Genomic DNA, 124,467 nt, shown 5'->3' with positions numbered 1-124,467 from the left:
CAGCAGGTGCGACAATTTGCCTTAACCCAAAACTTCTAGGATAGCAGAACTTAAGGTTGAGGGAATAGGAAGAAAAATTTTTCCTAGTAGGTCACTAGGGGTGGACCTGTGGATCCTGCAATGGGAAAAACTGTACCATATATTGGATGCTGATTCAGAGCATATAATGCCTTCTGGAGAACCCAGCCCCAGCCCTCCAGGTTGCTGCCACCTAACTGGCATTGTAACTATGTCTTTCAATGGCTATTCCATCTTTTTATCATGTTGGGGAACATGGTAAGACCAGTAGGTTGCTTGATCATAGGCCCACTGTCGTACTTCTGCAGGTGTAAAGTGAATTTCTTTATCAGAAGCAATATTGTGCAGAATACTGACTGTGGATAGGTATTCTATAAGACCATGAATGGTCATTTTGGCAGATGTATTATGCACAGGAAACATATCCAGAATAAGTATCTACTCCAGTAAAGACAAAGCATTGTCCTTTCCAAAGAAGGGGTCCAATGTAACCCACCTGCCACCAGGTTTCTGGCTGATCATGGAAAATGGGGTCTTATCTGCTGTTGGCAGATCTGTCACTTAGCAGCAAATGCAGTCAGGTGAAACTTGGTGAGTGGCAATACATGTTGCAGAGCCCTGAAATAACATCAATAACGTCATGGGCTCATTGACAATGAATAGATGACTGGGAAAGAGGGGGAAGTACGAGGTCAGGGAGGGAATACAGGAAGGGATTACTAACAGTAAGGGCCATTGAACTGAAGGGTTTATAAGGAAACCTACTGTAGTAGAAGCTTCTTAGAATACATAAATATATGAAAGAATTCTAAGTGGATTCATAAAACAATGGGAGAAATAATACACTAAGTGGTAATTTCTCACCATCAAATGAAACCTACAGTGCCTGAAATGGGTTACAAATTACAACACACATACATCTAATTGAACATAGGAAAGTTGAGCTGGTGTGAAATAGAGCCTTTATCTTTACTGAGTAGTACTCATTGTTGTACTGGGAAGAACTCTGCATGCTACTACTAGATGAGGAAGGTAAACACCAACCCAGCTCCAACCCTGGTAATCTACACCATGACCTGCTTTATGATACCCTGGTGTAATGTGGAAAAAACAATGTGGGAAAACCAAAAAATCGGATTCGATGTAAGGCCCACTCTGGGAGATGGAACTCCGGGAGATGTCTGGAACTGCCCAGTTAGTTGAGAACCAGACAGTATAGATCACAGGCTAAGGGGAAAACCAAATGCTATTGTTCTGCTGAAGGGACTTAGCAATAAATGACTTCTAACAACATTCTGCTATACCTGTATGCATTATTAGTCATGGTTCTCTGAATTATTATTATTATTTTTTTTTGATTTTTTAAGACATGGTGTTTCTGTATCGTTTTGGAGGCTGTCCTGGAACTTGCTCTGTAGACCAGGCTGGCCTTAAACTCACAGAGATCCACCTGCCTCTGCTTCCTGAGTGCTGTGATTAAAGGCATGAGCCACTAACACCCTGCTGTTCTCTGGACTGAAGGCATGTATTTTTCCCAGATCAAACGATATGGGTTAAAGGCCTGTCTTCCTACTCAAAGATCCAAATTAGAAGTAGACCTTCCTACTTCATAAATTAAGCAAATCCCTCCCTAAGTGTACCCTCCACTTTGAGGTTTTTGTTCCAGATGTAGTCAGGTTGAAAATCTAGAGTAGCCATCACACCATACAGATCAGTGCCTCCCTCAGTCATCATCAGGGAAGCTTCATCTTAGAGGACATGAGAACCAACACAGAGACACACAATGGCACAGTATGCAAAGCGAGAGATATTTTGGAACACTCACCTAAACAGGACTTTTTTCTTGAAAATAGAATATTCTCTCATACAATACATCCTGACCAGTTTTTGCCTCCCTCCAGTCCTCCCAGCTTCCCCATTCCTGTATTTCTTCTCTCCCCCAGATCCATTCTCCTTCCGTTTCCCTTCAGAAAAGAGCAGGCCTGAGAGAGACAACAACCATAAGATAAGGCAAAAGCTCTCATATCAAGGCGGGACAAGGCAATCCAATATTGGGAAGAGTCCCAAGAGTATGGAAGAGTGAGAAGTACACTACGAGGAGTCCCACAAAACCACCAAGCTAACAGCCGTAACATATACAAGATAGGTACGGTGCAGACCATTGCAGGCCCCATGCTTGCTATGTCTGTCTCTGTGAGCTCATACTAGCCTTGCTTAGTTGATCCACTGGCCCATGTTGTGCTGCATCCTCCTGCCCAACTCCTATCATCTTTCCACCCCAATGTACAGGATTCCTGGAGTGCTGAGGGAGAGGGATCTGATGGAGACTCTAATTTAGACTCTCTGTGCATATTGTCTGGCTGTGGGTCTCTGCACTGCTTTCCATTGGAAGCCTCTCGAAGATGACAGGATAAGGCACTGATCAATGAGTACAGAAGACTATTGTTAGGAATCATTTCCCCCCTTTTTTTTTCCTTTTTGCCAGTCATATGGTTCTACCCTAGGTCTCTGGGCTATCCAATCTATGGTTCCTAGCCTCCAGGCAATGTTAGGCATGGGCTCCCTAAATAGGATTTCTTTCATCAAACCTCTGCTCTCAAGGTTCAGGGAACTATGCTGAAGAGGAGTCAGAAAAACTGTTAAGATTCGGGGGGGATGGAAGACCTAAGCGTGATACTAGTTAGTCTTATCAATAAAAACCTGGAGTCAACAATTGAGGTAAATGCTGGAAGATCAGAAAGCAAAGGAGCAGCCACAGTCACTACTTACCTCTCCGAATCCTCAGACTGAAAGGGCCAAGATCCTGTCTCTGCCCCTTGTTGTCATTTCCTGTCTCCTCTCTGTCCAGACCTCCAGACCTTTATGGTTAACTTGTGGCTAGCTCTGCCCTCTGATCTCCAGGCAGGCTTTGTCTGTCAGAAAACAAACAAAGTATCACAACAGAAGATACCAAGGAAACAAGACCCCGTATTCACTCAGGACTGACATACACATAAACTCAAGAGAGACTCTGACAGCACATATAAGGCCTATATAGGTTCAAGCCACACAGAGGCCACCCTATAAATTGATAAAGTCTGTTGAATAAAAAGAAGACCATTTAATAAGCTAACAACTCAACATTTGTAGTATAGGAATATTTTATATAAGATTATTGAAAAAATAAAATACATATGACCCACAAAACCTATAAATTTTATTAGTTTATTATCTGGTAAGAAATGGAATAACTTTAGTATTACAGAGAGAAGCAGGAAGTCAAATATACTATTGGTTTTAAAGAGATAACATTTATTCTAAAATGAGCAACATCATGACCTAAACAAAACAATTCTTCCATGTCTACTTAAAGCAATCACTGCTTTTAGCATACGGAGACTCACTCAGATATAACATTTGTTCAAGTGAAATTCAGCTAACCATATACTTGTATGTGGAAGCACAAGACTTCTTTCAGCAGGGTGGTTAGGCAGATTCTTCCATAGACAAATGAAACAGCACAGGATGAAAAGTAGCCACCAGTGTTTTATAAATGGGAGTCAAGAAAGCCTGGTCCTCAAGTGCTATAGCTTCATATTGTACCTCCCTGGATATGTTGAGCATCAATGCATTTTTAACATGTTCACAAGAAGGCATAAATAACAATAACATGACTTTCTGTACAAAAATCAACTATAGAGAACATGGGTCCAATACTTTGACAATAGTGAAGTGTCTTCTGAGAATCTCACAGAGAGTTGTAACCCCACTGTACTGAGTGGCATCACTAGATGGTGTCTTCTGCAACTGTGGTGTCAAAAATCTGGTAACAAATTCTCTGCTCTGTTCCAATGGTGACAGTGTAGGACTTGATGAGGCACTCCAGCCATGGGTATGCATCTACAGACCAAAGGAAAGATCATTTAACCATTAACGTAAACACATAACTGGTAATGCTGATCTATTTGAATTTTATCCGATATAGCCCTCAAGTCCAACTAGCAAAAAGCAAGGCATTTCTGTGCATTACTAGTGGAACTGTACATTCTAAAATATTTTTTAAAAATAGCTTGGCTGTCTGTATATTTCAAAAGTTACCAGGCCCAAAGACTTCATATTGGAGATCTACCCATGGTCATTCCAACAGCCAACACAAATTAAAACAAAGCAAATGTATCCAAATTAAACTTTTCTCCAGATGAGCAAACATTCCCATCTCTTGGGAAGCAATGCTACAACACAGATTGACTGGCAGACCATAGCCTCACCAGGAGACCTCTAATAGTCACATCAGCAACAGATAAGCAGGCTGAGGGAAGGCGTGTTATTGAGAACAATTACTGGAAGAATCAAGCTTCTTAATTTGCAGGGTCCAAGAGAAAAGGAATCATTGACCACAGAAGAACATGTTGCCAGCTATAACTGGTATAACTTCATCTGTGCAGGAGCATGTTGACAAGCCAGTGTTGTTGCAGAAACAACTGAAGTTCATAAACTTTGAAAAGTAAAAGCTGAAAATTTGGAAGTCACTAACGGCGAAAAGAAAACCCAACAATGAGTCCAATAAAATAAATGCAGTTTATTTGTAAGACATATTTCTTGTGGAAATTGTATCCTTTTGGTATAGCTGCAGTCTCAATGTCTGCATGCTGTGTATGTAAATTCAGAGTCAACTGTACTGGGGCCAAAAGTGTTATGCTTTAAAAGTGACTCCCATCCAACAATGTGAGATGCACTCTCACCCTGAACTCTTGGGGGAGGGTCTAGACCCTGCCCTGTATGAAATGACAGACTAGGGACACCCCCATGGAAGGCCTCACCCTCCCTGGGGAAATGAGGGGATAATGGGAGGGTTGGGGGGAGGGCACAGGAGGAGGGGAAGGAAAGGGAGAGGGACCTGGAACTGACTTGTGAAGCAACCTTGTTTCTAATCTAAATTTAAACTGAAAAATAAATTTAAAAAAAAGTTGGATAAAAAAAAAGTGTATTTCAAAATACTTTAAAATTCCTTTACGTATATTTGTCTTAGTCATTATCTCATCAAAAGATGGGAACAGTTACCAGAATCTAGTAATTCATGTGGACTCATGGTTTGCTCACTTTCACAGTCTACTTATTAGAAACACATGAGGTGTTTTTCTCAGAAGAAACAGGAAGTATCATTTGAATATTGCCTACCAATTTTTATTTCTGGAGGGCACATCATATCCATGATTGTTTCTAGACTTTTTTGAAGATCATCATCATTGAGGACTTCTGATGCTGGGATCTTGAAAAAGTTCTCCTAAAAGTGATGATAAAAAAGGAAATGCTCATCCTTTGAAAAAGCTTCAATATGGAGGTGGAGACATGGCTCAGGGATTAAAGGCACTGGCTGCTTTTGCAGATGACCAGGGTTAGAGTCACAGCACCCACACAGTTATCACAGCAGACTCCTATTCCAGGGAATTTGACGTCCTCTTCTGATCTCCATAGGGACAAGGTACATACATGGTAAACAGACATACATACAGGCAAAACATTTATATAATAAAATTGAAGATAAAAAAATAAAAAAAGACAAAGCTTTAACGCACAGACTTTTACTATCTCTTTTGCGAACATAACATACTATATCATATATGCCAGTCTATTAAGGCTATGGAATTCATCAACTGTAATACGGGTCTAAGCTAAAACCTGATTCACTGCTGTAATTCTTTTTTTAAATATTTATTTATTTATTACATATACACCAGATTGAATTGCAGATGGTTGTGAGCCACCATGTGGTTGCTGGGAATTGAACTCAGGACCTCTGGAAGAGCAGTCAGTGCTCTTAACCTCTGAGCCATCTCTCCAGCCCCCTCACTGCTGTAATTCTTAAGCTGCTTTGAGATATATACACACATAGACAGTAAGATCATGCAGCAAGGCTGATGATGCTTTTGTACCCTAGCAAGTAAATCTATTAAGTATGAAAAGATATAACATTAAATAACATTTATTTAATGTCTTTCCATTCAACCTGCAGAAAACATTTGTCTTGTGTTGTTAACTATTCTATCTTAAACATACAAGGCACACAGCGGCTTCCCAATAAATACTCACTTAGTAATAAGTACCTGGGTGAACTGTGAAAACCAGAAGAAAAAAAAATCTCTGAACATCAACTTGGATTGTTTCCCATCTTATGTTGGTTAAAACAAAACCACCACTCCCCACCAAAAAAAAATCTCTTACCCAGACAAATGGCTGGCTGGATTTCCTCTTAGCTTTTAGTATTTCATGCCTATGGGAACCAGTGACTTGACTGTGTCTACTGGAACTATCAGTTATTCTGGAACATTTAACAATGTCATCTGAGTTTGGGACATGCAACATTAGCTTGACCTCAGCAAGAGAACCATAAGCCATATGGGCAGTCAATTATGAAAGACAACATATGTGAAGAAATCACATTATGGTCTAGGTTAAGCTTCAGGACTCCACATACACTGTTGTACACAGTGCAGGGAAAGTAACAGTCTCTGCCAGTAGGGAGAGGAAGACCTTGTATATGATCAAAGGGAGGGGTGGCCACAAAGACTAGTCAGTGAACAGATACGAGTGTCAGACATGGCAGTAGTCTTCTGGGCATCTCTACAGCTTACACAACAATATTATTTGTTTATCAAGTAACTTCATTTCCTTTATGATGAAACCACACAGCTTCCAAAGTACAGTGAGATGACAATAGTGTAGCTAGATATCTGCTTTTTCATCTACTATGAAATTTATGGATGGCAAGGACAGTGACTCTTCTGATTTTGATTCTTCAACTTTATATTTCTTAACAGTAAATAAAAAGTAAAACATATGTAACATTAGATTTATGTGGCTATATTCTATTTATATAAGTTATTTTAAATCCCTTAAAGAACAAAATACAGAGAAACTGAGTTTTGGATCTAAAAGTTCTCAATAAATTACAATGAAGTAAACCTAAGAAGTATGAATATATTCAAATTTTAAATTAAATATCTTTACCAGTTCTGTTACTTACAGAATCCTTGAGGTACACATCTAGTACTCCTGTTCCATCATCCAGAGTAAAAGTCATAACAAACACATACTGTAGAGGCACAATGCCCAGAACTAGTGAGGCAAAAGAGCATATTATACAAGGCAGTTAGATACTTTGAAAAGGTAAAGTTGAAAGTGTTTTAATATAGTAGCAAATGACATTTACTAAGACTATTTACAACAGAAAGAAAATGTGTACATCAGAAGGATTTCTCCAGTATCAACTTTTTGAAGTCATGCAGCAGACCACTGTATTCATACAGGGTTAAACTCATGATGTAAGAAACTTATTCCTAATACTTGATAGAAAGCACAAGAAGTGATTAATAAAATATAGCACATTGCATGCTAATCCTATGAAAAGTAAAAATAAAATTACAGAATGCTCTAAAAAGTAACATGTAGTTCAGTATTTTTAAAAGTATGTTCCTCTTTGTATTATGGATGTGGAATACCCTTTTAAACAGATGTCATTTGGTTGAAAGAACAAAACTCAGAATTTGGGATTCCATAATTGGCCAAGGTAAAGAATGAATAAATTAGATATACCAAATCACATGAGGATTCACTAGCAAGGTGAACATCTTTTTTTTTTCAGAAGTTGAAGACACTGCATCAAAGCAGCCATATTCAGTGGGAGAATTAATTAATTAATTAATTAGTTAATCAGAAGAATAAATTAGGCACAGACAAAATTTTAGTATTCAAGAACAGTAAGACAGGAATAGAAGCTGGGCAGTGGTGGCACACACCGTTAATCCCAGCACTCGGGAGGGAGGCAGAGACAGGCAAATCTCTGAGTCTGAGGCCAGCCTGGTTTACAGAGTTCCAGGACAGCTAGTGCTACTGCACAGAGAAACCCTGCCTTGAAAAACAAACACACAAAGAAACAAACAAAAAACCAACCAACCAAACAACAACAAGAAAAACAAACTACAAGTTAATGGAACAGTTTTAGGTGCATGCTTTACAGTGCAAGGTGTGTCCTGCTTTAGGAAGCTATAAACAAAGGCTAGGTGACAGACATGCGTGCAAGAGACTGTCCTGGCTCAAGACTTGGGAGGAAAGTAACAGCAATCTCAACACCTTCTACAATGCTAAGATAAGAATTAGAAAGATTTCTTCAGGATCTGTATTTGGGATCAATGATTAAACAGGAAACAAATGATCAAGTATTGAAACATGATTGTAATCACAATGCTTAGAAATAATCTCAAGCATTTTGTGGTGATTTGAAAGAAAATGGCCCCCAAAAAGAATGACACTATGGGAAGATGTGACTTTGTTGGAGGAAATGTGTCACTATGGGGGTAGGCTTTGAGGTCTCCTATGCTCAAGCTACTCCCAGTAAGACAGGACACCTCCTGCTGCCTTCTGACCAATATGTAGCCAGCACCCTGTCTGCACACTCCCATGTTCACCACCATGATGACAATGGACTGAACCTCTGAACTGTAATCTGCCACCTCAATTAAATGTTTTCCTTTATAAGGGTTGCCACTGCAATGGTCATAGTGTCCTTGCACAGCAATAGAAACTCCAACTAAAACGGACTTAAATATTTAGTCCTCGTTTTTTCAACACAATTATTGTAAACACATTTCAATTTAGAAAAGTTAGGTTAGTTCTACCAAAAATATCCATAAATGTTAAAGAACAAATTGGTGAAATGACAGAAGAACTTAAACTACAGAACACAGAAGTTGAGCTAACCTTTTGCCACAGTGGAAGGAATCCATTGTCCCTTATTACGAAGGGAACTTAGGTTTTGTATAGTTTTCAAACTTGAACACTGTTTACATCTGAAATAAAATAAGTAAAAAAATGACTAAATACTTAAATATAATCAAATTCATTTAATTATTACATCCTGTTCAAGTAGGGACAGTTTTTGAAAGTCAGTTACTAAACAGAAGGGCATAACATTGCCTATATTGTAAAGTGCTTCTTTCAAAAGAGAACTATGATTAACTTTCTACACAAAATCAATAAAAGATACAGTGAGTGCAGTGGCTTGAATGACAAAAGTCCCAGATGCTCATAGGTTTGAATGTTTGGATCCCAGCTGGTGGACAGTTTAGGAAGGATTAGGAGGTGTGGCCTCTTTGGAAGAGGTACGTCACTAGAGTGAGCTTTGTGGTCTCAAAAGTCCACACCAGGTCCATTTTGCTCTAACACCAACTTGCAGGTGAGATGTCAGCAAGCCTTCAGCTACTGCTTCCGTCCTGCCATGCTCCCACTGTGATGTCAAGGCTTTGCCTTCTAAACTGTAAGCAAGCCTCAAATTCAATGCTCTCTTTTAGAGTTGCTTGGTCATAGTGTCTCTTTAAAGTAACAAAACAATAAGATAATGGGCTTCAGAATAAGTTGGGAATCAGGACTTGGACTCTAGGTAAAATTAATGTGGTTGTGAATTTTCTTGTTAAAACAAAAAGACAAAGGAGAGAAGTTGCAGGAACTCTTGAATTTATGGCTATATTAGCTATATCTGATAGCCACAGCCTTACAAAAACAATAAAAGATTATTCTGAACGAACAGTGAGAAAACAAAAAAAATTTCAGGTATATACCCACTGTGCATTACAATACACACACATTCATATAGATGCCCTTGAACTAACAATGGGGTTGCCTCGATATATCTAACCTACTGAATACAGTGCTCAGCACACAGTTGCTAATCTTTGCACACTGAAAACTAGACTTTGCTCTCTCTCCCTAGCATATGAATACTGTACCACAGGCCACTCTATTGGAAAAATCAAAATTTAAAATTCAAAGAACAGTCCACCTAACCTGTACTTCATTTGTACAACTCCAACACAATCGAAGCTCAGGAATAATTTGTAACGACACTAAGCACCTTATGAATATACAGTAGGCCATAGGATAAACATTAAAGACACAATTGTAATTTGCAGATCTTGAGCTGGCCACATACCCATAGTGATACACTTTTCCTTGTATGAGGAATGGTGCTGAAAGGTCTAACAGCTCCAGGTCCTCAGCGCCGGATCTCACAGGAATCACACTGTGAAACTTGCTTGATAGTTTAGAGATTTCACATAGCCTTCCTCCTTCAAAAAAAGAAAATGAAACAAAAATAAACTTCATTAACACAAATATAATCAAAGCACGACATGGGATATCCCTAACACATGAGACAGTGCAAGTTCTACAAAGAAAAGGGAGTTATAAACTTGAAAACTTAAACTTGGCAGGATAATAAGACAATCAACTATTATATAAAATTAGATTCTAAAAAGAGGAAATAAAAACAGTACAATCCCAGTCCTTTTACAGTTGTCATTATCAAGGCTTTTCAAGGCTCTTTTCCCTGATTGAGGTATCAGTTGAGGACTTCCATCCCATTTGTATGAAACAACAGTGACATCCAGAGGCCAGGACTACACCACTGCACATGAACAATCAGCCTTCTACTACATGATAATCCAACCAGATCTGCTCAGAACCAACAAGATTAGAGACAGGAGTTCAACAAGGCAGACAAATGCAAATATTATTCATAATTTGAAAATACAATTCAGGGGAATGTATTTGCCCAAACACATTTGAATCTAGCTGATGTACTGTTTTGGGAAATGTAAAGTAACAGTATTTTACTAGGTGCCCGTAAAATAGAGTTAGCAGTGATTAATGTATAAAACAACATTCCAAAAGCCTAATAACAAGTCTCTTACCTTCTATCAAAATTAGACATTCACTTGAAAGAGGGAGAATGTTATCATTTTTCACAAAATGAACAGCGACCTGCCGTCCTCCTTGGCCTTCAGTGGACCAGACTTTTGAGTCATACAGTGATGTATCTTGCAGATTGCTGTTTGGAGCTTTAGTTGCAGCATCTTGCAAAATTTTATCCAAACTGTCCTCGTATGGAACTTCTTGCCTAAATTTTGAAAATGCAGTATCAGAATATCAGAAAATAATATATGGGTATTTCCTAAAATTCCAATTTAATAAACTATTCAAGGAAAAAAACCACCTTAGGGGCTTCTAAGTGGTTAAAAGCATTGCTATTCTTGTATGTACCCAGGTTTATTTCCCAGCAACCAAATGGAGTCGCACAACTTTTCCAGTCCTAAACTCTGTGGGCACCAGGCATATACGTGATGCACATACACACATGCAGGTACAATTCTCATACACATATAATCGGTGAACACAGAACAGATTTTAAAAAACTTACTTTATATGAAGATTAAATCAACTAAGCTTTCTCAAATGCAGAAGACAATTCACTTTACAGATTCAATGGATTTTATTCAATAGGTATTTATCATTGTATGGTTAGTGTACCTGTGTTGGTAAACACATGCCATAGTGCATGTGTAGAAGTCAGGGACATTTTCCTACCACGTGGGTATTAGGTCATCAGGCTTGGTAGCAAGCATCTTTACCTCTTGACCTATCTCTGCTTGGCTCAGAGTTCAAGGTTATAATCATTCCCAGTACTAATCTATTGTCCTATATTAGTAGTTCTGTTTTCATCCCAGTTAACCCCACTGTCACAGGATACCTACTTTAAAACAGTATTAACTTATTATCTTTAATAGTAATTCATGCAGTGACATAAATTCTCATGGGGTAGAAATGGCATGACTTGGAATCAAAAGGTCTAAGAACTTGTTCTGACTGTCACCAGCTGTGCACAACATCAGGCAATCTTACATTCTCTAAGATACTTTAGTTCAAGATCATATGGGTAGAAAGCAGACTCCCTGAGTTTTATGAAATGGGATTTAAGGATCAAATATCTCCAAAAAGACTATAATAATCTCAGACTTTGTAAGTAAAAACATACATACACAAACACAAATTATGTGAAAAGGTGTGCTTTGTACATGACAGTGAACTAGACTTTCAGCTTGATGAACGCTATCCCAATGTTCATGCACTACCGTATTTTCCAAAATACCGTTTTCTTTATCTTGAGGTAATATGACACATTATATTAAAAAGACCAACTGGAGATAAAATTCATTATCTAAATATATTTTGAGATAAATACTGTTAAGTTTCGAACCTGGGACAAATGGCTGAGGTGTCCATTTCACATTAAAACTAGACCTGGCATCCAAGTTCTCCCAGCATCCCTCAGGTCTACCTATTACAGGGTATGACTCACATACCCCGCCCTCTAGCCCTCTACCCTGAACTCTCGAGCCCAGGAATGCCCTTTCCCCAGAGGCTCTTCCCTATATAACCTGGACATTTTCGTTACCTGCCCCTTTTGGACCTTAGGCCTGACTGCTGCTGCTGGTCCCCTCTCCACTTTTCCCTCCCTGCTCCCACATGGCCCAGCTCAGTCTGGCCATGTCCACTCTGGACTCTCCCAGATGTCCCAACCCCTGACTATATTCTGCAACATTTCTATAATAAACTTTCTCCTCCACCATACTCAGGAGTAGTCATGTCCTTTCCTTTCCTGTCCTTTTCTTTTTTCATTCAAATACATATTAATTAAGACTACAAAAAGTTCTATATAATTAAACAGTCACCTAATAATTAGTGTTTGGAATAAAGACACTGCATTTACTATATTACCATTATGAAGTATGACTGAAAATTTTTAGTTGTGTGTTTCAAATTTACTAAAAGTTGAGTTTCAAGCCTGAAAATAGTATCTATTTTTAGTTATTATTACTAAGAATGACTCAAAAGGATTTTCTTTGTTGGAATTTAATACTCTCCCTTTAAGTCGTCAGCATTCTTTTAAAACACTACAAATTTAATCATAATTTGCTTATTTTAGCACTTAAAACTTTACACACACACACACAGGCATGCATATATACAAACAACCAATAATATGACGTAAAATCCTGTTTATTAAATTTTAGATAATACTTACAACGAATGACATTTAGGACAAAGAAGCTTAACTGACTGAAAAAGTCTTCTGGGCATATATGATCTCAGTTTTGCACGGATTCGATATTGCTGAGGAGCTTTTTGCTTCAAAATGGCACACAATGGTGTTTTCTCTAAATACTGGTGATCTGTGAGTACTGTAAAGATTTTTTTACATTAAATCAGAGTAAATAATGTATGTGAGTCTTAGCTGTGTTTGGCATGAATCCCCCTAAAGCTAAGATACTCTATAAAATCAATCTCAGCTACAGTTACTATTTCTAGATATGTGTCTAAGGCCCGTGGACATTGTGCCAGGCACAGAGCAGGGACCCACCAAACTTACTAAACAGATGCTGACTACCTGAGACAAGATGTAATTTAATTATATACCATGTGCTTATATATCGTTATACCACTAAATACTATGTGGTATGTGTTTTTATATGGGACTAATAGAAATTTCCAAGAAACTTCTAATTTATGGAAAACAGGAAGGTATATTTCAATAAGAAAATAAATGTTAACCTGTGTAAAATGTGAAACAGTTCACTTCAAACCTCTGAGACACCTCATTAGGTAACAGCTTACATTTTAACTGGATATTATCAAACGGATATTAACAAAACATATTCAATAAAAATTATCTACCACACAGGCTCTTGTCATGGATAACTCAAATTCAAGACTGTATTGAACTCTCCTTCAGTTAAAAGCCAGAATGTGAGAACGGAAACGCTTGTTAGGGAACCCAATTATCAGCCATGCAGTGTGTGAAATAAAAGAAATTCATTTTCTAAGTGGAAAGGGGAAATGGGAGAGGAGGAAAAGGAAGGTGTGGAGGAAAGGAAGCGATTAGGGTTACAGTAGCAGAAGAGAACATTCAACTTCCTCAGCTCCTTAGATATTCTAGGATAATACTTCCCTACTTAGAAAACAGAGCTGGTGCAGAAGCCCTACAAAGCCCCAAGTCAGGGTTATACATAGATTTAATTCAACAAAACCTTCAAGGAAAAACATTTTCCTTCTTGTAGTAAGTGGCTAAGCTTTGTTGTGAAACACTAGTGCTTTGTAGATCTGATCAATTTAAAATAAAATGTAATACTCGCCTCACTTCACATTTTGAGGTAATGTCTTAAAATACTTAAAGTCTGTATTACTTTCAAACTTAAAGACCAACTGTGAGAACAACATAGACATTCTCAATACGCTGTAATACACCATCTCTGGATCTACCTTTATTTCTGTCTCTCTCCTTAAAATAGTGTAACTGAATTACTAGCAACAGCTTCTAGACATTATGTCCCGTTTTCTCCTAACAATTATTTTATGAGAACAATCTGTTTCATTGACATACCTACAGTCTGTTTCAAAGACAATTAGCAAGGTTTTCACACTATTATGGGATTATCAGATACTTAAATCACTTCAATTGTCTTTACCTTTCTGTTCTAGTAATAACAATGCAGAATGTTTGTCTTTCATGCATTCACATTCTGACTTCAAATGATTCCCAATCTATTTGGGTTACTTCACAGCATTGACTTGACAAGGAAATACTTTGCTGAGTAAGCATTATTTTAGGTATAGGAGGTATTTCCTCACACTCAGATTCAGATCAAGCATTTTTGGCACAGAGACTACATATGTGACACTGGTTCTAAATGTATCCTATGGAGCTGACTGATAGAGGACCTTGCCCTCCAGGAAAGGAAACTGTGGTTGAGTAAAGAACGTTCAGCATCTCTCTACTCTGAATGAATTTCCCACTCTTGTAATTAGTAAGGGAGCAACGTAGAGTCCAATAGTTTAAAACAGACTGATTCATAATTAAGCCAATAATTATCACGATGTTTGCAAAATGATTTTTAAACATTTTTTTCAATTATTAGATGTCATTCTACCTTTTAACAGCTTTCTATTCAATCACATTTTATTAACTTTTATTAGCAACCAAATTCATACATCCCAGTTTTACTTAATGAATTCTAAACCACCATTAACCTTTATTTTGATGGTCACATTGTCCTGGATTTGGTATTTTCTACTAACTGAGAATTTCTTTATTTTCTGGCAATTCAGGATGTTCTTGGTTTATCTCTAATTTGTGGAATCTGCCTTTTCTTCAAAGACACCAGGAGTATTTTTATAGGTCAAGATTTGTCTGTGCATTACATACGCTTATTGCTTCTGGAGGTCATTGCCTCTGCATGACAACACATCAATGGTATTCATATGGGCATCCTAAGCCTGAGAACAGGCATCTTCAGTTCCAGCAAAACATAAATCTCTAGTCTCCCATCCCATACTTACACTCCTTTCTTCAAGAGGAGAAACTCATTTTTATAACATCATACATTTGATGAACTACTTACTGTACTATTTAATATTCTTTTGTTCACAGACATTTTCATTTTTCTGAATTAAAGTTTTTTTTCAGGTTAGTTAAAATAACAGAAATGAATGTGGTAAATGTGTACTATTACTGTTGTCAGTAAAATTGGGGCATAGTGTAAAGAGTGTCTTAAGTTTGCAGACTTAAATATATGATAGAATTTTATTGAATTAATGTCAAGAGTATAATTTTATATCAATAAGCTAATAACATACCCAATACAATAAATTCTATAAATCATATTGATCTATAACTTTCAATACAGAGATATGCACGTGCATGGGCTCTCTCTTATAGAACTACAGGATGAAGCAGAGGAATCAAAGTTAAACACAAACACTGACTGCCCCCTGAAGATCTATTGTCATTGACGGTGAGAAGGAATTGGTTAGAGCTTGTAACCACAGGCATCTGCATGCTGATTACTATACTATGAGTGGCCTTACTTGTAGCAGAGACTTGCTGACATCGCTCTACCTCATACAGTGATACTGAGCCTGATCCGGAGTCTACAGGAAGAGAAAAAGAATCACAATATTACATAGTGCTTTAGAAACTTAATGTAAAACTGAAAATGCACAACAGTGTCAGAGAAACTGAGCAAAATCTATGTAAACATTGAAATGTCTCTTTTCCTCAAATTTATTTGCAGATTCAGGTATTCCTAACAAAAATAACAGGCTTAGGGGCTAGAGACATGGCTCAGAGGTAAAAAGCACTGGCTGCTCTTCCAGAGGTCCTGAGTTCAATTCCCATCAACCACATTCTGGCTCACAATCATTTATAATGAGAGTTGGTGCCCTCTTCTGATGTGCAGGCAAAACATACAGGCAGAACACTGTATACACAATAAACAAATAAATCTTAAAAAAAAACCACCACCAACAAAAAAAAAACAGGCTTAGTTACAAAAATCAACAGGCAAGTTTGCTCCTTTCTTTGAGGAGAAACATAAAGAATTTAGGATATTAAGTAAGGTCTTGAAAAGGAAGAACATTAGTGGATTTAAACTATTTGACTACAAGACACAGTAATCAAGAATCTCTGGTATTAAGACTAACAAACCAAGAAAGCAAGGAAAACTTGGAAATCAATCCACATTTTGATTGCTGACAAAAAAAGAAGGTCATTCACAGAGAACACAGTAGTTTTTTCAAGAAATGACTTTGCAACCACTAGAAATTATTAGTAAGAGAGGCTGCATAATTCAAAATGCACAGAAAGCCTCCAATAAAACCATATTTAGAGTTACTTGATGTTTTGGTAGATACTGAAGCCATCTATATGAAAAGGAAACAAACAATATTTCTATTGCAAGTCTTCTCCTCACCCCCACTTTCTGATTATTGAGAAATGAGCTACTGACATCTGTTTCAGCACAGATGAATATCAGAACATAGCATATAGAAAAGCAATTCCATTCAGTTCAACAATAAGAATATTTTTGAGAGGTTTGGATGACTCATGTTTATGCATTAGACGCCCAATACACATATAAACAAAACAACTTGGGCTGCGTAAGATAAAGGAGCATCAATACCTTTTGCTTCTTTTAGAAGAGAACAAGCAAAACAGTTGCTTAGGAAATTCATATAGATTTTTTAATGAATATAAAACACTATACATACATCATGAATCAAATAAACACTATCACTCAAATTTGAAAATGTGAGTATATATTTAAGCTTAATTGTGCATAAGATGTTACTTTAATATACATACACATCGTATAGACATATGAATTGAAAAAAAGAGATACTAGGAAGAAAACACTGGAAAAGATAACTGTGATTCTAAAATTATGAGGAAGAAAAATGCCAATGTTATAAATTATCCTTACTTGAAAGTTCAAAGTTGTCCTCATTTGCTGACTCACAGGTACTATTTGAGGGCTGATTGACTGCCGTATCTGCACCTTCTAAATCTCTAAAATTAAAGAATAGTAAACCAAATGGTGTAACAAAGTCAACAGAGTTAAGTTTCAGCTTTACCCACAATATGCAGGAGTTCATTAAATTATAAAATTTGGTATGATTCCAATCAATGGTCTGTAGCTTTTATCAGATTATTTGAGAGCTCCAAACCCTCAAAATATACAGAAGAGGTCAGAAAGATGAATAGAGCAGCCAGTCAATGAAATACTATTAAAAAAAAAAACCTGGGGATGCAATTGTTAACATTATCAGTTACAACGACATCACTCAAGATTGGGACAGCATGCTCAATCACCAGAGACTCAGACCCTGGAACTCCCTAGATCTACCTGACAGCGCCTGTTAGTCTTCCCTTGCACCCAGCCATGTTTACTGCTTTGTGACTCCACTGACCTGCAGAGCCTCTTTCTTACAGGAACCTACTGCTGCCACTCTAGCTTGGGACTCAGGTAGGGGGACACCATTCTTCTTCCTGCATGTCACTCTGGTCTCCCCACACTTAGTCCTCCTGCAGCCTACCTATCTGATTTCCTCCTCCCAGTTCATGGTTACCCCCTTGGGACTCAACAGCTTGGTGCAGATCTAGGGTATCTAATTCTTCTCAGTCACTTCTCTTAGCCTTTCCTTCCAGGCCATCTCGATTCTTTTGTGACCAACCAGCAGAACAGCTCTTTACTAGCAACCCCACAGCCGCCATGCTTGCATAGGGCCAAGATTGAGCAAAAGCAACCAAAGAACAGAAACTCCCCCAACAAATACAAGAACAGGTACCTATACCAAGAAACACTTCAAATACCATAACTACAGATGCCTAAATCACAGAGGAAAAATATAAGAACAAAGAACAAGATAATATACCTGTTACAGAAGTCAGAGAGCATATAACAATAGGTCCCAGGAACAACAATTATGCAAAGCACAAAATAAGGACTTAAAAAATAGCAATTATGAATATGCTCAATAACCTTAAAGAGATTATGAATAAATCCCTTCATGAAGATCATGAATATATAAATAGCCGAATGAAAGAATGAAAAGAATTCAAGACATGCAAGTAGAGTTTAACAAAGAAAAAGAATCACTAAGGAAAACCCAAGCTGAAATAAAATTAGAAATGTAAAGCTAAAGAAGCTGAACAAAATTTCATGATAAGCCCAGTAACAGATTAAAAAAAAAATCAAACAGAGAATTTCAGGTCTGAAGACAATGTAGAAAAAATGGATAGCTTGTCAAAGAAAATTTTACTTGTTTCTAATTTAAATATATAATAAAAAACTAAAAAAACAAAATCTATGAATAATAAGGTGAAGAAGACAACCAAGTTAGAGACACAAAAATATTTTTAAAAAATTCTTAGAAAAAGTTTTCTCAAATCTAGATGCTTATGAAGATACCAGAAGCACATAGTACACCAAACAGGCTCGACCAGGAAAGAAACTACCCATGACGCAATAATAAAACACTAAATATACAAAACAAAGAAAAGATATTAAAGGATACAAGAGAAAAAAAAAACCAAGTTACATATAAAGCAGTTCTTCTTGAACATCCAAGTTCTCAATGGAGACTCTAAAAGTCTAAAGGGCTGGACAGCTGTTCTACAAGCTATGAGAGACCAGAGATGCTAGTCCAGACTACTATGCCCAGAAAAATTATTACTCATAACTTATGAGGACAGGAAAAAACATTTCACCTTAAAAAACAAGTTTAAGCAATTTATATGCACCGATACAAATCAACAGAAGGCAGCAGAAGGAAAACTTCAGTCTGAAAAGAAGGGTAACTGCACCCAAGAGGTCACAAGAAATAATCACAGAATAGTTAGTCTAAAGAAGGGTGTGTGTGTGTGTGTGTGTGTGTGTGTGTGAGTGAGAGAGAGAGAGAGAGAGAGAGCGAGAGAGAGAGAGAGAGAGAGAGAGAGAGAGAGAGAGAGAGAGAGAGAGAGAGAGAGAGAGGGAGGGAGGGAGGGAGAAACACATCATACTATGGCAGCAAAATAGCAGAAATTAATAAATACTGCTCTTAAAAGCTCTCAAAAACCTAATTTAAAATTTAAAAAAACCAAACATAGACTAACAGACTGGATTAAAAAACAGGACCCATCTTTCTGCTGTATTCAAGAAACAACACTGACAACCAAGGATAGACATCATCTCTGGGTAAAGCGGGAAAAAAGTATTCCAAGCTAATGGACCTAAAAAGCAAACAGACCGACAGCTGGGAGGCCAACATGGGACTGATCCAGACCCCCTGAGTGTGAGAGTCAGTGAGGAGGCCTGGGCAACCTATGGAGCCCTGAGCAGTGGATCAGTGTTTATCCCTGGCATACAAACAGACTTCGTGTGTCTATAACACAAAGAGGGATGCTCTCTTAGCCTGGACTCTTAGGGGAGTGCCTGGACCCTGCCCTGAGTGAAATGACAGACTCTGGATATCCCCTATGTGGAAGGAAGTAGGGATAGGGTGGGAGGCTGGGGGGGATGGTGGGGGTGCGGGAGGAGGGGAGGGAGAGGGAACTGGGATTGACATGTGAAACAAGCTATTTAAAATTACAGTAATAAAAAAATGAAAAGAAAATAAAAAGCAAACAGGTGCAGTTATCTTAACACTTGAAAAAAAAGACTTCAAGCTCACACCAATAAAGAGATAGGGAAGTACACTACATACCTGGTAAAAAAAAATCAACCAAGTCTATATTATAATATTAAATGTATGTAGCAAACACAAAGGCATAGTTCATAAAAGAAATTCTACCACAGTTATAAATCACATATTGACTCTCACATAGTGATAGTGGATGATTTCAACACTAAGTTCTTGCCAATAGACATGCCATTTAAACAAAACTAAACAGAGATATGTTAAATAACATTATAAATCAAATGGATCAAACAGATATTTAAGAATTTCCCATCTAAATACTAAAGAATATACTGTCTTGTCAGTAGTCCATAAAACTTCCTGTAAAATTGATGAGGCAGACCTCAACATATATTTTAAAAAAATTGAAATTACTCCCTGAATTCTATATGACCACTATGAAAGATGCATATCAACACAATAGAAACGGGAAATCATACAAAAACTCACAAAAACTGAACAATGTATTACTGAATGAAAATTACATCAAGCTAGAATAAGGAAATTAAAAATTCTTTATGATTAATGAAAAGACCGCATATTTTAAGCACCTACATCAAAAAACTAGAGAAATCTCTTAAAATAGGGTCTGGACACATTTGAAAGCTCTAGAACAAAAAGAAGAAGTAAGACTCAAAAAGAAGAGATGGGAAAAATAATTAAGCTCAGAATTAAAATCCATTTCACCCAGCTATAAACCATGCAACCTACATCAGAAATCCTCCAACAATACATACACTGGTTCAATAGTGGTACATATGTTAAAGGAGTAACCAATCATTTTTAAAATTGGATTTAAGGCTGAGCATCACTCAGCATCATCATGGAAGCTTCCTCTTATAGTAGATGATAGTTAACAAAATGATCCACAACTAGAAAATGAGTCTTTGGAACACTCATCCCTAAACAGGATTTCTTCATCAAATTGTTCCTCTCAAAGCTCAGGGATCAATGCAGGAGAAAAGGCATAAAGACTGCAAAAGCCAGTGGTGGTGATTTTTCTTCAGAAATATCATCTTCCAGACGCAAAAGGACTGATGCACACATGGGCTCAGACACTGCCAGAACACGGAAATACATACACAGACAAACCAGACAAAATCCCAGCACTGAGAAGAGGAAGTGGACACAAAGTGCCACCCTTAATCAGGAATCATTTGCAACTAATACCTACTGGGAAAGGGAAAATCAGTTTTCACCAACGGAGGATCATTGAGTATGTCATCCCCTCCTGGACAGACCCCATGCTCCTAAGTACATGGCCAGCACAAAATGGACTCCACGTTTTGTTTTCTTGCTCTTTTTTGTCTTACTGATTTTCTGTTTTTAGTTTATCTATTTTGATTTGTTTTCCTTTTTTCTAGAGAGAGTATGAAGTCAGATGGGTAGGGATGTTAGAGGGTGTGAAGTAGATGGGTAGGGATGTTAGAGGGTGTGAAGTCAGATGGGTAGGGATGTTGGAGGGTGTAAAGTCAGATGGGTAAGGATGTTAGAGGGTGTAAAGTAGATGGGTAGGGATGTTAAGAGGGTGTGAAGTCAGATGGTAGGGATGTTGGAGGGTGTGAAGTCACATGGGTAGGGATGTTAGAGGGTGTGAAGTCAGATGGGTAGGGATGTTAGAGGGTGTGAAGTCAGATGGTAGGGATGTTAGAGGGTGTGAAGTCACATGGGTAGGGATGTTGGAGGGTGTGAAGTCAGATGGTAGGGATGTTGGAGGGTGTGAAGTTAGATGGTAGGGATGTTGGAGGGTGTGAAGTCAGATGGCAGGGATGTTGGAGGGTGTGAAGTCAGATGGTAGGGATGTTAGAGGGTGTGAAGTCAGATGGGTAGGGATGTTAGAGGGTGTGAAGTCAGATGGTAGGGATGTTAGAGGGTGTGAAGTCACATGGGTAGGGATGTTAGAGGGTGTGAAGTCAGATGGGTAGGGATGTTGGAGGGTGTGAAGTCAGATGGTAGGGATGTTGGAGGGTGTGAAGTTAGATGGTAGGGATGTTGGAGGGTGTGAAGTCACATGGGTAGGGATGTGGGAAAGGATGGAGTAGGTGGGAAAGGGAAAAGATATGCTCAAAATGCATGTATGAAAAAGTAAAAACATGAAACATGAAATAGTGTTCTGACATACTGTGTATTAAAATCATATGGAACTGTAAAATAGAAACTTAATGTCAAAGGTAACTGAAGCAAATTAAACCTTGGATGACAATAATTTTATTTTGTTTTATAAATAACAGTGTACTTTCTCTTTGAAGATATATGGATTTCCTCCTAAAGAATATGGTGAAAAAGTTTCTCTTTATAGTGCCCACTAAAAACACCAAAGAAAGAAGGAAACTGATTTAAGAACATACTATTTTCTAAAAACTTTAAAATATCCCTTAAAATGTTTTATAACTGTGACATACTGCCACATTCGTGATGTATTTATTGAGAAGTACTTTAGAATGATCTTTTTTTTTGGAAGTTTGACTAAATAAGTTCTTGAATTCTCAAAATATAATCATATAATAGTTTGTAACTGGATGAAACCTGCTTACCATTGTTTGTTACTAGTGTAGGAAATGGAAAAGACCACAACAAAAGAAAAAATGAAAATCAGATTTTTTAACTGTTAGAACAACATAAGTTATAATGTTGGTGACTAACTTACTACTTGCATGTAAAATCACTTGTTTCATTTGGTTTATGTAGTCTAAAAAACAAAACACAGAGATAGTGATAGGAATATAATCCAGTGATACAGTCTGCCTAGTAGTTTCAAGAGTCTGGGGTTGATTTTCAGCAAAGCAAAGAAGAGAAACAGGAAAAAGACTAACTCCTCACACAGCCCCAGGAACAAGGCTACCTTACAAAATAATCTAATGAATATTTCATTTATGTTTTCTAAGCAGGGGTATAAAATACTCACTTTTTCAGCTGATCCACGCAAGAGCTAGTTTCTGGCAAAACCCTGATCCCCCGACCATAACTGGTCCCTCCATGGAGATGAAACTCCAGCCTTAACAATGAACTGTTGGTGTCTGTATTAACAGAATGAAGTTTGGTATGGAGGCTATAGATTCTAAGAAAGCTTCCGATCTAAAAGAAGATTAAGAATAATATTTCAGAAAAAAGGGATTATTAAAACAATTTCTGATAGTTGAAATTTTCATAAGCAGTAAGAGGTTGTAGCCAAAGACACAACGACTAAAGGCACTGTCCATCCAAAGAAGATAATGGAAGCACTGGGCCTAATATCAGTGGCATGGACTGCATATGAGATCTAAAACCTATCTACAGGACCATGCTTAGGTACATATCCAAGTGGACACTACATTACAGACTAAGGCCCATTTCATAGGTCCATTAATACAATACAGTGAAGGAGTCCAAGACCTAAATGAAATTCTATTTAATAATGTTTTGAAAAGAACTTCTTTGAACTAGCCTAAAATAATATTTAAAATGAGGCATAAAATGTCCTCACTCTGAGACATTAGAAAAAAAATTAATCACGTAGTATAATCAAAATAGCAGCATAATAGTAGTATTGATTTCATAGGCTAAGGTACTTGTCAGCCACAGGAATGCACCTGCTTTAGTCCTCTGATTACTTGTGTCACCCATATGTGCCACCACCTGTTTTCCCTTCGCCTACAAATTCCATGAAAAGCAAAGTTCTAATGTAGTATTTTTTGTACTTTTATCATAATTTTGTGAACTATGGTCAATCTCAGCTATTGTTCTAAATTTAGCCTAAAACTTCTTTAACTAGAGAAGATTTTCTTTAATGGAGATTACAAATGAGCAAACCTAGTAGGGTATTAGAGATACACTGACATTTAGAGACAAGTGCTGTTGTATGAGCCTCTATGGGGGAAGACAGTTTGTCCCCACACATTCAAATCCCGCCCAGGCAACTGCATTATAATATAATATAATAAATATAAACATTGACATCTACCCAAAGGAACATGCTACACAATATAAGCATGCATATATATATATATATACATATACATATGTATATATACTCCATGTGTTTTATGTAGACTTATAAGCAAAAGGGGAGGAAACCAAAGGAGTTTAATTCACTTACATATAAGCAGCATTCCTGAGTGTTGGATGGGAATCTACTGTTCTACTTTTTTTTTTTTTTTTTTTTTTTTGGTTTTTCGAGACAGGGTTTCTCTGTGGCATTGGAGGCTGTCCTGGAACTCGCTCTGTAGACCAGGCTGGCCTCGAACTCACAGAGATCCGCCTGCCTCTGCCTCCCGAGTGCTGGGATTAAAGGCCACCAACGCCCAGCCTGTTCTACTTTTCCCTACAAATTCAGTGTAATTGTGGTAACAATATATTAGAAAATCATCAAAGGGAGGGAGGGCCAGAGAGGTTTAGAGGTGGGAGGCAGGAAGGGGGGCGGGGAAGGAGAGGGGCAGGAATGGTGTAGAGAAGAGGGTAGGGAAGGACTGCCATTACCTGCTTTTACATCAGAGGTGGAGAGAGAATATAGAGGTTCAGGAAAAAAAACATAAAAACACAAGGGAAATATATACTTCAAATGAGGACTCCAAAGTAAAATACTAGAATAATAAATAGGAAAATATCTATTTTTGTATGCTTTTTGTAATACTTATTACTTTCACTATACATTAGTATAGCAGATGTCTATAACTGTCAAAGGACTAGGAAAAAGCTCAAACACAGGAAAGAGACCTCCATTAGTAGACACAATTTAGCTATCTGAAGCTTAATTTCTTTAAGTTTTAAACTTAAGGCAATTTTAACCAGAAACTTCAGTGTCTTTCATGACATCTGAAAACTTTTTCCGAAACGTGTATGGAAGAAAAAGGTCAAAACTGTTCTGAAGAGTAGGATGCGGGCAAGACAAAGTATAATTAACACACACCCTAAGCTAAGTATAGCTACGTGCTGGAGTAAGAAGAGCCTGAGGTGCAAGAGACTGAGATCAGCAGACACTTAAGAAGGCCCCATGCACAGCTTTGCTGCAGAGGAATCTGAAATAAATGTGGTAAAACATTAAGGATAAGGTATAAATGGTAAATGCATAGTATATACTATGTGTTTCCTTCACTACACTGCAATAGTATATAAAATGCATAGGTGAGCATAGAACTTATTTCTCTGAGCAGATCACGGAGTACAGATGACAAATTGTTATTATCAAAAATGCCTTCTGGAGGCAGCATTGTAAAGATTGAGTAAATATTATGAAATGTGCCTGATTGTACTGCTTAGTCTTATTAGTAATGCAGTAAGATTCCAAAGCTACAAGTTAAGGACTTGCAATAAAAATGGGTGCAATTTAATCCATTGTGAGGATCTGATCAACAGATAACCATTAAAAGTATATGGTGAGAAAGAAGTCACTAATGCCTCTAGAAAAGGGTATTCTCCAATTAACAAGGAAAAAAAAAAGGTGCAGTGTTTTTATTTTCTCCTATAGCTAACTACAGTTACTGGGCCAGTAGATGCCAAAATGTGATTATGACTATGTATGTTTTATGCTATTTTAAGAATTGCAGCAGGATAAGAGTGTATTATTTCTGGAAGTTGATAATATTATGCTTCTTACTTTCATTAACTATTGTCATTTAAAAAAACATTTCCTACACCTATACAACCCACTATAAAATTATCCCATGTATGCTATGAAAATGCAAATCTGAACATCTGCCTTGAAGTCCTGAGAAGATATTTGCATCAGTGACATATGATTGCAGGTTTCCTGTTTTGATGTTTCAAAGGTTGTCAGAAAATAAATACAAGTGGTACCAAGGAATAGTAAGTAAGTAATGTAAAGTTTGTATCACACACAGAGTGAATTCTTTGCATTCTGATACTACTCTTCTCATATCAGAGAAATGGTGTGCTATCTATTTTCTTAATTATGTGTGCTCATGTCACCCTCTAGTGGACAATATAGAGGACACAGTAAAATTAAAACTGCTGAATACCCATTCCCAGCATTCTTGTTCTCTCTAACCTAGAAAGTACGTTTTAATTCTCATTGCGCTGAGCTCCTTTGCATTGTGATATTTCGGATTTAGGGAAGAGAAGAAGGACAGGTGGAGAGAGCATGCCTAGGGGAATGGAAGAGAATCCAAATAATCAAATGGTCAAAGTAGATTATGGAGCTGAGTAAAAGTGTACATCCTTTCTACTTACTAAAGAGTCCTCCTTCCTGTGTATTACAAAAGCAACTTCAATGATTCAATGGCAAATCAATCACTGTAGACAGCATCTTTAGAGAAATCTCCTGAAAGCCTATCTTTAAAAGTGTTTTTCATCAACTACTGGTGCCGACATACACACACACATTTATCAAGGATAAGAAAGTGTTGTCACTACCTCTGGCCCTGCCCATCACATAGTTTATTGATCTAGGTCAGCTAAGATAATTGTAGCACAATATCTGAGTAGAAGAGTTTTCTTCTCAAGGATATTTGTTTAAATAAAGGGAACTTCACTAAATTACAGATTAATTTCTGTGTTTTCTCTACTTATAAATAGGCTGAAATGATCTACCACAAAGAACATTTCCTTTCATCTTTTATTAGACCTGAAAACAGACATTGGGGATTTAACTTCTGAATGTCTCACTTTCTCATATAAAATGGAATGAAGCCAGCATTTCCCTCCTGGGGTAATATCCAAATCAGCATGAGTACCTTGCAAATGCTACTCTGGGTATTGCTATTCATGCTAATGTTATCTGCTATAGGAGACTTCCAAAAACTACGGATAAAAATGAAGGAAAACTGTCCTTTACCATTTGTGAGTCTAAATTCAGTAAGAACCACCAAGTTTCCCTAGACAGTAAATAAGGACCGACAATACACAAGAACCCATCCAAATTACTATGCACACTAGAGGTGGTATAATACTTTCTCAAAGCAATATGCACAAAGTTAAGTCTACACTGTATCAAAACAATTCAGAAAGTTTCACGAGAATCAGTTAGAGAGCTGGAACCAGGGCTCGATCCTTAGTCATGTGTCCACTCCAGAGAACTACTGTGACTTCACCTGGAACAGACCTTGAGGTCAGTGCCTAATGCGCCCTGGGCAAACAGTGACGTGAGATGAGTCTGAACCTCATCCTGTACTTTCGCACAAGGAACAGAGACTTCTTGCTGGCTGTCTTGAACCTGGCCTGGTGGCGCATGGAACAGGAGCTGCAGAATAGCAGGAGCGGGAGCTAGAGCAGCTGCTGCAGGATCTGCTCCCAGATTCTCAGATTCTGCTCCAGCAGACACTAATAACTAAACCTCTTATTTTTGGAAAAATAAAAAGAAAACATGGAGATTCTAAAGAAAATATACTACATAAAGATTTTTATTTACTGAATGTAAAATTTTTGTTTGTATAATGCCTTGAAAACTTTATTAAAAGAAAATATTTTGCATCATATATGTTGTGTATGAAGAAAAGTCACATATTTCCACTCTTTCTAGCCAAGTTACATCTAAGTGGACTTTGCAAGTGAAAACCAGTATTAGTAGCATATACATGTTGACAATGCTACCCATTTAAATAAAATAATTTGTCATTATTATTTTGGTAAAGATAAATATTGCTTTAGTGATGGCTTTCTGATGATTAAAACTATATTATTCTTATTCCTCATTAAAGTTGAAATTTCTTTTAAAAAGTTTCTGAAAATTTTATGCATTTCTGTTTGTTTAAAAGTAACATTCTGCACATCATAAATCTTTACTATTTCTAGCTGTAGAAAAAAACAAAACAACCTCCAAATACATGAGAATTCCTCTTTGGAGTTGTTGATCAGGGTTCTCTGAGAGACTTCTAAAACACTGGCTATTGCTATTGTCCCCCAGAGGCTAAGGGCACCATGCTGAAGACTCCATTACTTTGGACACAGGACCCAGGAAACCTGAGGTGGATCTGATCTGAAAGCCCCCTCCATGAGGCATCACGAAAGTTTCCAAAGGAAGAAGCAGCCAACAGACCTATCCAGCTGTGATGCCCATGAACAACAACAATGACCAACATGGCATGATAACAGTATGGTTACAATCGTGGAAAGTATACCTTGGTGGTACCCAACAACTCTCTAAACAAAAGGGAAATTATGTCTGGTACTGTGAACCTAGTCAATTACCTGGGATTAGTGAAGTCATGGATCTTGGAGGAGAACCTACAACTGACACTTTACTAAACCAACATATGCTCTAACTACTTTCTAAAAATTTATTCTTAGACACATGCACATAGAAAACTGTAGTTCTCAACCTTCACCGAAGAAAATTTCTCTTTAAAACAAGGACCATCACAGAAGACCACAACCAATCAAGATGCAGAAATGTAGGGCTTAGACCAGTGTATCTACTTACAACATAACTGCATCTAAAACTCAGGGAATATTTCAGAACAGAGGGAAAGAAGATTGTCTAAGAGCCACAAATACAGGAAGTTTGTTATGAGATTGTACCTGCTAGAAATAGCAGAGAAGCTAAACCTATTAAGTCCTACCAACAGGGCTTGCTAAACATGATATGAACAAGGATGACACCAATAGACATGTTAATGAAAGAGGGGAGAGCTCACAAGGCCCGAACCCCAAACACCCCAGACAAAGAACTACAGACAACTGAAGAGTGTCTTCCTAGGGAAGAGCACACCAATTGGTTGTCTAATACCAAATGGCCAGGCCTGAAAACACATATACAAGTAATATTTATAAGGACTAAACAGATACTGTTTACTTTTTTAGGAAACACAAACACATAGATAATCAAGGGATGGGAAGTACATGGTAGGGAGGAAGGAGAGGGGAATAAAAGAGGGATAGTAATGTAATTGTATTCTCAAAAGTAATTTAAAATGTATGTATATATAAAACATATTCAGAGGTTTAAAATTAATTTGGACACATGTTTTATAACTTAAAACTTGAAGACAAATCTGGTTAATTTCAGACACCAAATATCACCAACAAACAATATATGTACAAAAATTACAAAACCAGAAAGAAAAACAAAAATAGCATCTTTCTACTCAACATCACCTTCAGGGATTTTGCCACTTGAACATGGTTATCATAGACTAGAATGTCTATCACCAGACTCTGGAGCCGTAGAATGTGACTTAAATCACCTTCAAAACTAAGATCTTGTATGGATACTCTCCAAGAGGGAAACACCGTCCTTGTCCCGTCCCATACCTGTCGTGGGACAATAAAGAAAAGCTTAATGATCTTTATACAAAAACACTAAGGCAAACCTAAAAATGAATTGATGCATGCTGCTCAGTATCTTTCATACTTTTAAATGTGCTATGTATCCTTCTGGGACTGAGAAAAGGCTAAATATGAACTATATGCAGAAAAATGTAAAAAGATTTAAAAATGAAAAGTTGCTGTATGATACGAAACCAAATATTAACTAGCTGTAGCCTTTGCCTTTTTTTCCAATTGTGTGCTCAAACACCTCCCCTTCTTCACCCACCCACCTCTCCTTCTCTTTATCTCCCCACTACAGTCCTCAGTTCTGGGTATATGTAACTTCTGGTTACTACAGAAAACAAAGATATGAGACAAAATCAAAACATTAATTCAACAAGATTATGCCTGTTTCAAACTGAGTATCAAGATACTAGCATAAGCTTAAGGAAATCTATACTTACAAGAATTTCTCGGCATCTACATCAGATGAACAGAATAATAGGGAAAAGTGAAAGAATGGTTTGTTTAAAGATTGCTGAGGGCTAGAGATACGCTCAACGATACCATTCCATCCTTGAAGAAGCCATTAGTTTGGTTTTCAGCACCCATGTCAATTATCTTTCAATTTCCTGTAACTCCATCTTTAGGGGATCTAAGACACATTTCTGGACTTTCTAGGCACCTGCATAGCTGTGTATACACTACATAGACACATGTATTAAAAAGTAAAATGCATTCCTAAAAATGATTTATTTAATTACGGCTTAAATGCAAACCACAGTTAAATGGTGCTGCCACAGCCGAGACTCATCTGGGAGGAAGGTGTCCATTGAAGACCTGTCTGATTCAGTGTGTGCACGTCTGCAAGGGACTTGTTGTTAACTGTTCATTGATGCAGGAAGGCCCAGTTTACTGTGAGCAGCATCATTCTCAGGCAGGTGGTCCTGAACCACATAAGAACACTAACTGTGCATAAGCTGGTCTACAAGCGAGCAAACGAAGTGTCCTTTGTGACTTCTGCCACACTTCCTCAACTGCGCATGAGTTCCACATCTAGAAATAATGTGGGTGGAACGGGACACTTTCAAGTTCTTGCTTGAATACCTATCCTGACTTCCATCTGGACTGTAATCTGGAGGTATAAGCCAAATAACTCTTCCCTTCCCTAAGTTGATTTTGGTCAAAGTGTCTTATCAAAGCAACAGAAATGATACTAGAACACATGGCTATTGAGAAAATCTGAAATGGGTATATCATGATTATTAAAAAGGAACCAAGATTACATTGTGCTCAGGTTGAAAAAGAAAGTATTATGTTGCATACTAATAAGCATAATTTAAAAAGAATGACTATTTTACTGCTTTTAATATTTAATTAAAAGTTATTTCTGATACATGAGAAAATCAACATCAGAAAAAAATGAATTATAATTCTATTCCTTCAAAGTTGCTAACAGTAAAACATTGCTCTATATACTTCTCAGAATATTTTTGCTAATACAGGAACATCTTTAATATATGTTAGGATCTAGTACTAGCAGACTATTATTAAAGTTTATTTCAACAGGTTTATGTCTACAATTTCGCTAAACAGTCATAAAGCATTCTACCACAAAGAGTTCAAACAATCAATTACTATATTTTTTTCCTTCCAGGTTTTGATTGTGTATAAGGTAAACTATTATTTCAAGTATACTTTTTCATGCATTTAAAATTATTTCAATAAAGGAAATTCATAAAAATAAATGGATAAATGATTTGCAAAGGCTTTTGGGACATATATCAAGCTATCCTCAAAAAAAGCCTCATTAATTTTCTTACATTTATTTCTCAGTGTTGAACATTAAAATAAGTTTCTTGACCTTATTCAGCCCTGCTAACATTCAAGCCTAGAATGGGAGGAGCTGACTAGGTTTCATACCTGAGACGCTACTGGCCATTAATAGCTTCTGGCGTCAGAAGAATCATGTTTCTTGGGGAGTGTGCAACTGGTAGAGTGGCCATGCTCTGGGTAATGGACATATGGGCAGCACTAAGTGGAGTTAGTGAGGAAGGAAAGAATATGAAGGCAGGAGTGGGATGCTTTGTGGGAATAACTGAGGGGAAGATAAAGGAGGAAATAGGCATTGGACAGGATCACATTTCACAGTATACATTTATGAAACTCTCAAAAGAATAAATTTTAACAGACAACAAAGTAAGCCCTTTCTCCAAGGCCGACTTTTCTGAAATCAGATTATCTAATAAAAAAGGCAATAGGCAAACATGTGTTCTTTAGATAGAAAACCACAGTTTTGACTCTATCTGCTACACAGTGGGCAGGCTTTATCTCAGAACTGTAGTTTTGTTTCTATCATCTTAACAGTCAATAAATGCTATCTGCAAAGAGCCAGCTTCTCTTTGTTCCTGGTAATATTCAACAGTTATGTGTTAAGGGTGTCACATTGGCCAGGGAACATAAATTACTCATCTAGGATTCTTTCTAACCCTAGATGATATTACATTTCTTTGGTTTAGTTAGGCTTTACTTGACTTAACTTTCCTTAAAATAAAAATTTACTTTCTAAGCTCTATGTTTACATAAAGCTACTACTTTCAACCCCAACAACTTGGTATTTTACCCAGTGATTTCTATTTCCAGTGTTCTTTAAGCTGTGCCAGCAATAACAGTAATGTTAAGCCCTGTCTTAGCTAAGTACTAAGGCATTCCATTTCTTGTCTGATTATTCCAAATAGACAAGCACAGGATCTTGGCCGAAACAGTGCTGCTAAGAAAACCTTCTATATTGGTCAAGCAAGGAAAATAATTAAGTAACTACCATCCCCAGGTTATTCATGGCATAGGAATAAATGAAGATTGTATAGCATTTATGTGACTATTTTTTTCTATGTGACTTAAAAACAAAACAAACATAATAACAAACATTTCAAAGTTACTTATGCCTATTTTCATGAACCAGGCAGTGAAAGACATGGGAACATAACTTAAGAGCAATATACCCAGAAAGTAAAAGGGTGACAATATAATTGACTTTCACAAAGCAACAGAAATATCCACACAGAAGTGTCACTAAAGACAACAGAATTCATTTATTATTAAAATAAATGAATGTCATATTGTTTCTAGAATTCTTATTGATAAATGCTATTTTTTCTCTGGAGGGAAAGCACAGAAAAATGCAGGAACAGAATTAAGTAAAGTGTGTGTGGGTGTGCTTCAATAACAATACATTAAATTTAACAGTATAAAATGGAGTCTACACACAGTTTCAGAATGCTGCAGACTCCCTCTTGACAGTTATATGGCACTAAAGCATGATGTCAAATATTTAAATTATACCTTTAGAAGAAATGCTGTTCCATCCACTTCTGCTTTTCCCAGGAGCTGACAAGTGAGGTCATAGTACTGCATGGGTTGAACATCACACAGCTGCACTAGAGTTGAAGAGGCTGAAATGTGTGTGGATGCCCAAACCCGCAAGGCTTCTACCATTTTTTCATCTTGAGCAGTGAAGCTAAACAGTTTGCTTGAAGTACGCGCTGTGACAGGAGTCCCTAAAGTTCCTTCAAAGGTCAGAGATGCAAACCCAGAGCTGTTGATTCCCTGAAGCTCATTTTTATAGACTTGGATCTAAGAAAGTGAGACAAGGTGGGAAACAAAACAGCTTACTGTGGTGCTTTGAGTAAGAATGGCTCCATAGGTTCAGATGTTTGAATGCTGAGTCACCAGGGAGGAGAACTCTGATAGGATTAGAAGGATTAGGAGGTGTGGCCTATTGGAGGAAGTGTGTCACTGGAGGTGGGCTTTGAAGTTTCAAAAGCCCATGCCAGACCCAGGGTCTCCTCCCTCCCTCCCTCCCTCCCTCCCTCCCTCCCTCCCTCCCTCCCTCCCTCCCTCCCTCCCTCCCTCTCTCTCTCTCTCCCCCTCCCTTCCCCACCCCCTCTCTCTTCAGGATATGGAGCTCTAAGCTACTTCTCCAGTACCATGCCTGCTGTGTCTGAGGTCAAGACCCCCCCACAATCATGAAAATGGACTAAACCTCTGAAACTATAAGCAAGCCACAAATGCTTTTTTAAAAATAACAGTTGCCATGGTCATTGTGTCTCTTCACAAATAAAGAACTGTGACTAAGACACTTAAGGATAAAAAACTCAGGAACCAAGGAATTGGAAATGACAAATTTTTCTGGTATACATAAAAGTAATTCTTATTTATCATTGAAGTAGTTCACAAACAATACAATCAACTCAACTATGCTATGTCAAGACACATAACTATGCAAACTTTAAAACACTAAAATTTTTGGGGTTTTTTGACAGGGTTTATCTGTGTAGCTTTGTAGACCAGGCTGGCCCCAAATTCAGAAATCTGCTTGCCTCTGCTTCCCAAGAGCTGGAATTAAAGGCATGTGCCACTACCACCTGGCTGAAATTTGTAATTTTTAAAAAGCAGTATTATCCAAATTCTAAGTTTTTATTATGCACAGTTTTCACAAGGGTAAAGTATTATGGACAGTCATCTATGTGATTTAGTCAAATGCTGAACGCATGAATATGTAAAGTAATGAATACACTGGATGATAAGGCATCTTTATGACTGAGCATCTGAACCATGCTGTGAGGCCTTTTACTGTGTAAGCCTGTGGACTTTTATAAATATACAAATACCAAATATGTAGTCTTAATATTTTCTTCAAGAACTGATTTGTCCCCCCTTGAAATCTCTAGAAATACCTTATGTCTGACAATAAAATAATTATTTCATATTCTGATTGCCTTATAAGATTTTTTCTTATACTTTTCCAATTTGCTTTTGTAATCATATTCAAAGTACATTTTTTGTAGGTAGCACATATTTGATTCTTGATATTATTTGAGATTATAGTTTTCTGGTAGTAAGAGTACAGATTCATTCTCTATATAAACATTATGGCTATGGTTCTATGTTCTCCTACTCTTCCAGAGGGATTTGATGGAGACATCCCATTTAGGACTGAGTGTTCCGAGGTCTCTCACTCTTTGCACATTGTCCAGCTGTGGGTCTCTGCTACTGCAGGAGAAAGCTTCTCTGAAGATGGCTGAGGAGGAAACTCTCATGATGACTGAGGAAAATCTATGAGTATAGCAGAACACTAGTATTTGGCTTTCTTTTAGGTACCAGGGATGGAATCTATCTCATGGAATGGCCTTAAATTATCAGGCATCAGTTAAGTTCATTTAGCTGAGTTGAGTTTCAGTATTCCCTTCCTCAGCTTACCAGGACTACATAACTCAGCACTTTAGGAGTTTGAAGCCAGTCAGAGTACCATAGGTAGGTACCCAGTCTTAAATAAAATTAAATTAATTAAAAAGAAATTAGAAGGATGTATCCTATCCCTTCCACAGGCTACATGGAAACTTGACAATATCAACCATATTCAGAAAAGACAGGACGAACTGGAACCAGTTAAAATCACGGATTTCAGTGTACATCTAGGGAAACAGGATGGAACTTTTATTTAAATGAGGAGGTGTACAGCTACTAATTGAAGCCAGATACTATTTACATTTCTTAGCTCTTGAAATGCTTAATGTCACTTTTAAACAAGCCAGTCATATTAATTAGTACTAACTATGATTAATGAACAATACAGACTTCTTGTCTAATAAATGCAGGTTGTAGAAAGTATGAATTATACCTTCAGCCTGTGAAAGCGAACAATGTCTCCAACTTTATAAATGATTGGAAGGGCTTCGTAGTTTCCACTAAAGAGCATGCATGTTAACTTCACATTTGTCTGGTCCACAATTGTTACTACTGAGCAATAATCTAGGAAACAAAAAAGTATTTAACAAAAAGTTAAATTATTCTAAATTAAAGTATTTTAAAGCAGTTGATAAAATAAGAATATGCTTCTTTAAAAATACCAAACAAAATTTACCATTCTCTATTATTAAAAATTGAATTATCTTATTTTGTAATTAATTAATTATTATTTTTTTGTTAGTTTCTTCAAGACAGGGTTTCTCTGTATTGCTTTGGAGGTTATCCTGGACTCGCTCTGTAGACCAGGCTGGCCTCAAACTCACAGAGATTCACCTGCCTCTGCCTCCATCAATGCCCGACTAAAAATTATATTATTTTAAATTAAAGTATCTAAAGCATTTGATAAAATAACAATATGCTTATTTAAAAATACAAAACAAATTTTATGATTCTCTATTATTTTCTACAAAAAAAAAACCCAATACCACTGCCAAATTAATTTAAGGAAGTGTTCCATGAAAACCTGAAGACATACAGGGAACAAAATAAAACATTCTACATTATTTTTCTGGGGCTGTGGAAATTAACAACTTTCACCTAATACGAGAAAGGCTCTGGGAGAGAGGGAGAAAGGGAGAGAGAGAGAGAGAGAGAGAGAGAGAGAGAGAGAGAGAGAGAGAGAGAGAGAGAGAGACCAAGAATATGGATGCAGAAAATATAAAGTCAGATCTGTATTGTACAGTCACATGATCTGACAGTTTACAAACCCAGCCTGTCCAGTTTCTCAGGAAAATGGGAATCAATCTACCTCAAGACCCAGCAATTCCACTCTTAGGCATATACCCAAAGGATGCACATTCATACAACAAGGACATCTCTTCAGCTATGTTCATAGCAGCATTATTTGTAACAGCCAGAACCTGGAAGCAATCTAGATGCTTTCGAAGAATGGATAAGTAAAATGTGATACATTTACCACATTACTCAGTGGTAAAAAAACAATAACATCCTGAAATTCACAGGCAAATGGATGGAATTACAAGAAACGATCTTGAGTGAGGTAACCCAGACATGGAGAGACAAACATGCTGTGTACTCCCTTATAAGTGAATATCAGACATAGAGCAAAGGATTATCAACCTACAATCCACAACCCCAGAGAAGCAAGGGAACCAGGAGAACCAGAAGAGAGACATACATGGTCCTCTGAGAAGGGGAAAGGGACAAGATCTCCTGAGTAAATTGGGAGGGGGGGAGAGAGAAGAAGGGGGGAGAAAGACATAAGGGATCAGGAAGGTCAAGTTGGGGGGAGAACAGAGAAGGAGAGCAAGGAAAGAGATACTTTGATAGAAGGAGCCATTATGGGGGTTACAAGAAATCTGGCACTAGGGAAATGTCCAGGAATCCACAAGGATGACCCCAACTAAGAATCTAAGCAACAGCAGAGAGGCTACCTTAATGCCCTTCACCTAAAATGAGATTGATGACTACCTTAAATGCTATCATAGAGCCTTCATCCAGAGGCTGATGGAAGCAGAAGCAGACACCCACAGCTAAGCACTGACTCGAACTCCTGGAATCCAGATGTAGAGAGGGAGGAGTGATGAGCAAAGGGTGTGGATCACGCTGGGGAAACTGAGCAAGTGGGAGTTCACAGACTACAGACAGCTAGGGAACCTGCATAAGACCTAAGTAGGCCCCCTGAATGTGGGTATCAGTTGGGGGGCTTGGGCAGTCTATGGTGCTGCTTGAAATGGAACCAGCATTTGTCCCTAGTGCATTTTGTAGCCCATTCCCTATGGAGGGATACTCTTTCAGACTAGATAAAATCATACCAAGATAATCATACCATGTACAAATAAAGACAATGACTATATATATTGTTTGATTATGAATGCTCTCCATATGCTCAGATATTTGAATGCTTCGTCATTTGGGAGTGGTGGTACTTAAAAGATTAGGAGGTGTGGGTTTGATGAGGGAAGTATGTCAGAGCTGGGCTTTGTCAAATAGTTCTCCCTTCCTGCTTCCTACTGATCTAGATGTACAACACTCATTTACCTCTCTAGCACCATGCCTGTCTGGATACAATCATGCTTCCTGTCATGGCTATAATGGACTAAAACTCTAAAACTGCAAGTGAGAACTAATTAAATGTTTCCTTTATAGAGTTCTTGTGGTCATGGTATCTCTACACAGCAAAAGAATATTGACTAAGACATATATATTCTTGGTCCCCTTCAGTTTTGTAATTGACCTACCTAGGTAGCAAGTATAATATTGAACAGATATGAACAGAGCAAACAGTCTTTTTCTTGGTTTTAGTCGAAGTATTTGGAATTTCTTCCCATTTAACTTAATGCTGTATGTGGGCTTTCGGTAAACTGCCTTTCTTATGTTTAGGTTAGGTCCCTTATATCACTAATCTCTCCAAAATTTTTATCAGGAAGGGATGTTGGGTTTTGTCAAAGGATTTTTCTGCATATAATGAGACAATCATAGAGTTTTTGTCTATCAGTTTATAAGGTGGATTACATTTATTGATTTATATATGTTGAACTATCCCTACTTGATCATATCCAATTTTTTTTGATGTTTCTTGGACACGGGCTTTTAAGTATTTTACTGAGTTTCTTACAATTATGTTCATGAGGGAATTTGATCTGTAATTCTTTGTTGGGACTTGCTGTGGCCTTGTGTCTATTTTGTAGAATAATCTGAGGAGCATCAGCATTAATTCTTCTTTGAAAGTCTGGTAGAAGTGGGCCCTAAAACCATCTGGCCCTGGAATGTTTTTGGGTATAGGAGATTTTAATGATTGCTTCTATTTCATTAGGGGTTATGGGTCCATTGAAATGATTTTTAACTTTAGTACATGGTATATATCACAAAAATTATAAATTTCTGTTACATTTTTCCATTTGGCAGAGTACAGGTTTTTAAAATATATGTCTCAATTTCTTTAGTGTCTGTTGTTAATACCACCCCTGTCATCTTCAGTCTTTTGTATTTGTATGCTCTCTTTGTTCAGTTAATTTGACTAAAGGTTTCTATTGGTTTTTCTAAAAGAACCAACTTTCTGCTTCCTTGATTCTCTGTGGTGGTTTTTATTACCTGGTTTATATTCTGTTGGTTTTGGACCCAAGTTTAATTATTTCTTGCTGTCTACTGCTTTTGGGTGTTCTTCCTTTTCCATGTTTTGTATTTTGCTTCTGTTCTACAGCTTCACAGTGTGTAGTTCACTAACATAAGATTTCTCCAACATTTTTATGTAAGCACTTAACCCAGTGGTTCTCAACCTGTGGGTTGTGACCCCTTGGAAGTCAAATGATCCTTTTCCTGGGGTAACATCCAATATCCTGCATATCTGGTACTTAGAATTCATAACTGCAGAAAATTACATTTATGAACTAGTAAGGAAATAATTTTATGGATGGGGGTAACCAACATACAAGAAATTGTATTAAAGTGTTACAGTATAAGGAAGGTTGTCAACCACTGTCTATGTGCTTGCCTACATTGTGTCCCCTAAGTTTGGAGATGTTTTCTTTTCATTTTCAATCAATTTTAAAATGTTTTACATTTCTTTTTGTATCTTTACATATTTTTCATTTAGTAGTGTCTTGTTCAGCTTCCCTGTGTTTGTAAGTTTTCTGTTATTGATATACAGCTTTTATTTGTACTGGTCTCATAGGAATGCAAAATGTTATTTCAATTTTCTTCTATCTATACATACTTGCTTTGCATTCAAATATCAGGTTAGTTTTGGAGAGAGTTTCATGAGCTGATGGAAATGGTTATTCTTTTGTGTCTAAGATAAAAGTTCTATAAATATCTGTCAGGTCCATTTGGTTTGTGATACGATTTAGCTCCAACATTTTTCTGTTTGGTTTTTGGCTGGATGATCTGTGTATTAGCAAGAGTGAGTTACTGAAGTCACTCACTACCACTGTGTGAGGGTTAGTATGTGATTTCAGTTGTAGTAGTGTTTTTTTTTTTTATGAACTTGGGTGCTTTTGTGTTTGGTCCATATTACAACTGCAATATCCTCTTGGTGGATTTTTCCCTTTGATGAATATATATTGTGTTTTCCTCTTTCTTCTGATTAATTTTGCTCTGTAGACTATTTTGCCAGATATTAAAGCGGCTACACTGGTTTGCTTCTTGGGTTCTTTAGCTAGAAACATCTTTTGGCATCCACTGACTCTAGGATGATATGTATCCTTGATGTTAAGGTGTTTCTTGCATTCAGCAGAAAGGTGGATCCTGTTTTCTAACCTAATCTGCTATTATCTGTCTTTTTATTGTGGAAGTGAGACCACTGATGTTGAGTTATCAATGAGCAGTATATGTTGATTTCTGTTATTTTGCTGTTGTGCTGTGAGTCAAACTCTCCCACACCTACTCACTGGTCTGAGATTGTTCATTTCTTGTTTTCAAGTTGAAATTTTCCTTCTAGTGTCTTCTGTATAGCTGGATGCTTAATTTTTGTGTTAATAGTATAGTGTCTTTCTCAATTAGTGTTTGAAAGTTTTGCTGGATATAGAAGTCTGGGCTGGCATCTATAGTGTCTTAGTTTGTGAAACATTCATCCAGGCCCTTCTGGCTTTTATAGACACCACTGAAAAGCTAAGAGTTAATCTAATAGGTCTGTCTTTAAATGTTACTTAGTCCTTTTCCCTTACAAATATATATATACATATACATACATACATACATACATACATACGTATTAGATTTAACATTGTCTTTGACCAAGGATTCCATTTCTTCTAACTGCAATGCCAGAGATTCTCTATTTCATCTTTTGTATTCTGTTGGTGAAACTTGCCTCTGAGGTTTAATTTGGCACACTAATTTTTCATTTTCAATTTTACCTCAGTTTGGATTTTTGTTAATGATTCAATTTCCATTTTCTCATCTTGAACTGTTTTCTTCATTTCATTCCAATGTTTGTGTTTTCAAAGATTTCATTAATGGATTTATTCACATTCTCTTTAAGGTTCTTGAACAATACATAAAGGCTAATTTTTTTTTTTTGTCTTTTGCTTCAGCTATTATGCAATACTTAGGGTATAGTGCAGTAGGGCTGCTGAACTGTCCCGTGCTTTATGCTTCTAACTATCTGGTATGATTAGTATCATCTGAGATAATTATAATTCTAGGTACTGATTATCTGGTCTTGCCTTTGTTGAGTGGTTTTTCCATTCCTTGGTTTTTGTTGTCCTCTCTGGATCTTAGAAGAATACAGTGGCAGTGGGTTGCATGGTATGGAGTGCTGAGTCTCTGAAAGCTGCTGCTACTGGGGGTCCCAGCCAGAACTTCCCCCTAGGTGCTGGGAGCTGACACCTAAGAGTAGAGATGGGATAGAAGAGGGGTCCAGAGAGGTCCACAGGAGGGAGGATATCTGGGTCAGTGTAGAGAATCTGTGAAGTCCACAGGGAATGGAGGAAGAGAGGGAAGACAGGCTAATACAGGTCCGGTAGAGGCCTGGGATTGAGTTGAGGGATATCTAAGTGTCAGGGAGACTATCTGTTTGCTACAAGTCCTATAAACAGATGGCTACACAAGTTGAAACAGGTTGAATCTAGCAGTCCCACATTTGGCAAAGAGACCTGAAACCGCTACATGTGTGTGCCTCATCTAAATGAGTATCTTCACAGAGCACAGCATGTACTGTGTAGCTTCTCCACCAGCATGCTAATTTCTTGTTCCCACCTGTCACATGGTGTGCAGTGTGTCTTCTATAACCACAACTACCTGTGACTTTTAGTCAGTGTGAAGATAAAAGGATCCATGTGCTTAAACACTCTACAGACATGATTTTGTAATTATACATAGGAAGGCCAGAAAGAGGAAGGAAAAATTCTTTGCATAAAGCAAGAGATCTCTTGAAAGCAAAACATCTTTATACATACATATTGATAAGTAATAACTCACAGGCATATAAAATGGTCTTAATTCTGAAATCGTGATAGGAGTATGATTCGATGCACTCCATACAGCCTTACATAAAACATCTTTCCTTCAATAGTTTATGTAAGTCTGTCTGAAATTTAAATTTCTTTAAGAATGTACTCTACCATCCTTCAATGTCTAAAATTCCATTATGGTGGTCAGTATTTAATATTTTAGCAGTGATAATAGCATAGTTTTGTTTAACAGTATTCCAGTGAACTTTCAAAAAGTAGTATTTAAGTTCACCTAATACTTTCTCTCCTCATTTAATGAGAACACTAAATAAGGACCGAATGGCACCTCATCCCCAATGTTTAAATTTTCCTTATGCTAGATTATATCCTGGAAATCAAGGTCCCAGTGCTCACGGAAGGGCTACTTTATGTCAGTACTTGCTACCATGCTACATTTATATCTCTGCACAGGCAACTACTCATCACGACAAAAGACAAAACTAATGATGTGTCTGACATTTACCTAAATAAATGGGAGCTGACATTTCAGTTTGGCACACAGAAACAGAAACCTGAAAAGGGAATTAAATTAAGCACTCACAGTTTTAGAGAAGTGACAAAAACAAGATTGCTTGTTTACAAACTTGAGACCAGTTAAACTCTGAAAAATCAGACAGCAGAAAAGGCACTGTTACTGCTTTTAGTTTGTACAGAGTCACACTAATTATCAGGGTAAACTAGATGCTGGTAAACAGATTTAGAGAATTAAATAAAAACTAGTAAAATATAAAATACACAACTGACAATATTCCAAAATATAGAAGTTGAGCATTTGCTACTTCTCAGATCTGAAAACAAATTATTCATGTTAAGCAATGGATCTTATAACCAGGGCTCCACCTGAACAAAAGCCTGTATTACTTAATGATTAACATCATTAAGGGTTCATTATATACAAGGAAGCAGACTAAGCAATATATAGATACATATAAAATCACAGAGAGTATTGCTTCTAACTTTGAAACAAAGCAATCCAAATTCCTAAGCAGGCTAGGTAAGGTGTCTAAGCCATAGCACCATGTAGGTAGGTAGGTGATGAAGCTGAGAGGCACACTTAGCCTCTCTATCTCATATCTCTATGGAGCATGCTTTTAGAAACATAATAACCCTAAGGAGAGAAAAGATTAAAACAGAGAGGGAGGCTTCAAAGCTTTTTTAGCTAGATACATTATGCTGCATGTCAATGGTGATGTAGTATTACAGAAATAGGAAATACAGTAAACTCACTGGAGAAGAATATGAAGTTTTACCTATAAATTTAGAATCAAGAATATCATTATAACTCTATTTACTCATTCTTATGAAACTAAACACTGTAATAGTTATGATTCATAAGCTAATATATCAAAAAAGAGAATCAGCAAAGGGGTGTGTCTCATGAGGCATCTGAAAAACGTGAAATTCTACAGGAAATAAAAAGAAGATGTAGTTTATTAAGTACAAGGTTACTTATCCAGGACTTGATAGATGTGATGAGTGGTAAGAGGAAGAAAGTGTTGGCTTCATGGTCCACAGGAAAGACGTGGCCTATTGCTTGCTTATTACCTTTCCATAGCATTCAACTTAGTTGTCCCACATACTGCTTTCATAGTCAGCAGCTTACACAATGTTAATTAAACTATATGTCTTATGAAAAGATGAACAGGTACAAATCTAATTCTTCTACACAGAAGAACAGGAACACCAATCAATTCCTAGATGTGAGAGTTAAGGATGACAAAGCATTCATTACAAGGTTTTATAGATAAGAGGATGGTAGATGAGTTTCTAATTTGACTACCGCAGTTGTGTGAAGATGCCTGATGTGTTACTAAAATAAGCTACACACACATACATGGCATATTATGGTCTAAGAGAATGCAGTGAATATTTTTCTGGGTGGTGACTGCATGCAGAAGACCCCTGAGGAACACCAGAGTTCAAGAAACAGATACTTTTTGGGGAGAAAACAGAGACTGGATATTAGATTGAACATTGTCTTCTCAGGTCATAGAATTTATAAAACTAAAGTTCTTACCTACAACAAGCACATGGCAATTCTAAAATTTCTTCCTTTCTGAAACCTGGGAAAGACACTGAAAATCACTGTTGTTACACTCAATTTTCTTATATGACAAATAGGTTAATAAAGGTATACAAAGAGGAGGGCTTGTCACATGGTAGTGATGCACACCTCTAATCCCAGCACCTGGGGTGGGGAGGAGGCAGAGGCAGGTGGATCTCTGTGAGTGCAAGGCCAGCATGGTCTACAGAGTGAGTTCCAGCACAGGCTCCAAAGCTATACATAGAAACACTGTCTTGACAAACAATAAACAAACAAAAAAAAACCAAATATCAACATTCCATGGGCAGTGCATAATGGTGCATGGTGCACACCTTTAATCTTAGCATTGGGGAGGCAAGAGAAGGAAGATCTCTGTGATTTCAAACCCAGTCTGATCTACATACTGATTTCTAGGACAGCTAGAGCTGCATAGTCAGACTCTGTATTGAAGAATAACAAACAGAAAAAAAGGTATTCAAAGGATTGCTGTGACAAGCAGAATAGACTACATGAACGAGACATGCTTAAGTGCTACATGAGTAATGACAGAGAGACAGCTCAGTGGAAAGAGAGCATACTGTTCTTCCAGAGTACCACAGTTCAATGCCTGGCACCCAAGTCACACGGTTCATAGTGGCCTATAACTACAGATCTGACACCCACGCCAGTGTGTGGCCTTTGGGGACAAAGGCACTTACATGGACATATCAACACATATACACGTGATTAAAAAGAAATAATAAGATATTTAAAAGGGCGCTGAAGAGATGGCTCGCTGCTTTGGGTTTGGTTCCTAGCACCCACAAATACCCATTTATCGTTCCAACTCCATGGGATCTGACACCTTTTCCTGACTTCAGAGACCACCAGGCAGACAACTGTTGCACAGATATATATGCAGACAAAACACTTGTTGATGGGAGATGCCATTCTGTAAATCTGTCTTTTATTGGTTGTTAAATAAAGCACTGATGGCCAATAGGGAAGATAGGTGGGACTAGAGTCGAGAAGGATTCTGGGAAAGAGAAACACAGGGAGCCACGATGTAGCTGCCATAGGGGTAAGAAGTCCAGACCCTTTCTCTGGTAAGAGAAATACTTAGATTAACAATTATGGAGTAAATATTTAAGTCAGAGATACCCAGTAAGAAACCAAGCAAACTGCCAACAACTTCATAATTAATATAGTGTCCTGTATGTTCATTTGGGACTGATGTGGCTCTGGAACCAGGCTGGAGGGAAGGCTTCACTCTACAACTTGTACATATAAAAGAAAAAATAATAATTAAAAAAGTGTTAACTATGTGCTAGCAAGGGGCAACCAAAACAGCAATAGGATTTATACTACTGTTCTTCATGACACACTTTTCTTGAAAACCTACATAAGATCTTACAATCTGCCTGTGCTAGTTGTATGTCAAATTGACAAAAGCTTAAGTCATATGAGAGGGGGGAACCTCAATAAAGAAAATGCCTCAACCACAACTGGCTCTGAGGACCTGACCGCAGAACTGGCCCTGCTCCTTCCTGCAGGGTGGATTGGGTGAGCTAGGCAAAATAGTGCTAGAGAGTTCGACCAGTGATGATGAGGGAAAGCTGGTGGGCTGATCAACCCAGCTACCACCCATGTGTTATGGAATAATCTTTTGTACACTGTGAAGATGTGTCTTTGCCAAGGTATCTTCTCACTGGTTTAATAAGAACTGATTGGACAATAGCTTGGCAGGCAGAGGTTCGGGGGGAGAACCAAACTGAGAGGAGGCTGGGAAGAAGAAGGGTGAATACAGAGTTGCCAATCAGACACAGAGGACGCAGAAGATGAATATGCATTACCTAAGAGGTATGAGCTAGGTAGTAACAAGCTTAAGCTATCTGCGGAGCATTTATAATTGATAATAAGTTTCTGTGTGGTTATGTGGGAGCCTACTGGAAGAACAGTGCTGACTAGCAGGACAGAGAAACCCACCTACACCCAGGCTTAGAATCAGGGCTATGAGTTAGCCCACTCCAACATCTATGAAGGAAACAAACTTGATGCAATGGCAGGATCTAAACGACACAGGACAACAGGACATCCAAGAGGAGGAGGCCCAGGGAGAACCCACTATTGATAGCTTGGCAGCAGCCAGAGACCTTGAACCGGATCAATGATTCATGGCAATGAATGCTTGCAAGTAAAATATGAATGGACTAAAAGAGTAAACTGTGTGGCTCAAGGGGCCACACTACAGCCTGTAGGGCGTGATTCCTTTCCTTTTTGGTTTTTGTTTTGTTTTGTGGTTTTTGCTTTTTTGGGTGAGATTGCAAGGACACAGGGCAGCGGATGGATGTGAGCAGGTAGGAGATGAGTGGGTAAGTGGGATGGGAATGCGTAACGTGAAACCCACAAAGAATCAAAAACAGTTAAAAGAAAAAAAAATAGGTGACAAAAGAGAAAAAAAAAAGGAAAATACTTCCAGAAGATCAGGCTGTACACAAGTCTACAGTGCATTTCTTAATTAGTGATGCATGGGGTAGGGACCAGCCCATTGTGGTGGTTCTATCCCTGGGCTTGAAGTTCTGGATTCTATAAAAAAGGAGGCAGAGCAAGCCATTAAGCAGCACTCCTCCAAGGCCTCTACATCACCTACTGTCTCGTGTCCTACCCTGTTTGAGTTCCTGTCCTGACTGCCTTTGATTATGAACAGTGCTGTGGAACTGTAAAATTTAATAAACCCTTTCCTTCCCAGGTTACTTGGTCATGGTGCTTTGTCCTAACAATGCAAACCCAAACTAAGTCACTATCTTAGGAAGATAAATATACTATCAAAAATATTTGCCAAGACACAGTGCCAGTTTTATCAGAATTGTCTTACAACTCTGAAAGCACAGACTCAAAGACGACAAAGGAATGTCATTCCGTTTTCACTGGTATCTCACTTAGCTGCTTTTAGTTAGCTGCTTACCTCACCAAAAAAGAAATTCACTATGAATTTGAAGGAAGTTTCTAGAAGAATTGAGGATAGAAAATAACCATGTAACCTTACTCAAAAAGTAAATTAAAATGTCAACGACCCAAAATAAGGCAATCCTGGGGAGGCAGTAAGTTAATCAAGAGCCAGAAAGATCTAAAATCTCACTTTGAACTCAAGAGTAAGTGTTCCAGATAACACCAACAAGGAGCCTGCCTTCACAGGCTTTGATAATTGCTCCAAGGAAGTTACTCACCAATCAAAACAACAGAAAATAAAACAGAAGAAACATATTTCTTGGCCCTATTGTAGTTTTTTAAACTTTCCCAAATGAAAACACAAAATTAAAGGTAATTTATTAGTCTGCTGCCTTGATACCTGGCATTAGAAGGAAAGATAAAGAAAGCAGAAAGAATATCACATTAGTATCTTTTAACTAACAAATACACAGTATAAGCATGCATGGATATACACACACATGTATATGCTTAAATACTTCAGGAATACTTCAGATTCAAACTGATGAGGAGGTATTTAAGTGATTTTACACTGTGGAAATACTTTGCATAACTTGACAGAAATCTGAAAAGATAACAAGTGATGAATTAAGCTCTTTATTCTGCAATCTTGAGCAATTCACCAAATTTCCTCAGCATGACTAAGTGTAAATTGCCTTAGTGTTTTATTGTAAGGGAAAGATGGCACCTTACCTAAGAATGTCTTTAATCAAAGAAACATGCAAGCATACATTACATAATCCATGAGAGATTCTTCAGCAAATGTATGTTCATTTCATCTATAATGTTTAATTTATACTGTATTTCAATAACATTCATCCATCAACATTCAAGGTTATTATGAAAAAATTCAAGTAAAAGTTTTGAAGGAAAATTATTGGTGAGAGAACCCATTATATGTGTCAATCTTCCTTCTTTACCAGGAAATCTACTATAAAAAGAGCATTGTTTTTAATTATTCTGGTAGATAGTCATATAATCTCCCTTCATACTTTAAATATACCACAAGAGGGCATGGAAGGTAGACTAGGTGCATATATACTTCACTATCCTAAGCATTCTGACATAGGAACAAACGTCTCACAAAAGACACTATGAGTTGAGTAGTCATACTCATTGTTCATAGATGACATACCTATCAAACCTGTAGACAGCTACACTAAGACCAGTATAAAATCTTTGAACATAGAAAACAATAACAGTTTTTAAATTAATCTGGCAGTGGATATTCAGGGAAAAAAAAAGAGAGCAGGCAGAGAGATGGTTCAGCACCTAAAGCTGTTTGCTGTCAAGCCTGATGATCGAAGTTTGCTTCACAGAACCCACAAAGTAGAGGGAAACCAGCTCCAGTACGCTGTCCTTTGTGTCCTCTGTCTTCCACACATGTGCTGTGGTATATGCACCCTGCTATTCACGCACGCACGCACGCACGCACGCACACACACACACCACTGATACATTCTATAATACAGATTGACCTCAGAATCATTATTCTCCTAAGTAAAGTCAGGTGCTGAAGATCACAGAGATTATCACCGACTGTATATGTAGAGTCCAGAAGGGCAAAGGGCAATGCGTACTGCTGGAAAACTAGGGCCAGGCAAAGGAATGAAACTTTGAATGAAAAGAATGGTTTGATATGACTTGGTACTGTATTCCTTCACCTATTAAAAATAATCAATCTTCTTGATAAAATCACCATACATAAATCTTCTAAACACTGCATTTATTTAAGTGATTTTGAAACAAGTCAGTTATCAACAAAACGTTAGTTCACCATCACACTGTTCACTGCAACAAAAGTTACACACACACAGACACACACCCCACACCTTTCCTTGATGTAGTATAGGATGTAGTATAGGTTTCTAGAAAGCATTTTAAGGGTGGGTTTGATGCCACACACCTTTAGCTCCAGTATTCCTGAGGCAGATGTGGTGGTGGAGATGAGGGCCTAAGGAGGCAGAAGCAGGCGATTTTTGTGATTCTGAAGGCAGCCTGGTCTATGTAGGTATTTCCAGGCCGGTCAAGGATACACAGAAAGACCGACAAAAACAAACAAAATCCCAAGAAAACAAAACCTAAACAGTGTAAAAATTACTTTTTATATACAACTATTCTAACTATAAAATAAAGCATGTTTATTTTCAAAATAAGCTAATAATTAGCTAAAGGAAACTATAAAATGCAGAGTATCGTATTATGCACCAAAATCCAGATGAAAACCTCAAGCTACAATCAAGAATTCTTCATGTATCTGACAATAAGCAATACAAGGGCCAACATTTTCCTACCCCACCTCCATTCTCCTGGTAGAAATGGGTGAAATAGTTATAAGCGATGTGAGTCAGCTGAAGTAGACAATGGTAGATCAACGATCCACACCCTTAACCAGGGAAGTGATGAGCACCTATAGCTTTGATGGCTTCCCTTACTGGAAGTTAGACAGTCAAGTTCTAAAAGAAGTGCCATTAACTAGAATCATCATAGTTATTCATTCTAGTCACCGAGGAAAGGAAAGCTCAGTGCCTGTCTCACATAGGAACTCGACCATTACAAGGATACAAAACCTTTCAATTTAAATATCTATATTAAAAAGCAGAACCATAAAGCTATTGAGGAAATCACTGCAGGTCATATGGCATACTCATGAGTCATGTTAAAGATAGAATGACATCTTAAAGAATCCAAATAGAGGGCTAGGGAGATAGCTCACACAGTAAAGTGATTGGTAAGAAAGCATAAAGACTCAAGTTTTATTAGAGAACCCATGTTTAAAAAACAAGCAAACAACAAAACAAACACAAACAAACACAAATCAGGTATGGTGGCTTTTATAATGTCTGTGCTAAGGAGAGTGAAACACAAAGATCCCTGGGGCTCAGTTGTCAGGCACCCTCATTTGTAAATCCCAGGCCAGCGAGAGACACAGTCTCAGATTAAATCAAAACAGATTGGGTAGACAATTCCTGAAGAACACCACCAGAAGTCGTCCACTGGTCTCTATACATATGCACTGGCACACAGATGATAGGGAGTACACTTGAACAACACACATATACATACACAAGGATCCTAAGGGTATTATATTACAATTATGAAGTTAGTATTTTTAATAATGTGTGTCCTTTTACTACCAGGACTGTTCAACCTCTGAAGGAATAAAAACCATACTTCTTCCATAACTTAATATAAAGCTTGAGATACAATACATTTGCTAACAGTTTTTATTTCTTCAGAGGTTCATCAGTTCTGTGATCAGAAATGATAGTACATTATAGGTCATATATAATCTTCAATATTCAGGATGCAAGGAAAAGTATTATTTTTTAGTCAAGTAGTAAGGAAGCCAAATAACACCTACCACCTCTATAACAAATTTAACACTTTAAAAATAAATTTAACACAAAGTTTTAGTTATATACAACACTATATAATTCCAAAATCTGAGCTACATAAAGACAATTCCCCTACCTATCTAGTTATATATACATCTAGATCAGAGGTTCTCAACCCATGGGTCATCACCCCTTAGGAGTCAGAGAACCCTTTTACGGGGGCTAAATAGCAGATATCCTGAATATCAGATATTTAAATGATGATTCATAACAGTACCCAAATGAGTCATGAAGTAGCAAGCCAATAATTTTATGACTGAGGTTCCACATATGAGGATCTATATTAAAGGGTTGTAGCACTGCTGTTACTGACATTATGGGTCTGTACTGTACCATCACACTTACGTAAAACAAAGAGCCATGGACTGTACATACATACTTACTCTAGTACTTTTCTGGGGTAACGGTCACTAAGCTGACCCTTTGTTGGACGTAAATATCAGTATGATTTGCCTGATTTTCATTGTTGCATTTAATTCTGTTGAAGGATAAGTTCTGTCAACTGCAACTAAAACTACAGGATGCACAGTTTTAAAACTTCACTGCCTGTCTTGAGGAAGACATCATGCTGTCTGAAAGATGGATTTTATAGTTTCAATGACTGCAGATAAAATTGATGACATTCATTTTGATTTGTTATCTCAGAAGAAACACAGAAACATATTATCCCCATAATAACAGATGGTTCATTACAAGCCATGAATTTTTTACTAAGGTTCAACTACACAATTCTGATAGAAATATGAGGCACAAGCACACATACTAAATAATTACATTTCCCCTTGGCATTCCTTTTCATTCATGATCTAATAATATGATCAGAAGAAAGCATGATTATACTATCTATATATACAGTCATCAGTGTTTTAAAATAACATTTTAATTTTGCATTGCCATTTTTAATTGCTTCTGATGATGTATTTTCTGTTCACTTTATTTTAAATGTCCTATGATAAAAATTAACATGTCAAATATAAGCTTTTAAAATTTTATCTTCTACCAAGTAGGATGGCTAAGCTCGGCAGGTCAGTGTCAGGCACAAAGATCTGATCATGAGCGAGAGGGTCGTAGTCTCATTAGGACACGATACTCAGGCAGGGACGGAGAGAGGCCATAACCACCAATGCGAAGGGACTAGGAAATTCACATTGAAATCAAACTCTATCTGTTTCAACTTAATGTTTCATTGGGGTTTAAAACAATAAATGCTATAAGAACTTTTCATAAATCAGTCCTTTAAGTTACACTTTTGGTCTGGTCAAGTTCATAATTATCTCCAGATTCAACAGTCTTCATTGTGGTTTAGAGTAAGCTATCGTACTGTACATTAGTAAAATATGAAAATGAAATTTTCACGCATTCAGCCCACTCAAGAGCTAACGCTCAGTTAATTGCTCTATATTACAGTTTTTGTAATTGCAAAAAATGTAAAACTTGTAAAAACGCAAGTTTTGAATATATTTTGCATCATCAAGTCAATGAGGATATCTCTGTATTTCTAACATGAGCACATTTTCTAGGATGCGGTATGTAAACAATATTTTCTATTTTATCAATAATATACATTGCTTCATGTTTGTAACATGTCTGAAGTATGGGTTCCCATTTAAAACAAAAAAGATATTTTTGTACTATTCTTTGAACTTAACAATACTTAATATAGTGACCTTAATAAATCAGTGCTTTTGAATAGGTGAAATAAAAAAGTGTTCAATTTACTTGAAGTGCATTACACTAGAGCTAAAGTGTGCTCTCAGTTTTATATTGTAGTGTGAAAAAAACTAATGGTTTCTGATATATGTTCTTACAATTTGTTTAGAGTTGCATTATCATACAATTTATGGATCATACTTTACTAATTTTCTTTGAAGACTACAAAAATGGAACGATAAAAACTGATAGTTTTTAATTTCATCAAATATTCTTTTTTGGATGATGGGGATAAAAGGATATAACATAAGGTCTACCAATTAGAATTTTAGTGTACTGTCAAATGTAATATACAAGCCCAATACAGCACACTATGTCCCCACAACCTTTTTTTACCTTCCATGATTGAAAATTTACAGTCAGTGAACAGCAAATGCCCATTTCCTGCTTACTTTACCCCCGGCCAGCAACAGCCCCTTTCCTTCCCACTCCTATGCATGACTATTTATGTCTAGCTACAGGAAGTGGTACACAGCATCGGTCTCTTTCTGACATACTTCAGTTAATATACATACTGGGCTTAAGGTTTTGTTCACATTGCTGGGAAAAAGGGGATTTCCTTCTTCATAAACTCTAAAATACTCTACTGCAAGGACATGTGGATTTCTTCATCTACTCATCGCTTACTGGGTATTTTGGCTGATTCTATAACCTTTCTATTGTGAGTAACACTGCAGCAAACAGGGAACATACAAGTATTTCTTTGTGATACTGATTTCCATTTATCTAGATAAAAATCTACAAGTGATTTTTGGATCACCATGCAATTTCACTTTTGAGAAAATTTATTCTCAGGAGAACTGCACAATAGGACAACAGAGTCCACTTTCTTCATAGCCACATCGGCATTTGTTTTGGCATTTTGGTAATAATGGTGTCCTTAAGAGGTGGAAGGTGGCAGCTGTGGATGGTTGCTTACGCCTATCACCACATGTTCTCATGTTCTCACTCTTTGAAGAACTGTCTATCCAAGTCCTTGACATACATTTTAAGTGTCTTTTTATTTTATTTCTTCTTGTTGAGATATAAAAGTTCCCTAAATATCTGAGATAAACAACTTGAGATAAATAAAGAGTCTCTCCCATTCTATAGATTGTCTTTCGTTGTACTGAGAAGCTTCTGTAAGGCAACGGACACAACACAGTCAAAGTCAACAAGACAAAAAAGGCATCCACAGAATGGGAAAAGACATTCACCAACCCCACATCTGACAGAGGGCTGACTTCCAAACTTTACAAAGAACTCTAGAAGCTAGTATCCAAAACACCAAATGATGCAATTAAAATGGGGGCTACAGAACTAAATAAAGAATTCTTAACAGAGGAGTCTAAAATGGCTGAGAGACACTTAAGAAAGTGTTCAACATCCTTAGCCATCAGGGAAATGCAAATCAAAACAACTCTGAGATACCACCTTACTCCTGTTTGAATGGAGAAAATCAAAAACACCAATGGCAGCTTATGCTGGAGAGGATGTGGAGAAAGGGAAACACTCCTCCAATGCTGGTGGAGTGGCCGACTAGTACAGCCACTATGGAAATCAGTATGGAGATTCCTCAGGAAAATGGGAATCAGTCTACCACAAGACCCAGCAACTCCACTCTTAGGCATATATCCAAAAGATGCCCATTCATACAAGGATGTCTGTTCCACTATGTTCACAGCAGCATTATTTGTAATAGCCAGAACCTGGAAGCAACCTAGATGCTCCTTAACTGAAGAGTAGATACAAAAAATGTCGTACATTTATACTATGGACTACTACTCAGCGGAAAGAAACAATGGAATCTTGAAATTTGTAGGCAAATGGACAGCACTAGAAGAAACCATCCTGGGTGAGGTAACTGAGTCACAAGAAGACAAACATGGTAAGTACTCACTCATATATGGATTTTAGACATGGATCAGGGGACTGTCAGCCTACAATCCCACTGCCAGAGAGTCTGGGAAACAGGGAGGACCCTAAGAGAGATATGTATGGTACCCAAGAGAAGGGGAATGGGGCAAGATCTCCTGAGTGGATTGGGAGCCTGGGGGGAAGGGAGAGGGATCTGGGAAAAAGAGAGGGGGAGAAGAGGGAGGGGAGAGGAGGACAGAGGAGGATATTGGGCAGCAGGAATGTTGAGTCAGGGGAAGAACAGAAGAGACCAGGATGAGAGATACCTTAATAGAGGGAGTCATTAAGGTTTGAGGAGAGATCTGGCACTAGTGAGATTTCTAGAGATCTACAAGGATGGCACCACCTGGCAAACTAAGCAATAGTGCTGCGTTAAATGTCCATCCCTGAAAATGAGATTGATGACTACCTTATATGACATCCTAGAGCCTTCATCCACTGGCTGATGGAAGCAGAGGCAGACACGACACCCACATCCAAACACTGAACTAATCTCCTGGAACCCAGTGGCAGAGAGGGAGAAGTGATGAGCAAAGGGGTCAAGACTAAGCTTACAAGTATTTAACTTCACTTATTTAAAAATTCTCTACTTTCCTTCTCCTCCCCGAACACTTTTATCAGATCATACTTGGCACATTCTATACTATGTATCCATCAACATGCTATGGCTAGCTTCTCTCTTTTGTTTGTCTTACTTGAGGGTGACTGATGGGCTGTTATGTAGTGTGATGTTCAGTATCTGCTAACATGTTCATCTTCATCAACAAATTCTATATTTTCATATCATTTAGTACCCTTTAAAACTGTATTTATGTTGTAAATAAGACCCTGGAATCTAAAGACCACATTCACTTCACAAATTAAATAGCCAAATATTACTCATCAGTATTATTTAACAATTAAAAATCAGGATTGCACTTGTTCTGAGTTGTGTCCCTGAGATCAATAATGCAGTTCTTGGTCATAAAACACCATATACATTGATACCTACCAGTTCCTTTGCTGAGGTATGGAGGCTTAAAGAATTTCACAACAGCATAGACATTGACAATTGCACCTTCTTTAAGTAGATTCAGGGGTGTATATGTATAGGGAGTTACTGGAACCTAAAGAAAGGACAGCAATTATATCACTAAGTATCTACATTTTAAAATATTATGGTGATATATGCAAATTAACAAGTATATATAATTTCATTTTAAAAGATTTTTCCTAAAGGGAAGGACTTAAAAATGCAAAGGGAAAAGTTGAAAACAAGAAAGACAAACACTACGTCCAAAGGTTACTATAGAAACCAACTAGTTTTCTTGAAATAATTTGGTTCACAGTAGAGAAATTAACATATCAGCCTACAAAAGTATAACCAGCTTAAATTTAAATTATACTTCTTCAACAAGAAAAGCATACAAATCCATTAAAACATCAAAAGTTGGTGTATAAAGTGAAGCAATACAGAAAAGACTTTTAAGGGTTGATGAAGAAATCAGTTGAATAAGGCAATTCATAACAATAACAAGGGAAAAAAGTATCATGTAAGACTGTAGCTCATACTAACAGCATCACTAAATTAACACGTAAAATTTCAGTAGTCCATTTACTCCTTCCCATTGAGAGATAAATTTAACATGCCACTCTGAAACTGACTATTTAAAATCTCAAACAGAGATGAATTCTTTTTTCTTCTTCTTAAGAAAGCTGATTCTTTGGCACAGACAAAGAAGGGCTTTGCAATTTAGTCAGTCTTTAATATACAAGAAGAGTGTAGCTCATTAATATGATAGAATAATGCTCAGCAAGAGGAATACAAAAGAGAAGGTTTGGACTGTCAAAGCATCAAAATAACTGGACTCGGTATCCTGCCTTAATGAGTATGCCCCTGATACTGACAAAAAGGGAAAGCCAGCAGAGCTTTGGGAGACTAAACAGTATCTGCATACTGCTTACTGATTCAAAGCAGAAAATGAGAAAAAAAAAACTTTGTAACTATTAATTTGCCTTTCCATGAAGATTACTTTATATGGCTGTTATTCTTTTCAATATAAGTAAGTTAACTGATTTTTCTTCATGATCATTCTCTTACAAGTCAGATTAATGTATCCTTAAATGGCAATTATCTGTGAACATCATAAATACATTTATATCATACTTCCAAATAAGTCCAAACTGAGTAGCAATTGATTTCCCTTGCTGACAGTAAAGCATGATTTCCTAAAACAAGACTTCAGGGGCCAGGAGGTATCCAAATCACTTTGAAGTTGAGACAAATGTTGTTAGGGGAGAGTTAATAGGGTTAGGTAAGGGGAGTGATAAACAGATGTGCATCACAGATAAGTAGTAACATGTGTCATAAACAAAATCCACAAAGTCAACAGCACTTACAAGCACTTGGATATAACATTATAGCAGGGATCCAAAAACAGTCTGACAAGTTGATGCAAAAGTGTCTAACATCTATGCCAATAGGACTACAAGTATCTAAAGCATCCTACCATGCCCTAAACTAGAAACATGACCTCGTTATGACAGGGCCTCCTGTGGCACTTTGTTGCTCAAGGAATATTCCTAAAAGGACTAGGATACTCCTATGCAATAGGACCTTGTGTGATAAGGGGACCGCTGTAGCCAACACACTGGCAAATTCAAGATTATATATAACCAGTGTGGCTATGAAATGAGTTTTTCTGTTTTGACCTGAGACAGAGTCTCTTTGTGAGATCCAACGTGTAACCCTCCTGCTTCATTGAGTTCTGTCATGCTGGGACTACAGCATGTGCCAACACTATAAATTTTTTATTTTTATTTTGATGGCCTCTCATGTCCAGCTGCCACAGTACTAGGCAACACAGATCTAGGAAGTCACTTACTCTGAGATACTAAAACATATTCACTAAAAAGCTAAAGAATATAACACACTAAAGATAATTTGATGATATCTTCAAAAATGCTTCAACATACAGATTCCCTAGCTATGTTTCACAAAGACATAAAAGGCCTCTATTATGTTTTGATAGCTTAAGACAAAGCTTATCACACAATAGGGCAAGAGAATGTGAGTACTAGGGACTGAAGATGTACCTCAGAGACAATGCTGACTGTCACTAAAGGTTCAGGTTTAATTCTTAGAACCAACCAAAAAGCACAACAACTTCTCACCAAACAAACAAACAAAAAATCCCTAAAACAAGGGTTAAAGGAAATCTAATTTACAGCAGTGGATAAAAATCAAGACAACTGTGCTTGAAGGAATGAAAATGTATCTAGTAGGGCTGGAGAGATGGTTCTGTAGGGGAAACACTGGCCATACATATGTGAGGATGGGAACACCCAGGTAAACACTAGATGGATTTGGCAGTCCACCTATAATGACACACGCTGGAGCCAGAGGCAGAGAACCCAGGAGCAAAATGGCTAACTAGACTGGAGTTAACAAACTCTGGATTTCAGTGGGATATCCTGCTTCAGAATATATGGAAGATAATGATAGATGAAGACATCCAACCATCAACTACTGGCATATGCATATATACACAGTGGTTAAAGGCAGCTTACTCTTCTTGCAGAGGACTGAGGTTTGGTTTCTAGCACCCAGGGTGGCTCACAAATATCTATAACTCTAGTACCAGGAGACCCAATGCCTTCTGGCATTTGAGAGCACCTGCATTAAACTGGTGTACACATAAACTCAACATACGGAAACAGAAATGAATAATAAATATAGATAGAATATACACATTATATTAAACTTTATTAATGTATTGCTTTCTTTCCAGTTTCATTCAGTTGTATGTATCCAAACTATAAAAATGGAACTTTTCTTTAGATACTAAAATTTTATAAAACAAAAGGTTAAAAATGTATAAATATAAAAATCTTTTGTATTTGCAAAATTAGTTAAATCATAATTCAGCACACAAGAATCTGCTTTAATACAGGCTGACAAAAGAACAAAAGAAATAAATATGCCTATTGTTTAAACTAATAACAATTGCATGTCTTCATGAAAAAAGAGCTGGTTTCCTACCAGTTTTCTTAGTTGTGCACAACTTATACAGAGATATTAGTAGACAATATAGGCAAAAACTGATCAAATATTGTTAGTTAAATACAAAACTATAATGTAATATCACATAAAAAAGTGAAGATACTGGTTTTGCATTGGAATGGTACTAATGTCAAATCTGACTATAAAGTAGAGTAGTTTAAATCAAATTATAAAGTAGATCAAAATATGAAGCAGATGCATAAATGTCTGTGCATTGTTGTATATTAGATATCGCTTACCAAAGACATTGTTTCTGTGGAAAATCCTCTCAGACATTTACCAAAAACCTGAAAAAAATGAAACAGAAACTTGTTTGTATATATGTTACCTCCAATGTGACCACAGGTTTCTGAATACAGCTAACCATACATTTAACAATACTCCGATTCCCTACAGTGGTATAAAGTTTGGTTTCCATGACCCATGACAGGCACTGACAACCACCCATACCTCCAGTTTCAGGGGACCCACCACACTGCTCTGACCTCCAGAGGCTCCTGCATTCACATGCACCCACCACTACTCATGCATAAGTTTCCATAATTAATTTTTTTAAATGTTAAAGATATAAGATTAGATGAAAATGTAGTAAATAAAATCAACCCTCTCAAATCTCCTGAAAGTGGCTTCATTAGCCAATATTACACTCATCACAGAGGAGGAGACCGACAATCCACTAAATGACACTACACTAAAAGTGCAGGGCAACATTTGTGCTAACTATCCTGACGAATAGATGACACTGTGCTACGGGCAGTTTCAGTGGGGCAGTAAGTAAGAAACGGGGAGAAGAGGCTTCTCACGCCTCAAACTCGGCGATTTATGCGTGACACTTTTATGGCTCATAAGCACTGTTCATCATTTTTATTTCCTCGTAATCCATCTATTGTCACTTTGTTTTGGCAAATTCAATGGCAATGTTTCAGCCTCCACAGAAAACAACTAAACAAATCCAGACTAAACAGTGTACCCCCGGACTTACAGAAATATTATTCTATGCAATTACTTTGTGCCATTAAAACTACAACATGACTAGACAACACCAAGTAACCACAGCTCTTTATAGTTAAGAACATGGGAAGTTTCCTTCTCACTGAAGCTGCTATTTCTCTCCAGCATATACTTGGCACTTAAGGAACAAAATAAACACTCTCAAATAAGTAATTTTCACAAAAAAAAACTTTGCTTTCAACTGACCTCAGAGCAATACATGATAATGTGACGAAACTAGGACTTCAATCTAACTGAAATGAAAGTAAGATTTTAGGCAAAGATTTACAATTACATCTAACAGATGTGTCAGTTCTAAATTCTAATATAAACAGACACATACACACCCTGTATACATTTACACACACATACACAGAAATCCCCAGTAATTCACGTTTACGACTACACTGAAAACATTTTCAAATAAAACATTATATACAGAGAAATACAAAACTAACAAAATTCATAGGGAACACATAATACCAAAGTACATCTGGTTTTGACCATATGTTTACGTAACCTAGAAAAAGGCAGGGAAAGTCGACATTCAGCATTTTAGAAAATTCAGAATATAGGAAGGAGATGTTGTTATAGGCCTTTTTGTTGACTCAAGAAACTGGAAACCATGTTCTTCACCCACCACAGCACACAGACACCAGGATGATTTCCCATCCTCTGCCAGTGCCACTGATGCTAGCTTTAATTTCTATCATGTAGCATAGACAGTCCTTCAATTACTACAAAACCTCCACACCAAGTTTCCTACTTGAGATGCCACTCTGGTAAAAGAAAACAAATTGACTGAATTTATGAAATAACCACAGGGATGATCTCACTTGAAATGTGATCATACACATACAATATAAATTACTTATATTGTAATAATGGAATTGTACCTATGTATATATTCAAAAAATTAGGAAGAGCCATATACTAATGTAGATATTAGTTTCAATACTATTGTTAAATATAGATGAGATGCCAGGTGGTGGTGGCGCATGCCTTTAATCCCAGCACTTGGGAGGCAGAGGCAGGCGGATCTCTGGGAGTTCGAGGCCGGGCTGGACCGACAGCCTCCAAGATAATACAGAGAAACCCTGTCTCATAAAAACCAAAAAAAAAAAAAAAAAAAAAAAAAAAGAGCTGGACAGAGAGTGAAGCTTGCTGCTCTTACAGAGGACCCCACTTAAGTTCCCAATACCCACATCACGACCACCTACAATTCCAGTTCTCAGGGGATCCAAAGTCCTCTACTGGCCTCTTCACCTTCTAGTACCATTAGGCAGGTAGTGCTAATGCAGCCACAGATATAATTAAGTAAATCTTTAAAAAAAATTATTGAGGTGAATATTTAGAGAGCCAATAGGTCTTGCGGCATAGACATATTCACATGCATGTATAGTGTTTGGAGACGATTCTGCATCCTGAAATATTGTTTAAATTACATATTTCATAAATTTGCTTCAAAACAGTACCTATCACTCAAATGATTTGAATACTCAAAAGATGAAATGAAGTGACTGTTGACCTTGATTATCAGATAGATTGGGTCTGCAGTTCACTAAGTAACATGACTCTTGGGAGGTCTTTGAGGACATTTCCAGGAAGGAGTAGGGAGAAGCTCTTCTACCAGAGTGGATGACTCAGAATGAAATCCAAGACATCTAAGGAGAAAGCAGGGCAGATTGTCTGCCCACCTTTCGTTCCTGCTGGTGAGAGCAGCAATCCACTGCTGTTCCTGCTATCCTTCACTGACCTCAGGTCCAACTCTTGAGTGTTCCTAAGGCTCTCCAGAAATACTGTAGGCTTTCAGCACAGGATTGAAATCGCTGAGACATCAGACTGAGTGCTGTACAGGGTTCTCAGCCTTTTCAGCATTCAGATGGCCATTTTAAAGATTACCCAGCCTCCACAGTCTAAACAAATAATATATAGTATTTCTATTAGTTCTCTTTCTCTAGAAAACTCTAATATACTGTTGCAGTTAAATCACAAATACATATATTTGCTAAATAACTCTCACTAGTTCTGTGTCTAAAACTTTGTATAATAAAGGCTGGCAAAGTGGTTCTATCAGTTAAAGAAGTTGATGACAAGCATAACAAACTGAATTTGATTGCAGGAACGACATGGTGGAAGGAGAGGACCAACTAGACATGTTGTCCTTTGACCTCTATGCTCCTGAACAGCTAGTTAGCTATATTTTATAGAAGAAAATACTCTTCTAAACTTTCTGAATTCTACTATCATGAAAAGTGCTGGGAATTGTCAAACACATTTTCTGCATCAACTGATATAACCACTTAATATGCTCCCCCTTCATTAAATTAAGGTAATATATTGCAATGATTCAAATATTCATTTCACATTTTTTACATCTCTGATTGGGATTAATCCTACTCAGTCTAATCCTATCCATAGGCTGGAGGTTTACCTTGACTACTACTTGGTTAAGGTTTTTGCAGGCATGTATTTTTAAAATCACTAAGGATAGTATGCTGAATATATAATGAGCATTCCTTTTAGGAGGAAAATGTATTCCAAGTTAATAACCTTCTTAGCTGCATAAACACATTGCTACGATCACAATCTGGTGGTAGAGCTCTGAAACCTACTTTGTGTAATTTATTCCGTGGCTAAACTTCATTCTGGTACACCTTTGACTTCCTTTATTAATTCAAGTGTCATAACAGTTCTGTTTCACAATGATGTCCAAGGCAAATTCAACTAGGGAAGCTGACAATTTACTGTTGACACAAAAAGCACCGTTTTATTGAAAGCAAAGCTGATAATTTGCTATGAGTTACTCTTAATTATTTTTCTTTAATAAGCTTGTTTTTAAACAGAAACAGTTGACCTAACAAGGGGAGCTCTTGGACCCCAGATTGATGGCTGTGTGGAAAGCATGAGTCTGACCCAGACCCCCTGAATGTGGGTGTCAGTGAGGAGGCGTAGGTAATCTATGGGGCCTTGGGTAGTATTTATCCCTGGCATACAAATAGACTTTGAGTGCCCATGCCACAATACGGGAGGCTCTCTCAGCTTGGACTCTTGGGGTAGGGCCTAGGCCCTGCCCTGGATGAAATGACAGTCACTGGAGATCAGAGTGGAGACTGGGTGGGGGACTAGGGAACCTGGTGGAGAGGGTGGGGGAGGAGGGAAGGGAGAGGGAGCTGGGATTGACATGTGGAACAATCTTGTTTGTAACTTAAATAATAATTTTTTAAAAAGCTTGTTTTTTGGTGTTTGGATGAAGGTATTAAGATAACATATCTTGTAACTATTGCAATTACCAACCCATAGCATGCTTGTAAGCTGAAACGTAATTACTTTCCACTCAGATTTTGTATTTAAGTATTTCTAAAAGCTAGTTTTAAGATTCCTTAATTTCAATGTTTCATCATATTGCTTTGCAATTAAAATATTGTGAATGCACACTGCACCAAAAGCAAGGGATACTGGCTGCCTCCTCCCTGGAACTCGTAAACATCCTAAGAGAAATGAGAACTGATGTTCATCTGTGCAGTCTACCTTGAATCTTTCTTCTCAGACTTTTTGGGCCTCTCAGTAGCATCACTACTTAACTCCGATGTGTACGGACCCACCATTCCCCAACCACCGAGAAGCCTGAGTGCGGGGGCACGGCTCTATTCACGTCTCCTCCCGACCGTGTTCAGTTCGCACTAACAGCACGTAATGGAGTTTCTGCAAAAGTGCACCAAAGGTTGAACTAAACTAAACAGCCCCCGTCATGTCCATCCAGGGCCGGCCCCGCCTGGTACCCACCGCGAACTCCCAACCTTCTCAAGCTCACTCACCAGCAAGTCTCCGCGGGAAACTAGAAACTCTCAGGACCGACGCTCGCGTGACGTCATGCGCGCGTCCGCAGCTGGGTCCACGCATGCGTATCCTCAAGGATGCCTCCGCGGCTTGCCGAGCCCTCCGTGTGTAAACGCGGCGAGGAGGAGGAGCGCGGCCCAGGAGCGGCCCGTCAATCACAGCCACCCAGGCTTCTCGCCACGCCCCTTTCCACGCCTCTTGCCGATTTCCTGGTCCCTCGAAGGAGTCAACTCCAGCCACTAGGGGGAGCGGGACCGGCTTGTAAGAGTCATTAATACTGGACTGGAGAGATGGCTCAACCATTAAAGGCTAGGCACCCAACCCCAAATGAGATTCCTGAATGCTGTTAGGCGGTAGGAACCCTATTCCAAACCAGTCAGGGTTCCGGATTCCCTTCTGATCACTAGAACCCCTCCAGGCGAAAGCATTTATTCATCTTCTATGTTAAGCATTCAAATGCAACTTCTGCAAGGATGTAAGCCCGGGAGAAAAACAATGTTGTTTGTTTTACAGAAGCTTGACGATGCTTATGTTGTTTTCAGGTAAGTTGAGGAACCTCATCACTATTTTATAAATCTTCCTTTTACCTCCCCACCCCAGGGTTCATAAAACAAAGGTGAATGAGGAGCAATAACTATAGTGAAATTGAACTGGCCATTAGAGGAACACAGTGAGTTAAGCTCAGGCCCATGCTATCATTCTCCTCACCATTTGTGAAACACTTTTATCTTCATTTGTTCTTTAAGTTTAGCTCACTGTAGGGGTTTTGGAACCTGGGCACTTTGGTCCTACGGCAGGAAACCAGAAGAAATGCTGCTAACTCCACAGCTGAGGGCCAGGACATAGTCTATTTGGCAGTAAGCAAGTGGGGAGTTAACAACCAGCAAACAAAATGGTAACATACTGGCCTAGAGGACAGTTCTTGCTATGGCTTCATTATAACTGGTTAACAGTCCGCAAGAGTGGGAGGAGCTGTGACTCAAGCATATTTCGAAGCTTGTGTTAAGTGGCTTGTGCAGATTCAAAATCCCCCTTTCCCAGAAAATGCAAACCCTTCTCCTTAAGTGAAGTACTGCTCATTTTTGTTTACCAATTCCCCATCTGTGAAATGGAGGCTGTTGTCCTTCTTTTCCTTAGGAAGCTTTGTGTTTGCTTCAGAATTAATTCCTCATCTGATTTGTATCCACCATCAGACAAATACCTTTACTCAGCTAGTGACGTTCTCACTTCCACCACAGTAAAATGACATATATTCTCACAGCATATATTCATGCTTTCCCACGTTCCCTCAGTATTTAAATGCATGCTCTACAGTCGAGGTTTACTAAGAGCAGGGAGGACTGTTTTGTTTTAGAACCCAGACTACTATACAATGGCTGGTATTTATTAGATGAGCAATATGTTTCTTTCCTTAACTTTAACATCCTTCCCAACCCTCAGAGGATTACATGGAAACTTCTCTTGACAAAAGGAGGGAAGACTCCTCATTGCTAAAACAAAAGGACATGTTTTGTCTTAAAAAGTTTGTTAATGAGTCTGACAGCACCATGTTTTCCTTTTCAAAACTGCTAAACTCATCCTGTTTGCCAAGGATTAGCTTAAGTTATGTGTATTTAGATTCTTTTTAAAATTTTTTCTTTGAGAAATAATTAAAATGAGATTCCTACTGATTAATAATCAGAATTGGAATGGGAATTTTTATTTGATCAGCTAACACCTGGTTATAAGGAATCAATGTAGTTATTATATTGTCTCAGGACTGAACAGTTAATATGAGAAAACTGATTAGGAGGTATCATTCCTGGGGAAGATAATTTCTCTCTTCTCTGCAGTCATTAGTTACCTGTATTATTTGTGTGGGTCAGGGCCCTTGAAATTCTGCCTCTTTACTGGTGTTGTCAGTGTTCTTGTCCTGTTTAGGCAGCAATACTATTGATGCATTATGGGTGTAGCTTCCAAGACAATATCTAGGAGAAACAATCTCACAGTCAACTTCCTGGTCCTTTGGCCCTTAATAATCATTCCACCCTCTCCTCAAATTTTGTCTGAAACTTAGATGTGGGGCTTGTGCTAAAGATGTATCCACTGGAGCTAAGCAGTCCATGACCAGTTGCGTTCTGAATTTTGATCATATGTGGCTTAAAAGCAATTTCAGTTTGCCACTGCCTAGGTCTAGTTTTCTTTTTACCCCTTACCAAGTCAATCATTTAACTTTTTTCTTTTTATTTCTTTAGCATACACATATCCATGTACTATGGGATCTAATGAAGATGTCTACAAGAAGTATACATTATGTCAATGTATACTTGTCATAATGGTTATTCTCAATGTCTCTAGGATGTCAGTATTTCCCACAAACCAGGTAACTTGTAATACTATTTCATTTCATGATCTTTCATTTTATAGCAGAGTTTGGAGTGTATCTGACTCCAAAGCCTGTACTGTATTGCCTCACATCAACAATTAGTTTGCAAAAGTAGAGAAAATAGAACATGAATATGTGAAACATTTTAAAATAATAAGATAAAAGGACAGATTAAATTAACTAGGAAATGCTTTAATTATATATTAACACCAAAACAATTAATTTCTGGGTTCGAATGCCAATTGAAGTACCTTAAAACAGGTATTGTGATTTTAATAATTGATGTATTAACGTTTATGTTAAAATTTTGAATGTTATCAAAATGTTTTGATATAAAATTTGCAGTGTACAGATGTTTCTTTTCAAGAGATACTTAAAATGAGATTCCTATTAATAAGTAATGAGCATCAGAAGTAGAATGGGAATTTATTAGATAAGACATGATTATAAGGAGTCAATACACTTGTTCTAGGTAATAAATTAAATATGAAATGTATTAATTTCAAATTGATATTTCCTACATCTTAGTATTTTTAAAATGATTTTCTGAACTTTTGAATATTAGTTCTTTTGAGTATCTCAATATTGAATTTGTTCACTCAACAGTTCAATACATCCATTTTTTTACATTTTGATTTTTTTGTTTTGTTTTGTAAGATTTTTTATTATGTATACAGTGTTCTATCTGCATGTATATCTGCAGACCAGAAGAGGGCACCAGATCTCATTACAGATGGTTGTGAGCCACCATGAAGTTTCTGATAATTGAACTCAGGACCTCTGGAAGACCAGCTAGTGTTTTTAACCACTGGGCCATCTCTCCAGCCCCTACACTTTTGATATTTTCATATGTTCTATTTGCCGTATACTTACTCTGCAGTCTGCTGCCATCATGTATGTCCCTTGTATATCTATCATCTTGTATTTAAACCTGAGATTTTTCCAAAAACAATTTTTGAGACTGAGTATTGAAATGTTGCCTAGACTGGGACTTTACTCTTTAACCATGGCTGTGCTGGAACTTGTGAGCCTCCTGCTTCAGCCTCCTGAATGCTGAGAATTCAGATCTATAAGGCTATGTCATGCTGAGACACATAAACTCATTATAATGCTCCCTATCACAAAAGTGGCTTCTATGTCTGATTCAGGTCATCATCTCCCCTGAATCTTTGCTTCATAGATGGTATATTTTAGGCATTTGATGGGCTTTCTGTGAATGCTGCCAATTTTCTTCTCATTTTTTTCCTGTGACTTGATGTGAATAGAAGTGAGTAAAGTTATGATCTCCTTAATATTTGGAAGTGCTTGGTTGTGACATGTCATATTCAGTTTTCTGAGACTTTGTAAAATCACAATTGTTTAATCATTATGTCTGGTTACAAAACTGCAGGAATGTTCTTTTTAAAAAATCATTTCTCTGGAGCATGTAATCTAATTATTCTAGGTATTTGCCTACCTCTTTCAGAGTGTGAGAAAGCTGTCAAGGCCTGTCAAGAAATTTAATGGCCCGCTGCTAAAAAATAGTTCCCCTAAGACTCAGAGCTGACTGCTTCCCTAAGATGTGTGGAAGGCCAAGGCCTGTCTTAACAGTAGAGCAAAAATGACTACTGTTATCTTCAATTATACTTCCCTTGGTTCAGGTCATCCTTACTGCAATTTTCCTGAACATTTTTTGAGGAAAAAAATCACTTACCTGAAGTCTGACTGTCCCCTTTAGTTTTTTACTTTTACTTCAGTTGTTTTTCTTTTCATCAATTTAAATAAAATTTTAGTTAATATTTTTTAATTGAAAAATCATTTTCATTTAAAAAATTAGGTCTCTCCATAAGATCAGGTTGCCTTATTCTATCTATTTTTACAGAGATTCCACAACTCTGTTCATGAAATAATAACATTAACTTGTGATTATTGAGTGGGCAATTTGTTGAGTATTTGTTATATTTAATTAAGATTACTTTTTCATTAACTAGTCACATAACTAATGTTAACTGAGCCAAAATATTTTTGAAGCTTTCACACCTTATTTAAGCTCACTTTAGTATTAAGATTATCTGATAGCCACATATACATTTTATATATTTATGGAACTCATATTCCACATCTATAAGAGTCATTCATCCCATACACAGAGATCTACTCATATAGTCATGGTAATGTCACAGCTTCATTATGTTCCATACTGGCCATAAGGTGGACCAGACTGATCTCTTGAAAAAACGTAACTATGCTGAACATTATTAAGAATGTTAATTTCATTTTATTTCTCTGCTGTATATACTCCTTGACCTTTAATAATTCAAATGTTGGGACCATTCACTTAACCAGTGATCAGCAGTTATCATATCTATCATGTTATGGCTGATGACCTCAAATGGAAAATCAGTTCCTTTGCTAAACATTCGGCTGCCCACAGGGCTGCCTGGCTCTTTTGGAAACCGAAATTATTCTGAGAACCTACAGCAACTCCAGGAGACTACCAAAACTGTGTAGTGGTTCACAGAATACAGGCTGCAGGGATCCTTGCTCCAGTCATGACAGCTCTGTGCCAACCGCACTGGCCTTAGAAACCATCACTCTAAGAAAAGCCTCAGACAATCCCAAATGATTCCTCTAATTTCAACCAAAGAGAGAGAACTTTCCTACATAGCTCAGCAGAAAGCTTGTTGGTGGTCCATGTGTAAGACCTGTGATTGGTGGAGCTGGAAACTGGGCGGTGATTCATGAAAATACAGTGTCGCATTTTCAGGCTTAGCTTTCAAGTCAGTTAAGACACATCCTCCTTTGCTAAAATAAAAGGCTCCTTCCAAATAGTCTTTTCTTGTCTATGTGTAATGTGTGTCCTGGGTAGAGTTACCTGAACTGGTGAAACAGAAAGGTTATGAGGGCAGCAACAAGAGCAGCATTAGCAATTGTGGCAAGAACATGGCTGAAGACAGAAATGTGAGAAACAGAGGCAGTAGAGATGCAAGAAAGGGGAAGCATAGAGAAAGTATGATACCGTAAAGAGCCAAGATCAAAGAGACTCCAGTCACTGAAAGATTTGCCTAGGGATGAGCGTCCTGACACCCAAAGGCTCAACAACTGTTACTATTAGAAAATAGGTTGCGGTTGTTTTTCTCATTGCTGTAACAAAACACCCAACAAAAGCAACTTCAGAAAGTGTATTTTGACTCATAGTTTAATAGCGATAAAAATCAATAGTATTTGAAGCATAAGACAGTTGGTCCAATGTTATCCACAGTCAGGAAGCAAAGAGAAGCAAATGCTAGTGTGTTACTACAATACATTTTCTTTGTATTCTGTATACTCCACCATAGGGCATGGTGCAACTCACATTCATGGTGGGACTCTTTCCTAAGTTAACCTCTCTAGAAACATCCTTACAGACTACATTAGTTCCTTTTCTTGTTCTATGACAGAATACCTTACAAAAGCAACTCACTATGTGAGGATATATTTATCATAGGACAGTAGGATAAGTGTAATTACAGGAGTATGCAGAAAGCTGCTCACAATTGCATCTGTAGTCAGGGAGTGATGAATGCTAGTACTCAGTTGACTTTACCCTTTTCATTTATCAATCTCCAGCCCATGGATGTTGCCACCCATTCTCATGGTGGATCGTCCTATTTCAACACATTCTAGATGTCCAAACATACATGCCCAGCATTTTGTCTCCTATATGATTCCAAATTCAGTCAAGCTGAAAGTCAAGGTTAACTATTAAAGTGGAAACACCAGCTAGCACTGCTACTGCTGCTATCTGCTTCTAAATGCTGACACACCATCTGGTCAATGCCTGGTCATGGTAATCAAAGCTCAAGGCAAAAAACCTTCAACTTGAGTACTTACAGACCCACAACCAGACATTATGCAGTGGGAGAAAGGCCTAGAAACACATAGCTCTAAACGGAATGTCACCATCAAATCCCTCCCCTCAGAGCTCAGTGACATACGATTACTCAACAGTTGAAGAGGAGGCAGACCAAGTGTACGAGCCAGAGGGGACAGTGAACATCAGGAGAACAAGTTGAGCTCATACAAATTCACAGATACTAGAGGAGCAAGGGCAGAGTTCACACAGGTCTGCATAAGGTCTTCTACATATATATTATAGCTTAGAATTTTTATGGAACTCCTAAGGGTGTGAATGAGTGGAGCTCTGTTTCTTGTGCCTGCTCTTGGGGCTCTTTTCCTTGAGGTGAGTTGCCTTGTCCAGCCTTAATATAATGGTTTTTGTTTTATCTCACTTTATTTTGTCCTATTTATTTGTTATTCCCCTAGAAGCCTGTTCTTTTCTTATGAGAAACAGAAAAGAATTGGGTCCAGAGCGAAGGGGAGGTGGGGAGGAACTGGGAGGAATATAACTAGAAACTCTAATCAAGATATATTGTATGAGAAAAAATCTACGTTGAATAAATGAAAGTTTTTTTTCAAAAAGGAAAAAGCTTTTATTCTCAACACAGAGATATGATCTCCGAGTCTGTCAAGCTGATCCAGAGATCACTGAAGTGTTAGAGCCCAGAACTATCACTATCTACTTGAAGTTTCTGAGTAGTGTGTGAGACACCCACCCCCAAGCTGGGGGATTCATAATGCCTTGTCTTACAAGGCAGCCAGTCTATTTCCTGAAGTAGACATGGACATGAACTAATGAAGCCCTGTTGATTAGATTGTTTTGAAAAGTGAGCTATGAGTATCATTTACATTCAAATCTGCACGAATATGTAGGAGGATACTACTGTCATCATTCACAGGAGCTTTTAAATATCAAAGAAAATTAAACTACAAGGGAAGTTAAAACATGAATCAGATCCACACACATACATGAAAGGTTTACTGAGTTTTTACTGACTTTGATGTCATTCTTCATAAGGAGATAACCATTCTATTTGGTCATGTTAGGAGTGTATGAAATCCATAAGAATCCATTAGGTTTTTGTTGGCTTGTTTGGTTTTGTTGTTATTGTTCTGTCCTAACAGAAGGAATATGATGAATACTCAATGTTATTTTTTCATTAAATTTAATTATATATGTTTTGAAAATTTCATGTGCAAGTACTGCATTTAGGTCATTCCCCCTTTTTCCTCTCCCTATCTTAACTATTCCCATTTCCCCAAGAACTACCTCTGTGGAATATCTATTGTGATTTAATTACTGTTGTGAAATTTTCCTCATCCTAGTTGGCATGTCAACTGGTATTGTAATAGTTCAGTTGTTAAAGCAACATACTACTTAGATTTCATGGGTGCAGTTACCCTGCCATGTCTAGATTGGAAGACCCTGTCTCACAGCAGGCCTGATGGTCCTCTGCCTCTTTAAGTCTCTCCTACCCCTGCCTCCTTGTGTTTCCTGATCATTAGGTTAAGGAGTTACTTGTAGTTGTACTACATGGGGTTGAGCATCACAATGGTAACTTATTTTCTCTATTTAGACCAGATGTGGATCTCTGTAATAGTATGCATGTGATGTAAAATGAAGCTTCTTTGAACAGAGATGAGAGCCACACTTATCTGTGTGGCTTAATATTAAGAACACAGTTAGAAGGGATGTGATGAATAATCAAATTTCTATTGTCTTCCTACCCTGTTTAAGCACAGATTTGCTTACGTTTCCAGGATCTTGAGCCTGTTTACAAGAAATTGTGCAGAAATATGTGAATATTTACATACAAAGCAAGAGATTGTTTAGAGGAAATATCAATGATCTTGAAGGTGCACCAGACCTGGCCTTGGCCAGTCTCTAAGAAGGAAAAGAAAACTAAGAGGGGTGGTTAAGCTGCCTGACCTTTCATGGGTCACTTGAAGATTTTTCCAAGTTTACAAAAGGACAGGCTTTTCTTGCTCCTTCACTCTTCCTCATAGGAAACATATGGAACAAAAAGATCTATTTTGTCTTTCTCTACCAATGGGCTTCTCTTATATGTTGTTCTTAATGTTTCAGAATCCTATCCTATTCCTATTCTTCTGTGCCTCTAAAAGGTGCATAAAATCAGGTGGCAGCATATGTCTACCACAAACTCTTTGATCCAAGCTACCATGCTTTTTGAATTGGATTTCGGCAAGAGAGTTCTTGATTACACTTGCTTTCTTATTTGCCATCCTGCCTACAAACCACCAGTTTCCTTCTAACCACACTAAGTTACCTCATTCATGCCTTCTCTACAAAGACTCAGCAATGCTGTCAGAGTAAAGGCGCAAGCCTTGAGTAGTCTATAAGGTAGTATATGATCTTGTACATCTTCTAATACTTTTGGTTTCGCACCACATTCACTTACCTGATAAGCCATTGAGCTGGTCTAAAGCTTCCTTTTCCTCAAGCAATGTTTCTCACTTCCCAGCAACCACCACACTGCCTCTGGTAGGGTAATGACTTTGAACAGAAAGATGAAAATAAATTCAGTGAAAGTCTTTCCCTAAGGAAGGCTACGAAATTAACATACAGTAAGGGGAACATGCATCTCTGGATATAGAAAATAAACATTTCAAATTGAGCACTCTAGAGGATCAAAATGTGCAGATCACAGCAAAAAGGACCAAATTATTCATTGTCTAGTAGAAGAATAGGCAATTTTCTATTTTTTAATCATTTTTTATTTTAAATAGCTGTTTTTATATGTCAATCCCAGTTCCCTCTCCCTCCCCTCCTCCCGCACCCCCCTTCCCCCCCACCCTCCCACCCTATTGCCAAATCCTTCCACATAGGGGATATCAGAGTCTGTCATTTTACTCTGGGTAGGGTCCAGGCACTCGCCTAAGAGTCCAGGCTGAGAGAGCATCCCTCTTTGTGCTATAGGCACACGATGACTGTTTGTATATCAGGGATAGACACTGATCCACAGCTCAGGGCCCCATAGGTTGCCCAGGCCTTCTCGCTGACACTCACATTTGGGGGGTCCAGATCAGTCCCATGCTGGCCTCCCCACTGTTAGTCTGGGATCCAAGAGCTCTCCCCTGTTCAGATCAGCTGTCTCTGCTGGTTTTGCCAGCCCATTCTTTGCCAATTTGCTCATCACTCCTCTCTCTCTGTCACTGAGTTACTTGGGTTCAGTTCAGTGATTAATTTTGTGTTTGCCTCTGCTTCCATCAGTCACAGGATGAAGGCTCCCGGATGGTTATAGACATCAAGTTCATTATCAGGAATGGGCATTCGAGGTGGTCTCTCCACTATTGCTTAGCTTGTCAATTGGTGTTATCCCTTTAGATCACTCGAGGTCGCTTTGGTGCCTGATCTGTATTCGATCCTATGATTCCCTCTTCCCCCTATTCTACCCCCACCCCCTCAACTTCCTGTTCCCCCATGACCAACTCTCTTCCTCTTCACCCCTTCTCTTCTTCCCAGGTCCCACTCCCCCCACCCCTCGCCGTGTTCCACATCCATTCAGGGGATCTTGTCTCCATTCTCTTCTCTTGGGTACTATGCACGTATGCATATCTTTTAGGTTCTTTCCTGTTTCCCAGACTCTCTATCAGTGGAAGTGCAGACTGGCACTATCCTGATCCATGTCTAAAATCCATATATGAGTGAGTACATACCATGTTTGTCTTTTTGCGACTGGGTTACCTCACTCAGGATGGTTTCTTCCAGTGCTATCCATTTCCCTGCGAATTTCAAGATTCCATTGTCTTTTTCTGCTGAGTAATACTCCATTGTGTAAATGTACCACATTTTCTCTATCCACTCTTCAGTTGAGGGGCAGCTAGGTTGCTTCCAGGTTCTGGCTATTACAAATAATGCTGCTATGAACATAGTGGAGCAGATGCCCTTGTTGTATGAACTTGCCTCATTTAGATATGTGCCTAAGAGTGGAATTGCTGGGTCTAGTGGTATATTAATTCCCATTTTCCTGAGGAATCTCCATACTGATTTCCAAAGAGGCGGTATGAGTCGGCACTCCCACCAGCAGTGGAGGAGTGTTCCTCTCTCTCCACATCCTCTCCAGCATAAATTGTCTTCAGTGTTTTGATTTTACCCATTCTGACAGGAGTAAGATGGTATCTCAGACTTGTTTTGATTTGCATTTCCCTGATGGCTAAGGATGTTGAGCACTTTCTTAAGTGTCTCTTGGCCATTTTAGCCTCCTCTACTGAGAATCCTCTATTTAGCTCTGTACCCCACCTTTTAATTGGATCCTTTGGTGTTTTGGAGACTTGTTTCTTGAGTTCTTTGTAAATTTTGGAGATTAGCCCTCTGTCAGATGTAGGGTTAGTGAATATCTTTTCCCATTCTGTGGGCTGTCTTTTTGTCTTTTTGACTGTGTCCTTTGCCTTACAGAAGCTTTTTAGTTTCAGAAGGTCCCATTTGTTAATTGTCGATCTCAGTGCCTGTGCCACTGGTGTTATGTTTAGGAAGTGGTCTCCTGTACCAACTCGTTGAAGAGTATCTCCTACTTTCTCTTCTAAAAGTTTCAGTGTGGCTGGATTTATGTTGAGATCTTTGATCCATTTGGACTTAAGTTTTGTACAAGGCGATAAACATGGATCTATCTGCAGTCTTCTGCATACCAGTACCCAGTTATGGCAGCACCATTTGTTGAAGATGCTTTCTTTTTTCCATTGTACAGTTTTAGCTTCTTTGTCAAAAATCAATGTTCATAGGTGTGTGGGTTAAAATTAGAGCTTTCAATTCGGTTCCATTGGTCTACCTGCCTATTTTTGTGCCAATACCAAGCTGTTTTCAGGACTATAGCTCTATAATAGAGCTTGAAGTCAGGTATGGTGATGCCTCCTGAAGTTCCTTTATTGTATATGGATGTTTTAGCTATCCTGGGCCTTTTGTTTTTCCATATAAAGTTGATTAATGTTCTTTCCACGTCCTTGAAGAATTGTGATGGAATTTTGATAGGGATTGCATTGAATCTGTAGACTGCTTTTGGCAAGATTGCCATTTTTATTATGTTGATCCTACCAATCCAAGAGCATGGGAGATCTTTCCATTTTCTGGTATCTTCTTTGATTTCTTTCTTTAAAGACACAAAGTTCTTGATATACAGGTCTTTAATTTCCTTGGTTAACATTATCCCCAGATATTTGATGCTGTTTTTGGCTATTGTAAAGGGTGATGTTTCTCTGATTTCTTTCTCAGTCACTTCATCATCTGTATATAATAGGGCCACTGATTTTTTGAGTTTACCTTGTATCCTGCCACATTGCTGAAGGTGTTTATCAGCTCTAGGAGTAACCTTGCAGAGTTTTTGGGTCACTTATGTAAACTATCATATCATCTGCAAATAGTGAAAGTTTGACTTCTTCTTTTCCTATTTGTATCCCCTTTATCTTCTTTTGTTGTCTTATTGCTGTAGCTAGAACTTCAAGTACAATATTGAAGAGATATGGAGAGAGTGGACAGCCTTGTCTTGTTCCTGATTTTAGTGGAATTGCTTTGAGTTTCTCTCCATTTATTTTGATGTTATCTGTTGGTTTACTGTATATTGCTTTTATTATATTCAGGTACATTCCTGTTATCCCTGATCTCTCTAGGACCTTTATCATGAAGGGGTGCTGGATTTTGTCAAAGGCTTTTTCTACATCTAGTGAGATGATCATGTGGTTTTTCTTTCGCAGATTGTTAATGTGGTGGATTACATTGATAGATTTTCTAATGTTGAACCATCCCTGCATTCCTGGGATGAAGCCTACTTGATCATGGTGGATGATTTTTCTGATGTGTTCTTGAATCCGGTTTGCGAGTATTTTATTGAGTATTTTTGCATCAATGTTCATGAGGGAAATTGGTCTATAGTTCTCTTTCTTAGTTGTGTCTTTGTGTGGCTTGGGTATCAAGGTAATTGTAGCCTCGTAGAAAGAGTTTGGCAGTGAGCCTCCTGCTTCTATTGTGTGGAATACTTTGAGGAGTATTGGAATTAGCTCTTCTTTGAATTTCTGGTAGAATTCTGCACTGAAGCCATCTGGGCCTGGGCTTTTTTATTTGGGAGACTTTTGATGACTGCTTCTATTTCATTAGGGGTTATAGGTCTGTTTAGATTGTTTATCTGTTCTTGATTTAGTTTTGGCAAGTGGTATCTATCCAGGAAATTGTCCATTTCCTTTAAATTTTCAAATTTTGTGGAGTACAGATTTTCAAAGTATGCCCTGATGATTCTCTGGATTTCCTCAGAGTCTGTTGTTATGTCCCCTTTTTCATCCCTGATTTTGTTAATTAGCATGCTCTCCCTCTGTCTTTTGGTTAGTTTGGACACAGGTTTATCTATTTTGTTGATTTTCTCAAAGAACCAACTCTTTGTTTCATTGATTCTTCTCAGTGTTTTTCTGGTTTCTACTTGGTTGATTTCAGCCCTCAATTTGATTATTTCCTGGCGTCTGCTCCTCCTGGGGGAGTTTGCTTCTTTTTGTTCTAGAACATTCAGCTGTGCTATTAATTCTCTAGTATGACTGTTCTCCAGTTTTTTCATGTGGGCACTTAGTGCTATAAACTTTCCTCTCAGCACTGCTTTCAAAGTGTCCCATAAGTTTGTGTATGTTGTGTCTTCATTCTCATTGAAATCGAGGAAGGCTTTAATTTCTTTTTTTATTTGTTCCTTTACCCAGGGATGGTGCAATTGTGCATTGTTCAATCTCCATGAGTTTGTAGGGTTTCTGGGATTTGTGTTATTGTTGAATTCTAATGTTAATGCATGGTGGTCTGATGAGATGCAGGGGGGTTAATCTAATTTTTTTTGTATCTGTGGAGATTTGGTATGTTTCCTATTATGTGGTCAATTTTAGAGAAGGTTCCATGTGGTGCTGAGAAGAAGGTATATCCCTTTGTATTTGGGTGGAATGTTCTATAGATGTCTGTTAAACCCAGTTGGGTCATAACTTCTATTAGTTCTTTTGTTTCTTTGTTAAGTTTCTGTCTGGAGCTCCTGTCTAGCGGTGAGAGCGGAGTATTGAAGTCTCCTACTATTAGTGTGTGAGATTTTATGTGCATTTTGAGCTTTAGTAATGTTTCTTTCACGAATGTAGGTGCCTTTGTATTTGGGGCGTAGATGTTTAAAATCGAGACTTCGTCTTGATGTATTTTTCCTTTGATGAATATGAAGTGTCCTTCTTCATCTCTTTTGATTGATTTTAATTTGAAGTCTAATTTGTTAGATATTAGGATTGCTACACCCGCTTGTTTCTTGGGACCGTTTGATTGGAAGATCTTTTCCCAACCCTTTACTCTGAGATAACGTCTGTCTTTGATGTTGAGATGTGTTTCTTGTATGCAGCAGAAGGAAGGGTTCTGTCTTCGTATCCATTCTGCTAGTCTGTGTCTTTTTATAGGCAAGTTGAGGCCATTGACATTGAGGGATATTAATGACCATTGATTGGTGATCCTTGTTTGTGCTTGATTTATTGTTAGTGAAGTTATTTTGTGTAGTTTCTCCTCCCTTTTTCTTTTGGTGTTTTGTAAAGTGTGATTATATATTGCCTGTGTCTTTGTGAATGTAGTTATCTTCCTTGGCTCTAGGTTTTCCTTCTAGCATTTTCTGTAGAGCTGGATTCATGGATACGTATTGTTTAAATCTGGCTTTGTCATGGAATATTTTGTTTTCTCCATCTATGGTAATTGAGAGCTTTGCTGGATATAGTAGTCTGGGCTGGCATCCTTGTTCCCTTAGCGTTTGTAGGACATCTGTCCAGGATCTTCTGGCTTTCATCGTTTCCATTGAGAAGTCAGGTGTAATTCGGATAGGTCTGCCTTTGTATGTTACTTGGCCTTTTTCTTTAGCTGCTCTTAATATTTTCTCTTTACTCTGTAGGTTTGATGTTTTGATTATTATATGGCGAGGTGACTTCTTTTTCTGGCCGAGCCTATTTGGTGTTCTGTAAGATTCTTGTACTTTCATATGCATATCTTTCTTTAGGTTAGGGAAGTTTTCTTCTATGATTTTGTTGAATATGTTTTCTGTAACTTTAAGTTGAATTTCTTCACCTTCTTCTATACCTATTATTCTCAGGTTTGGCTTCTTCATGGTGTCCCATATTTCCTGGATATTTTGTGTTAAGGATTTGTTGGTTTTGAGATTTTCTTTGTTTGATGACTCTATATCCTCTAATGAGTCTTCAACACCTGAGATTCTCTCTTCTATCTCTTGTATTCTATTGGTGATACTTGCATCTGTAGTTCCTGATTGTTTACCCAGCTTTTCTATTTCCAGCATCCCTTCATTCTGTGTTTTCTTTATCGTTTCTATTTCAGCTTTCAATCCTTCAACTGTTTGAGTTGTTTCCTTAATTTTTTTGGTTGTTCTTTATTGGTGCTCTTTAGATTCTTTGAGAGATTTGTTTATTTCTTGAATTTTTTCCCCCATTTCATGGAATTTTTGTTTGTTTTTTCTTCTATTTCTTTAAGGGATTTCCTCGTTTCTTCTTTGAGTGTCTCCATCATCTTCATGAAATAATTTTTAAGGTCTGTCTCCTCATCTTCGTCTATGTAGTGCTTTTCGGTCTTGCTGGTGTTGGATCCCTGGATTCTGGTGGGGTCATGTTGGTGTTTCTATTGCTGAGTGATCTCTTATTCTGTCTTCTTCCCATCTCTTCTTTCAGTGGGTACTGGTGGGGTCTTTCTGTCTCCACTGGTCTCCTTCCTTCCTGCAGCTGAAGCTGGGGATGCTGACACGGAGTTTGGGTCCTGGTAGGGCTGATATCTTTCCTGAAGCTGGTCTCACTGGGGTTGGGATCTTGGAATTGTTGACTTCTTTGCTGTGTGGGCAGGTCTCCTGAATCTGTACTCGCTGGGGTTGGGGTCTTGGAAGGGATGATGTCTTTCCTGAAGCTGGACTCGCTGGGGTTGGGGTCTTGGAGGGGCTGATGTTTTTCCTGTGTGGGCGAGTCTTCTGGATGCCAGGAGCGGCCCTGAAGATCAAGGGGGATGGGGGATGGGCGGGCGGTCCCGGCTGGAGACCCAACCTCACCTGAAGCTGGACTCGCTGGTGTTGGGGTCTTGGAGGGGCTGATGTCTTTCCTGTGTGGGCGGGTCTTCTCAATTTTCTATTCTTGAAATGCTCCTCTTAGCATTTACCCAACTATGTCTTCAAACGACACAGAACTGGGGAAATCCATCTCAGTCAGGGTAGCTTTATTTAAATTGCACAAAAGACACATACTGAGATGCTCTGGAATATTGGTTAAATGTGTGTTACTTTTTTTTTTGGATTTTGAGACAGGGTTTCTCTGTGTAGCTTTGGAGCTTATCCTGGCACTCGCTCTGTAGACCAGGCTGACCTCAAACTTACAGAGATCCACCAGCCTCTGCCTCCTGAGTGCTGGGATTAAAGGGTGAGCCACCACCACCCAGCTTATTACATCCTTTTATGGTGTGAAATATTTTTTAATGATGAAAGATGTGTAACATTATTTTATTTTGCATTTATCTAACTCTATAAAGATATGCTTGTTACGTTGCCTGCCAAAACCACCTGATTGGTCTAATAAAGAGCTGAATGGCCAAAAGCTAGGCAGCAGAAATAATAAACAGGGATGGTGGTTAGAGAGAATACGTAGAAGGATAAAAAGAGAAGAGGGAGAAAAGGAGAAGGAAAGATGTTGCTTGGAGCCAGCCATTCAGTCACACAGCCAGACATGGAATTAGAAGAAAGGAAAAGATATACAGAAGTAGAGAAAGGTAAAAGTCCTGAAGCAAAAGGTAGATGGGATAATTTAAGTTAAGAAAAGCTGACTAGCAATAAGCCAGGCTAAGGCTGGGCATTTGTAAGTAAGAATAAGTCTCCATGTGATTATTTGTGAGCTGAGTAGTGAGCCTCCAAAGAGTAAAAAAAAAAGTCAGCAACACTGTGGTGTACAAAATGTAATCAAAATTGTTTTGGGAGATAATCCTTTTAATTGTTCAATCAGAAAAGCTTTCTTAGATAAACTGACTTGCAGGAAAAAAAAAAGAAGAAGAAGCTCAGTAGTGCCAATATGTTATCTATGGTTCTGTGTTAGAGATATGGAACAAATACAGTGTGGAGGGAAAATGAGGTTGGACCAGCCAAAGGCCAGAGGGTTTCCATGACTCTCAGGAGAAATACTGTACTTAGATGCTTATTTTGTACTCCAGATGATGTAGTTAGATAATAAGGAGTTTTAGAGGAAAATTATTGACTCACTTTGTACACATTTTGATACATGTATGATTGTAGCACCACCCACAGGAAAAAAAAGGTTCATAAAGAACTTCTGAGTAAATATTTCTTAAAATTAACAGACATGGATGGGAAGGTATTCATAGAGATCGTTCAACTTGTTAATATTGTAGGACTAATATTTATGCCATGATATGTGAATCCCTTTCATTGGCATGTCTTAAATCCTTCATCACTGAAAGGTACCTATAAAATACTGCATACATAGAGTCACTTTTCTATTTAATTTTAGACTATAAAGTAATGTTGAAATTATGATTTTGTTCTAAAAGTCAAAGCACACAGTAGCAGGTAGTAATTTGTTAGTCTGAAAATTTTCACTTTCTTCCTGCATTTTTGAGTGATCAAAATTTGCATAATTTAAGAAACTTTATAATGAATAATTTTGAATAATGGAAGACTGATTAAGAGTTTGTGTGCTTTAAAAGTTTATCATGATTGTTTGGAATAATTGGGAGCCATTTGTGTCAGGTTCAAAATGCATTTTTAACACAGAATAGCATTTTTGTACCATTGTCAAAACTTTCCCTTAATAGTTTAAATTGAATATACATATTTTAATTATACTCTTACATTTCCAAAGGTAGTTGGGAAAATATTGAAATTCCCTTGATGAAAATGAAAATAGTTTGTTCATTTTTTTCATTTGCATGCAACAACAACAATGTCTACAGCAAATATTAATCTTTCTTCTCAACCTGTTCATTATAGACTGTGCACTGACAACAAAGATGGGGTTGTGGGCATTGTAATAATTAGATAATGCGATTTTATTGATTCCTGTGTTTATATCAACTGAAAAAAATCAGTTCAAAATGTCTTCCCCCATCATACGAGAACAATAGAGGTGATTGCCATGTAATCACATTAAAGAAACGTCAGTGTGTGAAAAGACATTCCACGTAAAATACATCAGAATTTGGCACAAAGGAATAGAACATGTGGAGAAAGCCAAATGATTTGATATTACCATTTATTTTCCCATTACAGCAATGTAAATAGGACAAGTTTAGAGGTGGGTATATTATACTAAAGGGAGACTTTAAAAACAAAATATGTTTCTTTGGTTTGTCACTTGTGTCTGTCCATCTATGCTGTTGCCATCCATGTTAAACTTCCTAATACTAGCAACCATCATCTAATAATACGATGTTTCATTATATTAGAAGTGATCCTTTTCATTTCTGCCAGATAGCATTCATACCATCTGCCCTTCAGCAGAAAATACCCATCCTCTTTGATTCACTTAGATTTAAGAATGAGCCTGTCATCCAGATTGTGTAGAGATGAGAAGCACTGTCTCCTGTCATTGCTATGGAAATTATGCCAAATATTTCAATCTCTGTACAAGTATAATGTGAAGTCAGCATCCTCTTTTACTGACACCAAATATGAAAATGTGTGCAACATATACTCTGGCTATTATCACATCGTCACAGGGAACCACACTTAAGACGAAGTCAGTTCCATGTTGGACTGGGCGACAAACAAGATAAAATAAAGCAAATTCCAACCCCTTGCAATTTGAAGGCAGTGACCAGCCCTTAAATCAACTTTTATCAAACCTTATCTCAAAATTTCTAGCGACATGCCCTAGTGTATTTTATTAATTGCTTTTAATTTTCTATTGATAGGAGGAAAATGCAGTGTTATTTGGGGCAATGCCAAGGACCTCAAAGATACAAGATATTTAACCACTACTGATCTGCACATTTTGTTGATAGAATGTAGGAGAACACAATAAAATAGAGTATAGATAGTTAATACACTTTGCACATCTGCATCTATCCTCTAGCAATGGTTCCTTTGGTAAACCCAAACTTTTCTAGTTTCCTTCCTGTCTTTGCATCTCCAGTTGCATCCTCAACTTGTTTGTTTGTTTGTTTGTTTGTTTTTTCGTAAAGTCGGTCCTCCTACTTCAGCTCCAAGTTAGATATTTCTAATTGGATGTCTAGCATAGCTCTTCAACTCTTCAATAATAACGATCAAAATACAAAATACAAATTTAAGAAACTGTAGTATTTCTCCATTTAAATGCTCACTATCTCAGTCAATGGAACCATCCTCAGGCAATCACTTAGACTGCTATTGACTGAACAGTATCCTTTAGTCATATGATGAAGGGAAACTATGGGGAGGAGGTAACTGGGGCATGAGGTACAGCCTTCCTAGCAATAAAAAAGTTCTTGTTAAAAACAAAAGAGTGATTCATCTCTGTGCCATGTGAGGATACAAGAAAAAGACTGTCATCTGTGTATCAGGAAGCAAGTTCAAATCAGACACCATATATGGCAATGCCTGGGTCCTGGACTCCCCAGCTCCTAGAATTCTGAAGAATGTGTGGTCAATGTTTAAGTGACCCTATCTTTGTTATTTGTTTGCTAGTGTAAACTGGTGGAAACAGACTGTTAACTCTTTGTTCCTTATTTAACATATCCATCAGTACTGTTATGCTGATCTTCAGAATCCATCTTCCTGTCTTAGAATGGAAAATCACCACAATCACTAACCCATTTATCCTTCACTAGGACCAAAGAAACAGCATCCTAAAATATCTTCCCTGCATCTATGCTTAACTATTTTCATCTAATTCTCCACTTAGGAACAGAGTGATTCTTTTAGATGTCACTTTCCCTTGCAATTTTAAATATTATTTTTCAATTACATTAAGAAAAGAATATCATGGCCTCTTACTAGTTCTCACACTTACATTGAAGTTTCAATTCTTTGGTGAATAATACCCACTATGCTTTTATTTTTGAAATACTATAAACACATTATCTAAACTTTCTCAGTTCATTTGCTAAATAGTACTTTGATTTTATTTTTGAAATATTATAGACATGTTGCATGAAATTTCAGAATTTCTTTACTAAATAGTACTCACTATAATTCATTATTGAAGTATTATAGACCCATTTCCTGAAATTCTCACCTCAAAAGAAATTCTATCCTCTTCATTAGCTCACTTCCTCTTACTTAAAGTCATTACTGAAATCACCTGACCAGAGTGTATTTGCCTGTGACTTACTCGTTTCCTCTTAGTATTATGAATTTGTTGCAGAGCAAGTCGGTAACTGCATAATAGTGTAAAAGAAAATTTGTGAAATATCCTTGTTGAAAATCAAAGGTAATTTTTTTTCATTTGCATACTCTAGCACCAAAGACTGTGTATAGACAAAAAGTGTGTAATCTCTGCATAGTATTAATTGTAGGATAGTGCTGGTGTTCTGTTTATTTGTACTGTGAACAAGCTTGACCATAAGTGAGGACTACTATGGCAGAGATTTTATTTATACTTATCGTTTAGAAAGACTTTTACTGTATAGGTACTTAATAAGTATTAGTGTATTTAATAAATGTTTTGTTGGGCAATCACTCTCCCCAGGATCAAAGTTGCAGTAACTTGTTTACTACTAGCATGGGTGATTTGACACTCAGTGTTACTGATGCTTAGAAACAATCACATGAACCAAGCTTTTCCAATTAATGTACATAGACATGCATGCAAGAAACGAACAGATGGAAGATCTTTTTACATTGGACTTGATGGACACAAAAATATTATAAGCTCAGATAGAAGTTCAGTACTGCCTGTATGTGGTCCTTGCTTAAAATAAATTTCTACACAAGTAGTGGCCAAGAAAAAAAGTAGTTAGGAATGTTGAACATGCTGAGTAAGAAAGGTAAAACTGGGTATCCTTGTCTTCTTCTTGATTTTAAAGAAAATATTCTGTGTGCCTTTGTTTAGTGTAATATTGGCTATATATAATATAGCCTTTATTATTTTCAGGTATGCTTGTTGACTCATGAACCCTAATGACGCTAGGGCTTTAATCATGAATAACTTCATTAAATAATTTTTCTGCACCCATCTAGGTAAACATGAGAGTTTGTCCTATGTTTATTTGTATAATGCTTTCACTTACTGACTTGTATATGTTTATCAAATCTTGCATCTCTGGGATGAAACCCACTTGATCATGATTTTGATCCTTTTACTGTGTTCCCGAATTTGATTTGCAAGCACTTTCTTGAAAATTTCTGCATCTATGTTCATCAGGAAAATTATTCTATAGTTTTCTTTTCATTGTGTCTTTATCCATTTTGGGAAGCAGGCTAATTCTGGCTACATAGAATGAAATTTGGTAGTGCCCCATCCCTTTCTAGCTTACAGAATAAAATGAGACATATTAGGTATACATTGAAAGTTTGATCAAGTCAGCAGAAAAAAAGATATTTTATCTAAGTTCATAAGATGAAAAAAGTAATGTTGTATTTTGTATTTTTCTAAACCATGTATTTTAATATTATATTAAAATATTATATTATGATATATAATATATTGCATTTTAATGTTATAAGCAAAACATCTCTCCCATCATTGTTTAAAGATCTGCTTTATTCATTAAAAAACCTAGGCAAGGCATTCTTCCAGTAAAAAGAACATCCCTCACAAAACAAATAAGCTTTTCAATTTTTAAAATAGACAAGTCCATGTAGATAACATGTTGCTTTCTTAGAAATGTTTAATACATGTCATATAATAAAGACAAGTTTTAAATCAAAGTTATAAACTATTGTGAACTCTCTCCTACACAAATTACCTTTAAAATAGATAAATAGTAATTTACAAATAATAAATCAAAAGGGGAACTAGGAAGCTTTTACATGTCTACCAATTAACCATATAATTTGTTAAATACAAAATACATTAACTTCTAACATATTAACTAGAGTGCAAAGGACATGCTGAAGAGGATTGTGTGACAGATGTAGATAGACTAGCACAAATGGATGCTTTTAAACACAGAGCCACAGGAGCAAACTCTTGGAGAGCCCCAGAGAAAGATTACTTGTATGAATACACAGAGAGGAGTTGGGCAGAGTCATTTCCTTCACTGAGCAACAGCAGCATTTGCCCTCAGAGCAAAGTGGTGAGGGCAAGTGCTTAGATCATTGAGGCCAGGGATAATCAGGCAAATGCAATTGGCACAATTGTCCATCATTTTTCTTCCACATTCTCCCGAGGCCAGCTCTGATGTCAGAACCTGTATCCACATTCCAGCAAGCAAAAATCATCAAACAAAAATACCTGAAGCTAAAAAAGCACCCTACCAAATTTTGTCTTCTGTATTAACAGTAGTCACCAGTTTGACAAGAAATCAATTTTGATATTTTAGAGAGCAATATATTTCAAAGGAATATAATTAATACCTTAGGAATGAATTGCAACACACCAAGAAGGAGGAGAAGTAGAAGAAAAAGAAGGTAGCAATACCCTATTTTTGAATTAGTGTAGAGGTATAAATTGATAGCAAAAATAGGCACCAATAAATCATAAGTGTAAATTAAATAGAACTTATTAGGGAATTACATTATTGATTGATTGTAAATTGATAACAAATATAACTCATAAAATAGAGTCACTGTAGATAATGTGGAGAACTGAAGGGTTCTTTACAAATTCTTCTTAGATCAGTTTTTAAACTGAAAAGGAAATGCAGTTTATGCTCTCTTTTACAAATAAAATATGAGATAGGATTATTATTTTTGACATTAACCTTATTGATCCTCAACTTTAAACAACCTTTTTGAAAGACATCAAATAGCTATAAGATTTTGCAGGGTATCCGAAGCGAGACTTTCTTTGGATGCAGCCTCTTTTAGGCTTTTTACATTCAAGGTACACTTTGCAGTGAAGTAGCTGCCTTTGCTCCTTGATCTGTAAACAACACCTCATACATGCTGTTGTAAATAACCTCAATAAACCATTTGATTCACTTGACACAAAAAAGAAAAAAAATATGCTAGTGAATAAACATTGAGCCATTTTGAGACTGAAGGCTAACCTGGTTCAGTAACTGAAAACCTTCAGATTTTCTAGGGACAGACCTACAGAGGGCTGATACCATGCATGGATAGTATAATAACTAGTATGTTTGACTTAATTCATTATCAAGGGTGTAGGCTGCACAGGTAGCCTTCCTGATCTTTCTTTGCCTTTATGGGGTTGCAAAAGTACATCAAATGAAGAAAACAAAATTGTATGTATCTTGTTCATAGCAAAGCAGTTAATCATTGTTTTATTTATGTCAACCAAAATCACTTTATCCATCTTTTCCACACTAAACCCTAGAAAATTTCAGCAGAATAAGGAAACCAAACAACTACAAAATAAAAGAAACAAGCAAAACTAGTGCAAGAGAGAATTTCTCCCATTGAAAAGTATGGATGGTGGAAAAAAACATGATGAAAATCTTTAATACAATCTATGAAATGCTTAAAATAAAGATGACCATGAAAATGTTGGCATGTGGAGAACATTAAATTCTTCCTTGTGGATTTTTCCGTGGTTTCAAAGTAACTTGACTAACAATAAAATTAGTCTTTTTATGTGAGTTATCTTTCTGTTACTATAACAAGTAGCTGAGACAATTGACTTACACTAAGAAAATGTTTAAACATGACTATCTGAGGGACCCTGGCAGTGGGACCAGGATCTATTCCTGGTACATGAGCTATCTTGTGGAAGCCCATTGCCTATGTTGGGATGCCATGCTCAGCCTTAAAGCAGTGGGGAGGTACTTGGTCCTGCCCCAACTTAATGTGTCAGACTTTGTCCACTCCCCATGGGAGCCCTTACAAGTTGGGAAGACTGGATGGGAGTTGGCTGGGGGAGGATGGGTGAAAGGGAGAACTTTGGTTGGAATGAAAAATGAAAGTAAAAGATAATTAAAAATGCAGTTATATACAATGGTAAAATAGAAAAGGTTTATTTTGCTTCATGTTTTTAGAAGTCAGTTCATAATTAAGTGACTTCATTGATATGGAGTTGTGATATGGTAGGCAGGATATGATAAAATAGTTATTAGATTTATGACTAAGGATAAAAATGAATAAGGAAAAGACTATAATACTACTACTCCCTGGAAGAGTGCATTTCTAATAGACTTGGGATATCCCAATAGGGCCACACATCTCAGAATTTCCTCTGCCTCCCATTAATGACAGCCTGGTGATACAGCTTTTTCTTATGCTCCTTTGGAAGACTCTTTGGAAGTACAGCAGCCTCTACATACAGGGTTCGTGACAGCTACCCAAGGACTTCTGGGAGAAATATTATAAAAATAGCGAGGACAAAATTAAAATAATTTGGAAGGTGTAGTAACTTTGGCACACTACAAAAAGCAAAACTGTCTAACCTAAGGGTGTAAGCAATAGATGTGGAAATTTGCCAAAGTACATAGGTGATATACTTACCTGTGGGCTGTGTAAAGACTGGGACATATGAAACAAAAATTACATTCACAGACATAAACATTTTTTGAAATAAATATTATTTTGCTTCCTTTCATTGGATATTATATGCAAAGTTAATTTAACATGGGCTTATTAGTAATGAGACATTTTATATAAATATTCTGACTTTAAAACTAAAGAATTATTTATGTGTTTAGTATTATAGATTAGACATTTTAGATAATATAAATCTATAGCTTTATTTTTTCTTTTTTGGTTTTATCTAGCTAGTTTCAGTGAATTCATTTTTGCAGAACATTTTGAATATGCATGTGTTCATGTGTTATATGAATTGTTAGTTATGTTTTTAATTCTGAGTTTGTATTTTTCGGGTATTTCTTTTGAGAAAGTGTTTCTCTGTGTAGTACTTGCTGTCCTGTAACTCATTCTGTAGACCAGACTGGCCTGAGACTCAGAGATATGCCTACATCTACCTCCTGGAATCAAAGATGTGTGCCACCAACAACTAGCTAATTCCGAGTTCTTTATAAATTGGATATGTATGTCTTTTATTTGTTGTGTGGGTGAGAGACTGACATTTGTTATTTTTCAAAGAAATCCAACATCCAAAATTGTTAGAAATCACAAAATTAAAAATGTGTGTTAATCTATGCATGATATAGTATTACACTGATACCTGGAAAATTAAGTCATCATTTTCAAATCTGTATGGAGTGGCACAAAAAGTAATTTTTTTCTTTTTTTATCATTTGTTTTTGAATTTAAATTTAAATTAGAAACAAGGTTGCTTCACATGTCAATTCCAGGTCCCTCTCCATTTCCCTCCCCTCCTCCCGTGCCCTCCCCCAACACCCCGCATCCCCTCATTTCCTCAGGGAGGGTGAGGCCCTCCATGGGGGTGTCCATAGTCTGTCATTTCATCCAGGGCAGGGCCTAGACCCTCCCACAAGAGTTCAAGGTGAGAGTACATCTCACATTGTTGGATGGGAGTCCAAAGTCCATTTGTATACCTGGGATAAATACTGATCTACTGCCCAACGCTCAATAGATTACCTAGGCCTCCTCACTCACACCCACATTCAGGGGGTCTTGATCAGTCCCATGCTGGATTCCCAGGCATCAGCCTGGGATTCAAGAGCTAACCCTTGTCAGGTCAGATGTTTCTGGGGGTTAAACCAGCCCAGTCTTAATCCCTTTGGTCATCAGTCCTCCCTCTCTGTCACTGGATTTCTTGAGTTCAGCTCAGTGCTTAGCCGTGGGAGTCTGCCTTTTCTTACATCAGCCACTGAATGAAGGTTCTATTTACCAGACTCTCTGGCCATGGGATTGTAGACTGGCACTCCCCAGATCTATGTCTAAAATCCATATATGAGAGAGTACATGCAATGTTTCTCTTTTTGTGATTGGGTTACCTTGCTCAGGATGGTTTCTTCTAGTGCCATCCTTTTGCCTGCAAATCTCAGGATTCCATGGTTTTTTTCTGCTGAATAGTACTCCATTGTGTAAATGTACCACATTTTCTCTATCCACTCTTCAGTTGAGGGGTATCTAGGTTGCTTCCAAGTTCTGGCTATTACAAATAATGCTGCTATGAACATAGTAGAACAGACATCCTTGTTGTATGAATGGGCATCTTTTGGATATATGCCTAAGAGTGGAGTTGCTGGGTCTTGTGATAGGTTTATTCCCATTTTTCTGAGGAATCCCCATACTGATTTCCAAAGTGGCTGAACAAGTTGGCACTCCCACCAGCAATGGAGGAGTGTTTCTCTTTCGCCACATCCTCTCCATCATAAATTGTCATTGGTGTTTTTGATTTTAGCCATTCAGACAGGAGTGAGATGGTATCTCAGAGCTGTTTTGATTTGCATTTCCCAGATGACTAAGGATGTTGAGCACTTTCTCAAGTGCCTCTGAGCCATTTTAGACTCCTCTATTGAAAATTCTCTATTTAGTTTTGCAGCCCACTTTTTAATTGGATCATTTGGTGTTTTGGAGACTTGCTTCTTGAGTTCTTTGTAAATTTTGGAGATCAGCCTTCTGTCAAAAGTGAGGTTAGTAAATATTTTTCCCCATTCTGTGGGCTGCCTTTTTGTCTTGCTGACTGTGTCCTTTGCCTTACAGAAGCTTCTCAGTTTCAGGAGGTCCCATTTATTAATTGTTGAAAAAAGTAACTTTTCGCTGTATTTTTCAACTTTTTACTGTGGAAACCATAAGCTAGCCTCCTCACCTTAATAGAAGAGTTTTGACATAAATGCAATGGGACCCTCTGTTTCCTGTTAATTCTTAGAGGATGGCATTTTTTTATTTATCAATATCTAACTGAAAACTGAAACTTTTGTAACTTTAATGAAAACTCTCATGCCAAAATTATTTGGCATCAAACAACTCAAAGGGAGTTATTCAATAATAAATGATTGAGAAAGCAAATAAATTACTAAAACAAATGAGATAAAAGTAAAATCAGGCTCAAATATGTATTCTTCTAAATACTTAGATACAATGAATGAATTGTAACCAAGATCTCTCTCTCTCTCTCTCTCTCTCTCTCTCTCTCTCTCTCTCTCTCTCTCTCTCATTAATGAAAAATCAATGTAATTTTGGCGTTTTAAGTAGAGAAATGGCAACAAAGAACATAAGAGGTGCTGTTCATCCACAATGCTGAAAGACCTCAGTTTTAATTTCTAGGTAGAGATTAAAGCTTTTCATATTTTGGAGTGGTTGAAACATGACTTACAATAACATCAGCTATTCTAACCTTTGATTATAAAGGAATTGCAAAAGTCTTCTAGTGACATAACACAGACCTTAATCGCATGTGTGATCAGAAACAGAAATTCTCAAGAGCATTTAAAACTGAGTTGTTCATGCATGAGTTTCAGGTCCAATCATAAACTATTTGTATCTGTGAGTTGTTATATATGAGAATTAAGATAAAATGTAAACATTGAAATAATTCCTGTAGCTGTAATATAGGCATACATATATATATAAAACAAATGAAAATCTATCAGTAAACTCTTGCAGCTTAAGACAACTTATCACTCAAAAATCCTCCATATGAGCCTAACTATGTACAATATGCTGTACACTGTATACTATACGTGATGAGTGGAGACATAGAGGGAGAGACAGAGGTGGGAGAAAAGAGACTAGGATATGACAGGAGGTGAGAGGAAGGGCGAGAAGAAGAGAAGGAATGGAAATAGAAAAGGGGAAAAGAGGATTAGGGAAGAGAGGAGGAGAGGAGAAGGGATAAAATATGAGAGGATATTGTAAGTGAGGAAAGGAGAGATTCATTTTAAGGGAGTGACTCATAACTGTGGAGGTTCACTATTTCCAGATTCTGCCATGTAGGATGGCAATGAAAGGTTCAGGCATTACTCTGACCTGTCCTACTACCGGACAGGATTCACTCAGGCAGTTCTCTGGCCAGCCCAGAGTTCCATCAGAACCAGTCTGCACTCAGGTACAAAGGACCCCTTTAAAGGACAGACCCCTGCCTGCTTATGCTCTCTCATCTTCTCTCTCATCTTTCTTTCCACTCTTCCTCTCTTATCTCATCTTCTCCCTTACCTTACTCTGTCTGTCAGGTCTGTCTCTCCCCTTTCATTCTCGCTATAATAAACTATGGTTAACATGCTCTCCATGGCTTGTGCTGGTCCTGGTTCCACACCCGTGCTCACGTGTTCCTCCCTTCTAACTTGTAATTCTAATTTATAGCTTTAAACTATAGACCCAGCGGGGAGATAGGTTTGCAGGCTACAGACCCAGGGAGGAGATAGGTTTGCAGGCTGCAGGCCCAGGAATAAGGTAGACTGGCAGGCAAGTGAGACTTGCCCTGGGTTTAAAAACTAACAGAGGAGGAGAAGCAATGATTCATAACCTAGGGCAAGTCTCACTCAGTATGTACAGCTTCTCCCAGCATTTCTCACCCTGACCTCTAAACTAAATCTCTTCCTCCTAGGGTCTGGGCCTTGTGCTTCCCTCCCCCAGCAGAATTCCTATGTAACTCAGCCATTTTTACCTGGGCTGCCTCTCTTTATCTGCAGTGTCTCTCTTGCTTTCCCTCTGCTTCTCTTCTCATGGTTCTATTTAGTCTGACAACAATGTTCACCATGGACTCTTCCCTCTACCTTATATATACAATATATTTTCTTCCTTACATCTTCAATAAAATCTTCTCTAAACCAATAATATGTCATAGTTATGACTTTAATCTGTAGCACTCTTTACCTTGAACAATGCAAAACTCAGTCCATATATGTATGCAAAATAATTTCAACTTACTGAAAAATTCTAACAGAAAGTTTACTCATTTTGGTAATACTGAACAACTAAGGAAACTTATTTTGTTTGATTTTACTGTGTTTTGGGTAATATTTTACTTTTTAATAAGATGGACCTTTCAAATACATGAGATTTTTTTACAAATATACCTAAACTTATGTTCATTAACATTTTTACTGGACATAGCAATTTAATAGCCAATTAAATGTGGAAATCTGGATGCTCTTTTAGAAGTAGGAAAAAGAGCAGAAATATTCTAGGCTGAGCAATTAAATATATTTTAAAATGCATACATTTATTCTCTGATGTGACCTTTTACTTCCAATATCTTGTGTATATGTATGTAAAAATAGATTCATATTTGAAAATACTATCAAATTTTCACATGAATTTGTTCTGAAATTTGTCCTAAGGTACATCTGGATAGAGATATTAGCCAATAACATGAGCATACATGACTTCCAAGATGACCACAATCCTGATCTAGTAAGAATAGTAAACATCTCCTATTTTTTCATCTTTTTTAGATCAATTCTTGACTGTTCTTTGTTGATGTAAATGTGCATAGATGTGTAACTGAATGAAGAAATATCGCCTGCCTTTATTGTTTACGGCTGTTAATTTTGGTCTAGACTTAAAGATAAATACAGTGGTAACAGTCCTTTATATCTCAGTAGAAAGAAAAGCAAAGCCAAAGACAATGGAACAGAAAAGATAGAAATGGTTGTCCCCATGTCTGACAACAGCAGCTTCATGGTCAACAGAGAATTTCAAATCTGCTTTAGATGTGTATCTTTAAAGTTAATGATGAGCCATGGTGGTGTGAATGTGGCTTGTCCTCTAAAGGTTCCTGTGCTGGTGGTGTGTTGGCCTTTGATAGTCTGTATTAAGATGAGGTGCTTCCTTTAAATCACTCCAAAAGAGTTAATGCTGGTCTTGTGGACTCAGTTAGTTCCCAGGATAACAAGTTACTACAAAACTGCCACTCTTCACCTTCAAATTATAATTTGTGGTCTTTTCCATATTTTTCCAGCTCCTTTGATACAAGGAATCCTCACCAGACCTTAGCAAAGCCTAGCACCATAATCTTGAATCCCTTAAGAATTAAACAAATTTTGGTTCTTTATCCAGGATTTTGTTTAAACAAAAGGAAATAGACTTTACCGGTACTGTGTTAAATAAATTCTATCAGTATCAATTGAATTTTGTCATCCCTCTATTGAAGGTGGTAGTGGGCTTCTTTTCTTTTCTTTCTCCTCCTCCTTATCCCCTTATCTTCTTCCGTCCTTCCTTTACATTACAGTGTCACATACACACACACATACACACACACATATATATATATATATATATATATATATATATATATAATTCCTCATCTTTTGGCCCCTTAATAATTTTTAAAAATATTCTTAAAATATGAAGTCTTCTATAGAGAATTCAGACCTTTCATTCTGTAACAACTAATTGTTCTTCAAACATGCACAGAGAATTGAGTTTCCCACCACTAATTCATAGATATATTCCTTTCCCACAGAAAGGGCTCTTAAACATCAAGAGGACTCTTAGCATAATATGAATAGTACCTTTATAAGAAGATAAAAGGGACACGAAAGCAGAGACACACAGGAAAACTCCCTGAAATAGTAGTGGCAGGCTGCAGTGAAGTAACTTCAATAGGCAAGACAGAAGCCAGGGCATATTACCACCTTCTAAGTCTCCAGTTTGAGCCAAATATGTCAACATTTGGGCTTTATACTTCTACCCTATAGAACTTTGAGAGATTAAAGTCAATCTTGGGGATCCTCCAGTTAGGGGTGATTTATTCTGCCTTGGAATACCAACATGCCATTTTTCTCCATTATCTATTTCCTACAGGAAAGAAAGAGAGAGAGAAAGAAAGGAAGGAAGGAAGAAAGATTAAATAGACTGCTTTGAGTAGCAACTGGTTTTAAAGAAAAGTGGCAAAGGTGAAAAACACCATTTGTGAGTTCCTTTTCAGGTGTGGGTAGAGGAACCTCCTGAAGATCTATAATAAGGGAGGAGATTCAAAAATGATATGGCCAGGCTAGGCAGAAAGATCAGAGACAGAGCAAAGCAGGAGGTCTAGAGTTTTCATGTAAATAACCATCCAGTAGGTGAGATGAAGACATCAAGACAGCAGGTGGAGGTGGGTTGTTCACAGCATTAATGAGTCAACTGTTTGGGATTGGAGGATCAAAGAGCAGGTAACATTGAAACAGAGAAATGGTGAATAATGGAAGGAGGAATGGGAAAACAAGGAAGCTGAACCTGCTAGCTCAGCTGGACCTCAGTCCTTTTATTTCTGTTTCTCACAGAAAAGTGTCAGTGTTCAGTTACTCTTGCCTGGATACCTGTAGGTATTAATACCTAAAAACAAACAGCCCACTAAGGTGCGATTTCCCAAACAGGGTGCAGACACAGTTCTCTGGCAGCAGAATTTCTTATATTGATCATTTAAGCCAGCGCCTTCATTAAAAATTAACATTACAAGACTTGTTTAGAAGGTGATAACTGCTGAGAGCCTCTGCTGAGACCTGAGCTCATGTTGGACTATAACTCCAACAGAATGCTATTCTTTTAAAACAGCAAACGCAAGGACACTTTTCCCTTAAACTACACAGGGAACTTTGGAAGGTTATTGTAAAACACCCTGTAGTTACTGAACAGCAAAGAAATATTTTCATTTTGGTGTAACACCTGAAAAATATGCTGATAATTTTCAAAATCTAATGTTTCCAACTTTAATTTTCAGCATTCAGAGTTCAGTACGACGCCACTGTAATCCCAAATGAAAAAAGTGTTCAACCCTATAAGGAATAAATTCACAATGTAGCTAACCACAAATATATATATATATATACATAGCATTAATTTTTAGAGATATATTTGTGCTATAGGAAAATAGTTCTACACTTGCTGACATGGCACAGCAGATCTATGACTGAAAATCTCAAGGGATATATTCCCACTTATTGTAAGATAGAATGATCTTCTAAAATGTTTTTAATAATGTATATTAAATGGAATGGTATCCATCTTTTCCTAATTTGGTTATAATTCATTTATCTGAATTGTACAAGTCTTTTATAAATAATTGGAGTTAAAATGACTAACATATTGTCTGTATTTGAGGACATAGGTAATTGACACAAGTACATATGATCAAGTGTAATTCAAGGCAGTATGTGATAGGTCAATTATAGATTCAAAGTATACATGAGAGCACAATTATGAAATAACTAAGGGAGTTTTCTTGCAAGAAATGAGACATGAGTGTGTGAGGTGAGTCTTACAAATTAGGTAGAGTTTTGGCAGCTGTGAGAGGAAACGAGGAAGTCAGGCAAATAGTGTTGCCACGAAGGCTCCTGAGTAGTAGATTTGGAGATCAAGATGTTATCCCATGTGATGGGGTTGTAGTAATAATGAACTATATTACTTATATCTTGCATTGGCAGCTATGTTGGATGCAGTTTAACTTCCTCATACCATATCTTTTCTGGGATGCTGGGATAACACATGTGTTAGAGTGATGATCAGGAACCATAGACTGACTGCAATCAGAAAAAGTCCACAAGCTACCTGAAAGTGTACTTTGTTATATGAAATATGCCCTGGTTGTGAGTCATTTTAGTAGATATTAGCTGTGTGCCAGGTAAAGCACTGTTCTATTCAAGACGCATTGTGAATGCTCTCATCTGGCTCCCTTAGTGTCTGTTAGAGCATGGTGGCTAGTTGCTTTGGTGCTGGAATCTCAGCAAAGTTGAGGACTTCCAAAATAGTGATAGTAGAGAGGCACACGATGTCAAAACTGCAGAAAGCCTAAAATGGCACAGCTAAATTATTTGAATAATATTCTTCATGGAGTAATAAATTATTAAAAATATAAACAAAAATATAATGCACAAAAAATTGACCTTTGCAAAAAGGCACGCTATAATCATTGTTTCCTCTACAGGACAGGTTCTTCTTAGTCTCACTACCCAGATGACAGATTTGTTTGCTTTCCAAGAAATCTTCTTCTGCTGTTTCTTGACAGCTCTTCCCTTCTGATTTTTCTTAACATTTGTGATAAACTTTTGAAACAGTGCCTGTATTGAATTATTTGACCAAGCCGTTTTCACTTGTATATCATCAATAATCTCTGCAAATCCTGATTACAAAACAAAAAAATGCTGACTTAACTGAACATTCTGGAAAGAGTTAGAGGGAGGAACTTGGCGAATGAGATTAAAAATACACTGTATTAATTCTCAAAGAATTAATAAAACATTTTAAAATATCTGGCATGAATGTCACCACTGTTTCATTAACTGACTGCTTCAAAATCAATCTGTCTCCCTCTAACCTAATTTTCAGCATAAGATGTACAGAGATCACTCAACTGGCATCAAAACATGATTTAGCAATAAGATAACTGAATTGACACATATTCCTCAGAACAATTCTATCCACCATCTCTTTTTCCAAGAGAGTTTTGAAAGCCTGTCAAATGTTTTCTTATGAAGAGTCATCACAAGACATCTTTCATCAAACCCCCCGTCAGTTCACACGCATCCAGGCTTGAAATAGAATCAGTGTTTCTTCAATTGGTTTCAGTGTTGTGGGTAAGAATTGGTGAAGTTCTCACAACCTGAGAGGAAACAGTTTAGTGCATGGGGCAATAGAGCAGGCATTTAGAATTGAGTCATCTACTTCTCATTTTTTACTTCATGGTTTTCATGTAGGTCACATGATTATGCTTCACTTCATTCTCTATTCCCCTGAGTAGTTACTGAACTTCCCTGGAGGAATTTTCAATATTTTAGGAAGATGATGCTGATGTGAAGGACATAGTCCACAGAGGAGAGCATTACCTCTGAAACTCAAGAAAATATGCATCAGAGAAAAAAACTTTTCTGTTTTCTATGCAGTTTAGAGTTCTTACACAAGGATTCATGGCTCAGAGTCCTAACTAAACAGATTCAGTGTGAAAGCTTTTAATCAAACCAACTCTTCACTCTTTTTTAATTTAAATACTTTATTTATTCTTACTTTACGTGCATTGGTGTTTTGCCTGCGTGTGTGTCAGTATGAAGGTGTCAGATGCACAGGAACTGGACGAACAGACAGTTGTGATCTGCCATGTGGATTCTGGGAATTGAACCCAGTTCTCTGGAAGAGCAGCCAGCCACCCCAACTTCTTGACTCTTGTTAAAACCCTTGCCATATCTTTCCTTTGTTTTTAAGATCTCAATTCTCTCAAAGTGAAATATTCTATGTTGCACCCCTTGCTTATTTTGTACAAAAATGATAATGAGTGTTTGTAAAAGAAAAATGTTTCACACCCCTTTTCTCATTCTCTCCCTCCCTATCTCAAATTATTTACTTATATAAAATATCTTTAAATTTGGGTGCTCTAATACTTTTTTTTAATTTTAATATTCTTGTTTATAGGCTTACTTGACTATTCAATTTAATTAACTGAAGATTTGCAAGCAATCTAGACATGGTGGCACACACCTGTAATCACCAGTATGATGTGATATTTAAGCATTTTACCATCTCATACAATGTCAAAATGATTCTATTTGTTTGCTAATAAGGATTTTGTTATAGTTAATTTTGTGTTATGATGTTGGATTCCAAATTAAATAATCAAAGTTACAAAATATGTCATGAATATAAAAATAAGTGCCTATAGGTTTAAAGAGAAATCTGGCATGAGGGAATTATACAGAGATCCAAAAGGATGAGCCCAACTAGTACCTTAAGCAATAGTGGAGAGCCTACCTTAAATGTCCGTCCCCTATAATGAGAACGATGCCATCCTAGAGCCTTCATCCAGTAGCTGATGGAAGCAGAAGCAGCCAAGCATTGAGCCAAAATCCTGGAATCCAGTTTCAGAGAACGAAGAGTGATGAACAAAGTGGTCAACACCATGCTGGGAAAACCCACAAAAACATCTGACCTGAGGAAGTGGGAACTCTGACATCTGGGGAACCAGCATAGAACCAAACCAGGTTGCCTGAACATGGGTGTTAGTTAGGAGGTCTGGGCAGTCTTATGGGACCTCTGTCAGGGAACCAGGATGTATTCCCTAGTGCTTGAACGGATTCAAGAGCCCATTTCCCATGGAGGGATACTCTCTTAGCCTAGACACACAGGAGCGGGCCTAGGCCCTGCCGCAATTGACTTAACAGATTTTAATGATCCCTCATAGAAGACCTCACCCTCCCTGAGGTGTGGATAGGGCATGGGATTGGGGAGTTGTTGAGGGGTATAGGAGGATGATGAGGAGAACTGAGATTGATATGTAAAATAAGATTGTTTCTAAAAATAAAATATGTATATATAAAAAATGAGTGCCACCCTACAAAATATGTTTTAAACTGGTCTGAATAGTTTTTTAAACAATGTCATATTCAGTTTACTATTTCAGAATCTTAATTGTACCATACAGATGTATTTAGACACCATTTCCATCAATTGAAAGGATCATAATGACAAAAAATTCAGTTTACCTATTATAGGAACATCTTTTTTGCAAGAAGGAGTCATATTTAACTAGTATGAAAACAAAATTGTATACATATGAAATATATATATATACATATATATATCAGTTGTATACTATAATTTATATTGACATCCTAGGATGAGATTTATATCTTAGGGTTTCTATTGCTTTGAAGAGACACCAAGACCACAACAACACTTATAAAGGAAAATATTTAATTGGGGCTCACCTACAGTGCAGAGGTTTGGTCCCTTATTGTTATGGCAGGAAGCATGGTGTCATACACACAGACATGGTGCTGGAGAGGTTGCTGAGAGTTCTGCATCTGGATCCACAGGTAGCATGAAGGGAGGAGACACTGGATCTAGTTTGGGACTCTTCTGTAACCTCAAACCCACATCCTGTGACATACTTCCTCCAACATGACCACACCTTCTCCTACTAATGTAGCTCCTGGTGACCAAGCACTTAACTCTATGAGCCTATAGAGGGCATTCTTATTCAAACCACCACACTTTACATACTCCCCATTTTCTAATTCTACCTCCCTAACACTGTTCTATAAGAAAGGCAGAGGGGGAGCTCATTGCTTCCCTTGTGTAAGTCAAGCATCCTTTTAACTGAGCTGCATGTTCAGACCACACTGTAACCATTGACAGGGAGAACTATCTTTTGATCTTCAATTTTAGTGCCATTGCCTACCAAACCACTCTAATTCTTTCAAAAAGATAGAATCTTAAGTTGACAGTGACTCAGGGAGAAATCTGTCCTATGCACAATCCTCCTTTAGGTATCTCTTTGGTAAAATACATCATTTGTCACTTTGAAAATATTTTTAGAGTTGACTCTAAAGATTCCTGGAGTTACAATAAAGTATTCATGACAGAACTGGCTATATATCTTGAGTTCATTCTAGAATTCTACTAACAAGCAAAGAGATACTATAGAATAGAATATGAGCGATACAGAATAATTGCCTAGAGCATGTATGAAAATTTGTCATGCTTCCCATTTTGAATGTACATAGGTAATATAGCTCTATGAACAGCACATTGAAAGCATGTAACAGAAAAATGTTTTGTAATCTACTGCAGTGATATCTTTCTTGCACAAATTAAGCCTGTTTGGGGGCCAGAGAATGGAGTATGCCACTATCTAACCATAGAGATCTAGAGGTCTAGACAGACAGACAGGAAGTAAGGCAACTGGGCAGAAACAGGATATAAGCAAGGAGAAACAGGAAATGGCTCTCTTCTCTGCCGAGATGCTTAGGAAGTAAGGTGTGCTGTGACTTGCTCCTTCTCTCTGATCTCTTAGCATTTCCCACTATACCTAACTCTGGTCTTTTATTATTTAGACCAATTAAGAACTCCTTTTACAATTTATTGTATCACATTAAAGTAAATTATCGAAAACAGTTCCCAGAATGTGGATATTTTAATGCTAAATCAATAATTACACAAATTAGTTTATTCTACTTTTGAAATTCAAGCAGAGCTTGTACTCCTTCGTGTTAGGACAGTACACTGGATATCTCTGCTAGTCAAAAGATAATGATGAGTACTACCTATGACCTCTTTACCAAAAATAATATTTTAGCAATAATATTAATAACTTTGCTAGGCTGTCCTTTCTTTGTTTGGGTCAAGGGAGACTATGTAAACAGATGTGGTCAACAAAGTTTTTCAACATAGAGATTTCTTATCAAAAATATGTTTTTGTAACTGTACATCTTCAAGATTACTATTAATTTATAATTATAAGAAATAGTCCTCAATTATAAGAAATAAAAGGAGAACCATGTCTGGGTCCCACAGCTGCATTTTGTGGTTGGCCATATCATATTATTCTGTTGCAAATAGCAGTCTCAAGTTTCTTTAGCACTTTGCACAACTCTCAGAACATCCAACACAAGGAGTACTGGTTCGATTATCTAGACTTGTCAACCAACTGTCACTGAGATTGCAGAGAAAGGTTTTTATGGGTTTGGAGAAGGAGAACTTACTGGCAGAGCAATTTATCACTTGGCCTTCCAATCAAAAAGACATTTTGGCTCCTACTCATCAAGCCACTTTGTGAGATTTTTTTGAAAACAACTACTTTCCTACTGTCACAGGTGTAGAATCTTCCATTTCTGAAGTTTGGCTTCATTTTTACGGGGATTTAGCAAAATTCCAATTTAGGGCAGGCTTTCTTCTCATTGAAAAGTAGCTTTCTCTCTCACTATCTTCTCTTTAAATGTGCCTGTTAGGATTTGAATAAATCATTAATATCATCTTCAATTCTGTTCTTTCCAAGCACAAATGTTTTCTTTAGCATCACCTAAAAATATTTCTATCACTTTTTGACATATGTGCTTTCATATAGCTTAGCACTTTCAAGCCAGGTGTGTCACCTTATTTTTCATGCTACTATATTTTTCGTAAATTTCACCACATTATCAGAAAATTATAGATATTGCAAAACAACTTATTGAAGTTGAGATTTGCATGTTCTTTACTGAAGTCTAATATGTTTGGATGGCCATTGTCCTTGGAATATCTCTAATAGGGTGTTAGCTGTATAGGTCCTATATTTTCATATTCCCAGCAATTGGTGTAGTCATGGAGAGTCACCAAACAAAATTTCTAAAATGAACTATATTTGTCTGAACCCAATTCCTCCATCTTTATTGTCAGTTGCTTGAAGTATGTGATGTTTTCTATTGTGTTTAATTTGGTAGCAAATATTCTTAACACTGCATGTGAAATGCTGCATGTATCCCCATGTACGAAGATGTGAATGAACTGCTTATGCACTTTTACAAAAGCTATATTTCTGGGATTTTATGTACTGATTATTAAATCCAGAAACTATTCAAAATATAATTAAATTATAGTCTTACATTAACCCACAGGTCAGGATGTTAAGTACAAAGGTAAAGCTTAAAATGTACCACTTATAATTGACATCACTTCTGACTGTCATTTTATTGCATATTAAGCTATTTCACCTATTGTGAATATACCATAGAAATGTCACTCAATATATTGTTACTTACATTGTTACCTAGAAATTTGCCACAGGGAGAACATTTTTGTCACAGAAACTGGCAAATGCTAACAAAAAATAGTTTACCGTTTTGCTGGCTACAAAGATTTAAGAATGTGGTACAGAATATGATAGTAACGTATTAAAATTTTTAAATATAATTCTGTAAGTTATATTACATTATATTAAAGTACTCTACATTGGGAGACCATTATATAACTTAGAAAAGCTCTTCATGTCATTAACCAATTTTCCAATTTTCAATCTGAAATGCTTAGGCTATCAGCTCATATCATCTTAAAACTACTTGACCATTTACAAATTGAAAGTAATCTATTCCTTTTCTTTTTGAGGCAAAATTTCTTATAGTCTAGGCTGGTCTTGAATTCATTATGTAGTCAAAGATGACCTTGAAATCCTTATACTCCTTCCTCTACTTCCCAGGTGCTAGAACTATATGCATGGGCTACTATAGCCTACTTCATTTTGTTCCTCTTACTTCTCCCTTATTCTCATCAATTTTCACTATCTTTCTTAGTGTCATTTCACAGCAAGTTTTGTAAAGAAGTTTCTTTTTGCAGTAGATGGGAATAAACTCAGAGACCCACAACTGTACACTGTGCAGAGAATGAGAACTTTGGAATACTTAGTCCTAAGTAGAATGTTGCTAGCAAACCCCTTCCTTCAGCGATCAGGGAGCTAGCTATGAGGACGAGGAGGAAGATAGATTTTTTAAGAGCGCAAGGAAATGAATGAGTCCGAGGAAACAGTGTCTTCAAGACACAACAGGACTGATATTCATATGAACTCACAAAAACTGCATAGGTCAAGACAGATGGTGCCACAGCTCTGAGAGGGAGAACACAGGATCTCACCCCTAAACAAAAAGTTATTTGCAATTGATACCAGCTGGCAAAGGGAAACATCAGGTTTTTCCATTATGATGCCTCCTAGTATATTAAAATCCATTTCAGGGCAGGCTGTAAAGCCAGGAATAGCTGACCAACACAACAGCAACTTCATGTTTCTGTTGTTGTTGCTGATTGTTTTTGGAGTGTGTGTGTGTGTGTCTTTTTGTTTTGTTTTATTTTGTTTTGTTATTTTTTGTATTGTTGGTGTTTTCTTAGTTGTTTTACATTTTTATGTTTTTTAAGTTAGTTTTTTGGTTTTTGGGAGAAAGCAACTAACAACAAGTAGGTAGGGAAGTAGAGATGATCTGTGAGGAGTTGGGAGAAGGGAAAACATGATAAATGTATGTTGTGCATGAAAAAAATTAATAAAAGTTAAAACCTACTTCAGACCATAAAAGAAAAAAGACAAACAGAAAGAGGGAGGGAAGAAGAGAGGGGGGAGGAGAGAAACTTTGCTGTCATTGTAATCTCATTTTTCCATTTAATTTTAACAAATTTCAAGCAGCGTTTGTGTCTCCACAGTTTGCAGGGAAATCATTCTTAAATATTGCCAACCCTGTTCTGATCCTACTTCTATTCTCAGTATCAGGAGGCAATAATTTCCCAGCTCCTACACTTTTCAGTGGATGTTGCTCATCCTTTTCTTCTGGTTGCTTATTTTATTTCTGAGTTCTGAATGTTGTGTCATGGGAAAAAATTCAGTATATTCTCTCTATAAATATTTTCATCCAATCCTGTGACTCTCAAAGGCAACTATATTTGGGTTACTCCCTAATTTGCATCCTTATCTCTGAATATGTCATAAAATCAGATTATACATCTATTGCATCTTTATTTTTTTATTCAAAATGTGTTTATCAGCATAGTTCCCATTCATCTTGAATGAGGTGCTCTTCAATGCTGCTTCCTCCTGAAGGAGTATCCTTCTGTCAGCCTTGCTTTTCTGCCTGTAGACTGACAGAGGACAGTGGAACAGGCAACACACAAGACCACCGTTTGCGCATGGTTAAAGACCGTAGCGATTTTATAGCATCCTGGGCACTTCACATCCATAAAGTAGGAATTGAGGCTCTGTACCAGGCACTTTTTCTTGTGTTTCCTCTTTTCCTCTTCTGGAGAGGGAGGAAGGAAATCCTTTGCGAGAGGCATGTTCTCGTAGGGAGGTCAACACCACTGGAAAGGCTATTGCATCTTTAAATTTAGACACCTCATAAGGATATAAATTTTTATGGTGCAAAAATATATTTCATCTCTGCACCACAAACTGCCTCAGGTCATTGAGACAGACATAATTTTTAATCCTTTGTTCTCTCATAAATTTCATATTAAGACTATTAAGTAACATGTTAACACTATAATTAAAGCCAAACAAGAATTGCAGCAAAGTACAAATAAATTGCTTTGTAAATATAGTTTCAAAGAGGGGGGAAAAAGGCTATATACAGGTGTGGTAGCATATGCTTATAACTCTAGCATACATGGGGTGGAGGCAGCAGAATATATTAAAACGAAGTATGCCAACAGAGAAGTAGAGAATTTAAATTTTAAAATAAAGAATACTAGACTACACCCACAAGAGAAATAAATGGCAAGCAGCATGCTGACCCCTTTTCAGAAATGATTTTGTGATTTTTATCTGAGGCAGAAATAACCTATTCCCCTGTTCTTATTTGCAGATAGAAATGAAAATATCCAACAGCAAATCACACATTTACAGTGGCTGTACAAGTGCTGGAAAGAATCAACAAATGGGAAAGAATTGTTCCCATTAGAGTCACTCCCATGAAAAACACTCTGATTTTTGTAAGAATTTCAATACCACAAGACTGCGGAGTCCACAAAAAGACCTTGGCTGACAGAGGCAAAGCACAGTTAGAGCAATTGAAAGAAGCAACTATGAAGCATCTGAGCTGAGCAACTCAGAGCACCTAGTGGTAATTAATAATGGTATCAAAAATGAAATAAACCGGCAGTTTCTTGCACACAGGAGATACTGTGATAACAGCAAGTTATTCCTCGTGAATTCCCCTCTAAATTTGGATTGATATCTACGTGTCATTTCCAGGGAAATTCTGATAGAAAAAGAAAAACAAATCAAACTTTCATTGAATTTAGATCCTGGGTTTTACTCTCGATGAAAAGGAATGCCACAGAGGTTCTCAACACAAGTTGTCTTAAATACAAGATAATAATATGGGCAACAGCATAGACCTACATTAATCATAGTAGAGTCAAGAAACCTAACATAGAGGTGGATCCAGTGTGAGAATTAGAATCTCCTAGTCCTATGCCATTGACCATTATTTCAAAGGCAATATGTCAAATAGATAGCAATGTCTGTGAATAATGCATTATGTAGCCCTAGATACAGAAATTCACTGACATACTTTAGGAATGAATGCATTAGGCATTTACTTTATTTCCTATTTTTGAACTGTTTATATCATTTATGTAACTAGAAAAGTAAGTAATTGTGACAAGTAATAGAAATTAGTTGTCATAAAACTTCCATTTAGTTAAAATATTTTTATAAAGATGAATTTAAAATAAGAACAGTGTTCACCTAGATTTTTTTTATAATTTCTTTGGTGGTGGTGGTACAACTGTTAACTTCAGTAGTATTGTCAACTTCACTTATTTCAGACTTGTCTTCTTACTTTTCATTCATTAAAGTAAAACCTTAAATAACTACTACTGTGCCCTGTCTGCAAACATTAAAATCAGGGTGCATGTGCTGTCTTTGGAGCATATGCCTGCCAAGAATGCATGAAACATTTATTAGCCTCACCACAGATAGAGGTGTCCTTGTTTACATATTTGCAAATTTGTAATGCATGCCTGGAACCAGATTGCAAAAAATGGTAATGCCTATGCAAGTACCTTGATTAATTTCAAATCTTCAGTAGACACTTGTGAATACTTACCTCATGTGGTAATGTTAGTCCATGACTATTTGTCATTTATGATAATTTATACTGATCATATGTTCGAGGGATGAATGCTAAATAAAGTTATTGATCATAATATAATTCACTATGGAAAAGTTAATAAACTGTGTTTCAAGAGCCAGTAGCAACTTGACAGATAGTCCTGAAATATCCTGTCTTCATTTTCACCCATTCCTCAGCCATGCTGTCCTATTTTCAAAGTAGACGTTACAATGAAGATCTAGCAGTTTCTGTAATGTAGGTGATTTACTTTGGATATACAGAAAAGGAGAGTTTATGGAATTCAGAGTAAAGGAAAACTTAAAATACTTTGTTCTTTTCTGCTGAGTAGTACTGTTGTGCCCAAATTCTGAATCCCCAAATCACCAAGAGTTCCATTTTGATGCAAAAGCAAAGAGTCTTTTATTAAAGTTACTTAATGAGTTAACCCCATTAACTGGGGTCTTTTACCCTGCCACTGTGGTGATGGCTAGACATGACCTACAATCCACACCTCCAGAGAAGCTAGAAAACAAGGAGGACCCTAAGAGAGAAATACATGGTCCCCACGAGAAGGGAAAATGGACAGGATCTCCTGAGCAAATTGGGAGCACAGGGTAGAGAGGTAAGGAGGGAAGAAGGAGTTAGGAGAAAGAGAACAGGAGAAGGGAGGAGAAGGACATGAGTGAGCAGGAATATTGAGTTGGGTGAAGAATAGAGGAGAACATTATAGGTTAAAAGAGAAATCTGGCACTACGGAAATGTCCCGAGATCTGCAAGGATGACCCCAACTAACAATGTAAACAATAGTGGAGAGTCTACCTTAAATGCCCTTTCCCTATAATAAGATTGATGACTACCTTAAATGCCATACTAGAGCCTTCATTCAGTAGCTGATGGAAGCAGAAGCAGAGATCCACAGCTAAGCACTGATTCAAACTCCTGGAATCCAGTTGTAGAGCGGGAGGAATGATGAGCAAAGGAGTCAAGAGCTGGTTGGGGAAACCCACAGAAACTGCTGACCTGAGCAAGGGGAACTCATGGGCCCCAGACTGACGGCTGGGAAATGAGGATAGGACCAAACCAGGCCCCCTGAATGTGGGTGTTAGTTAGGAGACCAAGGCAGTCTATGGGGCCTCTGGTAGTGGAACAGTATTTATCCTTAGTGTAAGAATGAACTTTGGGAGCCATTCCCCATAGAGGGATACTCTCTCAGCCTAGACACATGAGGGAGTGCCTAGGCCCTGACCCAAAACTGAGCTCTACCCAAACCAGGAGAATAGCCATAGAACATAAGGTCATTTCTGGTATCTAGAGTTGAGCTTCAAAGGGATCAGATGTTTTCAGAACTTTATATATATATATATATATATATATATATATATATATATATATAAATAAAATCAAGCCATTGTGATTTAAATCAGTGATTTGGGGTAACAAATCAGATATCCTGCAGATCAGGATATTTATATTACAATTCATAATTGTAGTTATGAAGTAGCAATGAAACAATTTTATGGTTGGGGGTCACCACAGCATGAGGAAATGTATTGAAGGGTCACAGCATCATGAAGGTTGCGAATCACTATTTTACATGCACCACATCCATACTAGGGTAACAGTCCCAAAAATGCACTTTCTGGCCAGGTCCTCTTGTAAAGTTATTTTTAACACACTTGTTTCTTTCTTTTATATGTATAAATTTATTTATTTTACATCACTGCGCCAGCTTCCTCTTCCTCCTTCCTATCAGTTCCTCTCCCTCAACCTCCCTATTTGTTCCCATCCCCCAATCCATTCCTTCTCCTTTTCTGTTTAGGAAAGGACAGGTCTCCCACGAGTATCAACAGAGCATGGCACATCAATTTGCAGTAAAACTGAGTACTGTTCCTTATAATACGGCAGGACAAGGCAACCCAGTTTGGGTAGTAAGGTCCCAAGAGCCAATAAAATAGTTGGAGAAAGCCCCTGTTTCCACTGTTAGGAGTACCACAAATAGACCAAGATATATGTCACATATATGTAGAGGGTCTAGGTTAGTCCCATGCAGGATCCTTGGTTGTTGGTTCAGTCTCTGTGAGTTCCTATGAGTTCAGGTTACTTGATTTTGTGGGTTTTCTTGTGGTGTCCTTGACCCCTCTGGCTCCTACAATCCTTTCTCCTCTCTCCTGCAGGATTCCCTGAACTCAGTCTAATGTTTGGCTGTGGGTCTGCATCTGTGTCCATTAACTGCTGCTGGGTGAAACATCTCTGATTACCATTTGGGGAGGCACCAATCTGGTTACTGGAGATGGCCAGTTTGGGTTACACATCCACTGTTGCTAGAAGTCTTAGTTGGGGTCATTCTTGCATATTCCTGGGAGATTCCCTTGTACCAGATCTTTACCTGACCCTGAAGTGTACAGCGTTCTCATTTCCTGTACTCTCTCTAAGTCAATCTCCCACAACCTGACCAGTCAACACACTCTTTTCTTCAACAGCTTGTTTTGCTGAATTCCAAGTCATTGCTAATTAGCATCGTTGAGCTAAGTTTCACGGTGAATTTTTAAGAACTGAGGAATCAGAAGATGATGTGTGCCTTAATTAAGTCTCATCATCAAAATTCCATAGCTTTGATTGCCACTGTCTGTCTGTACTCACCACATAGTAGACACTTGGTTGCCTCTTATATAATTTGATTAGTTATGTGCACATCAGCTTCATCATGTCAAGCTCACAAAATGAAACTGTACTAAGACTTTTTGTCCGAGATGGACTGACTGTAGGTCTGCTTCTTACAAAAATTTTTTTCCGGGGTTTCTGGCACAACTGGTAGTCTAATTACACATAAATATAGACTTTTATCAAGTAATTTATTTTGAAATTGAGAGAGATGTTTATTATGTGTAGTTGGGCACTTAAAAGCTAGGGAAGGAGGGAAAAGAGGAGGGGAAGAAGGGAGGGAGGGAGAAAGAGAGCAGAAAGATATTTGTATTAAGAAGGGGCTCCTGGGAAATAGAATACTATGGATGTGCTGGCCTGGGGCTTTTTAAAACACATAGCAGAAACTGCTGTGAAGTAAGGGGGGATGAGCCGGCCAGTGATGGACTGGACATGACAGTGTAACTTTGGGGCATGTCCTGTTGTGCAGCCTCTGCAGAGGTGATCATTAGAAGAAGAGGTAACAAGGAATCAGAAGTCACTTCTCCATCTCTGGATTCCAGCAATGGCATTCTTTCCTTTTTTAATGTTTTTATTTATCTAAAAGATTTTTTTCATTGTGCACAGCTACTACAGTTCCTCCTCTTTGCCTCCTCTTCCCCATCCATTCCTCAGTAAGGGTAAGGCCTCCCACGGAGAGTAAACAGAGTTGGTACATCAAATTGAAGTAGGATCAAGTCCCTCCCCCCTTGTATCTAGGCTGAGCAAAGTATCCCTCCATAGGGACTGGGCTCCAAAATGTCAATTCCAGCACTAGGAATAAATCATGGTTATACTGCCAGTGACCACACAAACTGCCCAAGTCATGTAACTGTCACCCACATTCAGAGGGCCTAGTTAGGTTCTACACAGGTTCCCAAGCTATCAGTCCAGAGTCAGTAAGCTCCCACTAGCTAGATAATCTGTCTCTGTTGGTTTCCCCATCAAGATCTTGACCTGTTTACTCATATAATTCCCCCTCCCTCTGTGTAACTGGATTCCAAGACCCCGGCCCAGTGCTTAGTTTTGGATCTCTCTGCATCTACTTCCATCAGTTACTGTATGAAGGTTCTGTAATGACAGTTAGGGTAGTCATCAATCTGACTACAGGGGAAGGCCAGTTCAGGCACCCTTTCCTCTATGGCTAGGAGTCTTAGCTGGGATCGCCCTTGAGGATTCCTGGGAATTTCTCTAGCACCAGATTTCTCCCTTCCCCCATAATGGCTCCCTGTATCAATTTTTCTCTCTTCTTGCTCTTCCTCCCTGTCTCTCTCCCAACTCAACCATCCCTTTCTCCTCCTTCCTCCCCTTCACTCCTCCCTTTCCTATTCCTTCAATTTACTCAGAAAATCTTATCTACTTCCCATTCCCAGGGGCATCCATGTGTTCCTCTTTAGGGTCCTCCTTATTACCTAGCTTCTCTGGAGTTGTGGACTGTAGGATTGTTATCCTTTTTTATATCTAATATCTACTTATGAGTGAGTACATACTGTGTTTGTCTTTCTGGGTCTGTGTTACCTCACTCAGGATGATTTTTTTATAGTTCCATCCATTTGCCTACAAATTTCAAGATGGCATGGTTTCTTAAAGCTGAGTAGTACAAATGTAACACATTTTCTTCATCCATTCTTCACATGAGGGACGTTTAGGTTTTTCCCAGTTTCTGGCTATTACGAATAATGCTGCTATGAACATAGTCGAGCAAATGTCCTTGTGGTATGACTGTGCATCCCTCAGGTATATGTCCAAGAGTAGTATTGCTGGGTCTTGAGGTAGATTCATTCCCACTTTTCTGAGAAGCTGTCATACTGATTTCCAAAATGGCTATACAAGTTTGCAGTGAAAGACAGTTCCCCTTCTTCTACATCCTCTCTAGCATAAGCTGTCATTAGTGTTTGTGATCTTAGCCATTCTTAATAGTGTAGGGCTGTAATACAGTTATTTTGATTTTTATCAAGTAATTTAAATGAAAACAATAGCTCTTATTTTCCTTTAAACAAACTATTTAAACAGTATTTGAATTATACTGGTTTTGTTAGGACACATATAGTATTCTTGCAGTGAGAATCCTTGCAGTCTTCCCTCTGTTCCCTGCAGAGGGCTGCAATTGTGATGAAACTTCACTCTGTCCTGTTTGGGTAAGCAGTTCTCAGTCTGTAGGTCTTGGTTGACATAGGGGTCCCATATCAAATAGCCCGAGTATCAGATATTGTTCATAACTTTACAATTATGAAGTAACAATGAAATAATTTATGGTTGAAGGTTACTACAATTTGAGGAATTGATTAAAGAGTCTCAGAACCATTGGAAAATGAGGGCATAGATTTTTATCTCATGATAGCCATGCTACATGAGCGTGTGCCTCCTGTTACTACTTCACTTTGTTCTTAAAAATGAACAGGAAGAGGTTAGATGTGGTATGAAAAATTTAGTACCATACCAAGGTATTCTTACTACCTTAACTTTCATCTGGATACATTCATATACCTGAAATCAGTTCATGCTCATGTACCATAGGGATATTTTATGGTTATCTAAAAATTATTTCATTTATTTTTTTAGACTACACCTGAAATGAATTTAGACAGTCCTTAATGACATAGTTAACCCATACCCTTATATAATATTGGCAGAGAAATACTAAATAAAATATTCATGGAAAAATAATGATATATTACAAATATTTACTAAAATCTTTTTTAAAATCAATGTCACTTGTCACTTCTATAAAATAACTAAAAATGCAGCGTACTGCATCTGCTATAGGTTTTAAAATAGAGGGGAACAAAAAAAGGCCAAGAAGACATATATAACATATATTTTACTATTTAAAAACAGTGTGTCTGTGTTTCTGTGAGTGTGTCTGTGAGTGTACATGTGTGTGTCTGTTTGTATGTGTGTCTTTGAGTGTCTGTGTGTGTATGTATGTCTGTGTGTATATCTCTGTGTGTATATGTGTATATGTGTTTATGTTTGTGTCTCTGTGTGTGTCTGTGTACGTGTGTATATGTGTGTCCGTGTGCATCTGTATATGTGTGTATATGTTTATGCATGCGTGTGTCTGTGGGTATGTGTGTTTATGTGTGTGTGTGCTTGTGTGTTTATGTGTGTGTGTGCCTGTGTGTGTATTTGTGTGTGTGTGCCATGTGAATGAGTGTATGAGTGTGTGTGAGTGTGTGTGTTCTAACCAAGTCATGTGAATGGAAGCAGGAGGACATATGATAGAGCTGATTCTTTCCATCTATCATCAGGTCCTGTGGATAAACCTGAGTTTTCAGTGCCCTTACCTATTGAGCCATTTTCCCACCAGCCCTTCATTAATATTTTATGACTTCTTTTACCAGAGATTCATAAAGTACATCTAAATTAGCTAGCTACATTACCAGTTGAGACACATGTCACTTTAAAATAAAATAACTCCTAATTATGAATATTTTGCTCTATTAGTTGTGCCAAAACAAGAAAGATCAGGTGTTGGTGAAATGTCCTTTTTCTTGTAGGAAGATGCATACAGTGGTTTCAGAGAGATAAGGACTTAATTTATCTTTATCCCTTTGAATAGAATCCAGTTAATTAAAGTTATCAATCCACTAGTATCTTTTGTTCCATTGGTTGGCAACTTACAGATGCTATATATTTTCACTACTTAGCCATGGCAGAGACTTTCATCTAACTAACATGTTTGAATAGGATATAAAAACAAAACAGACAATACCTCCCCCTAAAAATAAAAACAAGGAAATGTACACCTCAATGTCACCTTGCCTACTAGGGACTAAGTTGATGGCTCTTGAGTAAAATGCTTGCTTGTAAAAACATGAGTCCTACTTGATAGGTTGTAGTAATGGTTGGACTTCATAGAATTTAGAATATGACCATCCATAGTCCAATTCCAATTTTAGTTTTACCAAGCTTGGATAGTTACTGGTCATTTCTTGAGCTCTGAGTCCATTATTTTTAAAGTGAGGCAAAGATGCCACATAGTTTTATGAGACTTTAATAAGCTTCTGCAGATGAAGGGATTAGCAACAGGCCTGGAACATCATTGGATGGGGCTTGGTAATCATAGCTACTATAAATGGTATGATTTTGATAACTGTATACACAAAGAACACAGATAAGAGCAAAACTTGCTCTCATATTGCTCTTTGTTAATTCATATGCAATTAATTGGGGGATTTTCATCTCTGTGCATTTTTTAGCTGATGTTTTTCATTATATATGTCACGTTCCTTTTCAAGAAAGTAGTGTGTCAGTCATGAGGATACACAGTCAAAAGTTGCATCTGCCCTCAGCATCCTCAGGAAACCTCGAGTTTATGGAAACCAGGTTCTGAAATGTCTTTATTTTGTGACAAAAGTCTCCTTTTACTAGTAATGTTATTATACAATGCCCAAGAAAACAACTTAATGCATTTAAAAAATCACACATATATTTCCTTAGTAGCAAAAAGTATTTGAATGCATTTGAAGTAAGATTTGTATTAATTTATGTTATTTATGATTTTAATGTGCATTTTAGTGATTATAATTTATAATAAAAATAAAGACTAAAATAAGAATGCTGGGCTCATGATATATCTGTAAAAGTAGTCACAATGATCTCAGATATCATAAGTATTTGCCTCATATTGATGTATACTTTGAGATTATAAATGGCAGCTTTTTCTATTTGACAGTAAACTGAAATGAATAAGCTTGCATATATGTATCATTTTACCTGTGCACGTATATGAGAAATGTTATATTTATGTTAGACGGTTGAATCAGAATTTACCACAATTCTGATAATTACCACATTTTATTCATAAAATCTCACTATTATGCATTGCAACCATAAATTAAATCAGAAATATAGTTTTTAAAATTAAATGTACAATGTCTTCAGTTTTTAACAGTGTCGATTCTTTGAAATGATGCCTAATATAGGCTCCCTTCTCTTTATCCATTTAAGTGATTTTAATGATGAGTCCAAGTATATAAAGGCTTCTTTGCACTTCCTTTTCATAATCCTTGTCCATTTTTGCATTTTTCTCATTTTTTTTACAATTTACTTTATCCAAAAGAGACTTTTTCATGCAGTACAATTATAAATATTTTCCAGGATTGCCTTTTGAGTTTCTTAGTGTTATTAGTGACTATGAATACATTTTTCTGTCTCATTGAAAGTGTACATGAATATAAAATATTTAGTAAACATACTCCCCATTTCCTCTTCTCTAATTCTCCTAAACACCCCTCAAATTTTTCTCTCCAAACTTCCTGTAACTTTTCTTTCTATTAAGAGAACAAAATGAAACACTAAGTCTGCTAATTCCGCTTGTATTTGCATAGATGTAAGTCCATCTACTGAAGTATGGATAACCTTTTGGTGACCATATGCTTAAAGAAAGCTTATGCTCCTTTCCCCAGCATCTGTCAACCACCACTAGCTTCTGAGACACCTAAGTAATTCACAATCTCTTTTTCTCTGTATATTGCCAGTTGTGTCATTATCTATTGCAAAAGCAAAAAGATGATTCTTAGCTGATGCTTGGGAAATGCATTAATCTGGCATATAGAGTTATGGATGCAGGAGGCAGCTTGATACTATGCTCATTTATCAGAACAAAGTAGTTTTCGGTTAGGGCCTATGACTTGTGCAACCATGGATTTTTGACATAGTTCATAGCAATAAGAATGAGTTTGCTATGGATCAGACTTTAAATCCAACCACATAATGGATGATTACCCCTATAGCATTTTTTCTATTCTTGGCCAAGTGGGCATGTCTAGTCAGACCTTCTGTCACTATAGTTTACAGCATTTAAATCTGGGTAAAGCTGTTTAATACTTTTCTTCCCAAGTAGTGTCCTTTAAAAAAAGTGAAATTCCATCTTTTCCCCTAAAGATTCTAGTTTTGAGTCCTGGTTAGTGCACCTGTCTGACTTTTATGTTTCACCAACAAGCACAACTGACCTTTTGTGAACTTAGAAATGTATATTAATATTTTGTTGTCTCTTCTTATACTTTGTAATTTCTTTACCCTTGCAGTTATATTTTATCTCATAATGATTATCTTGAAAATATGTCAGAAAAGAGATAATTATATTCTAAATTGTAGTGGGAGCATTTATTAATGTGAGATGGGCTCTGATGGATAAATCTATACCTATAGCTTTGATGCTCCTGAACACTGTAACCTAAGGTGTCCATGAACTTTTGACATGGAGAAGACTATCCAGATTGAGTCAGCTTTGGAATACCTCAGGTTCTAAGGCTATATAAAGGTAATGCTGTGTTTGTAAAGGTTTGTACGTAACAAAAGGGAGATCAATTCTGGAGGAAGCTGACATCATCTTACAACCTAAGTAACACGATTTATAAAATTAAATTTACAAATGTGATGTATGAAATGTAACAACCATATTTTAATACAGGAACATAAAGCACAAAGACTGACATGTAAAATTCAGCAGAAAAAGACAAGAGTTGGAGTTCTTGAGGCGAACTGTTAATTGCTGGGTTTTTTTTTTTTTTTGGTTTTTTGAGACAGGGTTTCTCTGTGGCTTTGGAGGCTGTCCTGGAACTCACTCTGTAGAGCAGGCTGGTCTTGAACTCACAGAGATCCGCCTGCCTCTGCCTCCTGAGTGCTGGGATTAAAGGCGTGCACCACCAATGCCCGGCTTGTTAATTGCAGTTAAAGAGAACAAAACCGGATTGTTAACCTGGCAGAAAACTGGAATGCACAGGCAACTGAAATTGATAAGATTAAAATGTAAGTGTATTCAAAATAAACAATAAATATTTAGCATTGCGTTAGACACACAGAAGAACAACATTTATATACTAATGAAGGAGCAACATAAAGCCAGAAGAAACTACCTGGAATGAACTGAGAATAGGGAACAAGGTGAAGCATAGTAAAGATAATGGGGGGTTGCTGTGGTTATAGACTACTGCATTAAAAACACGTAATTAAAAGTTAAAAAGACAACATCCCCAGATGAACTCGAAGACTGTAATACTCACTGGTAGATCAATTATTACTGTGAAAAAGTCTTAATGATAATTTATGGATTATATGAAAATTCCAATTAATGATATAAGTTAAGTAGTAAATCTTAGGATGAAAAATAAATTTGAATGCTGTGGTACTGACAGATGATCTACATGATTTTCACTTAGCAAAAGTAAAACATTTGCCAGATAATAACTTAAAGACAGGAGAGGAACAACAAAATAGGAATTATGTGGCCAAAACCACTTTATTCTCCCAATTTCATTTAATCTAACTTCCACAGTGAGCTGACTTCAATTTTATTTTCATAGTTTCTCCAGTAACTATGTAAATGGATATTCATGGAAGTTTCTGCAGAAAAGTGTTTATAGAATCATTGTAGATTAAACACTGGGTGAATACACTTCCAGGAATAGTAAACTGCTTTTCAGACTTACATTTTTTCATTATGTTTTCAACATCCATATTACTTACTTAAAACATTTGATGCCTGCTTTATTCTGGATTTGCTTCTTTTCCTAGGTGTTTATTCTTTGTTAAAATATGTTCAGTTGATTAAGATATGGGTTAATGCTGCCTATTTTGGATGATGTTATTTAATTTGTGTGGGACTTTTCCAGTAGATTGATTTAGTACAGTATTTTTTTTCTAGGGTGAAGTATTTACATTTAAATAATTGGGTTTTTGTTTTGTTTTCTTTTCATTTATCCAGCTGGGGACTCCAGTGATGCATGCATTAGCTTTCCTCACTAGCCTCCTTTGCTTTTTTTAAAATTTAAATTAGAAAAAAGGTTGCTTCACATTTCAATCCCAGGTCCCTCTCCCTCTCCTCCTCCCATGCCCTCCCACCAACTCCCCCATCCCCCTCCCATAATCCCTGCTCCTTTCCCCAGGGAAGGAGAGGCCCTCCATGGTGATATCCGTAGTCTGTCATTTCATCCAGGGCAGGGCCTAGGCCCTCTGCCAAGAGTGCAGGCCGAGAGCATCTCTCATTGTGGGATGGGCACCCAAAGTCCATTTGTGTGCCAGGGATAAATATTGATCTATTACCCAATCCCCCCAAAATTGCCTAGTACTCCTCACTGACACCCACAGTCAAGGTGTCTGGATTAGTCCCATGCTGGATTCCTAGCCATCAAGAGCTCCCCCTTGTTCAGGTCTTTTGGGGAAATCCTGTGTATATGTCAATAAATCACTGTTGGCCCACAGGGAAGCAAGATAGGTGAGTCTAGGTGTCCAGGAGGACTCTGGGTAGGAGAAACACAGGGAGTCAAGATGTAACCACCATAGGGGTAAGAAGCCTGGAAACTTTTCTCTGGTAAAAGAAATACTTAGGTTGGCAGTTATGGGGTAAATACTTAAGTCAGAGATAGCCAGTAAGAAACAAGCAAGGCTAACAGCTTCATAATTAATACAGTGCCTTGTGTTATTTGGGGACTACAACTCGGCAGAGCCCAGGCGACTGGTGGGGGAAAACCAAGCGGCAAACAAGAAAAAGGCATCTCTCTACACAGGTCAGCTGTTTCTGTGGGTTAAACAAGCCCAGTCTTGACCCCTATGCTCATCAGTCCTCCCTCTCTGTCACTGGTTTCCTTAAGATCAGCTCAGTGTTTAGCCGTGGGTGTCTGCCTCTGCTTCCATCAGTCATTGATTGAAGGTTCTGTTTCCCAGACTCTTTGGACTAGAAGAAACCGTCCTGAGTGAGGTAACCCAGTCACAAAAAGACAAACATGGTATGTACTCACTCATATATGGATTTTAGACATGGATCAGGAGAGTGTCAGCCTACAATCCTTCTGCCAGAGTGTCTGGGAAACAGAACCTTCAGCCTCCTTTGCTTTTACTGTTTCCAGTTACTATAGCCTGAACCCCACTTCTTTATGTCAATACTTAGTTTTCATTCTCCATTTAATTTGAATGAATTTTCAGCAGTTTCTGTTCCGGGTTTTGTCCACATTTTTATATTTCTGCTTTTCATATTTTTCACTCTACTTCTTTTCTTTTTTCTAACAACTCAGTCTTTTTTTTTCAGCCATCTTTGTTTTTTCCCCTAGAATTTTTGTTTCTGTTTAGAACATATTTTTTTTCTCAAAAAATTGACTTCACTAAGTAATTTAAAATAATCAGAGCAAAATAACTGGCCCAATTTTCACCCTGCTTTTGGGGTTATTTGTGGTTAATGATGTTATTTATCAAGTAGAAAGTTTTGCTGTGGCTCCCATATTTTGTTGTGTCCTCTTAATGCTTGATTTTTGTAAGTTATCCCTTCCTAATTTCTAGTACTTTGATATTGATAGGCTTCTTTTCCATCCTATCAATGATCTAATGCTCTCTCAAGTTACAACTTCACTATTTGGTATATGATTCCCTTTGTGTTTAATGAACTTTACTTTCCAAATGCCCATGGACTTCTTGGTGTTCACCAAGCCCTGGGGACATCATAACGAACATCAGAGATTCCATTCCATGGAGTTTGTAAGATCTGAATATAAAAAGACAAATGGATTTAATACAGTACTAGGGAGGAGAAATCGAGACTACTGTGGAAGCACATATTAAAGACATTAAGCATTTAGATCTCTTAATGAGCCTGCCCCCAAACTACATTTTCGGGAGAGTTCTTTCATGCATCTCTAGTGTTTGAAATAGTCATGAAAATACTGTATGAGAAAAGAACTTGTTCCTAGCTGAAGTTACTGGAATGTCATAAGAACATTAGAAGGGAGTTTATGGTTCATGGAGAATAAATATCATTGTTCTATTTTATAAATCTGTATAAGGAGAGATTCTAGGAAGATATTTACCCTTTTGCCCAGCACTTTCATCAAATATTAGTCTAACATTTATTTTGTCAGTTGATCTGATCTCTGTCTTCATGCTTTTGCTATCAATTATGTCTTTTCTATGATAACAATGTATACGCACAATTATTATGATTACTGTCACCCACCACCATTTGTCCTTATGCATCTCACTATTATCATTTCTTTCCCAGATTCATGACTTACAGGTCTATACTGTGATCCATTTAGTTTAACCCTTGCCACCTGAATGACTATTGGATAATAAATATCCCATTGTACATCATTTTCTAAAAGGGTCCATTAAGTCCCTTTTTAGGACCAGTGTCAGCTTGCTTTGAGGCTTCAGTAACTGTGCACTAAAGTGAAAGTAGCTGTTTGGAATTTGTACTTTAAAGTGTGATACCCATATTCATGGGTTCTTGTAATAAACGGTATACTTAGTAGTATGAGTTGCTATTAATTCTGTTTTATTTAGCACATATGTCAATTTTCACAGTATTTCTCTGAGGCATTTCAAAATTCTACCAGCAGTGACAGCATGTTTGTTTGATGAGTCCTGGAGCTGCCAGCTAAGTGTATATTGTAGAATTCCTATGATAAATCTCCATCTTATCACTGCTGAACAGGATTCATGATGTCTTCCTAGAGCCCTTAGTTTGTTTCCATGTTTAGAGGAGGCACGGAGACATTAACTAATCTATGTTGAAGTCTTGTTCTAATTAAATCCTTTGGTATCTCCTTCTATGTATATAAAAGAAAAACACACTCGGGTGACTGTGAATGCTTTTTTTTTCTTTTTAGTTTCAAAATTGAAACTACAGCTTGTTTACTTAATTGGTTTAGCAAAGAAAAACTTGTTAGAAGGAAAATGGAACAGTTAATCCATGGTCATTTTTATATTCACCTTGTGTTCCCCAAGGTAAGTGTTTGATTCTTTTTTTTTTCCTTTTTGTAGGAGGACATACACCTACAAAGACTGGAAATTGGCAGGTTATAATTCATTGCTGGCAGTGTGAATCCTTAGAGTGAAGTTGGAATAAATGAATAATGTGACAAGCATTTGATAAGCTGTTTACTGATTCTATTTTTAAAAGTATAATCATTTTTAGTGAATAAAGAAAAACTAAAAGGTAATATGTCAGTCCTAGGATGTTAATTTCAAAATCTTCAGAAGGCTGAAGTGAGAAAATAAAAAAAAGTATCAAAGGAGAGTTAGTGTTGTGCCTTTGGATTACTGTTTGCTTTTTGATATTTGTGCATTTATGTACATATGTGCCAATATGATTGCATGTGCACATGGTGGTTTTTTGAATTCCATGAAAAGAGGGATCTGTGATTCAGCTAATGTGGGTACAGGGATTCAAACCCTCAGTCTCACTAGAGACCAGAGCTCATCATCAATGAGGCATCTCTGAAAGATAGACCAGTGCTCATAAACAATGAGGCATCACCCCAAATAATTATATATATATATATATATATATATTAATGCAGCCAAGCTGGGTTTCTGTGTCTTAATCTTGTAGGTGTTTTATGTTTTTTCTGTTTTATATACCTGTGTACAAGTGTAAAATATTGTAATTTTCAACTGTTCCTATTTTTTCATGTCCTTCCCTTTCTTGACTTTAAAAATTTTTTTGATATATAGTGTGATGATTAAGAAACACTTGAACTTTGTGATATGAAGTAAATTCCGCCTGTATTGCTTATTATTTGTGTGAATTTCTACAGGTTGTGCTATTTGATACTTCTTTCAGCTATTATTGGAAACGGGATAATAAATTTTCATAGATCTTCTAAATTTGTCTATCAATAACCTTATCATTTATTATCCATCAATCAATAGCTCAATCCTTTTATCTTTTTATCATGTCATCTATCAAATTAGCATCTGTCATACATCTATTTACATATCTTTCAACTACTACATATCTGTTTACGTTTATACTCCTACTGAACCACTCAGGAGGATTAAGTCAGTAAGCAGGGTTCCTCTGTAGGCTCTGCTTCTCCTAGTTCCTACCTTGAGTTTCTGCCCTAACATGCATTTATGATGGACCATAACTGTAGGATGAAATAAACTCTTCTTCCCCAAATTGATTCTGTCATGGTGCTTTTTTTAAAAAAAAGATTTTCTTTTATTAATGTTTTATGTATATGAATGCTCTGCATGTATACCTGCATGTGAGAAGAGGGCATCAGATCCTGTTATAGATGGTTGTTAGCCACCATGTGGTTGCTGGGAATTGAACTCAGGACCTCTGGAAGAGCAATCAGTACTCTTAGCTTCTGAGATATCTCTCCAAGCCCTGTCATGGTGTTTTTATCCCAGCAGTAGAAAACTGACTGAGACATCACCCATCCACCCATTCATCCCTCCATATATACTTCCCATGGCAATATGTAGCATTTTTAGTATTTATAATTTCCATCATCTTCTTTATAGAAAATCTACAGGCTGCCCTTGAATATCTTCACTCAAGTGACATGCTGCCTTCTCACAGTGCAATCTAATCTGTCCTTTTCCTTTGAATAAACAAAGAAAAATAAACAAAGACAAGCAACTGAGTACAATATCCCCTATCTTGTTCCCATCAAAGTCATTTCTGTCTTCTTTACTACAAGCAATGTAACAACATCAGCCTGTCTACTGCTTATTTGTACCACTGCCGTATCTGCTTTGTGTTTGTACCTTTACGAACTTTTTCCTAAATTGCGTCACATCTAACATTAGGATACACAAACTGTTTTCTGTGTATTTCTAATGAAGGCCTTTGAAATAAATGGGATTAAAGATAGTCCCCACATGGCTTTGGAAGTAAATGGAATATGCTCTAAAGTATTTTTCATTGTTTGAAAGTCACATAATTGTACACATACAAATTACAAAACATTGTAATTGACAGATAAATCATTTTTATGGCTTTATTACATTTCTAGAACATCCAGTAAAATGTTGAATATATAATGTCTATGGTCATCAGGGCTGTGTTTACTGTATATCTATTTGTTTTCAGAGAAAACTTAAATTATGGAATCATTTAGTTTAACAAATTCTTTGAAGCTTTGAGAATTGAAATTTAATGAAAGTTCTAGTTCCTGTACATTTCCAACTTTAGAGAAATAAATTCTACAATTTTGAAGATCTTTACTTTTAAATCAGATAATACAATTAAAATGTATTTGTGTATATAACTCTTTCACATCAATATAATGCCTGTGACGACTGTTCATGAAGGAGAAAGGATGAAGTACAATGTCTCTTCCTCAACCATGTGTTCCCTCTTTTTCCCTCCTGCCATCATTTTAGAACCTCATAATTTTGATACTATTGACTGAAAGACACAATTCCTTATGATTTTCTATAATATAATTTTTATTGCATTGATATTTAGCTTTATTCTTTGTGTTTTAGTTTGTTTTTTCCTTTTATCAATTTTAAATTTTAATAACAACCACCTCACATGCACATACTATAAAATGTATGTTTCCATGTGCTTTCTATTGTGAAAAGGAAAAACTTCTACCTTTAAAAAATATTTGAAGTGTACTTTTGCTGCATAGTCTCTATGTGGTACAATAAAACACCAAAACTTAATCTAGTCTTTTGATTTTTATGCTCACTTTTCCATCTCTTTTCCTATATAGTAGATTAGGATTATCATTGACACTTTTATAGAGTTTGTATTTAAGTGTGATTATGTGGTATTTGTTTGTGATCTTATTTAAACCAGAATAACATATTAATATTTCTCTGTTATTAAAAATGGCAGAATTGTATTTAAAAATCAATAGAAATATGTAACAGTGTGTGTGCCTCTTTTATCCATTAATCAATTTTTGGAATAATCTGATAATATACAAGCTTCCAACTTTTCTTCTAGCGCCTATATGAATGATTTTGTAATATCTTTCAATACATGTTTATCAGAGACTTGATATTTTATGTTCAAAATACTTACCAATTTACATTCTTTTTTATTCTCTGAGTCTATGAGTGGTCAGAGGTGTATTAATCTAAGCCAAGATTTGGTTTCTTTCTGCATAAATCTGGCAACAGTGCAGAATATGTCTTGTATTTTATGCACCAATTTAAATATATAGAATGGGATTTTTGACTCAGCAAATAGCTTTTGATGGAAAATTCTAAGTAGTGAAAATATTATGTATTGCATCATTGTCAGAGTCAATGTTCAAATTTAGCTATGACTTTATGTTTCACAAAGCTAACATTTTTCACGTGTTTTAATTTCTTTATTAATTATAAGGCATTTGTGTTAAAACTTGTAAGTATATTTGGGATTTGTCTGTACTTTTTTAAATTAATTTTTATTTAAATTAAAAACAATCTTATTTCATATATCAAATCCCAGTTCCCTCTCCCTCCTGTCCTCCAATTCCCCCTACCATCTCCCATCCCAACCCTCTCCACCCACTCCTCAGGGAGGGTGAGGCCTCCCATGGGGGATCATCAAAGTCTGTCACATAATTTGGGGCAAGACCTAGGCCCTCCCCTGTGTATCTAGGCTGAGTCTATACTTTTAATTTCTAAGACTTTTCTTCACTAATTTTCAAATTCACTGCAAAAATTTTACTATATCCTTAAATTCAATTCATTTTTATACCATCATGTTTATTTATGAGTTAAATTGTTGGCATATGCAATACCTTATTATATGGTGAAATTATATTCTGGACTCATTGCTGGGGATATTTCTGGCATTTCAGTCAATTTACCTAGTGTGACAATTAGTATTCCTAGAAGAACAGAACTACCAGAATGAACATGTATCAAAAGGGAATTTACTGGCTTGGCTTACATGATACAGTCTAGGTAGTCCAATAGCTGTCTGCACACTGGAGAGTCTTAGTAATAGCAGGAGCTCTATCTATGGGACTGTATTCCTTATTACCCCTAATCTGGTGTGTAACGCTTTTCATTTCGATGTTCTTTTACCTAGGTCACCAGTGGAAAGTGAATGTGCATACACATTTAAGGGAAGTCTTCCTGCGTCTATTAACCTAATTAAGATAGTTCTTATCAGGTGTGCTTATAGGCCTGCATTTAAGTTGATTCTAGACCCATTCAAGTGAATAAGGAAGGTTAAGTATCACATCTAGAATGCTCTCCCTCGACCAGTTATGTTAAAGCTTGTAAAGGACAGAAAAAACACAATGGCTCTTATAAAATTATCCCCGTTTATTTTTTATATTTGGACAATAACAACTGTGGGCAATTATAAGAGGTGATTTATTAGGTTGGATCACCATGGCCAGAGACTGGGATGTTCCACAAGGGCTGCTAACACCAGAGATCTAGGGAAAGCTAGAGTTAATCTAAAGGGATAGAAACATCAGAACTATAGCAAAAGCTGATGTAGCCCTGGTTCTCGGCTGAAGCCCTAGAAGACAAGAGAGGTGAATGTAAGTCTGTGTTCAAAAGCTGTGAATCTCCTGACTTTGTTATTTCCTGGAGATGCTTCACAGTAACAACAAAAACAGAAAAAAACCTCTCCCTATCAAGTAAACTCCATGTGCTAGCATGGAAGATTTCCCTTTCTTCTGCCATTCCTTGTGCCTGGGTCTTCAGACTATTTATTGAACATCATTATGCATATTCAGCGTGGGTATTTCCCACTCAGTGTTCTGACCCATGTGTCACTGTCTCTGGGAACATCAATACAGATAGTACCCGAAGTGTGTAGTAATGCTGCATTGGGCAACTTTCATACCAGACAAGTTGACAAGCACTGCTAGCTATCACAGATCAGAACTAAAGACACCAGCTCTTGTCTACATAGTCTTCAACCTACACACTGGAACCAGATCATTGTTCTTCCCCAGCTTCTTGATTGCATGTCTTGGGGCCTGTCAGTCTCTACAATATTATCAGTCACTTCTTTATAATACATCTCTGTTTAATCATAAATATACACATACACCCACATATATATGCATACACATAAATAATTTGATTTTGTTAATTTTCTTCATATAGTTTCGAAATTAATTCCTACATTTACTTTTAATTTACATACATATATTGATATGTCTATGTATCAGTGGAATTTGTTAACATTTTTTTTATATTTTATTTTCCAGTTTAAATTTAGATAAGAAACAAGGTTGCTTCACAAGTCAGTTCCAGGTCCCTCTCCCTTTCCCTCCCCTCCTCCCATGCCCTCCCCCCAACCCCCCCCATTATCCCCTCATTCCCCAGGGAGGGTGAGGCCCTCCATGGGGGTGTCCATAGTCTGTCATTTCATATAGGGCAGGGCCTAGACCCTTCCCCAAGGGTTCAGGGTGCACCTCACATTGTTCTAAGGGAGTCCAAAGTCCGTGTGTATACTTCGGATGGGTACTGATCTGCTGCCCAAGGCTCAATAGATTACTTGGCCTCCTCACTGACACCCAGATTCAGGGGGTCTTGATCAGTCCCATGCTGGATTCCCAGGCTGATGCCTGGGATTCAAGAGTTAACCTTTGTCTGGTCAGCTGTTTCTGGGGGTTAAACCAGCCCAGTCTTAATCCCTTTGGTCATCAGTCCTCCCTCTCTGATACTGGCTTTCTTGAGTTCAGCTCAGTACTTAACCAAGGGAGTCTGCCTCTTCTTCGATCAGCCACTAAATGAAGTTTCTGTTTCCCAGACTCTCTGGCCATAGGATTGTAGGCTGGCACTCCCCAGATCTATGTCTAAATTCCATATATGAGAGAGTACATGCCATGTTTCTCTTTTTGTGACTGGGTTACCTCACTCAGGATGGTTTCTTCTAGTGTCATCCATTTGCCTGTGAATCTCATGATTCCATTATTTTTTTCTGCTGAATAGTACTCCATTGTGTAGATGTATCACATTTTCTCTATCCACTCTTCGGTTGAGGGACATCTAGGTTGCTTCCAAGTTCTGGCTATTACAAATTAAGCTGCTATGAACATAGTGGAACAGACATCTTTGTTGTATGAATGGGCATCTTTTGGATATATGCCTAAGAGTGGAGTTGCTGGGTCTTGTGGTAGGTTTATTCCCATTTTTCTGAGGAATCTCCATACTGATTTCCAAAGTGGCTGAACCAGTTGGCACTCCCACCAGTAATGGAGGAGTGTTCCTCTTTCACCACATTCTCTCCATCATAAATTGTCATTGGTGTTTTTGATTTTAGCCATTCTGACAGGAGTGAGATGGTATCTCAGAGTTGTTTTGATTTGCATTTCCCGGATGGCTAAGGATGTTGAGCACTTTCTCAAGTGCCTCTCAGCCATTTTAGACTCCTCTATTGAAAACTCTCTATTTAGTTCTGCAGCCCACTTTTTAATTTGATCCTTTGCTGTTTTGGAGACTTGCTTCTTGAGTTCTTTGTAAATTTTGGAGATCAACCCTCTGTCAGATGTGGGATTAGTGAATATTTTTTCCCATTCTGTGGGCTGCCTTTTTGTCTTGCTGACTGTGTCCTTTGCCTTACAGAAGCTTCTCAGTTTCAGTAGGTCCCATTTATTAATTGTTGACCTCACTGTCTGTGCTACTGGTGTTATGTTCAGGAAGCTGTCTCCTGTGCCAATTCGTTCAAGGGTACCACCCACTTTCTCTTCTAAGAGGTTCAGTGTGGCTGGATTTATGTTGAGGTCTTTGATCCATTTGGACTTAAGTTTTGTGCATGGTGATAAACATGGATCGATCCGCATTCTTCTACATGCCAGTCTCCAGTTATGCCAGCGCCATTTGTTGAAGATGCTTTCTTTATTCCATTGTATATTTGTAGCTTCTTTGTCAAAGATCAGATGTTTGTACGTGTGTGGGTTAATACCCGGGTTTTCAATTCGATTCCATTGATCTACCTGTCTATTTTTGTGCCAATACCAAGCTGTTTTCAGGACTATAGCTCTATAGTGGAGCTTGAGGTCAGGGATGGTGATGCCTCCGGACGTTGCCTTGTTGAACAGGGTTGTTTTGGCTATCCTGGGTCTTTTGTTTTTCCATACAAAATTGATTATTGTTCTTTCAAGGTCTGTGAAGAATTGTGCTGGGATTTTAATGGGGATTGCATTGAATCTGTAGATTGCTTTTGGCAGGATTGCCATTTTTACTACATTGATCCTACCTATCCAAGAGCATGGGAGATCTTTCCATTTTCTGAGGGCTTCTTTAATTTCTTTCTTTAAAGATTCAAAGTTCTTACGATACAGGTCTTTCACTTGTTTGGTTAGCGTTACCCCAAGTTATTTTATGTTGTTTTATCATTTCATGGACATTATAATAAATTTAGACAAATTAAATCTATTTGTCTAAACTATGAATTTTGCACTATTGGAACTTGTTACTCTTATGTATGTAGAGGCATGCATAGACACATATAAACATTAAGAACAGATGTGCACACATGCATTCATAGCTATGCTTGCACTTAAAATTCCACAGAACGTTTTTAATCTGAACAGTCCACAAACATTTAGACATTTTGTATTATCATGCTTCTATTTTCTGAAATACTCTGATATATCCTTTGGCACAGTTATCCTTAAGCGATTATACTCAGAAGTTTATTGCAGAAGTTTTTCATTAAACCACTATTTAAAGGATATTTTCCGTGGCCATAGACATTCAGAGTCACATCTTTTTTTTTCACTACTTTGAAGCTGTCATTTCATTTTCTTCCAACTATGTCGGGTTGCATGACTTATCAGCTTCAGTCATCACCACTGCTTTGAAGGAAGCATCTTTTTGACCCCTTGCTTTATTTTTTCTCTGCTTATTTTTCAGCATGTGATTAGAATATTCCTTCCAGGTGGATTTTTTCAATTTTCCTTTTTGATCATAGAAGTATTTTTTGGTGTCTTTATAGGTTTAGTGCTGATGGTTAAATTCTTATCATGGGCAATAT

The 124,467-nt window shown here is 37.3% G+C and overlaps 2 protein-coding genes and 1 long non-coding RNA gene across 4 annotated transcripts; 1 reads left to right on the top strand and 2 right to left on the bottom strand.

The window, feature by feature from the left end:
- Positions 1–3,208: 3,208 nt before the first annotated feature.
- On the bottom strand, positions 3,209–61,729 carry Pot1 (protection of telomeres 1). Of its 2 annotated transcripts, none has more exons than XM_013119075.3 (16): positions 61,647–61,729; positions 57,078–57,125; positions 53,788–53,902; positions 34,742–34,872; positions 32,404–32,694; positions 28,909–29,064; positions 22,787–22,956; positions 17,148–17,233; positions 15,754–15,816; positions 12,914–13,070; positions 10,743–10,948; positions 9,983–10,118; positions 8,755–8,843; positions 7,022–7,113; positions 5,176–5,281; positions 3,209–3,897 (listed from the first exon to the last, which is right to left on the bottom strand). In XM_013119075.3, the coding sequence occupies exons 2-16, from the start codon at positions 57,084–57,086 to the stop codon at positions 3,785–3,787; spliced, it is 1,920 nt and encodes a 639-aa protein (XP_012974529.1). In that variant the 5' UTR covers positions 57,087–57,125; positions 61,647–61,729; the 3' UTR covers positions 3,209–3,784. The 2 variants fall into 2 exon arrangements, with proteins under 2 accessions (XP_012974529.1, XP_021087488.1); XM_021231829.2 differs by lacking the exon at positions 61,647–61,729 and adding an exon at positions 59,585–59,723.
- Positions 61,730–61,744: 15 nt separating this feature from the next.
- LOC121133005 lies at positions 61,745–103,314 on the top strand. Its single transcript, XR_005869724.1, has 3 exons — positions 61,745–62,210; positions 63,903–64,030; positions 101,856–103,314. It is a non-coding gene; the product is annotated as an uncharacterized LOC121133005 (long non-coding RNA).
- LOC101834743 (40S ribosomal protein S27-like) lies at positions 101,074–101,328 on the bottom strand. Its single transcript, XM_005078064.3, has one exon. It carries the CDS (start codon positions 101,326–101,328, stop codon positions 101,074–101,076), a length of 255 nt encoding a protein of 84 aa, XP_005078121.1.
- Positions 103,315–124,467: the final 21,153 nt, after the last annotated feature.

This window comes from Mesocricetus auratus, unplaced genomic scaffold (genome assembly GCF_017639785.1).
Source record: "Mesocricetus auratus isolate SY011 unplaced genomic scaffold, BCM_Maur_2.0 Super-Scaffold_100019, whole genome shotgun sequence".
Taxonomy (NCBI): Eukaryota; Metazoa; Chordata; class Mammalia; order Rodentia; family Cricetidae; genus Mesocricetus; species Mesocricetus auratus.
The sequence above is the reverse complement of the archived record's forward strand: the minus strand, read 5'-3'. Positions and strand labels throughout refer to the sequence as shown.

What these genes read in the sequence shown, in the direction of transcription:
- Pot1 (XM_013119075.3), bottom strand. An exon ending in GAACAGCATTTCTTCTAAAG is followed by an intron (nt 29,065 to 32,403) that starts GTATAATTTAAA and finishes GTCCCACGACAG; the next exon opens with GTATGGGACGGGACAAGGAC. An exon ending in GGAAAAGTGTATCACTATGG is followed by an intron (nt 8,844 to 9,982) that starts GTATGTGGCCAG and finishes ATTTTATTTCAG; the next exon opens with ATGTAAACAGTGTTCAAGTT.
- LOC101834743 (XM_005078064.3), bottom strand. Translation starts at nt 101,328, where the DNA reads ATGCCTCTCGCAAAGGATTTCCTTCCTCCCTCTCCAGAAGAGGAAAAG.